This window comes from Bacillus rossius, chromosome 12, assembly GCF_032445375.1.
Source record: "Bacillus rossius redtenbacheri isolate Brsri chromosome 12, Brsri_v3, whole genome shotgun sequence".
In the NCBI taxonomy this organism is placed as follows: Eukaryota; Metazoa; Arthropoda; class Insecta; order Phasmatodea; family Bacillidae; genus Bacillus; species Bacillus rossius.
In genome coordinates this window covers 39519461-39663639 of record NC_086339.1, presented here as the reverse complement: position 1 = coordinate 39663639, position 144179 = coordinate 39519461, and the positions used below count along the sequence as shown (strand labels likewise).

General features: G+C 38.3%; 3 protein-coding genes and 1 non-coding gene across 5 annotated transcripts; 2 read left to right on the top strand and 2 right to left on the bottom strand.

Annotated features, from left to right (window-relative positions):
* Nucleotides 1-33210: 33210 nt before the first annotated feature.
* On the top strand, nt 33211-66566 carry LOC134537871 (uncharacterized). Of its 2 annotated transcripts, none has more exons than XM_063378763.1 (10): nt 33211-33379; nt 46093-47025; nt 49582-49782; nt 50412-50570; nt 52632-52811; nt 53962-54117; nt 55690-55732; nt 59188-59284; nt 64982-65123; nt 66238-66555. In XM_063378763.1, exons 1-10 carry the CDS (start codon nt 33321-33323, stop codon nt 66266-66268), a joined length of 2001 nt encoding a protein of 666 aa, XP_063234833.1. In that variant the 5' UTR covers nt 33211-33320; the 3' UTR covers nt 66269-66555. The 2 variants fall into 2 exon arrangements, with proteins under 2 accessions (XP_063234833.1, XP_063234834.1); XM_063378764.1 differs by having other exon boundaries at nt 33250-33379; nt 46093-46161; nt 66238-66566.
* Trnae-cuc (transfer RNA glutamic acid (anticodon CUC)) lies at nt 37520-37591 on the top strand. The gene has a single exon. It is a non-coding gene; the product is annotated as a tRNA-Glu (tRNA).
* Nucleotides 66567-67659: 1093 nt separating the features above from the next.
* LOC134537872 (furin-like protease 1) lies at nt 67660-95016 on the bottom strand. Its single transcript, XM_063378765.1, has 12 exons — nt 94832-95016; nt 91365-91469; nt 88868-89023; nt 86871-86990; nt 84863-85034; nt 80467-80639; nt 76870-76999; nt 72791-72900; nt 71946-72103; nt 70788-71006; nt 68064-68206; nt 67660-67924 (listed from the first exon to the last, which is right to left on the bottom strand). Exons 1-12 carry the CDS (start codon nt 94982-94984, stop codon nt 67722-67724), a joined length of 1842 nt encoding a protein of 613 aa, XP_063234835.1. The 5' UTR covers nt 94985-95016; the 3' UTR covers nt 67660-67721.
* A 1709-nt stretch (nt 95017-96725) lies between these two features.
* Nucleotides 96726-122658, bottom strand: LOC134537869 (integumentary mucin C.1-like). Its single transcript, XM_063378762.1, has 4 exons — nt 122389-122658; nt 112557-112634; nt 106878-107201; nt 96726-100763 (listed from the first exon to the last, which is right to left on the bottom strand). The coding sequence occupies exons 1-4, from the start codon at nt 122471-122473 to the stop codon at nt 100669-100671; spliced, it is 582 nt and encodes a 193-aa protein (XP_063234832.1). The 5' UTR covers nt 122474-122658; the 3' UTR covers nt 96726-100668.
* Between the last annotated feature and the right edge of the window lie 21521 nt (nt 122659-144179).

Genomic DNA, 144179 nt, shown 5'->3' with positions numbered 1-144179 from the left:
CTGGAAATCTTAATGTCTCACAGCAGCTAACATGACTAAATCCCATGGAACCCCAGGTTTACATAACCTGTGCCCAAAAATTTAAGCATACCAGGCTTTCTCTGCACTGGTTTTACAGCATCACACACTATTTAGGGCCCCTGATCTGCCATCAGTCCCAAGGAGTTTTCCCACAACCCCTCTCTACACAAGCGCCTACCGCATTCCTCTCAATTGGCTATCGGTTTTACGGCATTCTTTTGGGATCCGACCATCAAGTTAGGGCTAATCGAACACTAAACCTCCATACTTCCAAACTAATGTAAATCAATTAAATTTTCTCTGTAAATTCTAAAAATCAAAAAAAATTATTCCAACATGCCAAAGAAACTTCCAAAAAAAAATTCATAATCTTATCTTCAAACCATTAAAATTAAAATAAATAGATTACTCTGTTTTCTCCTTAATAACTGTAAACTGTCACCAAATATCATGTCGTAAATTTTAACTATGCTTACTGACTCTTAATCAAAAAATCTCATTTGTCCTAATTAATAAACAACCGATTTCCTTAAAATCTCACTGTATCTCTCACACTCAAACTTCACTGGCTGAATATCTCAATAAATTCAAAAACAATTATCTAAACTCTTAAAGAAACTCCTCCCCAATTATTCAAATTACTTCACCTTATTTTATTTCATTACTTAAAACACCTTACTCAAAAAAAAATTAATTAATTATCTAGCTATCTTCCATTATTATTTATTTACCGAACAAAACTTTCTCCTAAATTAATTTAGTAAAATTCAATTTCACATTAGGCAAGTACACTAACTCTCTACAGCAATGTTTCTCATTTCCCTCCTTCCTAACTGAATCCAATCTTACTTAACCTCCAGGGAATTTACCTCACAAAATAACCAAATTCACTGTAGTGCCTATCTGCTATAGGCCCACTACACAGGGGGCTCTAACCCCACCAACAAACTTCATTGAAATGGTACCCTATCCCATACAGGATAGCCACTTCGGTACTACCATGGGGAACTCCTGCCCCAAACTACTCACAACTCTCAGGATTCTCCTGACCCTTAATTCCGTAGTCAGCCCATCTCCTATGGTCTGCGCTACAATTCCCTTTCTTCCCAGGGACACAACGCCTCACCTTAGGGTCCCTCGCCCTAATGAAAACATTAATTTTGTCTCTCTGTTCTTTTGGAGTAAATTCCCTCTACACACAAAATCTAGCCTTCCCAGTTTTCTCAATGCTTATCGATTTTATAGTGTACCTCCTTAATAATGTTTACAAATCCCAAAAAAATATTTTTAAAACCGAGGTAGTATTTAACTAACAAAAACATAAACAACTTACAACGAAACACTTCTAGCCTATACATCATACACTTCTTAAAATAAATTACTTACATACTGAAAGTTCCTCTTCTTCTAAAACACACTTAAATTTAAATTTATTTAACCAATAGTCTATTTTCTTATCGCTAAGTTACCGTACAGCTGATCAAAACAAGGTCACGGCCTGTCCACGTCTCCGTATGAGCCCGTGACGTCACCGAATTCCATCAGGTGCGCCAACCCTCGCTTGCGGTTCCTCCGTTCTCCGCTAGGTCTCAGCACCTCCCCGTCACGTGTTCATTCTGCCACGTCCACTGACGTGTCGTTCTGAAACAACTCTCAACATTTTTCTAATTAAAACAAAACATCACTATAAATTCTATAACTCTCTTTTACATAAACTCTCGTTTTCTCTTTAATTCCTTTCTAACGTTTATCCTTCCCTCGACTGATTTAATTCGTACGTCTCGTCTCCTACGCGCACGAAAACAAAACAAACTTCTCTTGAAAATAATTCCTATTTACGACAAAAAACTTTATTTTAAATTTTAACTCTCTTAACCTACAATCTTAAAATTAATTTCAATTAAATTAAACCACTTTCATTATCTCTATTAATCATTTAAATTATAACGTATTCTCCTCACGTAAAAATCCCTGATAAACTCAACGACTTAAAACAACTTATCACTATAAACTTTATCCTTACAAGTATACTCAAATAAACATATGTTACGTCAAAAAAAAATCTCAAAGACTTCCTCCACTTAGATTAAATTCCGTAATCCTCTCCTCAAGTAAACTCTTAATAACCTGCTATCAGAAGCTGAAACTAACTTAATAATAAACATAAAAATCTACCTCTCTCTCTCTCCAGAAATAGAACCTATCCGGCGAACTCTACCATTTCTGTCACGATCCACCTTCAGAGGGGGGAGAGAATCGTAGCTCTTTACATAGAAACAACTCGCTTGGCATCAACTAGTCTTAACTTCATAAAATACTTTACTGTACCTAGGATCATAGGTTCGTCATCCCGTACAGGATGTCTGGTGAGAGCTGAACTAAGGAGATTTTGCAAAATAACATAATACTTAATTAAAATTATTTTATTCTTAAAGTCAAATACTCAACATCATTTTAAAGAACATTTAAATAGCGGGATTACAATTTAAAACAATAATCTCTTTACTTCCTTAACGATTGAACGACCTTACAAGAGAGAGAATGAGAGAACTTCACTAAACACTTCCCTAGTCCTTCCGAATACCTCAAATCATAATTAATACTTAAAATTAAAACAAAGATAAGTCCATACTCACATTTTCCGAAAAGCCTTTCTTGATCGATTACTTTAAAAAAAATAACGTAGGGGCCTCTCCTGCCCTTGAAATCCCGAACGAACATTACATTTTAAAAACTATGACGCGTGACCCCTGACGAGGGCCATAGCCTCCGCCCGAAAGCTTGACGACTACATTATGACCTAACTTAAATTAAACGACTCGTGGCCTCTGGCGTCGGCCATAGCTTCCGCCCGAAAGCTTGAATTCCTACATCACGAACGAACTAACAACTCGTGACCACAGGTGAGACGCATAGCCTCCGCCTGAGTGAGCCCCGAGTCACCAATCACTTGCGCTTAAATTCGCGCGCCCTGCCGCGCCTAGCATAACAAAAGCTCGTTATTGAAGTCAAATTTACTAAACAACTAACTAGAACATCTGGGAAGACTACCCCACCTCTACCCCGATGTGCAGGCCACACCGCGCGGCTTGTTACGACAGCGCGCCCCAGTAACTGCGGCCCGTGGCTGCGCCAGCGCGCGGCCAAACAAACAAACAAAATTCTGCAAGCCCGCAGCGCGCCGCGCCGGCCCCGTGCCCCAATTACATGGTCACGCCACTTGCGCTGACGAGTGAACAGAGCAGCCAGCCCAGAGTCCCGTCAGTAAAGTCCCTAAATTTGATTTCAACAACCCTGCAAAATTTCAACCCGCGACAATATTGTCGCGGGTTGAAATTTTGCAGGGTTGTTGAAATCAAATTTAGGGACTTTACTGACGGGACTCTGGGCTGGCTGCTCTGTTCACTCGTCAGCGCAAGTGGCGTGACCATGTAATTGGGGCACGGGGCCGGCGCGGCGCGCTGCGGGCTTGCAGAATTTTGTTTGTTTGTTTGGCCGCGCGCTGGCGCAGCCACGGGCCGCAGTTACTGGGGCGCGCTGTCGTAACAAGCCGCGCGGTGTGGCCTGCACATTGGGGTAGAGGGGGGGTAGTCTTCCCAGATGTTCTAGTTAGTTGTTTAGTAAATTTGACTTCAATAACGAGCTTTTGTTATGGTAGGCGCGGCAGGGCGCGCGAATTTAAGCGCAAGTGAGTGGTGACTCGGGGCTCATTCAGGCGGAGGCTATGCGTCTCACCTGTGGTCACGAGTTGTTAGTTCGTTCGTGATGTAGGAATTCAGGCTCATTCAGGCGGAGGCTATGCGTCTCACCTGTGGTCACGAGTTGTTAGTTCGTTCGTGATGTAGGAATTCAGGCTCATTCAGGCGGAGGCTATGCGTCTCACCTGTGGTCACGAGTTGTTAGTTCGTTCGTGATGTAGGAATTCAAGCTTTCGGGCGGAAGCTATGGTCGACGCCAGAGGCCACGAGTCGTTTAATTTAAGTTAGGTCATAATGTAGTCGTCAAGCTTTCGGGCGGAGGCTATGGCCCTCGTCAGGGGTCACGCGTCATAGTTTTTAAAATGTAATGTTCGTTCGGGATTTCAAGGGCAGGAGAGGCCCCTACGTTATTTTTTTAAAGTAATCGATCAAGAAAGGCTTTTCGGAAAATGTGAGTATGGACTTATCTTTGTTTTAATTTTAAGTATTAATTATGATTTGAGGTATTCGGAAGGACTAGGGAAGTGTTTAGTGAAGTTCTCTCATTCTCTCTCTTGTAAGGTCGTTCAATCGTTAAGGAAGTAAAGAGATTATTGTTTTAAATTGTAATCCCGCTATTTAAATGTTCTTTAAAATGATGTTGAGTATTTGACTTTAAGAATAAAATAATTTTAATTAAGTATTATGTTATTTTGCAAAATCTCCTTAGTTCAGCTCTCACCAGACATCCTGTACGGGATGACGAACCTATGATCCTAGGTACAGTAAAGTATTTTATGAAGTTAAGACTAGTTGATGCCAAGCGAGTTGTTTCTATGTAAAGAGCTACGATTCTCGCCCCCCCCTCTGAAGGTGGATCGTGACAGAAATGGTGGAGGCGCCGGGTAGGTGCACGTGACAGAAATGGTAGAGTTCGCCGGATAGGTTCTATTTCTGGAGAGAGAGAGAGGTAGATTTTTATGTTTATTATTAAGTTAGTTTCAGCTTCTGATAGCAGGTTATTAAGAGTTTAATTGAGGAGAGGATTACGGAATTTTAGTCTATAGTGGAGGAAGTCTTTGAGATTTTTTTTTTTGACGTAACAAATGTTTATTTGAGGATACTTGTAAGGATAAAGTTTATAGTGATAAGTTGTTTTAAGTCGTTGAATTTATTGTAGATTTATATCGGGGATTATTACGTGAGGAGAATACGTTATAAGTTAAATGCTTATTAGAGATAATGCAAGTGGTTTAGTTTTATTAAAGTTAATTTAAGATTGTAGGTTAAGAGAATTATAATTTAAAATAAAAATTTTTTGTCGTAAATAGGAATTATTTTCAAGAGAAGTTTGTTTTGTTTTCGTGCGCGTAGGAGACGAGACGTACGAATTAAATCAGTCGAGGGAAGGATAAACGTTAGAAAGGAATTAAAGAGAAAACGAGAGTTTATGTAAAAGAGAGTTATAGAATTTATAGTGATGTTTTGTTTTAATTAGAAAAATGTTGAGAGTTGTTTCAGAACGACACGTCAGTGGACGTGGCAGAATGAACACGTGACGGGGAGGTGCTGAGACCTAGCGGAGAACGGAGGAACCGCAAGCGAGGGTTGGCGCACCTGATGGAATTCGGTGACGTCACGGGCTCATACGGAGACGTGGACAGGCCGTGACCTTGTTTTGATCAGCTGTACGGTAACTTAGCGATAAGAAAATAGACTATTGGTTAAATAAATTTAAATTTAAGTGTGTTTTAGGAGAAGAGGAACTTTCAGTATGTAAGTAATTTATTTTAAGAAGTGTATGATGTATAGGCTAGAAGTGTTTCGTTGTAAGTTGTTTATGTTTTTGTTAGTTAAATTCTACCTCGGTTTTAAAAATATTTTTTTGGGATTTGTAAACATTATTAAGGAGGTACACTATAAAATCGATAAGCATTGAGAAAAGTGGGAAGGATAGTTTTTGTGTGTAGAGGGAATTTACTCCAAGGGAACAGAGAGACAAAATTAATGTTTTCTTTAGGGCGAGGGACCCTAACGTGAGGCGTTGTGTCCCTGGGAAGAAAGGGAATTGTAGCGCAGACCATAGGAGATGGGCTGGCTACGTGAATTAAGGGTCAGGAGAATCCTGAGAGTTGTGAGTAGTTTGGGGCAGGAGTTCCCCATGGTAGTACCGAAGTGGCTATCCTGTATGGGATAGGGTACCATTTCAATGAAGTTTGTTGGTGGGGTTAGAATCCCTTGTTGTGTAGTGGGCCTATAGCAGATAGGCACTACAGTGAAATTTTTGGTTATTTTGTGAGGTAAATTCCCTGGAGGTTAAGTAAGATTGGATTCAGTTAGGAAGGAGGGAAATGAGAAACATTGCTGTAGAGAGTTAGTGTACTTGCCTAATGTGAAATTGAATTTTACTAAATTAATTTAGGAGAAAGTTTTGTTCGGTAAATAAATAATAATGGAAGATAGCTAGATAATTAATTAATTTTTTTTGAGTAAGGTGTTTTAAGTAATGAAATAAAATAAGGTGAAGTAATTTGAATAATTGGGGAGGAGTTTCTTTAAGAGTTTAGATAATTGTTTTTGAATTTATTGAGATATTCAGCCAGTGAAGTTTGAGTGTGAGAGATACAGTGAGATTTTAAGGAAATCGGTTGTTTATTAATTAGGACAAATGAGATTTTATGATTAAGAGTCAGTAAGCATAGTTAAAATTTACGACATGATATTTGTTGACAGTTTACAGTTATTAAGGAGAAAACAGAGTAATCTATTTATTTTTATTTTAATGGTTTGAAGATAAGATTATGAATTTTTTTTGGAAGTTTCTTTGGCATGTTGGAATAATTTTTTTTTGATTTTTAGAATTTACAGAGAAAATTTAATTGATTTACATTAGTTTGGAAGTATGGAGGTTTAGTGTTCGATTAGCCCTAACTTGATGGTCGGATCCCAAAAGAATGCCGTAAAACCGATAGCCAATTGAGAGGAATGCGGTAGGCGCTTGTGTAGAGAGGGGTTGTGGGAAAACTCCTTGGGACTGATGGCAGATCAGGGGCCCTAAATAGTGTGTGATGCTGTAAAACCAGTGCAGAGAAAGCCTGGTATGCTTAAATTTTTGGGCACAGGTTATGTAAACCTGGGGTTCCATGGGATTTAGTCATGTTAGCTGCTGTGAGACATTAAGATTTCCAGGCTCCATAGTAAATTCAATGTAAATTTTTGTTTTCTTAAAATAATAAATTTGTTTTTAATTTTTTTGAGATATTTGATTTGTAACAGTGAATACAGACCCCGAGGAATAAGAGTTATGCTGTGAGAGGAGAAGGTGGTAGGCCTAAAAGGGTACAGGCACCACAGAGGTTATTTGTATTGCATAATTTAAATATAAGGAAACTTGAGAATTTGAAATTTTGTTGTTGGGTTGGACACCCATAAGAAGAGTATAGGCAGAATTTTTATTGTTATGAGATGTCTAATTTAATTGAAAAGAAGAAAGTTTAAAGATGCAAGGTAACATTATTATTGTAATAATTGAAAGAGATTAAGAGGTAGAGAGAAATAGGCAGTTTTTGTTTGTAAGTACTAAAGTTTACATATAGAAATTTAGTAACTAAGAATGAATAATAAGTTAAGTCTAGTGTAAAAGTTTTTTTTAAGTTTGTTAAGTTAAGAGTCATAAGTAAATTTTTTTTGAGAGAGAATGTCTTTGATAGGAAGTATTAGAAACTTATGGGAATTTTAGGGTAACATAAATAATGTAGGTAATGAATAATAAATAGATGGTAGGTCTTAAGTTAGGATTAACATTTGAAGCAGAATTTAATTAAGAAGAAGGAAAATAAATAGGCCTAATGAAAAGAACAAAAAAGGATTTTATGGTAAAGCATTTTTTTTAAGTAATAAACAATGAATAATAATGTTGTTTCAGGGTAATGTGTACTAATAATACAATTTTTTTTTAGGACCAAAGAACAGGAATTATGTAATTTAAATTAACATGTATTTTTGAAACTGTTACAGATTCCTTAAGATGAGCTGAGCAGCAGTCCAGTTTACAAGATGACAAGAGTTCGAGAGACAAGATACAAGATCACTGAAACAAGAGCCAAGAAGATTCAAGAGAAGAGAAAGCTGGCAGCCATGGACTTACAAGTGGAGATTAATAAGGTCATGTAAAGTTTTATTTTTTTTTATGGAAGACAGTAACTGGAGTTTTTTTTTGTTATAAACATTATTTACAGAACTTTTTAGGTTATAGTAATGTAATGGAACTAGTGAGTTGTGGTAGCTGTCAAAAAGAACTAATACCATAAGTTTAATTTTTAAAGTTAATTTTCTTAATTTACAGAGGGATTAGTAGTTTTTTTAAAACCTTATTTAGGTTGGAATTTCAATACAATAGCTTATTATAAATGTGTACGAACAGTTCAAGTTCACAGTACTGATAGGTAGGTCAGATGATCTTATTGATTTTGATGATTTGTTGTTTTGAGTTGATTTTTAAGTGTTGTGAATTAGACAATGAAATAGTTCTGAAAACTTAAATTATTTCAAGCTAAGAAATAGTAAAGTTAATTGTAACTCAAAGGACACCAGAATTTAATTTTTTTTTAATTAGTAATGTTTGAAAATTTTATACTTTACAAGAAAGGTTATAAACAAACAGATCGGATGGAACAAGGATGCAGTAAATCACAATTTCATTTAGAATTATTGATTAGCTTTTGAGGTTATGAAGTAAAAGTAATTATAATTTAAAAGTTTGAATAAAAAAATGTTTTTTTTATTTGTTTGAAATAGAAAATTTAAAAGTTAATTAGTCATGATCTAGGTGGGTGATGGGGTGGGAATTGGCCACTCTTTTTCCCTATAACCTCCCTAACATGGCCTTCTATTACAACTAACAGAAATAAAGAAGAAGAAAAATGAAGAATTATTAGTTAGAATGTTTCTTTCATGAAGATACCTGATGAACTTTTACTGTTTGGAAGAATAGAAGCAAGGTTAGTCAGATATTTTTACTCAGAAGAAGAAGAAGATAAAGCAGTTTTATGACTCGACAAGCCAGAGATTGGTGTTTCCCCTCTGCGCTTCTATTGACTACGTTGTTTACTCTCATGGGATAGCTGGTTCGGCACCATGGAGAGAGATTGGTGGGCATTGTGGTTGCCCCCAGAAGAAAAGAAGAGTAGAAGAGGTTATGGGTGGGTCATGTGAACTGACCTTCAACCCAGTTACTTCGTGGGGACTATTTGCTGTATAGAGAAGATCAAGACTCAAGAGTTAGGGAAAATCATTGGAGGTCATGTTTCCCTTCCTTAAGTTTTTCCTATCAAATTATTTGCCTGATTAGATTATGCTAAGGGTGGGATACTTTATGTTAGCAGTTGAATTAATTAATTTTATTTTTTTGTGTGTTTGCATCCTTGCCCATCGATTGCAGTTTAGTAGTTAGTTTTGTATTTGTCAGGCGTGATGGTAATGCCTGTTGATGATGTTTCAGAATTGTAATCTGTTCGTGATGAGGATGGCACAACTCCGAAGCAGATGTGGGGAGAAGTTGTGAGCTGCCCTGGAAGCCAGTCCAGTAGCTGTTGGAGTTGAGTGGTGTTTGCTGATGGCCAGCCCAGGGAGCTACTCTTCTCGACAACACTGACTTCGAGGAGTTGCACCAACCTTCACGAGATAAGAGTTTAATTAATTGAAACACTGTAAGGACACTTAATTTTTTTTGAAGAACGAAAGAAGTATGGTAATAAACGGAAACCGAAAAAAAAATAATAATAATAATTATCAAGAATTTGCACATTGTTTAACGAATACTGAGAAACTAAGAACAGTAATTTAATTTGTAAAGAGAGCTTCACTAACAGAACAATTTTTTTAGAATTGAGAACTCGAGCCTCTGAAGGTTCCTGTGAGAACAAACCAGATAAAAGTTTTACATTTAATTTTATGAATACTTGTTGTTTTAAAATAAATCTTATGCAGAATCTAGATGTATGTTCAGACAGCAAGGAACTAAGAAAATTATTATTTTTGTGAAATGAGGAATTTATAGTTATGGTTTAATGGAAAAAGACAATTTGTAATTTTGAGGTAGCTCGATGGGGCTCGAGCTCTGTGAGGGGAGGGTTATGTCGCGGGTTGAAATTTTGCAGGGTTGTTGAAATCAAATTTAGGGACTTTACTGACGGGACTCTGGGCTGGCTGCTCTGTTCACTCGTCAGCGCAAGTGGCGTGACCATGTAATTGGGGCACGGGGCCGGCGCGGCGCGCTGCGGGCTTGCAGAATTTTGTTTGTTTGTTTGGCCGCGCGCTGGCGCAGCCACGGGCCGCAGTTACTGGGGCGCGCTGTCGTAACAAGCCGCGCGGTGTGGCCTGCACATTGGGGTAGAGGGGGGGTAGTCTTCCCAGATGTTCTAGTTAGTTGTTTAGTAAATTTGACTTCAATAACGAGCTTTTGTTATGGTAGGCGCGGCAGGGCGCGCGAATTTAAGCGCAAGTGAGTGGTGACTCGGGGCTCATTCAGGCGGAGGCTATGCGTCTCACCTGTGGTCACGAGTTGTTAGTTCGTTCGTGATGTAGGAATTCAGGCTCATTCAGGCGGAGGCTATGCGTCTCACCTGTGGTCACGAGTTGTTAGTTCGTTCGTGATGTAGGAATTCAGGCTCATTCAGGCGGAGGCTATGCGTCTCACCTGTGGTCACGAGTTGTTAGTTCGTTCGTGATGTAGGAATTCAAGCTTTCGGGCGGAAGCTATGGTCGACGCCAGAGGCCACGAGTCGTTTAATTTAAGTTAGGTCATAATGTAGTCGTCAAGCTTTCGGGCGGAGGCTATGGCCCTCGTCAGGGGTCACGCGTCATAGTTTTTAAAATGTAATGTTCGTTCGGGATTTCAAGGGCAGGAGAGGCCCCTACGTTATTTTTTTAAAGTAATCGATCAAGAAAGGCTTTTCGGAAAATGTGAGTATGGACTTATCTTTGTTTTAATTTTAAGTATTAATTATGATTTGAGGTATTCGGAAGGACTAGGGAAGTGTTTAGTGAAGTTCTCTCATTCTCTCTCTTGTAAGGTCGTTCAATCGTTAAGGAAGTAAAGAGATTATTGTTTTAAATTGTAATCCCGCTATTTAAATGTTCTTTAAAATGATGTTGAGTATTTGACTTTAAGAATAAAATAATTTTAATTAAGTATTATGTTATTTTGCAAAATCTCCTTAGTTCAGCTCTCACCAGACATCCTGTACGGGATGACGAACCTATGATCCTAGGTACAGTAAAGTATTTTATGAAGTTAAGACTAGTTGATGCCAAGCGAGTTGTTTCTATGTAAAGAGCTACGATTCTCGCCCCCCCCTCTGAAGGTGGATCGTGACAATATACACACACATATATATACAAGAAATTATTTACATTTGCCTAATATCAAAATAAAATGGATTTCTAATAAAAATTTGGTAAATATTAAATTAAAGTTTTTTTTGTATTCACCATTTTTCAAAATGCGTTTTAGGCGCCTTACAGCCACCTAGTTCCAAATATATTTGATTCTAATTAAATGGTAAATAAGTATTTTCATTTACAGCCATTTAACTTTTAATACATCGCAAGTTGGATAATACGCGAAAAATATAAGTTTTTAAATATTTTACGATACTATACATGTGTTATGTAGCTTTCAATACAAATAATTCATTTCGTCTCTCCTCCAACAATTTTTTTTTTTTCGTGTGTGTGTTCTAACACTACGACATTCAAGTAAAAATCTACAGTATAACTAGTAATGAAATGAAACGAAATCAAAACGAATTGAATGATTTGAACTGAAACGAATAGAATCAAAAGTATAAATAATTGAAATGTGTTGAATTAATACTTCATTCTACATATCAAAATGATACAAACAAAAAACGATAAGAATCGAAACAAATGGAAATGAAATGGGACCAAATGAAATGAATTGAAACATAATGTATCAAACAAAATGAATTGAAACCAAATATATAAGTATATTATAACTCTGCCAGTTGAGTCTTCCCCCCCCCCCCCAATTGCAGCGCCTATGGGAAAAGAAGCCCCTCTGCACCCAATGGTTACGTCCCTGCCCATGGTCTGCCTGAACCACTACCCATGACTCGCTATGCAGCAGTCTCCCTGACTCGTGAGGCATGTCCGTCTCCAGCGACCCCGCTGTCGACCGCAAGTTCAACCTCCATTATAAAAAAAAAACAAGCCAGTTGAGACAGTGACCGAAAGCCCGTAAACTTAATGAGCCTCATCCTGAAAACAAAATATTGCACAATTACCGGAAACGATGATGCGTAACTTCTAGCGAGCTGCGAACATGAAACACAATTTTAATTGTATTTGGCGAGAACGGTAAAGAAAGACTTTTATTACAAAGAGCATAACCTTTGCCTTTTAACAGAGATCTATTTATGTTAAAAAAAATAAAAAAAAACCTTGGAAACCACCAAAAGGATGTTTATACAAATTGATTTCAATTGAACTAATTCCTCTCAAAGCACGCTTCAATTAACCTAGTTTTGCAAAATATTAAAAATAAAATTATGAATTTTTTTGATTTAAGAGCACAGCCATAAACCACTACTGTTGTTAAGCAATACTGTGCCACATAAATTCCAATTAAATCAAATTTTATTTATTACCATGGAAAGAAAAAAATACCCATGAACTATAAAAATGTAATGTTTACTTAAATATTTAGTCAAAAACAAAGTTAGTGGAACGATTGTAATTTTTATATATTTTTTTCTTTAAGTTTACACAAATTTACTGCATTTATATTTCCAACTGAGCGGATAGACAAATATTTGCCTTTAGTTCATCAATCCATCGTCATTACTTCGCGAATTTTATCCCGTATTCAAAATCTGAAAAAGCTCGTATCGGTAGCACCAGGCGCCAAAAAGTTTATCCTGCTGATGGGCTGTCAAACGGCCCACACTGGAAAGAAAAAACATTTTTGCCAATAATAAATCTTGCAAAACTTATATTTTGACGCGTTATAAAACTTATTATTAACGTTTGACAAGCGAAATTGCTTGCTATTCGTTACCAACGCGCTCACACTCCATAGATCTGCAGTGAGACAATATTTAGCGGTCGATGGAAAAGAATATATATATATATATATATATATATATATATATATATATATATATAAGTGAAACTTATATGGAAAGGTTTGGATAGGGAGTAAATTCATGTAAGTCGTCATCGACATGGTCACGTGACGTGTTAACGATAACACTATATCTGTTCCTGTAAGTATATGCGCTTTTAAATCTTAAGTCTACGATTACTGTGCAGTAAAAAGTGAGTACAAAATATATTAATATTCTCATATAGGTCTAGATATAAAGTTTGAATAACGAAGAAAAATTTGCCTTTGTACCATTATAACCTGAAAATTAAGAACATCATTTTTTTAATACCTACAATTACTATGCGATGCGTTTTTATAGTAATTTAGGAGTTATTTCACTAACGTGATAAAACCAATTTGTTGTGTGATAATATTTTTTTCGTAAAAAATTGCGAAAAAGGTTTTCACTTCTGTCGGCAGTCCTCATGACTGCTTTGAATTTTTTTTTTTTTTAGACGTGATAACGTCTTATAAATCGATGAACGCCGTCTGCACGCACGAAAAATGGTCACGTTCCGCCTGAGCCGATCGTGCAAGAACCGGCCAACCACCGTGCGAGAAAAATCTTCTATAATATCAAACAGGTTAGGGTACATTTAAACAATTTTTTTAAAATTAAATTTGCAAAAAAAAACTGTAGGCCTAAATAATATTTGAAAATTAAAAAAGTATGCAATTTTTCATCAATGTTTTCTTATGACTTTATCACGTAAAAATATCGTCCGTAAACCGACTTTACAGACAACCCCCTTTTTTTCTTTTTTTATTTTGTTGGCTGAAGAATTTTTTTTTTTTCGTTGTGGTGGCCCGACCGGTAAAATGCGTCGCCGTCGCTCGCGCGCTTCCGGCTGACGTGGCTGGACCTTTGAATATATATATATATATATATATATATATATATATTCAAAGGCTGGACGGACGAGGCCGTGCCCAGTCGCCTCACGTCCCCAGATCTGCGCGCGTGAGGGCGGGTCCCCTCGTGGTGCGGTCCAGCGGACCTCCCGGCGCCGTCCAATCAGCGGCCTCGGCGGGCACGTGCGCCGGGAACACAGCTCGTCCAAGGACTGTTAACATTTTCCAACCCCCCACCCCCACCCCACCACCTTTTCACAGGACATCATGACAAAAATGAATTACATCCACATCAATGAAGACAATGTTTTACTCTTTATGTATCTTCAATACTGTTACGATTATTAAAAACTGTAATCGTCGTGTGGGAAACCACCGGGTTCGTAAACGGATAACCCAATTAAATATTTTACTACACAGTTTTATTGATTGCCAATATTTGCATCACTAACAGATAATCTTCTAAAAATGCCTAATGATCAATTACACCTAAAAATAATGTTTATTCCCCAGTCACTCGGGTTTTACACACCGCACACCTCGCTGGGCCGCACCAGACGTGCGCGGTGCGTCTCACGTTCCTAACAATACATTCGACAACAAGTGTTTGCAAATAATTTACGCTACAATTAGGTAATTTTTTCACTTCGGTTTAAATTACTGCTGAAATGTTTCACTCCAACATTGCAGCACTGTGCTTGGCAAAGGAATAATAATTGAAGTTTGTGTTGCAAGTAATATTATTCCGTTCAGAAAGCAGAGAATTGCGCCTATTTTAAAAGAAGACTCTTGGAGATATCGCATGTGCGTGCGGTTTCTTTCACAAATTAATGTCCTCTCCACTTGAATATGGAACTAACTATTGGTCCAACTGAAGTTGCTGATGAGTCCTTGTTGCGCGGAAACTAATTCGTGACCAACTCAGAGAATCAAGAAATGTTTTGACAGTTAACACTTTCATTCCAAAGGGTTATTTTTCATGTTTGTCTTCACTGGATTCATACTGAGGTATAGAGGAGGTGGGATCTTTTTTTCCACTTTGAGTTTAGGGAACTGTGGATTATTTTGGAACTAACTATGCTTTTCGGTTTTTCCAAGCTAAATTTCGGTCTCATCTCAATTCCTGCATTTTGTTATTTTGCAGTTGTATCCTTACTTTTCATAAAAAAAAGTTTGTATCTTTCGTCAGTGTTTTGTGAACTCTAAGGCTCACACTTCTTTGGGAGTAACAACCACATTTCAGATGTGGTTGGGGTCTTGTCATGCTATAATTGAAGATTTCGACGATGTTGCTGGCTCAGGCTGACTTGATATGAAGTATTTTCCATTGAATATTCGTGTATTCAAAGGCCAAGGGCGGATCCAGGATTGACTTCTGGGTGGGGCACCGGTAGTCTCTGGACTTAGTATAATAGCCTGTTTGTTACTTCAGAAGTCATATTATTAACTTTAATTATATTATATTATATTATATTATAATACTATATATATTACATATACCATAATATATACTATCATATTATTATAGTATATTATAATTTAATTTATTAAGTTTAATTTTTTTAATACTATTAAAGTATAACTTCTAGCGCGTATACACGAGTACACGAGCTTTTATTTCATCTAAGGTCAAGTCTTTAAATGTTCAACTATAGGTCTATAAGCATTGTGCTTTGTGTTCGGTAGAAGCATCTCCAGATATAGGCTCCTTGTTATCTGCTACTTGTAAAAAGCCAGAGTAATGTGTTCAATTGTGGCGTCATAGTTGTGTTGTACAGAATATATTTTTCCTGTATTATCGTTGGGATTATCTGTTTGCCGTTGTGCTGTCACTGTTGTCCAAGGTTATGGGATTTTTTTGACGTGACAACGTCTAATAAATCGATGAACGCCGGCTGCACGCACGAAAAATTGTCCCATTACGCACATTGTTCCGTTACGCTGTGTCCCGTTACGCTCATTGTTCCGTTACGCTTTGTTCCGTTACGCTGTCGGCGAGTGCAGTAATAATAGGTTATGTTACAATTGACTAAAAAATTATGGTGATTCATATAATTGATGATATATATTTGATTACAGTTTATTTATATGAAACGTGTTCATAATTATATTTAAACTTTATAGCTAAACGCCAGTTTTAAAAATTAATTACAAGTCATCAACACGTGAACTGTTTCGTCGACTGTTTATAAAGTGAAGTGAAAAGTTAATGTGGTTTTCATTGCTTATTACAACAACAATTTCGGCATTAAAGGTTAATTATTCTTGCATTTTAAAAATCTGAATACTAGTATAATTTCAAGTATTTATTATTTTATTACTAAAATAAAAATGATTCAATTTTATTTATAATAGTATGCAATCATTTAATCAAAGTTTTGTTATGACGTTTTCACGTTAAACTATCGTCCGTAAACCGACTTTACAGACAACCAATTTTTTTTTTCCCTCGTTACAACTGTTTCGTCGTCAGCCCGATGTGTTCGTCTCCGCTGCGGAATTTTTCCTACTAATTCGTTCCACGGAATTCTCTGTGCTGTCTGTTCATTTAGCATATGACATCATCTCATTTTGCCCTTTCTTTCTATGTGTTTGTTTATTCATCTTTCTTGTCCATTCTTGTGGTTACTCCGTGACACACACATACAGTTGAGACATGCAATGGGGTACGTCCAAAAAAAATATTTTAAATCAATCTACTCAATTGCAAGATTCTTTCAAAAGAAGGTTAAAATAAACACAAATAAAATTTCTGCTGTGCTTATCACTCGCTGGAATGTTTTTTTTTTCCGGGCCCAAAATTGAGTCAAGTTGAAAAATTGCTTTAATGATCTTCTTCTTTTGTGGGAATCTGAAAGTAACGCAATGGAGGCACGAAGCAGAGCTGGATGCTATAGGGGGAGGGGAGGGGGAGTGGTCGTGGCCTGAATGCCGCGCTAACGAGACCCAAGACGCGGCCGGCAGCGGCCAAGATGCTGACGTCACGACACGCCACGAGGCAGCTCCGAGCGAGGCGGGCTGCCGTCGCGGTTGTGTGGGTGGCAGGGCCTCCTTTAGAGGTCTGGAGGCCTCGGGGCAACAGAGGAGCGGAGGCCCCCTGCCCCCAAATTATTTTACAAATAAAATGAACAATTTTTTTCAGTCGAGTTTTCCAATAAATAATTTATTGTGAAATCAAGTAGATTATCTTAGTATTTAAAAAACACATACATAAATATAATTGGAGACAAGAATTATATGAAATTAAATTTTAGTGTTAATGAATATTTCTGTTAATATTTAACAATAATATAATCATGTACGTACAAAGTACTGTAGGTAAAGGTAAAACAGCGAAAAAAGAATATCAAAGGAAAAGATGTTTACTAGTGTTTACTTGTCAGAATTTGAAAGATTCTTTTTCCGAAGTGTCTATTGCGGGGGCCCTCCGTTTGTGGAGGCCCCGGGGCTTTTGCCCCGGTTGCCCTCCCCTAAATCCGGCCCTGGGGGTGGAGGAGATGGAGGGGAGGGGGGAAGGGAAAGGTAATTCGGTGTCAGCCCCGGAGACATTAACTCAACCTTCCAATAACCCCAGTTCACCCGAAACACAGTTTACATACCATTATGAACTGAAAATTGGTTAGTGTTTGTGTAATGCGGTTTTGAAACATTGCCAGACCAATTAAGAACTGAGTTTAATATTAAAATGTTTACATTTTTTTTAATAATTCCTAATTTTTATACACACTTACATTTGCAAAGACGTAAAATATATTTAAAACTGCTGGTGTAAAAATATTTTTACTATTTTTTTTAAACAAATACATTATTACACCGTTACCTATATCTCTGGAAATGTCTAAGCAGAATTTATTTAAAATTAGCATTGTAAAATCAGTAGTATTCAAAAGGAACTCTTGCTACTGGGGCCGGTGCGAGGAGCGAGGAAATGGTTCGCCATATTAGATTGTGACGTCACAACGGCCATCTTGACTAACCTAGACCTTTACCTTAGACCTTTGACCATGAAATCGGGCCGTCATTTTGAATTATGACTTCATGTACACCATATTTAAATCTGATAACTTGAATTCCGCCATCTTGAAATCAAGTGACCCACTCATGAATTTTAAACTTTTCGTTACGCTATAACCTTCCGATATCTGGGATTGACATCATCAGCACCATTTTGTTTTCGTATGCTGTAAGTCACCATCTTGAATTCCGATATCACTGCCGCCATATTATTTTCGTCTGCTGGAGGTCGCTATCTTAGATTCTGACAACACGTCTTCCATCTTGTTTTCGTCTGTTGGAAGGTCGCCTTTTGGATGATGTTACACCTGTCATATTATTATTTTTTCTGTTGGAGGTCGCCATCTTGGGTGACATAATGTCCACAATCTTTGTTCCTAGAGAGCGCCAGCAACCCTTTTGTAACGCACATAAGGTCGATGTTCTAATACCTACCAATGTTGTTATGACCCTCATCGATGTATATACAAAACATATTGAAAGCGAGGTGATTCGAACCATAACAGATTAAACCTCTGAGTTGGAAAACATACGCCTTTGACCACACGGCCATCGAGACAGTGGCCAGACAGAGCGTTAAATAAGGTATATATAAAAATAAAACACATATTTGGACTTGTTTTTAATATGAAGTTATAATAACATCAACTGTTGCAGACTGAACCGCCAACTTTTTTTTTTTTTTTTCAATACTTGCTACGAGGAGTGTAACTGCACACTTCGTCTGCTAGAGGGCGCTGCTGCAATCTTGTTTTCAATATTCTATTGGACAAAAAATTCACTCACTCCTGTCACGGCGCTTAGCATTTTTACTCAGTGTCAACTCCTTGCTACAATAACGTCACTGGTGACCTTTTGATACAGATGCAGACAATTATTCGGAATTCAAATCTGCTTCTACGACTTATAACAAACATACTTAGAATTATAAATTGAAACAAATACTTAAAAAGGAATTTCATTAATCCGATTAAAAATGGTTCATTTTTAATTTTTTAAGATTCGTGACCAAGTAGTACTGCGTCTCACAAACAGATGTTGCCACGTGTTGTGTTGAGGTAAATATTTTTTTATGTGGGATGCAAGGGGCTCTCAAACGAAAAAAAAAAAAAAAAGCGACAAAGAAGGCTTCGCTAGGTCTCAAGGATAAGGTACCATGAAATATGTACAATGGAGTAATTACCATGGAGGAGGTACAACGGATTAGGTACCAAGGAGTAGGTACCTACTATGGAGTATGTATAATGGAGTAAGTACTAAGGAGTAGTTACTATGGAGTCGGTACTGGATACTTTCCACATGTGGTGTTCTAATTCTGTTCCCAGTTTGATGACTGTTCTGGAGTTCTGGCTTGACCCCACTTTCATTAGTCTGGGCTGCCGCTACTTCTCCGATGTCATTTCTCCTAATGCCGCCGCCTGTTATCGACTCTGATCCATCATCATTTCACGGCTGTCGCGCTGCAGCTAGATATCAAACCAAAGAATGTGATTTATTAGCTTTTGCTATCGAGTAAATTTCATGCGAGTATTTGGAACTGAAAATTGCAACAAAAAATGGACAAACACATTAGGAGTTATCAAAAAAAATTTAATTTAATAAAATTTTGATAATGTAAAATACCCTTTTAACACCTTGTGCACCCTGATCGCCTTTTTTTCTATAGCATGATTGTTGTCGGTATTGAGATCTGATACTTAATGTTATTATCTCCCTTAAAAGTAAAGAAAGGAAAAAAACTATAAAAAATTAAATGTTAGTAATAAACCACGTAAATTTTATTTGCTTCATCTCTTTCACTAAAATTTATGATTAAGAAATGTAGATGTTCAGGTAGAAGCTGCATTATTAAATTTTATTGTGTTATTTCTCTTCCGACTGTGGGCTCCCATCTCGCCTAATGCTATGTCTACTTGCCCAGTACGCCTCCAATCGACTTCAGAAACTGGTCTAATGATAAATGTGAAAGAGGATCGGATGGGTAGTAATGGGCAGTTTGAAGCGGGGAAGCCTAAGATGTACATCAAGTTCTGTCCCTGCCCGATTACTCCCGAACAATTCACCTTCGGCCAACCTCGGGTTTATTTATATATATTTATATTTCTCTGTTTATTTTAATGTAGCTACACTAACCTAACTAACCGTCCATAGTGTTTTAAAGTGTTTTAATGTAGCTAACCTAACCGACCACTTTTAATATTTTAATTAATTTTTCCTGCGCAAAAATAAAACAAATCCCGAAGTTGGCCGAAGGTGAATTGTTCGGGCGTATTCGAGAAGGGACAGAACTTGATGTACATCTTAGGCTTCTCGTTTGAAACGCGCTGCCGTGGATCAAGTAACCGTCACCGACCTGCTTCTGTGATTTGAACTGCGGTACTTCAGCTACTGTTTCATCTGGAGTTGTATAAATATAACCTCCAAGAACTGGCCAGGGGCTGAGTAGAGCCGGGTTATTGTTGACGGTGATGGCGCGGAGAGGGGGGAGGAACCAAGCACAGTTGAATGCGCCATATCGAAAACACCTTTTCTTTTTTTCGACGTGACAACGTCTAATAAATCGAAGAACGCCGGCTGCACGCACGAAAAAGTGTCCCGTAACGCACATTGTCCCGTTAGGCTGTGTCCCGTTACGCTCATTGTACGCTTGCGCCGCATCTATCTCTCTTCCACTCGATTGGAACTACCATCGATTTGACTTTTTCGAGGCTCATTAAACTTGAAACACTCCCATTCGTTTCCTACTTTTCCTATCATCGTCCTATCCTTAACAGAATAACACATATTGGAAGAAGTTAAATAGCAAACATGTATAAAAGTAATAGTTAAAATAATCTCTTCGTTAAAGTAATAAACATATTTGAATTAATGAGTGCAAATAAAAGGAAATTTATCAATTAAAATGTAGATTTCATTACACTCCTCCTTTGTATCCATACAAAATAGTGATAATTCAATAAAAATGATTCAATTTTATTCATAAAAGTATGCAATCATTTCATCAATGTTTTGTTATGACGTCACGTTTAAATATCGTCCGTATACCGACTACCGACTTTACAGACAACCAATTTTTGTTTTTTTTTGTTTTAAGTTCACAAGAATGCAGTGAGAGGATGTTATGGCTGCCATATCAAAAAGAGAAACTGTCCACCAGCGCATGTTTCATCTGAACTTTCCCCCCAACATCTCTGGAAGCGACACAGCACTGACAGAGCTTGCTACGCCAGGAGTTAATTTGTGGATGTTCCATTCCTCTCTACGTAGTCCAGGCCACTTTGCCAGCTGGTGTTCATGTGTTGACTTTAAAATACTGTACCTTTCAACGAATAATAAACCGTTTCATCAAAACCATTAGTTTTCTTTCAAAAATTACTGTATTAATCCATAGTGATTATTTTTTTTAATCCAGAAAAAATTTGTTTTGTAATATATATTTTAAATATGGACTAATTATATAATATAAACCTATTTTGGTCTTGACGCACGAGACTTACCATGGCTTACGATTTGCCAACAGGAACTGACAAACTCTTGTAAATACCATCACGTGCATGTTGAGATCAATCACATACTGCAATAAAACTCTGACGTCCAAAGCTATGTGCGAATTTATAACTTCAACGAACACCAAACGATACTAGCCGTGGTACCGATTTTAAAATTTTTCATATTTTTGGAATTGAATGATGGACTCGAATTTCTTCAAAGCGCAGCTTGAGCACGTGGTCCAAAGCAATATCCGGTGCACAAAAGCTTAGTATTCAACACATTTGGGATACTTTTTATGTGATTGATGATTTATAATGGATACGCTAACTTAGTCCTCGGTGGAAATCGTGCTAAGTTTGTTTGTATCCATCAGAAATGGGAAACTTTGATTCATAATGTTTTTTTTCAACATGCCCGAGTACTTGCCTTTGTTTAACTTCGGAATTCTTTGGACTTCACGTGTAATTAACCGTTTTAAGGTTCACCTGCGCAGTAACGTGGGCGCCACCAAACGCGAGTACCTTGTTTGCTTGCAGACACTTGCCTCAGTGTTGACAGGGACTTTACAATCAGAGCTTGTCGCGTCGCGACCTGTATCTAGTGACATGACAAACATACTTTCAGAAATTTTCGAAAATGTTTCTCGTGTTTAATGTTTTTTAGTGTATTTTATGTCACTTGATACCTTCATGTCACGCTTTTAAAGTGGGTCTGTGTGTGTGTTTTTTTTTTTTTTTTCAATTTAAGAATTCAGAATTTACGCGAAGGCAAGCTTTCAGAGCTTTCAGAAAGGTAAATGAATCGCAGGCTTCCCATCCTTTATTACAAACGAAAGTTGCACACAGTTGCTAAGAAATCTTTAAATTTTCTACACTATTACAATCAGAACCAGACCTCATCACAATGGTCGTCGACATAATTGGTGGCGTAGGCAACGTTTGTCTGGATGATGCCGCCTTCTCGTCCAGTGTGTCGCTGTCTTTTGTGTTTGTCTTCATCCGTTCCCCACCTTTTCCTTCTTTGCGCGCTCTCTTCGTCCATTCACAACCTCTTCTTTTTTGCCGTTCTCTTCGTGCTTTCCCCGCCTCTTCTTTCCTTGCCATTATCTTCGTCCAGCTATCCGGGGTCGTTTTGCCTCTTGTTCGGCTTGTTGTGGTCTTTTTCTTTGCGGTATGGAGTGCCTGCTTATTTCGGCCACTAAGTACTTCGTTTTGATGTTAAATCATTTGTTTTTATTTAATTTCTATGAAGGGAGAGCTACTTTAGGAAAATATGATCCCGCCAAAAACATTCTGTAAAAAAATTAGCCAAGTCTCGACGGAGCTGCTTGTTTATCTCTAAAAAGTAATGAAATCTAGACAAAGTCGTGCCAAGTCTAATGTTCCTTACTGCGATTTTTTTTATTATTATAGTTAATGTTGTGTGACTTGGCCGTTGAACATTCTTTATACGTTAGTGGGTACAAGTCAATTTTGTTTACACGTAACGTTGTATCTGTTTGTTAAGCGAGATAATAGCCCATACTAGTATTGGTAATTGGACGCTAGTGTATCATTTTAAGCTGTTGTTGATTGTGCAACACATGCATTCAGCATTGACAATGCTGACTTCTGCTCTCTTCTTTTTGGAGCGTCAAATCGACCACCGATCTAACATAAAATAGACGTACAGACGGACTTCTATCAATGATTAGAAGTCCGTCTGTACTGGAAATAATTGTTTATAATGTTTGTTTCAGGCTCGCCTACACATAAGTATTATTGAAATATGCAGCTTTATCAAGCCTACAATTGACTGGTTATTGAATCAACGTTTTCCAAGTGGCAATTTTCCATCGTCAATGGGTAGCGGTTCTGGCGACAGATTGGTGCAATTGTGTCATGGAGCACCTGGTTTTGTACCCTTGTGTACCCTTCAACGGCCAAGTCACACAACATTAACTATAATAATAAAAAAATCGCAGTAAGGAACCTTAGACTTGGCACGACTTTGTCTAGATTTCATTACTTTTTAGAGATAAACAAGCAGCTCCATCGAGACTTGGCTAATTTTTTTACAGAATGTTTTTGGTGGGATTTCACTTCTTTTTGTAGAAACGTGGGCATATTGATTTATTTTATCAGATTTTCTTATTTTACACATTTTTTTTTTCTTTTTAAGAGAATTTTTTATTATTACAAATATTTCTTTTCTTAGTAGCAACAGTTTTTCGTATTTCCCATTCGCGTTCATTATTTATTCTTTCAGACGGTTTAGACGGTTTAATTTCTGAAAGATCGGCGCGGTATTTACGCCTAAACCTCACGAAATAATAAGCGAAATCAACGAAATGCAAATAATCCCTCCTAATCCCTAGCAAACGTTTTCAAGCGCAGTAGAAGAATGTCGTAAACGACTGTAACGCGGCCGGTTGCCACTTCGCAATATAAGGTTATCGGAAAAACAAACGTAAGCGCGTTTTAAAATACAGTCAGCGCCATCTAGCGACGTGTGCGGGTATCACCGCCACTCTTAGTCCAATGACTTATATTTTGACCTAATTTCTAGTTAAATTATTTAATAATTTAGTGTAATTTGTTTATTTAATTTGTGTAATGTTCGAGTAGAATAAAGTTAATCGTTCGACTATTTCTTCTTGTAAACTTGTAAGTATAAGTATAAAAGCCAGTCTAGTCTTATCCAGAGTTTTCCTTTAATTTTATTTATATGCGTATTAAAAGCAGAAGGGGAGGCATTCGCCCAGCAGTGGGAAGCAATAGGCTAGATTAAATTATAAGATGTGTCCCACTACGCTGGATTTTTGCAATGACAGTCGATTTTTTTATGTACCAATAGTAGAAGGGGGCATTACCATATCTCTAATACAGCTGAGACAAGCTGAGGGTTCTTCATCAGATACTTCAGACCTTCGATTTTTGACTTCAAATGAAGAGGCAAACAAAGTTGAATATTTTTTTGTAAAGGCGGTATGTCTATCTTTAATAGTTTGGTTGGGCTCTTGTGTTTTCAAATAAGGGTCACCAGGTACTCCATATCTTCGATTATCCTAGTTTTTATAGTTTTCTCTTTATGTGGCCATTAAACCATAACTCTGTACCAAATTTCAGCTCTCTGAGTTTATGGGAAGTACTAATTCTATTCTGATGATCATGAGTGAGTGAGTGAGTGTCAAAAATGCGAAACTTTGCTTTCGCTTAACTTCGGAACTAAATGACCTACAGACTTGAAATTTTATTTTAAGTATGTGATTTTAAAGCTTACTGGATGACGAAAATTTCTGCGCTCTGGTCTTATCAGAGGTTCTCAAATAGGGGCCTGAAAATGGGGCTAAATGGTTCCAGTAAAGGATGGTGCGGCAGTGTTTGCTTCGCGCTCGACTTGGCGGGGGCACTGCCGTGCCCCCCGATTTGTTTTCAATATTACTCTTTGTAGCCTGCACAATTTTAATTCCCAAGTGCCATATTTACTGTATGTATTATGACGAAATATTCTTCCTTCAAATAGACACAGTATGCTATTCATTTTTAGAAAGCATAATATTCTCATTTCATTTGTTCTGCAGTACAATTTGAAGCAAATTTTTTCATTCCTTCTTGCACTTGAAAGTTTCTTGTTTAGTTTTATTCGAAAAGAATAATGCGTTATCACACAATCGAGCAAGAGCCCTTATCTCTTCCACTCAGCAAGCCCTTTTTTAATTTTTTTTCCTAAACCAGTCGGCGTAATGTCAGCATTTCTCAAAATATGCATACACTGCACGTAAACCTGAAATAATTGAAACGTCAGATTATACCTCTCCGGGGTGTAGCAATTTTTAATTTAATTAAATAATGTTCTTTACTAGGGATATTAGAAAGGAAATTACATTGGTGTGCGCACGAAAACGGAAAAACAGATTATTATTATTTTAGATTCTTTGGACTTATCACTACAAGGTACAATATCCCTAAATTTATTCATAGCCCAGTTTATTCAAATAAATTTGCCATTTGTACATTATAAAGGGCTTATTTTTTAACTTTATATTGTTACTATCCAAATTATTGTAAATATTCTTTTAATATATTTGAGCATGCTTTCATAAATCACTAACAGTTTATAAATAATTTAGTCAGTTTTAAGAAAAAACGCATAATCTGAATGACTATTCAAACCACTCTACTGATGTTTATTTAATCTAGAATAATGAGACTAAGGGACCCAAGACCCAATAAACATTTCCTTATATGTATGAACAGATTAAAAGATAAATTTTCTTAACCCTAAGTCCCAATGAGAAAACATAAGCTGAGTAAATGAAGTGAATATAAGTTTTACTTATTTTTATATCTCTTATCAACAAAAGGTATTTCACTCCCTTTTTCAACAGAATAAAAAATGTTAAAATAAACAAAAATTAATTAATATTTTTAAAGCAAAATTTTTGTAATGTGGAAATAAATTAATAATAAATCCCAAGTAATACACAAGTGTTATATATGTATATATATATATATATATATATATATATATAACAAATGCATAGATTTAATTTTTCAGTTTATTTCAATTGCACATTTTAAAGTTATAATTGGTTCAATTGTACTTTCAGGAAAACTTTAATATAATACTAAATATATACGATATAATTTCATGCTGCTTTTAACTCAATAATTTTGTTCACACAAATAAGCTTGTGTGAAAGTTTGTTTCGTGGTATCTTGAAATTCCGTTTAAAATGAATAAAAACTCTTAAAATATACTATTTATCACAAATAATTTTAAACCACTGAAGCAAGAAAAATTCACTTAAATCTGACAATTTTAATTTCCCCCTTTGAATCTGTAAACAACTGATGGAGAGAGGAATGTAAATGTACTTTAGTAAGAAAGAATATATAAATATATTTATTAACTGTATTAAAGGGTTACTCTTATAAATAAATCATCCCACATAAAAGTGTTTAAAAAAATTTCTTATGCTTCACAAAACAATCGGGAGCCAGTGTGAGATTACAATATATTTATCTGTAATTCTAATGTGTATCTGAGATAGAGATGAAAAATAAATGGCTACTGACTCCAGAATTTTGATAAAATTCTTCATTCTGTTAAATGGACAAACATGGATGTAACATCGACAGTTACAATGATTATCAAAAAAATTAGAATCGCAAATTTTTTACTATTATCTCAGTGACTAATGCATATTTTAGATATTATTATTACCATTTAAAAATCAACTCAGCATTTAAGAATTTCCAAGGTAAACTATTGAGTTACATACAAAAGAAAAAAAATATGTAACTAGTATTTACTACTTATAAAAAAATTATTAAGTGCAAATAAAAAATATCTAAGCTCAATGCAGTATAGCAGCGTAAGGTACTCTTATTTATAACAAGATACTCTTACAGGTTTGTAGTTTAATACAGAATCAAATCTTGCAGTTTTGTGTTAGGATCATATTGAATTATCAAGTTAGGAAATATGTTGTCTTTGCAATAATATTACAAATAGGTGGGAACAGGTATAATTGGAATGCTAACATGTACCAATTGAGCAATTATAACAACATTTTTACACAATTCCTTTACAATAATTTTACGTACCGTTTGGAGCTGTAAAAATGCTTTCATCAAGAATATAAAAGGAATATATAGTAGCGTTTTTAATTGAATGCTAGTAGATCATTTTTCTCGGGTATGAGTTGCAAACTGTCTAAGAAGCGATGATTCGTCCCATTGGAAATTTTGTTACATAATTCTATATACACGCATACATTCAAATATCGCTTCTTTGATGGTAGAGCCGAAGAATATAACATATTGTGGGGTATAAAATATTTTGCAGTTGTACTATAGTGAACACGGGCTGTTATTTAGGCCTTATCGAGTTGTCTACAACAGCGACCGTCCGGTTAGGATTGTGAATACGTGGTCACGAGTCTAGGAAGGGGGGGCTAGAGATTGTTCGGAAAGGAAAGTATGGTTGAGGGAAACATGGAAAGAAGGGAACTCTTCTAAGAGTACATGTTTAAGTCTAACTTTGAAGATTAATGTGCTTTATTCCCTCAGAAAAAGAGTTAGTGCGTATCTTTTGAAAGTTAAAAATAACTGACAATTTTAAAGAAACGGTAGTTCACTTACTATTCATAACAAAACAAAAGACTTGTAATAGTTAATATTGTAGAAAATTTTATTTTTTATCTTTTGTAGTGAAATAATAGTTTCTGATATCTTTAAAAATAAAAGAATAGCGGTAAAACGACGTGATTTTGAGGCCGAATATATTTTTCCCGGGGTCGGCCATTTTGGATGGTTTTTTTTTTCATTTTGTTATAAATGTATAAAAGCACGTTTAATAAAATCATCTACTCCACCTTTCGCAAAGTACAATTCATCTACTGACTTGACTCTGAAACCACCACTAAAGCAGACACCGTTAAGTGATTCTTGTTGTTCGTCTGTTGCAGGTCTTCGGCCGACGAACCACAGGGGTTGTCAGAAGCTCTGTTTCAATGTCCAATAAGAATAAAGAAGCATAAATCATTTTTTTTTCCATGAACAAAAAAAATGTTATTTTGACCATTTAATGTAATTCCTGCCTTGTTTACTAAATGCAAGTTTGTCACTTTAATTGCTAACTGCATGACTTGCCGCTAGTGCAGCATTATAGCAGTGAGGTGAGCCACGGGTGAGGATGTTCTCCCGTGACACTTGAAGAGAGGTGATGGGCCAGTGACAAGTCGCACGGACCCTCTCTCACCTTTGAATATATATATATATATATATATATATATATATATATATATATATATTCAAAGCTCTCACCGACTCCCCCGCCACCCCGCATGACAAGGGTTGTTAAGGCCCCCGCCCACCCGGGCACACTCGCGGTGCGCAGAGCTTCAGGAAAAACAACGCGATTTCAAAACCACTCAGGATATCCGAGTGGGGGTCTGCTTACGAAAGGCATTTAAGAGTTCCCCGAGGGCCGAAAAGTACTTTTGATTTCGGATTAAGTTTTTAAACCGTATTTCAGAATAGTTAAAATGGCTAAAACGCATGTTTTCAGAGTAATATTTAGACGCAAAACAACCGTTACAGATTCTTGAAAGCACTTAAGGGACTTGCATTACACCTTTATCTTCACTTCTCGGCAATATAATGTTCCGGTCACCGCTCACATTTCACAGTTGTTCTGTGACGACGAGAAGACTGCGCGCCAGTCCAGAGGAGACACCGCGCTAGAAGCACCAGCGAGCGTCGCGCTTATCATCCCGCCTCACCAACACACATACATCCCAGGTAAGATTTTTTTCCTAACCTAAATTAAAACTAAGTGTGTTGGGGAGGGTTCCGTGTTAGGGAGGGATACTAAGTGCGTCTCAGGCCGAAGCCCATACGCTCTTATCATGCAGGGTGTATTAGCCATGCAGGATGGATAGCATGCAACGTGTGCTAGGAGGGGATTGGCCAGCCATGGCAGCGATTGGCGCCGTGACTAACTCCCCTCACTGACTATACTAGACTAATAACTAGATATGTTGAGCCCAGGTAAAACCTGCATAGACACAGGTAAAACCCTGGGCTCTGACATGCGGGATGCAAAATTTCATGCATTAATATCAAGCGGGAGGCTTACGGGAAATCAGAAGGATGGATCTGGAAGAACAATTGTATAGAGTAAAAATAATCTACCATGCGGGGGGGGGGGGGGGGGATGGGGGCTTGGACATTGCTGTCCGCATTGGTTTGGGTGGCACTGGTTGTTTCGGGGGCGACTGTAGTCGTTTCCCGCAGGGCTGCCAGCCAGCCCCCCCCCTTCCCCCCCCCACCACATCCGAAATAAGGCGGGCCCCTCGAGTCTTCCATCTCGCAGCCTCCCAGGGATTACCGCCCGCCCCTGAAGCCCTCCTCGCGTCCTGACGCCTGCCCGGGGATCGATAGGGCTTAGATCTCCATTAGCAGGAGGGGCAGGCAGGAGACCGACAAGTCTGTGCCTGTCTGTGCCTGTCTGTACCTGTCTGTGCCTGTCCGCGCGCTGACGAGTCAGACCGGGCGCCCCAACATCGGCCGACACACACACTTGCACTGACAGTCGGCAACTCTTGAGACGGCGGGAACATCTGGCATTTGTGGAAGAGTAAGTTAAAAATATATGTATCCATCAAATGAAAACGATACCAGTAGTTTTCCTACAAATTTCTGCCGAAATCGTAAATCTTTGCCTGCCATGACTTATCCCGAGCCAGACCTTCTTGCATACTGTTAACCAGCTGTGGCAGCCCTGGACTTATATGGATGGTGTTATGCTCAAATGAGTTAACCAACAAAGGGAAAAAAAGTTATTGAAATAATTGTGTAGGTAAAATAACTCTTTTAATTGAGCTAAATTTGTTTACCTGATATGCCTTGCTACTATGCCATCTTGCGACCAAACATTCAACGCACTGCCACAATACCGGTTATTGTGTGTTCAACTTTGAGCTAAATTTACTCAGTTGAAAATGTTTTTGGATTGAACCATTTTTACATAACACTGTCCATATATATTGAAGAGTGACTTTACCTAAAAGGGGTTGGAGTAGCCCCCAGAGAAAAAGATCCTCACGGAGAATTTGTAAAATGAGCTCTTTGAATCACTTTTTTCTAAGACAAATAGGAGCTTAAATTTGACGATGTTTTGATATTTTATTTATATGCATAAATTATCTATAAAAAATGTGAGCGAGTTTTTCAGGACTCCCTAGTGATTTGTAAACAACCACTATAGGTAACGAGAAAATTCATGTGTTTTCATGTTGAAAATATACTTGTAATACGAAACTCGGACTCCAAATTTAATTTAGATACCTATCTTTAAAATATTGCCGAACTTGATGAATACAAAAAAAAATTAATTTTAGGGGAAAACTTTTAAAACATTTTCCCCTTTATAAAACCTAACTATAATTCTATTTAACAAGAAGATACCTACTATTTATTTGTCAGGGCTAGTTGAACAACAGGAATGCCTAACCCGTCGCATGTAAATTCATCGACGCTGATCATATGACATTTATCCCTAGATCGTAATGCTGAATATTCGTAGATATCACGACTCGAAATGGCAACATGCACATTAGTACGATCAATTGTAAACAGATGGTGCTAGCAGTAAAAGTATTCTTATATGTATTGTGGCTGCATTTGCTAAGGGAAGTGTGTGGATGCATCGGTATGTATTCGGAAACAGCTCACTTCTCACGTAACATACCCATTTGGGTTTTTGTTTCGTTTAATCTTAATTTCGTCATTATTACTTTCTATATTAAATACAGGGTTATTTAAGTCCAAACCTATGAATATTTCATACTGCTTTGACTTATATTGACTTTAAAACAGTATGCGTTTTCAGTCTTTATTAAAGTTGAGTCAGCAGCCGCATGAGCTGCTTTTAGTGTGAACAGCATTAATCATTGGCCAGCGATGTCACAATCGATTGAAACGATTCATACAGTTCCATACCAGTGACAGAAGCAAAAGAAGTGCGCCTAACATTTCTCCGACACTGCTGCCACCTGTTGTCGCAGATCGAAAACCGTTTTTTTAGAACTTCGTTTCACGCGAGAGACATTGGAGTGGTCTCAGCCACTTGTTTGGAGTGACTTTCCGTGGCCTATCGTCAGGCATCGCTACACTCTTCACCGGTGAAAATAGCGTGCTTCGTCCATCGCTCGTCGCTCGGTCATCACCCCCTTCCGTTGGAGTGGAAGTTTTTTTTTTTTTTTTTTATCGTGACAACGTCTAGTAAATCGATGAACGCCGGCTGCACGCACGAAAAAGGATTACTCGTTGTCCCGTTACGCTCATTGTACGCTTGCGCCGCATCTATCTCTCTTCCACTCGATTGGAACAACCATCGATTTGACTTTTTCGAGGCACATTAAACTTGAAACACTCCCATTCGTTTCCTACTTTTCCTATCATCGTCCTATCCTTAACAGAACAACACAGATTGGAAGAAGTTAAATAGCAAACATGTATAAAAGTTATAGTTAAAATAATTCGTTATATTAATAAACATATTTGAAGTAATGAGTGCAAATAAAAGTAAATTTATAAATTTAATTATAAATTTAATTTCACTCCTTCTTTGTATCCATACAAAATAGTGATAATTCAATAAAAATGATTCTATTTTATTCATAAAAGTATGCAATCATTTCATCAATGTTTTGTTATGACGTTGTCACGTTAAACTATCGTCCGTAAACCGACTTTACAGACAACCAATTTTTTTCGGAGAGCCCGGGTCGTGTTAGCTCGTCGTTTACGCAGTTTCACGACAGCGTCGTCGACCTTATGTGCATCTAGTGCTGGTTGCGAGCGGAAGTCAATGTCCATTCAGCCAATTTAAAAAAAAAAAATGGGGTGTGGCTGTGTCATGGACACGGCCGTGTGTTGTACGTGAATACGTGTACGTAACATTATATATTTTCTATACCAAATATAAAATTAGCAATTTTTTATTTTAACGCCATATATATTCACTGTAGCTATTTTACACTAATGTGTTATATATGCAATCGATATATTTTGACGAGAGCTGACGATTGAAACTCAAACGAGCGTTCGTAGCTTCTCCGAGTCAAAAGTTATACTAAGTGGAAATATCGAAACGCAGCAAAATTACCTCAAAATGGCGGCGCTTCCCCTTCCACCGCGCACGATGGGTCGCAGTCCTCACTTGGCGTAACTAATTATTTGATCCTTTAGCTATCCAGTGGTGTAGGTAATTAAATTTTGGAACGGAGATGATAGATATGTAGCTGCAACAACCATAACTGTATCCCACCGATTTTGTTATCAGTCGTTGTTTTTTTTAATTGCCTACCACTATGGAAGCAATTTTTAATGACGTATTCACGTCAAAAAAATGTCGGTTTACGGACGATAGTTTAACGTGAAAACGTCATAACAAAACATTGATGAAATTATTGCATACTTTTATGAATAAAATTGAAACATTTTTATTTTAATAATAAAATAATAAATACTTGAAATTATACTAGTAATCAGATTTTTAAAATGCAAGAATAATTAACCTTTGAGTGCCGAAATTGTTGTTGTAATAAGCAATGAAACCACATTAACTTTTCACTTCACTTTATAAACAGTCGACGAAACAGTTCACGTGTAGATTACTTGTAATTAATTTTAAAAACCGGCGTTTAGCTATAAATTTTAAATATAATTATGAACAAGTTTTCATATAAATATACTGTAATCAAATATCTATCATCAATTATATGAATCACCATAATTCTTTAGTCAATTGTAACATAACCTATTATTACTGCATTCGTTGACAGCGTAACGGAACAATGAGCGTAACGGTACACAGCGTAACGGAACAATGAGTGTAACGGGACACAGTGTAAAGGAACAATGTGCGTAACGGGACACTTTTTCGTGCGTGCAGCCGGCGTTCATCGATTTATTAGACATTGTCACGTCAAAAAAAAAGCGAGCATGAAGTTCGGGGAACTTCGGGTGTGGCTCTCTCGTCTGTGAAATGAAGGCTTCCCCGGTGCAACTAGCGAGTAGTGAGTAGTGAGTAGTGAGACAGCGGGGTTGCGCTCGCCCCGTGTAACCTTTGAATATATATAATGTATAGAAGTCGCCAGCCCAGGTTAAAATTTCTAATAAGGTTTTTAGGTAGTTGGTTAATTCACCGCCGCAATCGCCACCATCTCCAGGGCATCGACTTGTGGTGGTCCCTAGCGGACAAGTGTCCAACTCTTCAAACACCCCTTCCCCCTCTCGTTGAACGACCTCGAGCTGCAGTGAATGATGGATGAGGGGAGCGGGGAATGACAGCGGGCGACAGAGCTGCGCTCTAACGTGTAAATAACAACTAAGACGATACAGGGCGTTACGGCAGCGCACTGCAGCGGCGAAGTTCCCAAGCTGCTCATCATACGCTTCTAAAAAAACGTAGAGTAAATCCTATCCACTCGCGACTTGTATACAGTATATATATTCAAAGGTGTGACCGGGCAGTCAAACGGGGCACTGGTCTCGCCCGGGCGGACAGTGTCCCAGTGCGCGGCGACCGCTCAGCCCGCCATGCGCCGGAGGAACGCCGTGGAGATCCGCTCCCGCAGCAGCAACAAGTTCTTCCGAGGGTGAGTCCCGCCTCGTCGATGCGCAGTCTCGCAGTCACGCAGTCACGCAGTCACGCAGTCACGCAGTCACGCTGTCACGCTGTCTGTCCGCGGTGAATCCGTGTGTTCCCGTGTTCGCAAACACGCTTGTTACAACATGCTCGGACGAGAAACTTAACCTACAATTCTTTCAAAAATAATGCCGAACATGATGAACGTACGCAAATTGCGTTTTAGACAACATTTCTCGGAGCGAATCGCACCCGCTTCTATAATTCGCTGACGGAGCATCTGCGTCGACTATTTTATCAGCAGACAGAAATGTTAAGCTGTACAATGTAACGGCTACGATAAAAGCGGAAAAAAAAAAATTAAAATTACTAAACCCCGTCTTTAGACCTGATTTTCGACCAGAATTTTTTTATTAACATGCTGCCGAGTCTTTTTAAAACACACTAAAAAGTTGAAACTTCAAAGTTTCGTGCTATCCGCCGCAAATGGCAGCGCCGTAGCTATCCATTTCCGTTCCATGCGACTTCCGTTCCATGCAACTTCGTTCCATTCGCGAAATAACTCCTACCAAATGTCGTATTCCGAGAAACAAAAAATGGTACACATCAAATCATTAACAGGTTTATAACAAAATGTCAACAAATAACCTACTTGCTCATATAACAGACCGTAACATACGAAACAAAGTTTTGAATCATATATTGCCATTATTTCATGTTTTTTGTCACTAAGTTAAAAAAAAATACTATTATAAATACATTATTTTTGCTTTGCTTAAACGTATTTATTGAAAAAAAAAATTGTTAGCAACTTGCTAAACTACCTCGTACCATTCATACTGGCAATAAGTACCTATATCCGTACTAAACTGCTGTGGCACACCACAAGGGCACGTGAAGTACCTAGGGTGGCAAGTGTATATGTAGCTGCGTAAACTCTAAAACTGCCTGTTGACTGCCTTGCTGGAAGTGTTACAGACGTTCATTGAGGCCCGTTCTACAATGACACTGAAACGGAGACGAATTACGTAAACGGAGACATCTCACGGAACACAGTTTCTAAGATAACACGCAGCTCGGCAATGCTGAGTTCTCCCGTTTACGTCGCTCCGTGTGACCAATTGAGCCCTAGTACTGGGCTGCGGTGTTAGCCGTGTTTGTTTATGTTCTAAATACGTTAAAAATTGATTCCAGTACAAGAATATCTAGTGTTATATTATTACTTTGTGGTTTATTTTTTTGTAATCTTTGTAAATTCTCCACGTGTTTTGATTTCAATGCGTAATATATTTTTATTGTTTAAATTAATATTTTGCAACCTTCAAATGCATTTCCATTGGTTGCCATTTGTTACGTTTCCGTGCATTGTGGAAACAGCTGATCCGATGTTGAAACGTTCGGGGAGATCCGTTCTCCGTTTACATGCTTCTGTATAGCGAGCCCTTGTTTGGAAATTTTTTGACCAGCTCAGTCGTAACAAAGTTACCTGCGTGTTTTAAAATTAGTTTTTTTGTTTTAAGAATGTAATAAAGCAGCTAAAAATGTACGGACATATAAAATTCAAAGCACAATGATATTTTTTACTAAAGCTATTAAAAATATTCTCAAATATGATGGTTATTTAACATTATATTTAATAACAAAAATGTTGACAGACGAGAACCCTAAACAGTATGTATGTACATGTGTAGTTGTAATAAAAAGAAAACACAAAGTTATGATAGAACACGTGTCCTCTGTAAGTACCCTTGTGCTAGAAAAATATTTAACGTATTGTAAACGTAAACAAACATGGCTATCACCGCAGTGAAATTTGGTTGTGCGGAGTAACCGAAACTGAAAAGATGGGAGTTTAGCCCAGTCCAGAATGTGCAGTCGGCAGTCGGCAGTCTGCAGTTCGCAGTCGTGCAGTCGGATATTAATATACGCATATCCCTTTCAAACTTCTCAATGAGCAGTCGAGCAGTCGGCAGTCGGCAACTCTGCAGTCGGCGATCGCCAAACTTAATCTTGGACTGCCGACTGCTCGACTGCAAGTTGTCTGCTAGCCAATCAGATCGCAGTATTTTGTCGACGTCATTTCGTGTGTGTGTATATATATGTGTATATATATACGGGATAAAGAAGAGTTTTGTAAACACAGCTATATGTACATGCGTTTTTAGTGTATTTTGGAATATTTTTGGCATGGAAGAAATCAATCACGAACTTTTAATTGACCTAGTGCATTAAAGGCCGTGGCTATACGATCTAAATAAATATAGTTTAAAAAACTAAAGAAACATGCTTTTAAAGATTATCAAACTAAAAAGTAAAAAATAATTTTAAAATTTAATTTATGAAATAGTATATAAGCTATACTAGTATAAACGAGAAAAAAGCTTGAGGCGCTTTGTGCCATATTTTTTGTATATTAAGCGCCCCATGCTTTTTCCTCATTTATACTAGTATTGCTTATATACTATTGTCATAAATTAAATTTTAAAATTATTTTTTACTTTTTAGTTTGATAATCTTTAAAAGCATGTTTCTTTAGTTTTTTAAACTATATTTATTTTTAACTTTTTAGTTTGCTATTCTTTAAAAGCATGTTTTTTTTTAGTTTTTTAAACTATATTTATGTATAATTATCATAGGGAAATGAGTTACCGACACTACCTATTACCATCTGAGATAACTATTTGGAGTTGCAACGTCACAAAGAAATGGTAAAGTCTCTCCGAATCATTTACAGTTAGATGTATGGATATAATCTTAGAATTTACCGGGGGGGGGGGGGGGGCGGGGAAACACTTTTTTTTTTCGGCGTGGCCGGGAGTAGAACCAACGATCGCCGATTCCGAAAGCAAACGTCACAGAAATCGCGCGCCTTAGACCGCTCGGCTAACGAACGTAATGAAATTGGTGGGACATTTTACAGTGATCAGTCACTCACTCTTAGTCGAAAGAGTTACAGACGGACAGACAAACAAACATACAGGTGAAGCTAATATAAAGCACATGTAAAAACAAAGTCTATAATTTGCTGTACCCATACCAAACGAATTTTAGACATTTGTAGTAGCGGCGACAATAGACTAGAAAGATCCCTACTTATTTACTTTTGATCAGCTACGTGTCATTTTCACTTGTTTTATTTACACTGACGAATCAAACAATACCTACCTCGGCTATTGATTTCGAATTGTGAAATATATGTATATTTGTATGCATACAACTTGGTAGTAATTCTTTGGTAGAAAGCTAGCCGAAATGCGTAGCCTCCCCGACCTCCCTCTGTTTTCTATGTCCCCGACTGCAAACTGCCGTCTATTGTGAACATGGCGTGGCTGTTATACGACTGCGGACTGCCGACTGCATGACTGCCAACTGCCGACTGCCAACTGCCGACTGCACATTCTGGACTGGGCTTTTGCCCGACTAACACATGTCACTCGCGTTCGCTCCCGTGGCGTAGAACTGGCCGAACCGTTTACGAACGAAACATGCTGTGGTACTCGATGTCTACACGTGTGTTCGCTCACCTTAGCCAGTTAGCGACTTGCGAGAGAAGCTTCTCCAAGTTTTGATTTTTATAAAGTAAACGGCATGTTCTGTATTCTAATCATTCTCTTCGCACAGTGTTTACAAAAGGTCTAACACTGTGGGCGGAACCGCGAAATCATTCAAATCATTGCCATCATCCTGGTTATTTTACTACCAAGACTTTTTGCATCATTAAAAAAATATATTTTGAAATCGGATTACTTTTGAAGACACTTCAAAAACCATGTAGACCCACTCAACACTCCATTCAGTCAATTTAAGTATTTACCGGACATTCCGTGCCAGTCAGACCATTTCTAAGAAAATGTTGCATTGCTGTGAATTCCCAATTTACGTAACCAACAAATGTAATATAGGTCTTTAGTATGCTCATGCACTCATATATTGGGGAAGTTCTATTTTTTCCCCATGAAGCGCTGCACGAGAAACAACTGGTTCTATTTTAACCGCAGCTGCTGCTAGATGTCGTTCCCAGCAGTCACTCTGTTATGTATGTTGTCTGCTACTTTTATGAACCGTTTTATTAGTTACCATTATCAATTACAAGACTTGATATGTTGTATACTGAATAGGAATACTAACTTTCCTAGAATAAGTTTGCATTTCCGGTATGGTCTAGTGGCTAGGATACCTGGCTCTCACCCAGGAGGCTCGGGTTCGATTCCCGGTACCGGAATAGCATTTTTTTGTCTTTTCCATTCATTTCTAGTATATTGTTAAACCCTTATTGTAGACGAAATTTTTTTTGAGCATAATAGATCAAATACACTGTAAATTTAACATGATGAAATTGTTACACAATTTTTTTTTCACAATAAAAATTTAATAATAATCAGTAATTAATATTTATATATGTTATTTATTTTATAACAATATTAAAATGTTTCCTAGGTGGTATAGAGGTCAGTTTCGCCTGGCACGGGAAACAGTTGTTTACATTCTCTGCTAGGACGTGGCTGCAGTTAGATATATAAGAACACGACTGATTCATTGCCAGAGGGAATTTATACTATGGGATAGAAGTGAAATTGGTGCAGGAGAAATATAAGTTTTAAGTCATTATTTTTCCTTAAAGTAAAGTAAGTAACTTTATTATTTGTATAAAACATTGTCATGGTGATGTTAATCAGAATCCATTTTTACCACGCTTTACCTGTATGTATGAATGGACTATGTAATAAAATCTTTCCATTCTTTTTAACCCACTTTTCGACGTAGAATGTGTTGAAATTTTGCATACATATAAAGAACCGCTGAAAAAATAATATTTTGATAACTTAGTGTTAAGAGGAGTTTGCAAGGGGGGGGGGGGGGGGGTTAAAGGGTCAAAAACATTTTTGAGCTATGGGTAATAACCATGCATTTTAAGTATCCATGAGGTCGGGGCATGGTGGAAATTTGCCCCGGGGTTGACAGTGCCCCTTGGGGGAGGAGGAGTTAAACTTCCCAAAATGTCGAAAATTTTAAAAATATATTCTTTTCGATTTAGAGTGTTTCCGAGGTCGGGTTATGGTGTAAAAATGTGCCTGGGTTTGACTTTCTCCCCCTGGGAGGGAGTAGAGGTTAATGACTCTAAATTTTAAGTTTAAGTTTTAATCACTCATATTTAGTATTTCTAATTTGTTTTAATTACGCATATTCAGTATTTTTATTTTATTTTGAGACTGAAAATAATAAAATAATCTTATAGTTTAAAACACTAAAAAAACTGCTTTTATCGCTGAATGAACTAAAGATTTAAAAAAAAAGTTATTTTAAGTTTTGTCCAACAGCCAAATAATGCACCACTAACAAATGTGTTAACAAATGAACCATTGGCAGTTATGTACCTTAAGAAATAGAACATTAAAATTTGTGTGGAATTTGGTTTTGTTGGTTACTGGACAGCAACGAGTTTGTTTTACCGCTGAATACGGCTTGGCAAGCGAGGAGCTGGAATAGTGACCTTTACGTGACGTCAGCCAGGCGCCTTAATACATGAGGAAGGGGGGGGGGTTGTAATGCGGCAGTCGGGAAGAAACCCTCCTGAAGGGAAGCCTTCATTTCACAGACGAGAGAGCCACACCCGAAGTTCCCCGAAGTTCATGCTCGCTTTTTTTTTCCGTACCACAACAGGTGTATTTATATGGGATGTAGCTTACTCATACGTCATACACCGTTCTATCTCACTGTGTAAACCGGTGTGTTATTAAACTTTGCGGTCGATTAGGATAGGTTAGCTACATTATAAATACTTTAAAACATTGTGAATGGTTGGTTATATTAGGTAAGTATAGCTACATTAAAATTACTGTAAAATCATTTTATGGTTGCTTAGCAAATAACTTTTTTATATGTAGCTATCCAGCGCTAGGAAACCGTTTACATGATTTCACAGTATCTTTAATGTAACTATCCTAACCAAATCAACCGTCCACAATGTTTTAAAGTATTTATAATGTAGCTAACCTAACCTAATTGGCCATTAGTTATCATGAGTTGTCCAAAATAAACATTCAAGGACACACGGCAAACGAAAAATATGGCGGCGTACAAATAAATACCGTTGCCTTGTTTATGGTCTTTCCTTTAATCAACACCACCATATTTTTTTACAATGAACCAAAAAAAAATCGAAGATGCACGATCGGGCATTTGGTTCTCTCGTCTGAAAAGAAGGCTTCCCCCCTCCTGAATGCAGATTAATGACGTCACACACGGTCGGGTAACTGGACTAAGCTGGACTAAGGTAACTTTAAAGACTGGGTATTGACGGCAGCGAATTTTGGTCCCGCGCGTAGAGACGCCGACAGCCTTCCAGCGCAGCATAGGTCGTGGTAAAATAAACTCATCACCGTGGAGTAAACAACGAACCGAACTCTACGAAACTTTAAGATCATGTTCCTTAAGATACATAGCTTCCAATGGCCCAGTTTTGAACACTGTAGTCGCTATAATCACAAAAAAAAAAAAAAAATACCTCGATAAGCGTTTTTATGGTTTGTAAAAATGTTTTGTTCAACATTCTTTATCGAAGGATTTATTTTTTTCCTAATTACTCTAGGTAGGAAATGTAGCAAATGAAGTAAGGTTCAAAAATCAACTATACGTTTACCAAACGTTTCTCACAATCTTCTTGTAAGTTTTCAAGTGTTCGGATTTTCGCGCTGTCGCACGAATGGCCTTAGGAACTGCTGTCTCGAAAAAACATCCCTTTGTTGTATCAATTTTGATATTGATGCTAAATCTTCGGGCCTGTATATGTGTAGCTGTGCCAAATCAAATGTTAATAAATAGAGCTCAACAATCCAACAGCATTTAAATATTAAATATCTTGCGGAAGTCACCATTGGTTCAACGGTTCAGGTGCGAATACAACAATGAGATACCGCAAGTTCAAATACTCACACTGGCAGTTTTATTGCCTCTAAAATATTTTTTTTATTATTTTTTTACAGAATTTAAAAACATTTGTCTTTAATCGTGACCTGCAATGTACGAGTTATTTGCAACAGTGCTGATAATACTATGCTAAAACTTATTTGTTTTCGATATTGCAGTGGGAGTATTGTGTAATAAATAAATTTAAAAAATTCGCACAGAGGCTTATATAAGTTCCTAAGACATTTCATATAACACTGTTGAAAACAAGAGGTCATTGTAAAAACTAATTAGCCTATGTATAGTGAAGCCAATTAATTCCTCGTATGGTTTAATTTCGTTTCTTCTTTCTTCTAAAAGTATAGCTATGCATTTTATAATCTAGCCTATTATTTTAATTTAAAGAGGTTTGGTAAAACGACCTTAAATTCAAAAATGGCTATTGTGATGTCCACTAGTAACGTGTGAGCGTTATAAAGAAATTTAAACAATGATTCAAAAGACAACTAATTCTGCATTTTTTTAATATAATATATAAAAATATATAAAAGTCAACGTTTGTTTGTTTGTTCGTATTCTATGCGCTCACCAATGGATCATTCAATTGAGTTGAAACTTTGCACACTTGACCTTCGAAACAAGGTGAATGTCACTGTCTAGGTGATATTTCTATAAAACTAACCCTCACAGCAGCATTTAATTATTTTTTTTATGAAATTTCGTCTTTTTACTGCTGACGCTTTATTTCTCTGGAAGGCAACGGGCTTTTTCATTGTTGATGCCTTCTGCTTACCCATGGCAATATGACGCGTGAGTAGTATAGTATGACTACCAGTAAGTATTTTATGACAGTTCCTCTTTTCTATGGTCCAAATACCTTTGGTAGCATGCTAGTCGAGAGAGAGATAAATATATATAGGGAAATAAAGAGAGATATAACTGCATAAAGAGATTGAGGTAGAAATGGAAAGATATAGTGGATATATATAGAGAAATGGAGAGATACATGGGGAGAGATGTAGAGACAGAGGATAGAGAGAGATAGTAGTACTATGGAGAGATATACAGATATAGAGATACTGTTAGAGATATGAAGAGATATATAGAGATATATAGGGAGGTAAAGAGAGAGATATAGAGATGCTTTGTGTATGTGTACCTACCTAAAACAAAACAAAATTGAATGAGGCATTGCAACGCATGCCGGGATTCGGTAGTGATTTAAATAATGTAATTAAAATTTAAGGCATAACTGATGAATTATAATTGTTGATAAATCTCTTTAGAATTAAATAATTAGATCATCATAAAGCCTAAGCGGGAAAGTTTTATAAAATATATATTTTTTAAAAAATTAGCAATGTTTTTGAAAGCGTATGCAAAAATACATCTTATATTTATGATAAAATTTGGGAGCTTATAAAAATTGTCAATTTTGTATCCTATAATATTATTTATTGAAACAGAGCTAACTGTTTTAATTGTTTACTAATATTTTTAATTATTTAAATTATATACATTTTATAACATTTTGATGCTGTAATTACCTATTTTTATTACTACTGATTACGTTTAATCAACGACTATATAATATTTATTCCTATATGTATGTGCTTACATTACCTACCAAGGGTAATAATAAGGGAAACATCTGTGAGGATGAAATTTGGACTGCCACATATGTAAGACCTTTAAAAATTTCTGATCATTTTCTATAGCTGAAACACGTTTCAAGTTAAGAAATTTTGGAAACACACTCAACTAATACCTACATATCATCTCTTTTCTATGCTACATATGAATAAGTTTCAAAACAAATACCAATTTAGTTTACTATTCCATAGATGTTATAAAAATTGTTTAAAGAGCCTTCTTGTAATGAAACACGTCTGTTAATGCACGTTTTTATCTCTACTTGGCATCATATTTTTGATAATTAAGTTTTTAGGCTTTTTAAAGTTTGGAGCTTTCCACACCATCAAATATTAATTTAATTCAAAAGCTCGAGTAAATCAACATCAAAGATGAAATCCAATGATGATTGAAAGTGTTTATCAAAATTACTTTTACTCACTATTAAAGTAATTTTAGGAAACTTGATATTTTTGCTAACCATTTATTTGCAAGAGGGTAGTTGATGGAATGACACAAAAATCTTTGTTGTAACATTCAGATTTATCAATTTTTTTAACGTCTTTAATGGAAAGTTGAAACATTGCTACAATTCAGAAGTTGCGATATATTTGCCAACTGTATTTTCAGAAAGTTGTTAGTGGAAAATATTCACAAAAATTTTACAATTGCGTAACAGTTGGAGATCAATGGAAGGTTTGAGAGTATAACACCTCTCATTTTACACACACTTCAAACCGAAGAAGTTTATTTTGGGGAAAAAAATACCGCTGTAGTTTACACAAAAACTTTTATTTTTACTTCTGTAATCTGGCCACAAAATCGCAGTAGTAGGTGATACCTCCACGTCAGTGACGCAGCCGGAAGCTTGTTATGGTGATTTGGTAGGAAAGGGCAATTTGTTTCAAAAACGGCTGAAACGTTAATAGTTGGGTTTTTCTTCCAGCTGCGTCCCAGCCAGCGACGTGCGAGCGCGCGCGCAAACCAGAAAACAAAAACATGCAAGACCAATGTGAGGATTCTTCATTTGATCCTTACAGCATGCACGCTTACATTTCCTACCTGCAGTAATTAGACAGGAGCTGAGGGAACTCGCTTCTAGCTAGTAAAACAATGGTATAAGAGCTAGCTAGCACAACAATGGTGTAAGAACGAGCTAGCTAGTACAACAATGGTGTAAGAGCGAGCTAGCTAGCACAACAATGGTATAAGAGCTAGCTAGTACAACAATGGTGTAAGAGCGAGCTATTACAACAATGGTATAAGAGCTAGCTAGTACAACAATGGTGTAAGAGCGAGCTAGCACAACAATGGTATAAGAGCTAGCTAGCACAACAATGGTATAAGAGCTAGCTAGAACAACAATGGTATAAGAGCTAGCTAGTACAACAATGGTGTAAGAGCGAGCTAGCTAGCACAACAATGGTATAAGAGCTAGCTAGCACAACAATGGTATAAGAGCGAGCTAGCACAACAATGGTATAAGAGCTAGCTAGCACAACAATGGTATAAGAGCTAGCTAGCACAACAATGGTATAAGAGCTAGCTAGTACAACAATGGTATAAGAGCTAGCTAGTACAACAATGGTATAAGAGCGAGCTAGCACAACAATGGTATAAGAGCTAGCTAGCACAACAATGGTATAAGAGCGAGCTAGCACAACAATGGTATAAGAGCTAGCTAGCACAACAATGGTATAAGAGCTAGCTAGCACAACAATGGTATAAGAGCGAGCTAGCACAACAATGGTATAAGAGCTAGCTAGCACAACAATGGTATAAGAGCTAGCTAGCACAACAATGGTATAAGAGCTAGCTAGCACAACAATGGTATAAGAGCTAGCTAGTACAACAATGGTGTAAGAGCGAGCTAGCTAGCACAACAATGGTATAAGAGCTAGCTAGCATAACAATGGTATAAGAGCGAGCTAGCACAACAATGGTATAAGAGCTAGCTAGCACAACAATGGTATAAGAGCTAGCTAGCACAACAATGGTATAAGAGCTAGCTAGCACAACAATGGTATAAGAGCTAGCTAGCACAACAATGGTATAAGAGCTAGCTAGCACAACAATGGTATAAGAGCTAGCTAGCACAACAATGGTATAAGAGCTAGCTAGCACAACAATGGTATAAGAGCTAGCTAGCACAACAATGGTATAAGAGCTAGCTAGCACAACAATGGTATAAGAGCTAGCTAGCACAACAATGGTATAAGAGCTAGCTAGCACAACAATGGTATAAGAGCTAGCTAGCACAACAATGGTATAAGAGCTAGCTAGCACAACAATGGTATAAGAGCTAGCTAGCACAACAATGGTATAAGAGCTAGCTAGAACAACAATGGTATAAGAGCTAGCTAGTACAACAATGGTGTAAGAGCGAGCTAGCTAGCACAACAATGGTGTAAGAGCGAGCTAGCTAGCACAACAATGGTATAAGAGCTAGCTAGCACAACAATGGTATAAGAGCTAGCTAGCACAACAATGGTATAAGAGCTAGCTAGCACAACAATGGTATAAGAGCTAGCTAGCACAACAATGGTATAAGAGCTAGCTAGCACAACAATGGTATAAGAGCTAGCTAGCACAACAATGGTATAAGAGCTAGCTAGTACAACAATGGTGTAAGAGCGAGCTAGCTAGCACAACAATGGTATAAGAGCTAGCTAGTACAACAATGGTGTAAGAGCGAGCTAGCACAACAATGGTATAAGAGCGAGCTAGCACAACAATGGTATAAGAGCTAGCTAGCACAACAATGGTATAAGAGCTAGCTAGCACAACAATGGTATAAGAGCTAGCTAGCACAACAATGGTATAAGAGCTAGCTAGTACAACAATGGTATAAGAGCTAGCTAGTACAACAATGGTATAAGAGCTAGCTAGTACAACAATGGTATAAGAGCACCGGTAGCTGTCCCCTTGCAAGGGCCGAGGAAGCCCCCGCATAATTACACTGAACTGTACCTATCTCTAAAGTTTTACTGAGATTGTTAAAGACATGCATGCGTGAAACTATAAAATGTATCTCTAACGGGTTGAATTGTGTATCGTAGTGGTAACGGTAATCAGTAGTTGAAAGGGCATTACACCTAAAAGTTTTTTACGTCAAAAGCATCCACATCTTCATTATAAAATTGAGACGGTCGATTGTATTATTTTCAGTAAAACATTGCTCACAGTTGCAGTTTTATTACCTATTATATGAATGTCATGATTTTTTCTAATTTTTTAACTTCCCTATTAACGTTAATAAATCAAACCTCTTTGTTTATCTCATTAGTAATACTTTCTCAAAAAATTGTGTAACAATCGCACCTTAATTTTTATGCTCGATAGTTATATTACTTTTAAGTTTTTAGTTTTGTGTGGTTTTTTGTATTGTGGTTTTGCAAAATAATAGGAGACATTGTACAGAACAAAACGTGTATTAATAATAAAGAGGGTATTGAGATGATTAGACAGCTATTCTTAGACTGTAATTTAACTTGCACAGCATTTTAATAAACAAATGTACACATACATAAATTATCAGTGCCAGTCTGGGGTGAAAATATCTCAGGTTAAACTATAAGCACATTTTCAAAGAGTGTTTGGTTTTCTATGGTTGAATACAAAATACTTATTTCGAGAAAAAATACTATGATTTAAATCCATTAGAACAGAAGAGGAACGAATAAATAATTTCTTGCAATTTTTGTAAGCAAATTTATATTTCTAAATCTATGAAAATATACATTTTTATGTGTGTCAGGTTTGACACATTCTTACATAGTATTAAGTCTTCACTGTACTTATGTTGTCTCGTCGCTTTAAACTCTTTCAGTACAAAGGGTATCCACTGGTGATCTCAGACTTGAATATTCGTTATCACAACTTTTTAAACTATGATGTATATTTTGTTTTTTAGAATTCCTATCATGCAGTTATTTAACTTTTTTTTAAGAATCTACTCTCATATACATATTAGAATACATATAATTATGAGGCTATGATAGTGTATGTAACAAGACACTATTGAGTGTTGTGTATGTATGTAAATGTTGTGATTACATTGTTTTCTAGTGCAGTATTCACTACTGTACTTAACAGTTCGATTCAACCACTGTAGGAAATAATTTATTTTTTAAATTTTTACTTGGACTATAGGTTTGTACAAAATAATATTGTTTTCTGTTTCAGATCACAGATACAAACTAGCTATGATTCTGAGGACAATGGCGTGTATTCAGACTTCAGAGTAGATTCGAGGTACGACATGGTGAAGGAAATACCGTTCAGTGATTTTCGTAAGTATTGTCGTAATGAGAAGAGCTGCAAAACAAACATAAACTGGAAAGACATTATACTCCCATTAATTGATCCTGAAGACATTGAAGAAGGAAAATTGTTGTACGTACCCGGTAGAAAACAGCCCAAAACAAGCTCAGTTAATAAAGAAAATGTTGTTCGTGGTGTTCGACAAAAGAGTTTCAATGAGAAAACAGAGTTAGTGAACTTAAGAGAGACCAATGTAACGAGAATTCGTTCACCTATCTTACCACAGAATAATGATTATGATGAATTTGATGCTTTATTGACTCGTACACAGACAAGTTCACAAACTGCAGGACAAAAAATTAGCGAACACATAAAAATAGTAAACAAGAAAAATGAGATTTCAACACCTTTTCCTTTACGAGTTACAACGAATCAAATTAATGGTGATAAAACATATAATGCTGCATGTGTTCCACGATTCAGCTTTCCTTTCACGAGCTCTGATCACGAACAAGCTCGTCAGTGTAGTGAAGCCAGAATCTACCAAAGAACTCGTGCGCCGAAGTATACAGCTGTTAGTTTGACCTCCGCCACAAAATCTCGCCGAAACGCTGCGAAAACCAAACCCAAAACTAATCGCAAATCTTCTGTTGCAGAAGCCCCTTCGACCCGAGGTAAAATTAGTATCCCGTCAAGGAAAACCAATATTGTGAATACACGGGTCGTTTTATCTGAACCTGGATTTGAGTTTCCAGACTTTGACATTGAAACTGAAGAGCTGCAATATGACACAAGAAAGCCGAGCCATTTTATTTCTGCAGCTGCCCCGCGCCAGTTGAAGCCTTATGAAATTGGGTAATTATTGGAAAACTTGTGTTGGATCTTTTTGTGCACTACCCCCCATAGAGTATGTTAAGCTTTAAAGTACAAGGTATACTTATTTGTATTTTTTAATCATTATTTTATATGTACGCCATTGCTAGTTTGTACTGTACGTCAAAGAGAAAACCCGAAGAATGGGAAAAGATCAAATGAATACACAAATACACAGAAAACAAGTGAAAATCAGCCGATGTTAAATGGTAAATTGGCTGACTTTGGCTTTAGTTCTGTGTGTTTGTGTATTCATCTTGTCTGTTTTTCGGGTTCTCTTTATGACGTACAGTACAAACTAGCAATAGCATATTTCCAAAATAATTGCTTAGATAAGTTTCCCTTATTGCAAGAATCATCCAAAGAATGTAATCGTAATAATTTTGTATCCTCCGGTCCATCAAAATACCAACCCCTCAAGCCCACTGCTTGCCAGAACTACAGTCCCCACCTTGTAAGAGTCGCAGCTAGGATGACTGGCATATAGTGCGGGTCGAACGTCTGGCAGCGGTCAGCGCGTCGGAGAAGGGATATGTATCAGTGGGGCGCAACCAGGGAGACAGAAAACTCCTCTGCATATGTCTTCAAATGCTTTACTTGTCCTTGCAGTAGGTATGTCGATCAAGTAGTGCTTAACGAGCGATGGGACCTAGCGGTAAACATAGGAAAAGCAACAAAGTGATTTGCAGTAAAACAAAAAAAATTGGTTGTCTGTAAAGTCGGTTTACGGACGATAGTTTAACGTGACATCGTCATAACAAAACATTAATGAAATGATTGCATACTTTTATGAATAAAATTGAATAATTGTTATTGATTTATCACTATTTTGTATGGATACAAAGGGGTGAAATGGAATCTACAATTTAATTGATAAATTTACTTTTATATGCACTCATTAATTTAAATATGTTTATTACTTTAACGAAGAGATTATTTTAACTATAACTTTTATACATGTTTGCTATTTAACTTCTTCCTATCTGTGTTATTCTGTTAAAGATAGGACGATGATAGGAAAAGTAGGAAACGAATGGGAGTGTTTCAAGTTTAATGTGCCTCGAAAAAGTCAAATCGATGGTTGTTCCAATCGAGTGGAAGAGAGATAGATGCGGCGCAAGCGTACAATGAGCGTAACGGGACACAGCGTAACGGAACAATGTGCGTTACGGGACACTTTTTCGTGCGTGCAGCCGGCGTTCATCGATTTTTTAGACGTTGTCATGTCAAAAGAAGTGTTAACAGCAATGTGATAACAATTTGCGATCAGGAAGCTAGAGAAAAATCGTTTTTTTTTTCGTAATCACGGCACTTTATCATCGATACGTAGATACGCGCATTGACTCCATTCATTCAAATGTTTTATGTTTCTAGGAGTATTTGCTGTGTAACCAGGACGTGACGGGTTGCCACTGCTCGGCTCTGTCGGTCCGTTCTGAGCACCGCGCTTCCACGGAGTTGCAGAGTCCATCTCGCAAGACTTTCCACCCGCACTATGCATGCAACACCGTTCAGGACAGTTAAACTATCAAGTTTCTCAAGAGACATACAGATTTAAACTTCAAAACAAATAATATTCTTCTTAAAATTGTGACATTGTATGTAGGCCATTTATAATTTTATATTTTACATGCCAAGTGAAAACTTTTTTAACCATAGTGGGAACTTAAGAGGAGTTAATGTATTTTGTAGCATTGTTTGAACTTACAAGACATGAGTGATAATTTTACTTAAATCCTTTCAGGGGATATGTTATAAGACATAATTAATAATTTATGCAATTATTAAAAAATGTTAATAATGATAAAAATGGCCATGTCTCGGTGTTGACTACGTACACCTCAAATTTGTTATTATTTTAATTTACACATAGTGTCAATGGTGTCTTGTGGGCATTTTATAATATGGTTATCACGCGATTTGACTTACAATTCCATTGGAAAAAGAAATAAATAAATGAAATTATAGTAAATTTGTTTAATATACTAAATGTAAATATACACATTTAACTGTTTAGTTACATTCAATTTCAGTAATTAATGGTTTTAAAATAGAGTGGAAAAAAAAATTGGTTGTCTGTAAAGTCGGTTTACGGACGATAGTTTAAAGTGACAACGTCATAACAAAACATTGATGAAATGATTGCATACTTTATGAATAAAATTGAATCATTTTTATTTGAATAATAAAAGAATAAATACATGAAATTATACTAGTAATTAGATTTTTAAAATGCAAGAATAATTAACCTTTATTGCCGAAATTGTTTGTTGTAATAACCACATTAACATTTCACTTCACTTTATAAACAGTCGAGTGGAAGAGAGATGGATGCGGCGCAAGCGTACAATGAGCGTAACGGGACACAGCGTAACGGAACAATGTGCGTAACGGGACACTTTTTCGTGCGTGCAGCCGGCGTTCATCGATTTGTTAGACGTTGTCACGTCAAAATATTGACGAACACAACGTTCATTAATAAAGTTATGTTTTTTGTTGGTCTGGTTGTGACGGGAGTGTTCGACGCGTGTGTTGCAGGCTGGTGAACCCGGCCGGCAGCAACAGGTGCTGGCTGAACGCCACTCTGCAGGTGCTGCTGGGCATGTCGCGGCTCCTGCAGGACCTGCGCCATGCCGAGCAGGACGGGAGCAGGACCCCCTCGCCCGTGCTGCAGGAGCTGCTGCGCCTGGCGAGGGCCAGGGACCGCGGCGAGGGCGCCGAGGTGCGCGCGGCGCTCGCGTGAGTCCTGCGACACCACCTCTGCCGCCGGCTGGTCGGGGAGCCTTCTTTCAACGGTCGAGAGAGCCGAACTACCGATCCTGCATCATCGGGTTCCTTTTTGTTCATTGTAAATAAATATGGCGGTGTTGATAAAATGATACTAATGGTCAATTAGGTTAGGTTGGCTACATTATAAATACTTTAAAACATTGTGGACTTTGTTAGGCTGGTGAACTCTACTGAGTTAAACTTTGCGGCGGTGGTGTTTCGAGGCACCTTTTGTCTCAGGGGCAAATCTGATCTTCTGCAAGACGTTAGCAGCCCGGATGACATTTCTCCCGCTTAAAATCACGCCCGGGGTCCGTAATTTTATTTCGCTACATGACTAAATCTGCAGAGAGCAGCTTCTGGCCGGCAAGCTGTAGTTCTTAAGAGGGCCGCTTAGATCAGCGAGTCTCAGGCACGACTGAGTATCCAGTGGACGCTCGTTCCCAGCCATCTCCGCGCTTTTCTGTCCACCCTCCCCTCTTAAGGGATACGGAACTTGGGGGAACTCTCTCGTGTGTGGAAAGAAGGCTTCCCGTGGCTGGTCCCTCGTGTGTCCTGATGGTTCCACGGCTCGACCGCTGGAGCGCGCCGCTGCGCAGGGCCTTCCACGACTCGCTGGTGGCGCTGGACCCGGCCTTCACCAGCGGCCGCCAGCTGGACGCCGCAGAGTTCCTCACCAGGCTGCTGGAGTACCTCGGCGCGGGCCCAGTCTCCAGCAACCTGGAGTTCGTGCTGGAGACCCGCGCGTCGTGTCCGAGGTGCGGCGAAACCACGTTGATCACATTTCAAAACAGCTCATATAATTACTGTCATCCATATCAAATGTACAAATTTATCTATTTACAATTTAAGTGCTTTTCAACAGTCAAAGCCTTTTAAAGAAGCAGGTTCGTGTCAGTGAGGCGGGATGCGATGATAAGCGCGACGCTCGCTGGTGCATCTAGCGCGGTGTCTCCTCTGGACTGGCGCGCAGTCTTCTCGTCGTCACAGGATAACTGTGAAGTTTGAGCGGTGACCGTAACAGTCTGTTGCTGAGAAATGAAGATGAAGGTGTAATGCAAGTCCCTTCAGTGCTTTCAACAATCTGTACCGGTTGTTTTACGCCTGAAAATTACTCTGAACACATGCGTTTTAGCCATTTTAATTCTTCTGAAAATACAGTTTAAATACTTAATCCAAAATATAAAGTACTTTTCGGGCCTCGGCGAACTCTTAAATGCTTTTCGTAAGCAGACCCCACTCGTATATCTTGAGTAGTTATCAAATCACGTTGTTTTTCCTGAAGATCTGCGCACCGTGTTTGTGCCCGGGTAGGAGGAACGCTTGCACATTTGTGTATTTGCGCACTTGCACACTTGTTTACTTGCCCACTAGCGCACTTGCGCACTTTCAAATGCGCGGTTGTTTCTTGGGGGTGACGCGTCGATCCATCCCCACTCCGGGGCCGTTGACGCGGTAGATGATCGCTGGAGCAGCCTTGCGCGGGCTCCACGTGGTGGCGTGCGGCTCAGGTTTAATCATGCACTACTGTAAGAATAGGCTGGTCACGGCGGTAGGGACCCGCCTGCGCCTGACACCACCCTGACTTAAAGGAATATTAGGCAGAGGGCTATATTTGCAAGAAAATTATTTTCTTTCAAGTATGTATTATTCTAATAACTTGTGTATTGTTAAACAGTGTACATCACAAATGAAATAACTTTTACACGAATAAATAATTTGTAGATTCTTTAAATAAAAATAGCGTAATATTTTTTTCTTGTACATTTAAAAAATCTTGCACAAATTACAATTAAATATTATTTTAAATAATTTCTAAACTTGAAGCTTGCACGTAATTAGGTAGCTTATTCAGCTTAACTAAATGTCCACATGGATGTGTGGAGTCCGCAGTAGGTATCTAGCATGTGAAACTGACAATATGGAATACGAATAGGACCTAGCTCAGTGCTACTTTGTTGAGCCACAGTCGATCACACCTACTCTTCGATAAAGAAATATTCACGCTTCTTAGTTGGACCCAACATATTTACACGTTCGTGGGCTTGTAACTATAATATGGTGTATGATTTAGTTTATCAAATAGTAATTCGTTACAAATAATTACCCATGTCAAATGAAGCGTGAAAAGCATTATACCAGCAAAAATATTTCGTTACACAGCTAAAACAACACTCACATAACACTGCGTTGTTTAACAATACTGACTTTTGACTAGATGCATTCACACACCAGCTTTCTGTTTAATCTAGTGAATTGTAACCAATGTGTAAAAAAAGAGAAATATGAATTAATAAAACATGACATTAAATGAGTTAGCGATTGTCCTTGGAATATTTACAAATTAATGGTCTCAAATTCTGAACCTCAAGATTCATACAATTTCATACAACTTTAAATGAAATAAAAATTTAACCCCTGAACTTAATAACTTAAATAATTATACATATATATATACATATATATAGAAGCATAGGTCCAGTGGCAGAAGTAGGAGAGTGTAATCGGAGCCGGATGTCTGCCATTTTTGATTGCGAAGTCCCGGCCACCATTGAGGGTTGTCGTAGAACAAACTTCGTTAAAATTTACACAAAATTGGCCAAAATGACTAAAAATTTCCTATTTTAAGGAATAACTTTCCATTGGAACAAAAAAATAACTCAAAATTAAATTTTTTTCCATTTCCAAGGAAACATTCTCAACAAAGATTTTAAATTCTGATACCTCAAAGTGATTTTTGCCTTTAAATGGACTAGACGTCCCGAGAGAGTCCTAGGAAACCCCCTGAGGTGCAGGTGTTGCCGGTGTGTATGCTTCAGGTGCTCCAGGAGCTGCCTCAGCGAGGAGGTGCACAGGATGCTACTCCTCGGAGTCGCCGACGCCAGCCAGGAAGTCCACCTGCAGGCTCTGGTGGAGTCGTACTTCACCGCAGAGGCCCGGCGGTGCGAGGACTGCAGTGCCGAGTGCAGGGGCCGCACTGCCTTCAGAGCGCTGCCCAGGTAGGCCGCACTGCCTCCACACAGCTGCCCAGGTAGGCCTGACTGCCTTCATAGAGCTGCCCATGTAGGCTGTACTGCCTTCATAGAGCTGCCCTTGAACTTCTCAAATACCACTACTACGTTCACAGTTTACCTCTTTAGTCTTCAATTATATAATATTTCATGTTTTCGTGCGCAATTTGTAGCTGTGAAACATCTTTAGGCCTATGTTCAACCGTCATAACTTAGGTGCGGCATTCTGCTGCTGCAATTCGCCTTTCGCCTACATTATGCAATCACTAAACGGCCCTTCAGGTTCAAAGCAATCTACAGGGCTGGTGAGAAAAGAAGACACTAATATAAAATAATTATTGTGGGCCTTTTTACCCAACTAAATCGTTATACATTTTACATTACATGAATATAATCCCTTTCATCTTAAAGGTCTGCCTCTGGTTTATGTAAGTTTGTGGACGGATCCCACCTTATTATCGTCTTGTTACGGGCGCCCGTTGCGTAGGTTATGTTACGACCCATACTGCTGTCGGTGATGTCACCCACCTTCGGTCCCCCAATCGGACTGTTCCTTGTCGTGACATTGTCTTGGCGTGACCGTAAACTCCTTCACAGCAGCCCTTGGCGTCACCCTCTCGATTATATGAAACAATAACACGTTTATTGTGGTCACGCAGTCCACTCTTAAGGTAGTGGACCTGACGAATTGACCGCCGTCCCGGGATCGTTGGATGTGGATAGTTTTGTAACTATGTTGGCACGAGCCTGATCTCGGCATGAATCTTCCTTGCACACCAGCCCGCCTCGGCCACCATGTTCTCAGTGACTATCCAAGACATCCCGAAGGCTTCCTCAGCATGTTAGGTATACTGTGTCCGTCAGCACCACACAGCACCACAGCACCCGAGCGCTCATACACCTTGGTCACCAGCTGCTACTGCCGCGCGCAATGCCTGACGTCACTAGGCTGGCGTAACTTTCAAACAGGAGTCAATTTCATCATGTCAAATGTAGTTATAAGACAAGAGGAAAGCCACTCTTCAAAATAACGGAAGGAATTTTTATCACTGCACGTACCTAACCCGAACATGACAATGCACAGTTACGCACAGCCATCCAATGAAGAGTCCAACTGGCAAGATGTTTATTTTTGCAGGTTCCTCATCATACAGCTGAAGCGGTACGTTATGCAAGATGGCGTTGCACAGAAGATTTGCCAAGCTGTTAGAATCCCTTCAAATCTCTTCATGCAGAAATCGTATAGTAATGCGTCATATCAAAGTGCACATCAGCAAAGCTCGCCGAAAACAAGGCAAGTGACACTGCAAATAAAATTGAAAACATTTATGTACATTCTAGTTTAAGGTTCTTGGTGACTGCGATTACTAAGGCATCACACTCATGCAGTGAGCATCCTTTGTTAAACTCAGACTCCTGCACATTTGATGAAGCATGCTGTAGTAGTGGATGTTTTGTCGTCTTTAAGTTGTAATGTAAGCTAGCTTGCACACTAAAGGCCCCGACACACAATTAGTTCTGTCAGTTCGTACTAAGTTTTCTCGGGGTATCTCCTATTTGCCCTTGCTCTGTTGTTGATACACTGGGAAAGCCCGACTGCTCTTCCTGTTGTTACCTTCAGAAGAGAAAACCATTACATAATCTATTTCACATAACAGTCGTGAAAAATATAATTTTTAAAAGACTCAATTTCAGAACGAAATGATAACGCTATCTAAAAAAAAAAAACAATAATACAAGATACGTATTATGAAATGTGTATTAGTTAAGTTTCATTAATATGTTTCAGTTGAAACTGATAGTGATGACTGTGATGAATTAATATCTGCATTTTACTGGTAATAAAAATAGTGACTAAAAATGTTTCATAACTTAAAACCAATAAATACACAACATTTTGTTGTTTATTTTTATGTCAAAATCAGTTTTAAAAGAAGAGAGATTAGTCTTGTTGTTTTTAATTAACTACAATAGTACAATTTTGATTTTGGTAGATGATTAGTTTTTACAATTAAATATTTTTTAAGAAGCATGTCTAGGAGCATTACTCAGATAAACACAAATAAATTGGCAAGAATTTGTATTTTTAACATGTACCAATGTCAGTAGCCTAAATTAAAGGAAAGTCGAGAGATGCAAGATCAAGTAAAGTGAAATCAATGTCTTCCTATCTAGTATATATTAGTGCAAATTTTGTGGTCAATAAATAACAATATTTAATCTTCATTTAACAAAAGATAAAATTCTGGTGATATGTTATGTTTAAATGCTAAAAGGTTTTATATTTTTATTGGCATATTGGTGTTATTTTGGTTTTATTGCAATTCCCTATAAAATCTGGTGACTATATATTAATTTACTAATGCGTACTTCACCATTTCATGGTTATGATAACCATGAGATAGAGAGGTGGTTCCTATATATGATATCCTCGTCTATAATTCTCAAATATATCAGAAGGTTTCAGCACATCACTCATCTCTACACTTAAAAAAGTTATGATGAAATAATATTTTGTAGGGGTTATTATTGCAGCTCAAAGCAACAAAAAATGTATCATTTACTCATCCAAACCAACACGCATATCAACTGAGTATGCAGAAATAAAAAGCCACCACCTTCTGGGAATGCAAATGTAGATTTTTAATACAAATAAAAATTGTAATACTATATGTTTTAACTTCTATCATAAAGAATAAAAATTATTTTCGTTCCATCTATTATTGTGTTGTTGTTAATCTGTAATTAGTAAAGTTAATAGTGCAAGCCCTAATAATTTGTTAAGTAGCTCGTAAAATATTCCCATGTACATTTTGTAAACATTTTCACAGGAATATTAATACAAATTTGTTTTGTTTTTACTTAGTTCATCAGAAGCATTCCCAGACACTGCTGCCCAATCAAACATGGTAAGTAAGTTACATATTTTCCAGTAATGTACATCAGTGACCTCTTAATTTAGCAAACTTAACAGCTAAACAATGTATTAAGCCTCTAAATAATTAATCTTTTAATTGAATGTTTAATAGGCGACTTTATATTTTGTTTGACCTATGGCTGCCCAGTCACTAAAATCAGGTATTGATGATTTCGAAGGAAAAAAATATTTTCTCATTATTTTGCATGTTCTCAAATATTGTGATGCACAGTGTTTTTATCGAATATAAGTAATAGCAATACATTATACATGAGCATTGGTACAGTTAGGTTGATGTCCTGCCATTATTAAATTTGTAGAGAATGGGGGGAAAAAAAAGTGAGGAAAAGAATTTGTGTTTCAAAAATCCTTGCATTAACTAAATTTAAATACCACAGAATATTTTAATTTAATAATCGCTTTAACATTACAAAGATGATAATAGTATTTTATCTTCAATAGCTATAATGAATGGATGAAATATACAGGATATGATAATAAATCAAATTGTTGTCTTTAAAAATGTATTCAAGAAATAGTCGCAAATGTTTAGAAATCTTCGGAGCAATCCACTCGTGCATCTACACATCTCCCCAGGCACGGTGCGCGCCCTGCAAGGCTCGAAAGGATCTTCGGTCTGAGGGCGTCATTACGTCTTGGAGCGCCTCGTTGCTGTAAACACTGTGTCCTCTGAGGGCGGGCTTCATCATCGGCTGTATGGGGACTGGGGCAACGTTGCCAAGTCGTGACTCGCCAGGAACTCTCGTACGGATAGAGTGGTGTGGCTGTGAGCTTTTTTGTGAGTGTCTACTTAGCGGCGATTTCCTGTCGCATGCGAAGGATTTTTTTTCTCAGTCTTTCTAGAACATGTAGTAAGCAGCGTTGATGGGCCGTGCTGGAGATACAAACGCATGTTGGACCACGCCCTTAGCATCGAAAAAGACAACCACAACTTTTGACTGGCTTATTCTTGCCCTTTTTGTTTGGGGACGGCGGGGTGTGCCTTGAGGACTCTGCGCTTTGTCTCCAGGACGAACTCAAATGCCCATTTTTTTTTCCACATGCGTGTTTATGTGCATTATACACGTAGCTATTCCTCCTCATGCGATCGGAATTATCGTAATGCTCGAAAGTGTTTACCCTCTCAGTAAAGAAGTTTCACTTCAAAAATAAAGCCCAATTTTGACACGTTCCGAAAGTTCATTCACGATCATCACTCGACTGGTCTTTAGCTCGTCTGTAAACCTTTGGGGACCAGATTGGCGTACACCTTTCGCATGTTGAGATCGTTTATCATGATGGCGTGCATAGTGGCTGTTTGCTATGATGGCATGCATAGTGGCTGTCATGATGGTGTGCATAGTGGCTATTTTAAGGTTCAATGTCTGTGGATCATTCAAACGTTCGGGGGTCAGAGTTCAACAAATCAGCACATGAGTCACATTGTCGTTGGTGTAGCTGGTTGATGGTCGTCTATAGCGGGGGGTTTCACTCACCTCTTCCCGACTCCCTTAGACATTTTCAACCACCATGAAACCTGTGAAGGCAATAGAGCAGAGTCCCCTGCGGACTTGCTGGATCAGTTGTTTGCTACCGATATAACTTTTGCTGTGTTTGACGCATAACTTCATCGCGTGCCGTTGTTCGATTGTTCAGTCCATCGCGCGTCGTGACAGGGTCTTTGAGACGAGTTTCACAAAATTATACTATACTGACGCAACCACTGTTTGGAGCAGACCTACCTTGGGCGTGTTTTGAAGCCAAGCGTCCGCCGTCTATGCCAAGCGTTTCGAATGCGCTTCGGCTTACAGTCTGTTCACAATAAAATCACTTGCATTACTTTATGAACAGGGCCTGTAAGTTCATTAAAATATATATATATATATTTCCCTTTGCAAAAATTTTTTTCCTACAATTGGCAGATACTTATTTTTTGTCCCTATTTCCAGCCCTTTGAACATTCGTTGTCGAGTAGCTGATACAGGTTGTAACACTGCAGATGTATGTACCTATTGGGTACACTGCACACAACGTGTACTGGTTTTCCTCCAAGAACAGAAAGTACATCATCCAGGGGCATTTCCCTCTAACAATTAATGTTGGCACAGTTATTCCTGCCAGGGATAAACTTTCTACTGTAGCATGTGGTTGAGACGCAACTCTTGACAGTTTTATTTTCTGGGTGGTCATGTTGCTTTGCGTTGTGACATGGAAAAATATTTCAACTGTCGACACATGCTATGTTCAATAAAGGGAGAAATTGGGGTAGGCTGTATCGGGACATTGCCGCTAGTTTTTGACGTGAATACGTCATGTAATTGTGAACTACAAATAAAGACGGTAGTTCCAATCAACTTCTTGTAATTTCAATATAATTGTTATTTTTGTTACAGTCTCAAATTGTACTAAAACGCTGTTGATTGCGATCGGCGAAACCTGCACTCTTACCAGGCCAGACGACGTCCGCCATCTTGGCTTTCTTCCTCTCAGTGCAGTCTGGTCCATTAGGCAGCCAGGTCACGCCTTTTGGGAAACAGCACAAGCTGTTCTTTCTTACAGTCGTCGTTTCTTGTAATTCCGATTGTTAATAATTCGATAAACGCATCAACATTTTAACTTATTCGCAATATTCTTCGTTATTTCGTTTTACAGGTGAAATTTTTTTTTTTTTTTTTTACTTTTCAAACGTGGTTTCAATAGTTAAATATAAGTAGTATGATTTGTGGGCTACATACATGATGTATTTCTTACGGGACAACAGCTTTGCAAGATTTCGTTGGTTTTCTCCGCGTGCTCCTAGTTGTTCCAGGCTATATTTGGCTGGTTTTCTCCGTAAGCTCCTGGTAATTCCTATCGAGAATACCTTTGGTACTCTCTGTGATATCCAAGTTATTGCTGAGAAAACAATCGCTGCAAACATTTTCTTCCTTTTTTGACATGCAGTTGATTTCAGTGTTTCATTTAATCAGTGAATTCCTGTTAATTGAATTAAAACGGACGCAATATATCATATTAAAAGAGTTTTAACGATTTTTTCTTTCTTTTCTAAAAAAAAAAAAAAAACCTTTCTCTTTCTACCACTTTCGTCGGGTTTTACCCATTAGCGAACCTGAACAAGATTTTCCATTAATATATTTTATGTAGCAGTTTGGAAGTTATTTTTACAAAATCACTCTGTTATCATATCTATAAAAATTTTTGAACATATATACACACACTTAATTTAATTGATGGTTTTGGGGTTTATAATAATGAAACAAAAAAAACTATATAAATATTTTCCGGAAGTCGAACCATGGTAATGGCTACAATAAGTAGTTTTATTTTTCTTTCTAAATTTAACTAAAACGCATATGATGCATTTCACAGTTTGAAACACACGGGAGGTCCCTAGATATTGGCCTCATTTCAAGACGTTGTAATGTTTTTTCAGTTGTTTATTCCTAGGATTCCCACTACATTCCACGGACGAGAACTCCTGGTGATGAATACAGCTACAGATTGATGGGGACAGTCATCCACCATGGCTCAAGCCTACACTCAGGTGAGACAACTTAACTAAACTTTCCCAGTGAATTTAAGAACTTGTTGGTAACGGTTTGGTGTATGAAAAAAATGGGGGGAGGGTTAGCTAAAGGAGTGGCTCGATTCAGAAAGTTAATTGTGTTTGATTGAAGAAGCCAATCTACATTGGACTTAATAGAGCATACAAGTTGTTGTTTACACCCTTTAATTTCTTAAGCAAGCCTCCTATTTCAGGTCTTACATGTCGAGTTGGTTATTTCATTATCTTGTCGCTGATGTTAATAAAGAGACTATTCTGTACATTTATCACGATTTTGTGTTTCATCCCAAATTTTGTCACCAGATGTAATATACTTAGTTATTTCTGAAATGTTGAAGGTCACGCAAGTGATCCAAAAGGCCCACACACGCGATCAGTCCGAACTGACGGTTCGGACTTATCAGTCGGAACTGATGGACTGACAAACCGATGGCGCCCCATCAAGTCAGACTGTGGTCCCAAGAGCCCTCAGTCCGAACTGCCTTGTGTGGGAACAGCGTCTTGCCAGTCCAAACTGTCAGTCCAACAGTCCATCAGCAGGGTGTCGTGGCAGAAATCTTGGTTTATACTCTTTGGTTGCTTGGCTTTTTTTTAAACTAAAAGTGCAACTGCGACATCCAAAGTGTCTTCCATATCTTATATGATGAAACGGTACCTCCAACAGCAACCACAAGACTTATCGTGTGTGGGGGAAGGCTTCAGTTCAGTCCAAACTGTGATTTCGGACTGTTCGGTCCGAAGTGAGCAACTGGACTAATCGTGTGTGCAGAGGACCTCAATGCAGTCCAAACTGTCGGTCCGGGCTGAGCATTCCGAACTGGAAACTGGACTGATCATGTTTTTGGGCCTTAATGTCTGTTGATAAAAATTGAGACAAAGCATAAAAAAAAAAACTTCAATCGACATCTAAATAACAGTAGCGATAAAATTAAATAATCCACATGACGTGTGAGAGCGATCCCCTAAGAATTTAAAAGCGACTGGACTCGGAGAGAGTTACATTGTATTTCAAGTAAAACATCATAACTATAAAGTGCAAGTAGTCTTGCTATTAGTTGACGTCAGCCGGGGCTTCGCCCCACGAGCCTGATCATCCTCCGTTCCCTTTCCCACCCCCTTTCCTACCCGGCATTTGTGTCGTAACGTACGTAGCCGTGTGCGATTCAAACTGCGCGCCACGAACTACAGCAAGAGGGCGCTTAGACGCAGTGCGCCGCACCCCTAAGTATGCTAATTATTATTGTAACCCTTTTTCTTTTATTCTTTTGCCCCAGTGTCTTGTTGCAGTTGAATCATGTGTTTCTCCAATTTAAATATTACAATTAAATATAAAACTATAGACGTTGCCCGGGCGGACCCGAATAGGCACGGACTTGGACGAGGGTAGAAATGTTTTAGAATAATTCTTAATAACTACGTAAACATTAATGTATTTTAAATTGCCAGTAATTTCTATATAATTATTAATGTAATATACTATTTACTTAACTTTCGCCGGGGCACGGAATCGCAGAGTGTGTAACGGTCATTGTGTTCGGCGCGAAGGGCGCCATGTTGCCACCTGCAAACCATGATCTAGAGGTGGGTTGTTACAGCAATTTTCGGTATCTGATCCAACCTGATACTGATACAGCATTGTACCATGTTACAAGTCTCTGATACTTCTGTATCAGACGGTCCCAGGAGGAAATAAAGCTCCGCGTACGCAGACCGTGCGACCGGAAGGAGAATCTGATACATTATTTATCACGCCTGGTAATTCTCTACCTCTGATACTCTCATGCCCGCCTGATACAACCAGTATCAATCAGTTCAACATTCACTGCAGTTCGTCCTGGCCGTGTATCACCATGTTGCGGGCTGTCATGCTTTGTAGTTAGTATCTTTATAGTGAAATAAGGAATGGATAAGTGCACGAAAAAGACTTCATTTGTGTGGAATTTTTTCACGGAAAATAATGAGTTTGCTAATTGTAATTTGTGTAAACAAAAACTGAGTTATAAATCATCGACTAATCTGAAGAAACATTGATATAGTATGCTCACTAATGTACCTATCTGTTTTTTTTTTATTTTTGATAAATTCGTGAATTTTTAATGTATAAAAACACTAGTTACTAATTGTTTTCGAAAAAAGAAAGTCCATATGTTGATTACATCTGTTATTAGTGTCAACTGAGAATTTATTTGCATTTTCATAGCTGTTAGGTGCACAAATATAAATATTATATCTTGTATTAATGTACTTTTTAATATTAAAATTTCATTAGTTTTATTATTGAACGAGACGGTGCACGCACTGCGCACTGAGCGTACTTTGAAATACAACCAATACAAGAAAATTACACTGCAGCAAAATGGCTGTATAAGTAATTCTTGGACCAGCACATATCATAAAAAAACCTACAAATATATACATGACAAAACAAACACCATCACTGCATTCTTTAAACCGGTAATTGTTTTTATAAAACTGCATCATGTACGTTAGTCTTTATTCAGAGTCTGATTCTACAAGATTGGTTTGAAGGTTAATTGTTGCATTGGTTTTGTGTTCTGCAAGCCTCTTTGAAGAATGTGTCTAATTTAATATTCGACTTAGCTTCTTGAAAACTAGTTTTGTGTTTATATGTATTTTTGTGTGTGAAACACACAGACTTGTTTGCATTTATCAAACAGATATTGCAACAGATACAGTAGCTAATACCTTTATTATTGTTTTAGGTATAAAAATAATGAAAATTATAAAAAAACTAGAATTGTTGGAATTCATTATTTAAAAACCCAGAAACCCAAACACCATTGGAAAAACCCAGATCTGGGTGGAAAAACCCATGAGTGGCAGCCCTGCTTGTAACAATATCGCTTTGCGCCTCTCCTTCAAGGCTTCAACGCCTTCCCCTGCGCTTCCTCCCCTACATTCTTTCCCTTCTTTATCCCTTATTCGTCGTTCCTGCTCCCTCCCCTTTCACAAGCTCCGCCCAAGTGACCGTCATCTGCGATCGGGTACTGCGCTCATTGGCCGTGGTGTTGTTCCAGGTGAATTCTGAACTGATACTAAAGTCTCTGATACTTTTCAAGTGTACTCGTTTGCCGTTCCTGATACAGGCGCGTATCAGTGACAAAGTATCAGGTTGATACTTTTCGACCCACCTCTACCATGATCTCATCCCAGTCTCCTTCTACAGCCGGCCGAGAGCGGACGTCTCTATCGACACCCCGAGGACATCACCGTTGAGTCACTGAGTAATAATTCCATAGTTTAATTTATTCGAATCCCTTTCTTTCATCCTCGGGGCCTCTCTCGGTCGGAGGGACTGTTTAAATAATTAATATTAACTCCTCGGAGTTTTTAATATCACCATCGTAATACGTAACGACTTGGGGCGGCCACGTGCGTGGTCCGCCTCTTCACCTAAGCCGATTCGTGCCCCGGGCATTTTTATCAGTTGTACCAGTGAAGGAACGTGTACGGAAATAAATCGTGAGTACAATAAACTAATTAACTGTGTTACGTGTCTTTGTGTTCGGGGGACCACGTGGGACCCCAACCTGGTCGGCGGCGTGTGGGACGCCCTGAGAGCCCACTGCGTGGTAGAAGCGTGCCCGACGCTGAGAGCGGGCTTAGGTAGGGTCGAGAGCGGCGCGTTCAATATCCAGAGGGCCAAGTATCTCGCCGCACACGGGCCACGTAACGCCCTGGGTTAGAGTCTCTCGCCGGGTCCACGTGCCCACTCACGTGGTGGCGCCCACTCATTTGCTCCGATAATTTCTCCATAACACCGTACGCCCTCATAGTGTACAGTTTTGAATTATTTTTGTCTTTTACATTTCTATAGTTGTAAAACTTTCGTTCAGCCAGTGTAAGGCCTGTTCCACAATGGCACGGAAACGGAACAGACGGAAACGGAGACGAAAACGGAGTATTGTTCCGTTCCGTCCGTATTTTTCTCGTTCTACAATACACGGATCCGTAAGAAATCTTGGCCAATAAGAAAGAGCGAGCGTGACGTAACTGAAAACTACGAGTATCAAGTGAACTACCTGTTAAATCGAAATGCATGGTTGTTAACTTGGTAATATAGTAAGTCGATTTTTTTTTTTTTGCGTTGTGGCGGTGGTAAAGTAGTCCTTCTCCGTCTTCTCATATAAAGCAGGTATATCTTTAACCATGAAAATTAAATGTTCATCAAAATTCGTCATGATGAAACCCACGTGCACAATTAAAATTTCATAACAAATCTTGTTTTGTTGTTCACGCATAAAAAAGTAGTCGAAAATACGGAAACCAACATTAGTCAAAACTAATATCTTAATTAACATGAACGCGCAACTGTAGCTTGACAACTGCAGTGAATAAATAACGTGCTCCTATTGGTCTAACGGAGTAACGTAAACGGAAGACTTCAGCACTGCTGAGCAGGTCCGTGCGGGTCCGTCTCCGTTTGCGTGCTATTGTAGAGGCTCTGTTCCCTGAAATCCGTCTTCGTTTCAGTGTTCCGTCTCCGTTTCCGTGTCATTGTGGAACGGGCCTAAGAGGTGTTCTTGTTTTCTTCTATAATTTTCTTAATATTATTTGACAAATGTACTACGATCAAACAAAGAATGCACATCTTGAAAGACACTGTACAAAGGATGAAGGTTTATTTATAAAAGATATTAAACATACAATATTGATTAGCAGAGCACAGTATCATGTCATAATGTCTAAAAACAATTATCCTTAAAATGATTCAAAATATTGATGTAATATAACAAATCTCTTACCGTGTTGGTTTCAGGGTATTATCTCCATACAAAAAACCCTACCTTAGGTTAATAAAATTGAGGAGGTTGCTAATTGACCACACATGGTTCAGTAAAAGTAGTATTTGGGGTGAAAATTGCCACACAAGAATAACCATAACCAGAGAGCTGTAGCCTTTGAATTTTTTAGGAAGCTTTTAACCATGATCCATACATAAAATTTGTGCTGAATACATTAAAAAAGTATCTCAACCTATTTCTTCATCCTTGTGTATCCATCATAAAAATAATGTAGGATTTAAATTTATAAGCATAAACTGCTTGTCTTATTTCTTTCTTCTACATGAATTTATAGGTTAAGTCATAACACCGTTTACAGATTATATTTATTTTTATGAATTTGCAGCAAACAAATAGCACATTACAAAAAAAAATCTTATTTCAGAATCGTCAGTAAAATTGCTTGCTGATCATAGATAAGTCTTGTGCCAAAATGCTACGCATTGCTTACGGCTTCGCAAGAGACTACCGGCCTCGCTGAGAACTGTCGTATCTCCGTAACCAAACAATAACAGACTGTTCCAAAAAAAATTATTCTATTTTTTTCTCTTTACGTATTACCAATTGAATTTAGTTTTATATTGAACTGCTCCTTAAATAACATAGCATTTACTAAATGAATTTATTTTTGGTAGCAAATAAGCATTAATACGTAAATAACTACAATGTGTCTTTTTAAGATAGGTGATGTTTTTGTAGACTTGTAAGTAGTTGTTATGTAGCGCAAAGCTCAGTCAAAACCACCTCTGAAATTTAAAGTGTATTTGTTATTAAGTGTTAGATATGTGTTCAAAATTAAACATCATTTTCTTTAGTTTTACAATTAATATTGTTTGAATGCGTAACTGCCTTGGACCCGCGCTGTTCCAAGGCCACTACGTAGCAGACGTGTACAGTTGGCAGCAGGGAGCGTGGTACCACTACAACGACAGTTCCGTCTCGCCGATTACGGAACAGGAGGTCCTGGGCTGGGACAGACAGCGGAACAGTTACATCCTGGTCTACCTGTCCAGGTGAGACTCGGCAACAGTTCTACCACCACACTGCCACTAGTTGCACTTGCTTTCACTACACAACTCCGCTCAGCTCTTACATGCTCGTCGAATAAGAACATTTCTGCAAAACCTACTAAATTACACAGATTAAAAAAAATGTAAATACGTTTTTGATGTGGAATTAAATTAACAGTGCAGTGTGTTGGATACAGTTTTTATAAGGAGTTTTTTTTTCTTTGGTTATATAAAGAGGTTCACTATAGTTTTTATAGTTTTATAGTAGTATACAGTAAATTAATAATGTGTGTAAATACAGCACTAACTCATTTCAATGTTATCATCAGTCTCATGGCCAGGGGACAGGTACGTACGTGGGTAAGGACCCATCCCTTCCAGGATTAAAAAAAAATAACAAGCGAAGACATCAAAAAAATCATAGCAAATAAGCTACACACTTATAGATTATTTTATAAGGATTATTGTAATACTTAGTGGGCCACAATAATCTATTACCTCCTCAATACAGCCCAACATGCCTTGTACACAAAAACCACAGGAATTGTGTTCCCAAATTGTCCATACTTAATGCCAGTTTGCAAGTCTTCATACATTGACATGAGTGTTCCATGTATTTAATAAGTTAATAACATTAGTATGAATGTATTTATGACTTGTTTTAAAGAAATCATCAAATAACTGACTTAGTTACTAAGTATTAAAAAAAAAACAACAATTAAAAAACAACCAAAATATGAAATGTTCGGTTTCTCCCAGCAAAATCGTTACTTACCTAAATTTCTACTTGTACAGGTTGGAGTACTAAAAGTTTGCTACTCCCTAAGAATTTATTTAAGTGAAACGCTAAGTTTTGTTTTAAAATTCAGTTAATAAGGGGAAAAAAAATTGATATAATGGACCTCCTTCAAATCCTAGCTATGGCCTTGTTTACATTTTACATGGAGTTTGAAATATTCTATTTACTATTTTTAATGGTTTTATTCCTCCTTGACAATCAAAAGTACAGAGAAATCATGGAACTGACTTCACTTTTCTTATTTAAAACTTATAAAATGTAAATATTGATCATTTTGTTTGAAGTGATGAGACTCTCTGTCAATATTTTTTTTTTCAGCCTAGATGCCCGGAACTGTGCGAGGGAGTAAGGAATAACCTGAATAATTGAAGAAATGGCACATTCTCTGATAAAGTTGTTAAATATGCTACAGAGGTTTATGTTTAAATATATTTTTTTTATATTTATTAAATTTACTGTCAAAGTATTGTTCTTGGAGCCTGCTCCACTTCATATCCATGTCCTCTTGGCACTATTAGTTTATGGATTAGCAGCAGTCAAAAACCACACAATTACATAAATGTGGATAAAACACACGATAGAATATAATCATGTTCAAATACATTTTCTTGCACATTCATATGAATTTTATGGTGCTGAAATCAATAGCAGTAAAGTGCAAGGTTTTAACAAGCTATCTTAAAACTTCTATTTCGACCACACCGAATCAAAGTGCATGCTTGGAAAACTCCGGTTGGAACCACAAGTCAAAGGAAGCTGTCTCTTTGAACGTGTAACTAACTACTGTATCTTACTCGCTGTCAGTTAGCTATTTTTCAAAATGGCAAAAATAAAACTGCTTCTGAACATGAATAATGGGTACTTCAAACTACAATGAGTGCCATTTGGTACATGCAATATCATTTATTTAGAGCATATAAAAATAATAAAACTGATAAACTCATTAAATACCTGTAAGAAAAAAAAGGAAATATAATGTGGCTACCAAGTTCATGTGTACACCCATTCTTCACATTTTTAATCACAACCAAACGAATTCTACCATTTCTCGTAATAGGCGTGCTTCAGTTTTGCATGTAAAAACCATGGAGGTATTAGTCCTAACTCCATGGTCAGAAGCTACTACATGGATTCATACCTCCATGCATTACAAACACAGCTGGCTTTGTCGAGGCATGTCGTAAAGGCTGGGTCACACCGTGCAGTGTGTCAATGTGACCAGTCGCAGAGTGACACCATCCATGGTTTGTGGGGTGGTGCCTTGTACAAGACATTGTTCTACAACTGGAAACATCACATTGTAAATTTCTTCAAAAGACAGTGCTAAGAGGTAATGGATTGATTGCAAAGTGACGTACATTGAGGTCAAAAGAGACGATTGTATGAATAGGAGGGTGAAACGGGAGTACCCAGAGAAAACCCACCTCTGCAGCATCCATTTGCCAAAAGAGTTGGGAAACAATTTTATTGGATTTGAGACCAGGTTTTGAGTGAGTGGTGAGGATGATGATATAATCTGTAATTCAGAATTGAGGATAGTCCGAACATCCTTGAACGAAATGTTATTCACGTGAGATAGTCTAAACGGATGGGATTAGAGAAAGCAGGCTTTTATTCAGGGAGACTGGCTGCCCCACCTAAACATGTTTATCTGCCGGTAGTAGTGCCAGCGTCTTGAACCCAACTGGCTAAAATACAATATAAAATCATTGATAGCTAATTAGTAAATTCTGTACACAGTTTTGAATGTTAATAATTTTTTGTTTTTAATACAGCCCACGAACAACTTCAACCACATGGCATCACGTATCGTTCACTTTGTAAACGTAGAGCGTGAGCTGGAAGTACTTGAGGACGGCAGTTTGTTTCGAGTGGTTGGTGAGGATGAGCTGCCACATGCCGCGTGGCGCCTCGCCCCAGAAGTGGACGGACGTGAAGTTCCAGGCAGCGAACCCCGACGTCGAGTTGTCGAACTTCCTCTGCGTCAGCAGCTGAGAGACCGTCCCTGGAGGAAGAGAGAAATAACAGTATGGGTGGACAAAAAGCTTATTATATTTAAACCTGCCCCTAATTTTTTTTTTGAAGTTGATACATGAAGAATTATTAGAGATGCACAGAGGCAAGGATGTGGGACTGGCCCTCACCGGCCGGGGAGACGAGGAACAGTTCCAGCTGCCCTCGGTGGCGGTGCTGCAGCGTCACGCAGGCCACGGCATGTTCTGTGCCGAGGCCAGGCGATGCATCCATGAAGACGTCCACGGCTCGGCTGTCCTGGGCCACGACGCTCCTGCACCCAGAACAACCCTCGCAGTGCCTGCTCCATTACCTAGCACCTACAGCTTTGGCTCTCCATTTGTGCTAAATCTTACTTCAGAGTAAAACTTACCTCATATTTTCACCTAATATGCCTATATTACAATATCAATATTTTTAGATTACGACAAGTTTACAAAAAAAATGTAACTAACACAGTTTCTTTGTTGAGAAATTTATAATTTTTATCTAGGTAGTCATCTAAAAGAGTTATTGTCATACATGGTTTCCGTATCTTGTTCAGAAATTTTTCTAGTAATTTTTGTATGCTAATATAAGAAACCACATCAAGTATTTACACACAAATTTTGCATCGCCGATTATATGTGAAAAAAATGTAAAGCAGTAACCTATACAGCATATAGACTCTCATTTTATTTTTGCTGATCACTTAAAATGGCCATCTTCAACTCGCAGCTCGCCAGACACTTGAAGAACATAGGCGGTGTTTCAGACAAGAGTCTATAGAGGCAGGAATGCAACTTGCTAAAACTGGCTAGAAATGCCGTGCAGAACTACGTATTTATAGTAGTACTATAAAAACTACAATACATGTTTTCCTTGTAGGCTTCAAAGTGTAGTGGTTATAGTGTGCAGCTAAAGGAATGTGGTTCGAAACTCAGCTGTGAAATATATATTTTTTAAACTTTTTGTTTAATTACAGGATTATACAAATTGTGATTTAAGCAAATTGATTTGAATACATTTTATTTGTTTATCATTTTGCTATAATATTTAAAATACATAGTTTAACCTATTGCTCTGCAAATCAAAGGATTTGATAGTTGATTTAGCTGCTCCGGTAGTGAATTCTAGCAGTGAATGAAGAACTATGTATGATTCACGTTCAGAAATTTAGTGATTTCATATTCAATACTGGTTCATATAATTAATAACATTTATTTATTGTGAATATTAGTGATATAAATTGTGTTTATAAACTTTTCAAGTGTATTTTTAGGTGTATTTATTTGAGGTTATGTTCCTATACTTATAATTTATTTGCATTCTAAATTATTTAATAAAAAATTTAATAAATTAGAATAAACATTCAGCATAATTATTGTTTTCATTACTAATAAAAATTTATTTCAATAATTTACAAAATTAATATTATACCATGATATATTAATATTGAATACTGAAAATTTATTCAATTTATATTTGTTACGGTAAATTTAAAAATAGTTTAGCGTCTTAAAACCAAAAGAAGTATAACTTCTAAGTGTGTACATAAGCATACACACCTTTTTTTTCTTTCAATTAGTAATGTAAATCACTTTTAAAAACATACCACTCCAAAAATTTCCTACATCATAATTTTAAAAAATTTATCTCAGGACCTTTAAATACATACAAATTTACGACTTTAGTTACAATTTTCCTGTTAATATGTCTAAAATTTCTTAACTTCTTAACAGAGATTTACTGTATACCAACAAAGAAATAAATTTAAAAAGTTTTATTTTACAGTACACTCCCGATTATCCATGAAATTAAGTGGCAGGGCCACCGCGGATAGTGAAAAGCGCTGATAATCCGCAAAAGAGCTGAAAATGGGAATAAAAAAGGAAACATTAATTTCAAATTAAAAATCTCTAAACATTTATGTACAGTAAAAGTTACAATAAAACAGAAAAAAAAATTTCAATGATGCTAAAATTTTAGTACTTTACTGAATAATTAACATAAAAGTGTCAACCACACGACTAGAAACAAAGTGCGACAGAGACAAAAATAGCAACGCTTGCCAGCCTACTGCATGAGTTCCAAGAAGGCCTGTGGCGTTTTACTGTATACTGCACACAATACACTCGTCAGTAGAGTTAAAATTTGCTCACTTGTAATAAAATACAGATTTACATATGTGCTGTATTTTTTCGTAGCATGCACGGTTAATAGGGAGTTTACTGTACATGGTAGAAAATTACAAATGTTTGGCCTTTGAGTTGAAGCTTATTAGCAAAATCATCTCGTTCATACACACTTGTGCATGCTTGTACTGCACAGTAAAAATAATAAATGCTTGTTGAACTGAGGTAATCTATGCATATCAAGAAGTGTGTCTGTGGGTTTGATTTTAATAATAATAGAATTAATTATATTGCTAAACTTAACATTGACAGTCAGAGGAATAATACTATCTGCATTTTATTTTTAAAAATCAACCGCCCAATCAGGACGGAACCAGCATCGAGTCACGGAAGAGGCGAATGACCAGGGTTTGGGGTGTACGGAATATCTCCCAGTTAAATTTAAGTCCCAAATTTTTAAAAAAATTAATGCACCATTATGTAAATGTGTGTTGCAATAAGGTATAGAAGGCCTGGAAGATATTATCTATGCCTTGACATGCCGAAAATTGGGATAAATAGTTGCGGATTACCGCAAAAAAAGATGGAAAAATCGTAGAGGGCAGGGCCTAATACACCTTAAAATACTATTTTAACTTATTTCTCGCATCTGTAAACTTCATTATGGAAGCTATGACGTGCGTAATGTGTTGTCATCGCTACAGTTAAGCCCCGAGCAGGCGAGGGAGCGGGGGGCCTCACAGGGGCAGGGCGGCTGCGACGGTGTCGGCGCGGGGGCCCGGGGTCACGCCGTGCCAGCCGGCGGCCGCCTCCACCAGGCGGAGAGCGTCGAGCGCACCGAAGCCCTGCAGCGGGTGGTAGCGCAGGCCGGCCGCGTTGACGCGCCAGCCCGCCTCGTCGCCCGCGCTCCTGGCCGTGCGCGCCACGATGTGCTGCACGTCCCGCCACGACAGCCGCGGGCTGCGGGCACGCGAGACAACACTAGTGCTGGTACCTATAGCACCAAACCACAAACTAAAGCTTTCTTACTCAATAACGTGCACCACTCCATAAATACTTTTCAAACAATAACAAGTACATAATCACAAAATGTTATTTAGAATCATTCAAATTTAAATAAATGTTTCTACTAGGGTTCACATGAACTAGTACCTATACTCAGGTTAACACTACCACAACTCGTACTCACAAATTTCATACGTATAAATCCAATTACATGCTTACCAATTTATTTACATTACAAATAAATGCATCTTAAGACACAGGGGCAAAGTGTATTATAAAATTTTTGTACTGATAAATGGTCTTCATATTTAAGATACATAAAATTTAAAGTTATTCAAATCATTATAATTATTAATAGGTAATTTAAAACTATGATAAACACAAATGTGAAAAAATGTAATTTTCATTAACAATCAGGCATAGAACTACTATTTAAATCATTATCTATGAAGGCAGCATAAAACTTCAAGTAGTTTACCAGTATTTCACCATTTTAACAAGAAGTTAGGTATGTAAAAAATGGAGTGAAAAAGAATTAAATGTGATTTAATCATCGTTTAATAAATCTCTGAATACTAAAACAGGGATAAGAAACTGGCACAGACAAACATTTATTAAATAAGCAAATGGCTTGCGGTCAATACTTTTGAATGGAAACTTAAGACCACGGATAGGAAGCCTTCAAAGTCTCTTCTGCATACTGTAAGCCATGTAGACATAAGAAATGTCACTAAGAATCAGCTGTATCGATACCATCTGGTTTTTTGCGTTTAAAAAAAAAGAATTTTTTTTGTGACAAAAAAATCGCACGTTATGGAGGCCTCCCATGATCGCTAATCTGTCACGTGGAGTGACAGTTACACTCAGTGATCTCAGCCCTGCGGTGGCACTCACTTTGCCTGCAGCATGAGGGCTATCATCCCGGCGGCCAGCGGGGCTGCAGCTGATGTCCCCTGGAAGGAGTCACGGCACCGGCCGTCCAGCTCTGGGACCACCTGCCGATAGCAACGCACCTGCGACACCTTGCGCGCGCCTGGCGCCGTGTTCTGCACCTCGACACATCCAGTACAAGTGGATACCTTTTACGACGTTTCCCAAGGGGGGGGCGAGAGGAAACAAAACATCATAACAGGGTTCTACTTAACACTTGAGTGCAGGTATTTATGAAGAAATATTTTGAAAATAAGATCATAGATGCAATTTTGCACATATTAAGCAGCTCTGCTAAATAAGGAAAGGGACTTCTGAGAGACCAAGAAATCAGAATAAAAATTCTATCAAAATTTGCCTAACTATTTACAGATAACCAAAAACAAGTAATTCTTATGTGGTAACAAATGATTTTTTAGAAAAACGAAATGCAATCCTTTTATAGCTGAACGTTTAGTGAAATTCTCAAAGATAAGGAGTATTAGCATGGTGGGTAAAGCAGAGAGTTAAGAATTTGCATTTATTTTCTATCATTAGTAGGGGCAAAATTGTATGGTGAATTCCGATAAAACACAAATAACACAGAAACGCATGTTAATACCCCACGCAACACCCAAATACAAAAGTCATGGTTTTTTTTGGTTTCTTTTTTTAAATTGTATGTTGGTCTAGGAACGTTTTTGAGTTATTCATGTTTTCATTTCAAACCATTTTGCTTGAAATTCAGTTTGAATGGTTGAGTTTGGCCTTGTAGTGACAGAGACAGACCCACACGTCTGTGTGTGGTTGTTGGTGGCCGGCTTGCTCACCACATAAGAGCTTCCCGGTGGCTGCTCTCCGCTGGGCTGGAGGCGATGCCCGCCCACGTAGGTGCTGGCCAGCGTGGAGGAGCAGGGCTCGTCGTAGAAGCAGCCGTGGCCTGACAACACCCGACACCACTGCGCTCTGCCTGCATGCACTTTCCAGAGAAACACCTTCATAACTCATCAGTAAAAAATGATTAAAAACAAATTTAAGAAATCATTACAATTACGTAAGTGATAATTTGTGATTATTGTCACCTCTACGTCCTCCACAATGTGTTTGCTTACACTGTCTTACTTGATACTTTGAAGAACCTCTCATCATAAAACAAAAGTTAGAAAAAAAAATCATATATTTTCTGCTTGGGGAAGTAAAAAGACCAGGGATGAGCCAAATCCAAATTTTCTCGAATCTGAATCTCGAATTCGAATTCCAGAGAGTACCTCAAAGATATCCTCGAATCTGAATTTAGATGCCAAGGGTCGAAAATTAAATAATTTACATTAAAAGAAAATATAGTAACTTTGTTGCTGAAACATTCTAACTTTTAAATGGTTGTTTCACATATTAAGTTTCCAGTATCAATACATATATTAATTTTATTTATATAATTACATAAATAAAAAATACGAAACCATGGAGAATGGAAAAATGGTATATGTACAAGGAAAATATATACCTAATAAACTTAAGCTGTGCTGAATTTAATTAAGTTACTATGGTTTCTCTAGTATTTTTCTTAAATTCTTTTTCCTAGAATATTGAATCCTTTAAATACTATGGATTTGATCACCCCGTCACTAAAAAATACAATAAGAACCAATATAATATTTGCAGCCTAGGCACTGGCACACCAGTGCGAGATTAATTTCCAACGCATCCAACCAACACACCTACTCTGCGGGCAGCATCAACTCTGGTGCTGCCACCAGGGTATCCAACCTAACCACAGTAATCAGAAAGGCTTGAGTGTCTTTAAAGTACAAACCCAGTGTTGCAATGGCATACGCAAGGGCGGAAGGGAACATTGGGGGGGGGGGGGGGGTGGTGGTTATACCCCTCCCCGCAATCCTAAGAAGTCCTAAAAATATCATTTCCACAAACAAAAGAAAAGTATTTGAAAAGGGGGCCAAGATGTTCTATTATCTCCCCCCCCCCCCTCTCTCTTTGGGCACAATTTTCTCTCGAAATGAAATTCTGGATTCTGGTATGCTCCTGCAGTGTTGCCAAGGTTAAGTATAGACATGTGATATGGCTGATCTCACGTGAAGTGCCAAGTGCCCTTCCAGGTACACCAGCTGATCTGCATGGATTCTTTTCCCAACAGAAGAAGGAAATTCCTTTTCCCTGCTTTCTCCCTGGTGCATTAAATAAGTCATTATGCCTTGTGGCATTTCGGGAGACACAAATGATACTGAGCCAATAACGTATATCAACCATGAGGAGTATTTTTTTTAGAAAGAGTTCATTGCACTGTGTTTGTTGAAATGACATCCTGCAAGATTTTGCCAGCGCACCTCCTGATTGCCAGTTCATTCTCGTTCCGTGAGAGTTCCCTAAGTGCAAAACAATAAATGTAAGAATTTAGTAAATGCCGTGTCCCAGACACACCTGCTTCAACTAGGGCTTACTCCTAGAGTTACGTATTTTATGTGTTCTCTGCTGTGTCTGTAACTGCATTATCTTTTAGAAAACCGTGGTAGTTAGGTAGGTATGTAGTTGTATTTCACATGTATCATGCAATCAAGCTAACATTTTTGCATACAAATATTAGCTTGGCTTATTTGTCTAATCAAATGCACTTTTTTTGTTGCTTTAAAACTTTTGGTGTGCAGCTCTGTCTGGCATTAAGCATGCAAATAATTTCCTGTCTATTTAATTTGAAAAAAAAAATATAAGGTGTTTTGCAATACAAATATCTGTAAAATCAAACATAATAACATGTTGTCTTTTTCAGTGTTCACCAGAAAAAAGTATGTGTGTGTATTCACCAGAAAAAAGTATGTGTGTGTATTCATCAGAAGAAAGAATGTGTGTTCATCAGAAGAAAGCATGTTTATTTATTATGTGTTCTCATCAGAAGAAAGCACAAAACTTTTTAGGGTCAGACTTAAATTCGTAAACTGGTAAGAAATTAACTCGTGGAATAAATCACAGAATTACCATTGGCTAGGGACAAGATTATATGGTGGTTTGCGATAAAACCGAAATAATAACGAAAAGCATATTAAAACACTGTGTACCACCCAAATGCAATGTACTACACCATAACACACCAAAATCCAAGTTACACTATGAAATTAAGTAGCACTAGAGCAAAACTTAATTCAGATCATAAAAAATTAATCTGGAGAAATAATTGTAGGTTATTCTGAAGGCAGTGTACGGGGGTCGAGTCACGTCCCCACACGGGCGACATCACACCCAGAGCTAAAAATCTCATCCGGGTCCATGCCCCCTAGACACAGTGGCACCCTTCTTATTTAACGTCTCTCTAACGCCCCGACAACCCCTGGCGACATCAACGTGGATCCCTGCAGAGGAACATCACCAGTGAAGGGCTGCATGCCAGTTCAATGTCTAGAGCTTAAAGGCACAAGGCAGCTGAAAAGTGTGAGAGCACTGCCTTCAACTGCCTCGTACACACCGCACATGCTCAGTTACACACATCTCTGAAGTCGACAGAACGTACCGGTCTGCGTGAGAGCGCTGCCTTCAGCTGCCTCGTACACACTGCACATGCTCAGCTACGCACATCTCCGAAGTCGACAGAACGTACCGGTCTGCGTGAGAGCGCTGCCTTCAGCTGCCTCGTACACACTGCACATGCTCAGCTACGCACATCTCCGAAGTCAACAGAACATACCGGTCTGCGTGAGAGCGCTGCCTTCAGCTGCCTCGTACACACTGCACATGCTCAGCTATGCACATCTCCGAAGTCGACAGAACATACCGGTCTGCGTGAGAGCGCTGCCTTCAGCTGCCTCGTACACACTGCACATGCTCAACTACGCACATCTCCGAAGTCGATAGAACGTACCGGTCTGCGTGAGGGCGCTGCCTTCAGCTGCCTCGTACACACCGCACATGCTCAGCTACGCACATCTCTGAAGTCGACAGAACGTACCGGTCTGTGTGAGGGCGCTGCCTTCAGCTGCCTCGTACACACTGCACATGCTCAGCTACGCACATCTCCGAAGTCGACAGAACGTACCGGTCTGTGTGAGGGCGCTGCCTTCAGCTGCCTCGTACACACTGCACATGCTCAACTACGCACATCTCCGAAGTCGATAGAACGTACCGGTCTGCGTGAGGGCGCTGCCTTCAGCTGCCTCGTACACACCGCACATGCTCAGCTACGCACATCTCTGAAGTCGACAGAACGTACCGGTCTGTGTGAGGGCGCTGCCTTCAGCTGCCTCGTACACACTGCACATGCTCAGCTACGCACATCTCCGAAGTCGACAGAACGTACCGGTCTGTGTGAGGGCGCTGCCTTCAGCTGCCTCGTACACACTGCACATGCTCAGCTACGCACATCTCTGAAGTCGACAGAACGTACCGGTCTGCGTGAGAGCGCTGCCTTCAGCTGCCTCGTACACACTGCACATGCTCAGCTACGCACATCTCTGAAGTAGACAGAACGTACCGGTCGGTGTGAGGGCGCTGCCTTCAGCTGCCTCGTACACACTGCACATGCTCAGCTACGCACATCTCTGAAGTCGACAGAACATACCGGTCGGTGTGAGGGCGCTGCCTTCAGCTGCCTCGTACACACTGCACATGCTCAGCTACGCACATCTCTGAAGTCGACAGAACATACCGGTCTGCCTGAGAGCGCTGCCTTCAGCTGCCTCGTACACACTGCACATGCTCAGCTACGCTCATCTCTGAAGTAGACAGAACGTACCGGTCGGTGTGAGGGCGCTGCCTTCAGCTGCCTCGTACACACTGCACATGCTCAGCTACGCTCATCTCTGAAGTCGACAGAACATACCGGTCTGCCTGAGAGCGCTGCCTTCAGCTGCCTCGTACACACTGCACATGCTCAGCTACGCTCATCTCTGAAGTAGACAGAACGTACCGGTCTGCGTGAGGGCGTTGATGGACACGGTGAAGATGCTCGAGGCGTATCCGTCCAAGTTGCAGTTGTCGTGTCTCAGCCCGCCGTTCCCCACAGCCCACACGTATATCGCGCCTTTCCCGTTCCTTCCCTGCAACGTTTGTCCAGGACACTGGATTTCTGGCGCGAAGGTTAAATTAAGAAAATAATAAATAGTACATATGGCAAAGTAATGGAAATAAAAACTGTAAATTGTAATACAAGGTAAGTAAAATACAATTAAAGCTTAATTCTAACACAATTAATACTCCCCAGGAAACAGTTGTTACTTCCAAGGAAGCAGTTGTTATTGAAAATTGGACCTATTTTGACCTTTCTCTAACCCCTAAATTGAAAAATTATGTTTTTGCACAAAGTCCATATTTAACCTTCTCTATTACAAAATTATTTTTCCATTTAATATTTTTTTATTTCATTAATTCTAATACCCAGATGTCTTCCGAAAATAATTATAAATAATACCCTTACCTTTTTGTGCATGTACGACTTCCCTCAATGCAAAAACAAGCCTCAAAATGGCACAAGGTGTACAATTTAACAAGCCTGCAAAGTCAGACATCATAAAAAAGACGATGCATTATTAAAGATTTAGTAAATATTTCAGGTCCTTTACATAGTCCTTGGGCCTTCCATACCTGCGATATGGGACTGGAGAAGGGTGGGGGCAGAGACATGAGAAGCCAATGCAAGACAGTGATAGGTGAGAAAAGGGTGGCCGGCTAGTCCTGGCTTCAACAGCAAGACTGCTCTGCAACATCTTGTGCAACCTCCTGACAAGGCAAGAATGTATGCCAGAATGTTTCACTGAAGAGTTGAGAACCAAAAAATTTTTTTAATTAGTTGGTGCGTATTTCACGCCACGTCAACCCGCATGTTGTGCGTGTGACAGTCGTTGCTGCTGCCACGAGCCTAGCCTTACTGTGGTGGTCTGCAGAGACGGGCACTTTTCAACCAGCACACTGCAACGCGACAGTTGAAACACCTTCTCTTCTCTGCTTCCATCCATTCTCTTCAGTCAATTTTTTTCTCTCCACAAGTAGATCTTTATAAGGTGTTGAGGTAAGGATCTCTGATTGTTATGTTCGATGAATTCTTTTTTTCGTCTTGACGTCTGAAGGTTTGTTGGGAGGAGATATCTTTTCAATTATGTATGTATTTTGTTGAGATCAACAGTTTCTGAAGAAGACGAAGAACAAGGCAGTAAAACATTGATATGTGAGATTGAATCGGGAGCTGATGATGAAGGTCCTGGTTGGGGTTCAGTGAGATTAGTTGGAGTGAGAACTGTAGAATATTTCGATTGCAGTTCAATCTGAATGGTTGGTGTGAGAGCCGATAAACTCCCCTGTTCTGGCTGATTGTTTGGAGAGAGCGAAGACAGCCCAGTATGTGGTTCAGTGAGCTGAGATGGAGGAAGAGGTGATGCAGGTCCAGATTTGGAAACTATGCAGTTGAAAACATTAAAATTTGAAGAGGGCAACAATGTTGCACACTGGCATTGATCCTCTGAAGTCGCATCATCATCAGTTGTTTTTGTCTCTCGAAAGTGCTCAGAAGGAATTAAATCCAAATCTTAGAACACACCTGGGTTCAAAGGCCAGAGTCCTGTACACGCAATAGCTAACTGAGCCAAAATCATTCTACAGACTGAAGTGAAGGCAGTGTTAACCAGACCAGCAACATCTTTCTGAGCGATTTTTTAATTTCCTCATCCAGACACTGCAAGCTTGATTGAATGCTCCTTTGAAAGGCCGCATAACAGCCCGATCTAATGGCTGCAACTAATGTTTAGTGTGTGGTGGTAGATTATCATGTGAACGTGATTTTTCTTAGCAAACATGAAAAAAAAAAAGCTATAATGTGTTTATTTTGTTGATATATTTCTTGGTCAGTACTGTATGACAGCAACGTGTTAACATTAATGCGATCTGCACATTTATCTCAATATTGTTAATTAAATACCATGTAATTAGACCTTATACTCAAAAGATCAAGTGGATGCTAAAAAAGAAACAACTTACCCCATAAAGGAGATAACAACTTATCATACACAAAATGTAAAAGAACACAGTCACCGGCTCACGGTTCCTACAACTCTGTACAAAGATGGTAGTTGCCAAAGAATACAAACTATGGAGGTAAAATTTATTCATGAACGCCTGCAAAGTGCTGCTACCTAGTGTCAGAAGTGAGAACTAGGACTGGTTGGTACGACGGTCAGTAATGTACGACCTTTCCCTATAGAAGTATCAACTGACTCATTTTGTAAATAAAATTTCTGCTGGTATAAAGTTCAAACAGAGTTGGCTGCACCAGCTAGCTGGTGGAATACAAAAAGATGCTTGCAAAATGTAAACTTGAAAATACGTGTTTTTCTTGCTTGTCAGTTCAAGTTTACAAAATGGCACTGGTTTCTTCTAGGCGTAGTTAAAGTATATACCTATGAGTCGCAAGCTGTAAACCAAAGACTATGCCCCCGCTTTCCTGAGCACATTAACTATCAGCTAGGTCTTGATCTCTGCACTTAGTTATACCATCATGTTGTGTTTAACAAGTTTAATTTTTTTTTTTCTCATATCTTCAAAAGATGTTCCTGGGAAGACATCAACAGAAATTTTATGCTTTGGTAGACGGGTGAGGTGGTAAGTAGCAGCTGCAGAGGCAGGTGTTATGAAAAAGTTATGAAAAAAATTTGCACAATATCAGTGAAGACATTATGTTACTGCATGAGAAACCACGTAGTTTACGGCTACTAATCTAGGCCCAAATGTCAGTGTGTTAGAGTCAATAGTAATGTAAGTTTTCGATGTGTAAACATCTTAGTTCTCTGTATACTGCAATAATTGATAGGAGTAATTTTGTGAAAATGGAACGGAATTCTATGAACGGAAATATGTATATATTTATATTTTTGTTTATTTTATTTTTAATTTTTGTTTATTTGAGATGTTCATTGTTCCAGGGGTCTTGGAATTGAGAGTTGGGCTGTATTACTGCAATAATAGAACCAAAATGCTGAACACATTAATTTACAGACTATACAATTTTGACTGAAGCCAAAAATTAACTACAAAGCCAAGAGCATTGCTGCAGTAGGCTATATATATATTATATATATATAAATAAATATATAATGTTTTAATTTATTTATTGACTTATGCTTTTATATTCAAGCTATACTACTAACACAAATAGCGTTGGTTTCTACCATTTCAAAATAATTCTGTCGTGAATAAAACAATACATGGTCAATTGGTACTACACACTTCATCATCATCATCAATGTGAATTATTCCCTCAATCACGCAAACTATCTGAGACAAACATCATGAGCGAGATACTTGGAGAGATAGATCTGCAGGAAGAAAAAAAACAATCACAGCATCTTCCTTTCGAGAAAAACCACGGAAAAACATGATTTAAAAAAAGGTACCTCACTGTGATTCCGAGCCAGGAGCCTCTCACTCTGTCCATTTGCAATGTACATGTTGACATGTTGATTACGTGCACAAATATTCGAGTATGAGGTATGAGTATACGCAGAGGTGGCCCCAGTACCCGGGAGACTCCGGTGCGCAGGGCGGCGCGCGCCAGCTCGCCCGGGCCGTCCACCTGGCCGCCGTCGTCCCGGGGCCCCCAGGAGGCGCTGTAGACGTCCACCTCTAGCAGTCCGTGCACCAGCGCGGTCGCCTCCTGCAGGTCCGTGACCGGCCGCTCCAGCAGACGCACGCCTGCCGCACACGCACGTCTCTGGCACCCGGGGCATGGATGGATTCATGCGCCCCCCCCCCCCCCCCTCTTTTTATGCAAATACCACACCAATAAAGCGGGGGGTCCGGGTGCTATTTAAGCATTTTCCATACCTGCATGTAACAGTTTCTGTGCTACTGTACCTTCCATGCATGAACCCACTATGTCCATAAAGTAGTCCATATAATCACTAGACTTGTTCATTAAATATGTTGAGACGTTATATTGTAAGCAGATTATAAATTCCTGGCATGCAAGTTAAAAAAACGTTTTACTAGGTACCAGTTGTAGTAGGAATTACAATGCAAGCGATTTCGGCGCCCCCACAGCTTTGCGCCCGGGGCGTATGCCCCGCTTGCCCCCCCCCCCCCCCCCCCCCAGTTGCGGCCCTGCACAAACGCACGTGGGTGCTGAGCGACACATCTCACACTGCACCCAAGTGGCAGTCAAATGAATCCATAAACAGAAACACACAATTTTTTTTTCTCAGTTTGGGCCCTCAGGTCTCTTCAACAACCACCGAATCACACGCGTTGTCCTCTGCAAAGCCTCGTTAGTAAAGAGCTGTTTTCTGGTACCTGAAATTACTGTCAAGATTATGTATTTACCCACACCTGGCAGACACAGATAAGACTTGCCCAGTTACTCGAATGTCCTTCTTTGGTAATGTTGGCAAGAATGTGATGTCAGTGGCAAACAGTAGGTGAAATAAGACTGATGCTATAAAGTGCATACGAGAAACGGTTTCATGTAAATTATGCCAACAGTATCTATAAGCACATGCCGTTGTTACTACATAAAAGTCTTGGTAACGAAAAGTATATTAAAAAGAGGCTTAGATATATGTAAATCTATTCACTACATAAACAAAAAAAATCAGAATCTTCTTGACACTCAATTCATTTCTTGAATTTTACTGATGTTTGTTATATACCAGATATTATGCAGGTAGGGGGTGATAAAGGGAGGAAGGAAGGAATATAGCTCCTCCTAATTCCTAAGCAAAATTTAAAAAATCAATTATTACCACTAATAAGGGAAAGAAATTTGAAATCAAACAGCAGGTAAAGCGGTTCTATCCATCTCCTCCTAAAATTGAAATATTTTGTACGCTCTTGGTAAGAGACTCTATTTTCTTTACCACCATTATTCCTGTTACATTGTGTAATAAGTGAAATCATTATTATGTATGTTTTCAAGATTAATTACACCAAAATTTGTATTATTTGAAAACATTAACTACTACAGTAGACTCTACAAATGCTAATTGTAAAAGCTAAGATTTTAAGTATCAGAATGTTATCCATTTTTATGTTGAAATTATCCTGCCAAAATTGTATCAGTAATCAAGTTTAAGTATGCCTGATTAAAAAAACTGCATTCCACTGATGTAAATGAAAAAAATCACTCCTCACACAACTACAAATTGCTAAAGTAAAATCAATATAGAATTCATGCAGCAAAGTCCATACAGGTTTTATTGCAGTGATAATGTAAAAATTAATTGTCATGCGTGCCAGCGAAGGATAGGGGAGCCAGTGGCTGGTACTGTGTCAAGCTAAGTGTGCATCCTGCCCAGAAGGTACAGCACCATTCCACGCTGCGTGCGCATCCTGCCTCTGTCACTCCCACACCACTCGCTGCAGGCTGGCCTCCATCTTATATACCTGCCAAGTCAACTTCGTAGTTCTCCAAAGTGCTTTGTCTTCAGAACCCCCGACTTAACACTGGAAGCTCCGAGAACAATGGCATCCTAGTTACACCTCTTCACCAGACAGGGCTCTGGGAACGTGCCGAACCCTCCAGAGCTGCAGAGAATTCTCCAGGCTCAAATGGGAAAGCAATAAGAAAGGGAAGGAGGTAGCAAGGAGCCCCTGCTAATCGGATCAGGCGTGTAGCAGCAATGGAGGAATTGGCGGTACCTGCATCACGCCCCAGCCACAGACAGGCACGTGGACAGCTGGCGAGCCTCGTCTCCATTTCCATAATTAAAATTTTACTGGTTTAAGTAAAGGCAGGCCAGGATTATTTTCTCGTAATTTTTTTAACAAATTCTAAAACTCAGTTGAGGGATGTGTTATGTTATATAGTGTTGTTTACAACACATTTCCTTATTTTAGCAATAAACACCATATTACTGTCCTTGTTCATTTTGTAACACCCCATGTGCCTCAAAATAGAATTACTGTATTTGGAATTAATTAAAAAGGCCTTGGAAACCTGCTGGATACAAAAAAAATAAGTTAAATAAATAAATGGATTTACCAGAGGCGGCACGAGTTGGGGAACAAACAAAATTTAGGAACTTCCTGTAACAAGCAAGGAGGAAGTTGGTGTGGATCGATAAAATCAATAAATAAAAAAAAAACTACACGATTAACTTGATCTATAGTTTTCCTGTTTTATTTGCCCTTTATGAATTATCTTGTTTCCATTATTTTACACACAAAAGGTTTTAACAAGTTTCAAAGATTAAAAAAGGAACAACGAAAAGGGGCCGGCCAGCGATTAGTTAACACAATTTACATTCTTAGTTTGAAATATACACATTTGCATTATGAGTTTCACACCCAAAGTTGGATGGATCCCATGATTACATTGATAATTAGTTCTATTCGTTCTACATTTTCTTAAGAAAAACACTGGTCGCTGGTGCGTTGGTCCTCCGCTTAAGATAGTTCGTAGCTATGTAAGGGGGGAATGTTGAATTTACATTACCACCCGAGGTCTTCAAACGATCACGTCGGGTGGTAGAAACGTTTCTTCTAACGTGACCCACGGAACAGGAAGGGGAGGGGCCACGAGATGGGAGCACTCAATCTCTCCCTGTCATCGACCCTGTCTGCAACAGTCCAAATCAAAACTGATTAGAACTTGTATACAGGCAGTCTATGGGGCAGAAAATGCCCAAAAAAAAAATTTAAGGGGAAAAAAGAGGGGGGGTCGCGAACTATCACTCACCAAAACAGGGGAGTTGCCCAGCACGCTGCAGTCGTGGAGTCAGCCAGGGTATGGAGCTCGCGAATTGCGCGGCAGGACGCGGATGATTTCTTCATGATTAAAATTTAAAAGAGAAAAATTTCTAAGGCAAATAACTAAACTATGCAGACAGACTAATCTACTAGAATTGACTTGAGGGATAGCATCCCTTATACGAAGCGACTACATAGTCGTTAGCGGTCGGATGAAGTCTTGCCGATTCGCCGATACTCGATGGAGGTCTGTCTGCAGACGCGACGAGAGTTGATCTGTCTCGCGGGAAGCCGCGTCTCGTAATTAAAAGTAGCCCGCCGGCTCTAACAGGTGGAGGGAGGTCTGGGCCGCCGAACGATTCCGAACTTGCCCGAATGCGGGCGAGAAAAAAACTCTAGCAGGAGTCTTGAAGTTGGCCACACTGGGCGACAGTAGAGACCTCTGTCGGAAGGGGTCTGAGTTGAAAACAATTGACTCGACCACGGCGTCCATATAACTCAAGGGCAAGCAGGTGCTGCTCTCTGGCGCCCTAGAGGGTAGGCAAGCGGAGAGGTTCGCGACTTGGTCGCTAGGTAGTGCTTGCTATCAGTTCTGGCGCCTTCATTTTTTCGGGTAGACCTTGAGAACGGTCACTGGTGTCCAGGGGGTTACGACCGGTCATTTGTCTTACTTGGAACTGAGAAGGGGGGGAGGTGGGGTAAAATGCAACGCTGATGGGAAACTTCGCCCTGTCGTGGCTGCAGAGGGGCGAACACAATACTAATACGTGATGAAAACAGCCAATCTCAGCTCGTCTCTGCGAACTGGTCGCCTGCAAGCTACAGGCTTGTCTATGCAGTTAGGGTCACGAAGAGAAATAATATTACAGGCTTGAGACGTGACTGAAGGCGGGGGAAATGGTAAGCGGTCTGCCAGTCAGGGATTAGGCCAGCAAAATATCCGATACGCCGATGGGAAAGGGGCTTCAGAGCACTGAGACAAAGTTTAACTCAGAGGAGTACACCAGACTAACAAATTAAATTCACACTCTAGTAGAGCAAATAAAATTTCCACACAAAAATTTAAAATCATAATAAAAATTTAAAATATATCGTGTCGAATTTACTAATTAACGGCACAATTTTTTTGTTATTGTAATTGGATTAGTATTCAGATATGTCTTGTGCCCACGCCACTAATCCGAGTCAATGAAACCCTCCAGATCCCACGGGAGGGGTGTGTGTCCGCCCACCTCCGACGCGGGCCTGGTAGGCCACGCCCACGCCACAGTAGTGGTTGTCGGCGGCGGCGGCCATGATGGCCGCGCAGTAGGTGCCGTGGCCGTTGTCCGGGGAGGTGGTGTCGGGGGTGGGGTCGGGGTCAGCCTCATCCAGGTCCGCCAGGCTGCAGCTCACCGCGGCGTCCTGCAAGCACAGGCCGGCACCTGTCAGCCAGGGGCGCAACAACTAAATTTCCAAAGGGGGGGCAATATACCTTTTTATAAAGAATCATCGATCCCCCCTATTGAAGCGGGGGGTCAGGGGGTCCTCCCCCGGGAAAATTTGTATTTCAAGGTGGAAAACGGTGCTATTTAAGCAGTTTTATAATCTAAACTTTGATTACACAGCACTTTCTTTGCCCCCGTTTGCCCCCACTTCAAGGTTTCAGAGGGGGGGAGCAAAATACCCTTGCCCCCCCCCCCCCCCCTGTTGTTGCGCCCCTGCTGTCAGGCCTCAAGGGTGGCGGGCGCAAGGCCAGTTCACTGAAATGTGAACATCTGCGACACAATTCAAAATGGACAGAGGTTCGCTAATCTTGGGAATTTCGAGGATTGTGCATCAAGATATGTGGAAAAAAAATTGTTTGTGTACTTATGTACATGCATTAGAAGTTATAATTTTTTTAAATTTTAATGCATGTATATAACTACAACTTTTACATTCAAGAATACACAAAATATAGTGCCACATTCGTAATGCTGTAGAGAACCAACAAAAATGTTGAATATCTTTGATTCCACATTTTTTTCCAACACAATTTTCTCTGCTAATAAATTATAGGTATTTTTGAGGTTGCAGTTGTGTTTCCCTATGACTATTCAAGTTCACAAAGTGTATTCCAGGATAGTTTCACTATCGTAAAGTTTTATTTTGGCAAACTAATTTGCTTGTTGCATTACCCAATATTCACAAAAGTGAATATATACGGGTGCATGTTGCCACAAACGGATCCTTCATATTGATGACGCTCGAGTCTGTACATGTTAAATTTACAATTTGTTTCATTACACTTTCGATGCACACCAAAATTTCTCCCTCAACACACCTAAAGTAGTATAATTCAAAAATGATATAAAACTGCATTATCTACTAATCGAATATTTCCCATAAAGATTATTTTTCATTTATAATGTCTATTACTTTGAAACATCCATGGGCTCTGGAAGCAGTTATTGTTTGAGGTGATGTCCTTTAAATATTCATTTTCAATCTTTAAAGAACATAATAATTACTATAAAATTTGTTAAAGTCTATGGGTTCTATGCAAGGAGTAAATTCAAACATATTCAGGTAAAAAAAAAATTGTCTAAAGTCATTGTTTTTCTGATATTTAAATGATAAAGGCCTTTGTGAACAAAGAAACAAATTTAGTTAGTGCCTACAGTAGGTAACCAATGTAACACGTAATGTAATATCATTAATATAAATACTGTATTCACCGAAAATAAGTCAATCATAAATCACAAACCCAAATTAGTTTTAGTGTTTCTATTAGTATTTTAATGTTTTTTTTTATTTATCTTTTTAACCATTTATGGTAGAAGGGTTATGTTGGGACTGTGTGTTTATACCTATTGTATGTCTTGTATTTTGCTTACACATTTTTAGAGTCTTAGGACTGTTTGTATGCATATTTCAAGTTCATAAATAAATAAATAATTTCATATCTTAAATTTCACCTTCCTTTTTTTTCTGGTCATTTAAGAAGTGCACAAATAGGAATCTGACTGGTTTCTGTGTTTATTTCTGCCATTTGTGTGATGACTATCAGATAGTTAAAGACTTTGTGTAATTTACATGGATGTATCGTTATATTTTGTCATGTGGCATTTTATTAATTGTGTTGCTGTGTCGTATGTTATTTTTATAGACTCACCTCAGGCAATTTAAAAAGCTTATCAGAATACATACAGCAGTACCAAACACTTTACAGGCAGGGATTTCGAAAGGTAATGCCAAAGAGAAGGTTGTGGCACTTACGTAGTTGGGGGAGATGTCTGCGTTGCTGTGCATGAGCCCGTCGTCCAGCACGGACAAGGTGACCCCGCGGCCAGTCCAGCCCAGCCTCCACGCCGACACCACGTTCAGCCAGCAGCTCCTCTACGACACACGCCCCCTCTCAGGCCGGGTGCGCTCGCGGCGCCTCGCACCGTCTATCCATCAGACTAGTTCTTTCCACATTCTCGAAACCAAACTGCTGTCGTGATAAGACGGATTATTTAAAATACAGTAGGTCTTTCTTGTATAAGAACACACTAATCGAGATGCATCCAGCTCCATACTGAGACAAAATCAATTAAACTAAAATAAAATTCTTTATGAATTAATGATGACTCACATTAAAGTAATAATGAAAAACAGTCTTTAACTAGTCTGCTGTAAATAGGGGCTGGAAAAATTAGCATCAATTATTTTATAAATTAGCATTTTAAATGCAACTTATTTAAAACTTAATATATACATTCTAAATTTTTGTAAACTAAATATTAATATATACAAATACCTTCAATTAACCCTTTAGTTTACTTTTGTCTAACAACCACAATTTTTTTAATGTCTGTTTAAATTAAAACCACAAAAAAAAAGCTAGGTAAATTCTTATTTAACTAAAAAAAAATTGGTACTGCCATATGCTAACAAATGTTAAGTTGCAAGGTCAATTAATAGAATAACACTGGATTAATTGGGATGTGTAGTTTGGCTGCATCACAGAAGCATGGCACTATCACGAGGTATGGTCACAAAAATAGTGCAAACAACAATAACCAGAATGCATGGGTAAAGTGTAACATTTGGAGGAACGCCATGTATCTGTAGTATTGCTGTGATTTACTTCGCACTACCACTACAGCATAACCCAAGAAAGAGGAGCCTGTTTTGTTTTCATCTTATTACATGATCATACGCCTTTCTTATGTGAGATGAGAAAGTCTGTGGAAAAGATTTTTTTACAAATTAATGACATTTAAACTAATTTAGCTGTAAAAAAAAAGCATTTATTTAGGAAATTAGCTAAACCAGCATCTATGTTAGAAATTAGCAAAAATAGCATCTAAAGTATAAATTAGCAAAAAAAAAAAAAATAGCATCTAAGGCAAGATGCTAATTTTTCAGGCCCCTAGCTATAAACACACTATAGCATGCCATTGTTGAAAATATTCTCGCTCGTATACATGAACAAAATAGCATTACCTAAGTTCATTAAGCCTAACACCTAAGCTAACATAATTACAAAAAATGTATTCACTCCCGCCTGACAACACTTTTGTCTAAAAGTGCCTGATCCAACACAGCTAGAGTGTTCACAGCGACGCGAGTCATGAACGCATTGTAAGCAAAAGCCCCTTCCTTAAACGTACCAAATGGCACAAAAGCCTTGAAAGCCATAACCATCAGAAAATGTGGTGCGAAAGAGAATTTCCAATATAGGGTTTTTACACATCCCGTGAGACCGCCGGAAACAAACATGCCGCTCTCGAGCTGCTCCTCAGCTCGGTAACAGGTTGCCACAACGGTGCCAACACGAGCCGTTCTGGCTCGCTATGTCCCTGATTACAACTCGTGCGAGAGTGTGTGCTGGTGCGATTGGAGAAAAGGAGGGAAAGCGACGCATTGCCCCGCCAACTCTATGATTCTCTGTACGCAGTTCGAACTTTGATGATCGCCGGCCTCACCGCCGGCTCATTATTATTTACTTCATATCATTTTCGTCCATCCTCGGAGCTCACCTTGGGGACTCTGCTGTTTAATCAATACATGGTAATCCACTAGCCCGAGTTCGGACATCAACATGCAACTAGTCTCCAGCCACGAGGTGGCACTGTTAACTGATAAAACCAGTCGTGCCATTAGGCTTTTTCGCAGTTACACTTTTCATCTCCAATTACTTGTACGAGGGGTACGTGGCGCAGTCGTCCTAACATCCGACACCACATGGATGCGATGCAAGCCACACAAACGTTTCGAACCACACTCACCAGGTACCACTGCTGGGGGAAGCAGGGGTCGTTGAACGTCACGTCGTCTTCAGACGCAGCGTGCTGGCACGGCCGGTCCGAGGGACGCACGGCCGCGCAGCCAGAGTCACTGCGCTTGTGTCTGCGGCGTAGTGACTGCTGCTCCACCCAAAAGGCCTGCGAGCGAGCAAGCAAGTTGCAGGTGACCACCAACACATTCAGTTCCTCGTGTGCTACAAAAAGGAGTCACGTGGCAACAAGCCTCAGTGAAGTATTTGACCAGTGTTTCAAATTGGGTAGGGTACGTCGAGGCGATGACAATATCAGAGTGTGACCAACGGTCAGAAGGCAATGAAAAGTGCAAAGATCATGAGCGGGGCTCTCGATGGCATGTTTGCATTATTGCACTCTTTCATGTTTGTATACTTGCACAGTTTCACACTTTTATACGTGTACACTTGCATACTTGCACAATTGCCTTCTTGTGCACTCGCATACATTCTTATACATATTACAACTCTCTCTGTGAAGTTGTACTTCCGACATGTGAGGCAGCATGCACATGTGTTTTCTCTAAATCCTTTTTTTTGACGTGACGTTTAATAAATCGATGAACGCTGGATGCACGCACGAAAAATTGTCCCACTACGGATGTTCCACTACGGATGTCCCACTACGGATGCCCCACTACGGATGTGTCCTGTTTACGCATGCGTGGTATCTCTCTGGTATGATGCGGACGGTACAGAGAACTCGGCCGGGGTTCGAGGCTATTGTTGTGCACCGCGCCACGGGAGTATATTCGCAAGGAAATGGCGTTCTTACAAGTACATATTATGTTATTTACTAGTGTAAATCAGTATATTTAAACAGTGTTGTATGAGTATTGTTTTAGCTGTGTAACTAAATATTTATTGCTGGTATGATACTTTTCACGCTTTAGTTTGACATTGGTAATTATTTGTCATGAGTTATTATTTTATCCACTAAATCACACACCGTATTATAGTTATGAGCCCACGAGCGTGTAAATATTTCGAGTCCAACAGAGAATAAGCTAGTTAAAAGAAATTCAAACAAATATAGTGCGTGGAATGTTATTAATCTATAACATCTTAAACAATTGTTTCCGATATGGCCTCGTGGCTGTGCGATTAGCAACGCTGACGACCATTCGATAGGTTGACAGATCAAATCCCGGCGGCTGAAATTTTTTTTTTGTACTTGTAAAAATAAATACGGCGCGCACGACACTTCAAAAGTAATAAATATATCTCAATTAATGAATGCAAATGAAAGTAAATTTATTAATTAAACTGTACCTACATTTCATTTTACTCCTTCTTTGTATCCATATGAAATAGTGATAATTCATTAAAAATGATTCAATTTTATTCATAGAAGTATGCAGAGGTAGATTTTATCATACAAAATATAGAAAAATTTAAAAAAAATTTCTTCCTCAAAGAATATATTTTTAATGCCTAAATGGTTTGGTTGCAAAAACCTATTACGGCTCAGTCTCAGGCCGAATATGATATTTCATTTTCTTCTGGATCAATCATTTCATCAATGTTTTGTTATGACGTTGTCACGTTAAACTATCGTCCGTAAGCCGACTTTACAGACAACCAATTTTTTTTTTTTATAGAAATTCAGTCACCCAAGGAAACAATATCAAATGTGTCTCCTATCTGCACAACAGCATTGTTTAACATTTCAGAACAACTACAGCTTATTTTCGACCATTCAAGCTTCTCGCAGACAAGGAGGTAAAAGGTTGGATAATGCATCTGTTTCCTGGCGTTCATTCAACTCTCTCATCACTTTGGCTTTTTTGGTCTCTGTCTAACGACCTGACAGACATCCTTGATTCTAACGTAACTGAAATACTCAGAATCTGATTTTTTTTTTTAAATATCAGTTGGCCGTTTCTTTCTCTACTGCAAAACTTTAAAATTGTGTATGTTCTAATAAATATTTCAGAGTCACTAAAACAACTTTTTTTTTTACTGTCAGTGTTATAGCAATGAAATTCCACATTTCCATGTGATGTTATAAGTAAGTTCTACAATATTTTAAATTGATGACCAAACACATTATTGTCACAGTACATATAAAATACTGCAAATTAAGCCAGCATAACTTTATACTTATTTTTATTTTGTAAATGAATAAACATTAATTGTTACTTTTGTAAAACAAATAAAGGTTTTTGTATTCAAATACATAAATCAGGAGAAATTTAATAAAACATTTTTCTTGAAGAGTATTGAATATGATTGAATCAAAAAAGAAACAAAAAATGTAATCTTAAATAACCACACACAAAATAGAAATCAGATTTAGCAAATAGTTATTACAACAATAACTCCAACCTAATCTTAACACTTTAAATAACTAAAGCAACACATTCAATAGTAAAATGAGAGTAAAGCCGTTTAGTAAAATTATTAGTTTAATTCAATGAGATAGAGTATAAACACACTTCTTAAGATTGCACGACTGTGTCTCTTACCCTATGATCATTAACTATTCGCTCCAAATGCACATCCGCCTTCTTTTTCTCGCGAGCTGGAACTTCAGGATGTTGGAAATGATAAAAATCATCCTCTGGAAATAGCTTTAAGATATTTTACAGCCATTAGTTTCAAAAGCTACAATACAATTTCTTTAAATGGAACACAATCATTATTCAATGTCACCACCAGAGCAGTTACAGGCCAATTTTATTTTACAAAAGCTTTTAATTAACAAATGATACAATGACCAATATTATCAGAAAAAAAGGCTAGATTATTTGAACAAGTTTTTTTCAATGTTTGTACCAACTGTGAAACTAAAAGATTTTGTGCAAACAAATACTGTTTAAGATAGATTTCAAAAAGAATATTGTAGTTCGCAGATTACAACAGAGCAGGACACCAATGTGAAAAAATTTTCCAACATTGGTAGGCACCATCTTGCTCTTAACATTGTAGAGAAATGAGAAGCAACTGGATTTATACGATGGAAAACCATTCAGTTTAGAACATGCATTCTGCCATTTGCTAACTGTATGAATTTGACTAAATTGCAAGTTAAAACTGCTATATATGGTAAACAGGGATTATTCTTCCACTCATTGTGTTGTTAGTTTCTCCAATGTGCTTCAAGCCAAGCCATCATTGTCACCGTCTTCTCTATGATACTGCTAGACGAAACTTTCGTATAAATCAGGCAACCCTTTTACGATTAATTACCTCTCCCCATATCTTTCCTGTATGGAGTGGTAATGGCTTCAAGCACATCTGAAAACATAATTCCTGAGTAAAAAATACCATCTCATATCTTAGCTTCTTGGCAAAAAAATTTATAACCCTGGTGTAAAAAAAAAATTAATTATTAGGTAGATTGATATGGTTTTACACCACATTGTTACGTGATTCTTACGGCGAAGGGACCTCAAGGAAAATAATGAGCTCTGGACCACCTGGGTGCCGACTGTGCACTCATTAACATGAGTCGTGCCTGGGGGTTGGGATCACAACCCGCGACCCACATCACACGAGCGCGACGGATTGGCGGTCACAGCCACAGCCACAAGGGTCTTGCAAAGCACTGACAGAAAGAACTGTAGACATTCGGAATACTTCAAATTCATCGAAAGTGGTAATTATGTTTGACGATAATGATTATTTTATTATTTAAAAATTTTACTATGTCAAGTACCTGTAAATATAAGTGCAACAGCTACGGCAGGTTAAACTCATTTCCCATCATCATATCCACAAAGTATTCTTGGCTACGCAACCGGGCGGAGTAAACCTGGCAACATCACGCACATTTCTCCCTCGGGAAGATCTGGGAGGAATGTCCGAGTGAGAAGTCGTCAGGCAAGACACACTGCAGGTGAAGACTGCAGCGTCGAACTGACTCGTGATTCCTTCCGCGACTTAACGCTGTTTTATCCAACAAGACCTGCGATGTTAGTTACCGAGTCTCTTGCTATTTTCTACATTTATATGAAATGATTGTTTGAAAATGGGACAGTATAATGAAAGAAGTATTTCCTCACTGGTTATTTAACAAAGAGAATGAATATTTAAGTGACAATGTAAATATGTATTACGTATTATCTATGTACATCAGCCCCGGATCTAGGGGGGGCGAGGGAGAAGGCAAACCGGGGTATCTGTCCTGGGCGGCAATTTCAGGGAGCGCCAAATTCATGTGTTCGAAGTAAAAAAAACTTGTTTCACAAGCGCCTAGCATCCAACGCACGTTCTATTGATTATTCTTTTCATTTTGAAACACGTTCCAGTTGATTTCTGAATGTATCCTAAGTGGATGTTTGAACGTGTCCATAGTGTACGTGACGTCCCTACCAAGGAAATCCCCGTTGCATCTAGAAAAAATCTTTCAATTTATTTTTTTTTTCCGACAGACAAAAGAGGACGGGGCTACACGAGTTGAGCCAAATAAACCCGAACGGTCGAACTTCAAGTAACGATCACTGTTTGTTTATTGGGTGTGCGAGTAATCAACATTACTATAATTATTAGTAAAAACCATGGATTTAAACTACTGTAGTAGAAATAAACAATTGACAGGAACAACAGGTAAGAAAGAATATCTACATATTATATTTTATCAGTGTGATAAGTCATTTGATCTATTTATTACGAGTACTAGTTGTAATTTGTTATTTAGTAAAGTATGTATTTGTTTTTTAAGTTAAGGTAGTTACCAAACATAGAAATCAGGCCCACATTTTGCTGGGCTCCATAATTCGGGCATTCGTCAGTGTTAAAATATATTAATTTAATTTTTAGTGAGTAAAGAGCAAATGATGAACGCATCAAGAAAAAAGCTTTCTGCAGCCGAAAATAGATAAAATTTAAGAAGTAAAAAGTGTATCATTAAACTCCACTGATGCTTTCGATAATACGATTTCAGGTATTTTGAATAATTCTAATATTTTGATATTCAAGATAATTCAACTGAAGATTCGAAGCTTCAAGGCTGAGTTGATGGTAAACAGTCTTCATCGTTGGTATTATCTCAACAGGAAGATGTCGTTGAGCATTAGACTTGTCCCAACATCTGTGCAAGCATGACTTGCAAGAAGTGTTTCCTAATGTTAGTATAGCTTTAAGGATACACTGCACATTACCACCATCTGCAAGCTGTGAGTGAAGCTTCCGCAAACTGAAAATAATTCAAAGCTATCTGCATTCAACAATGCGTCAGGAATGTCTAACTGGCCTTGCGATCCTAGCCATTGAAAATAAAACTGCCTACGAGATCAATTTGATGAGCTAAAAGATTCTTTTGCAGAAAGGAAAGCACTTCGTGTAAAAGCTGTAGCAAGATTAGAACGAAAAAAAATGCAGGGACCTAAAGATTGAAGAAATGTGTATTTTCTTGCTTTTCTGTTGTCTTTACTGGTTGTAAGTTACCTCATGTATATTTAATTTTATGTCACACAAAAGAGAGTTATTAGTTATTAGGTAATAAAGAGTCCAAACTTATTGAAGGTTCTTATTCACCCGGTCACAAAAAAATCCCACCCAGTATATATTTGTGAGTTTTTTTTAAATAATTTATCTCAAATGCTGGAAGAGAAGGGGACGCCACTATCAAGTTTCTGCCTCGGTTCGGAAAAATCATAGATCCAGGGCTGATGTACAAGCCTGATTTTTATTACAAATAAAAGATAACATGAAGTTTTCATTTGGTTTAAAAAACTGTAAACTGTTGAACAACTGCTGTTTTGTGTCTAAATGAACATCAAACTTAGCCTTGCCCAAGATATACTTACATACAATTTTTTAGCATTCCTTCATAAACCAAAAATACTAACACGGATTATCAATTTGTATTCAAATTTTAAAATGTATGGTCTATAAAAATTCACGTCATAAAAACATTTATTTCACATTGAAATAATCATATATTTACAGTGCTAAAAAATGAATACATAAATAAAGCATGCTCACTAACTCTTGTGATGAAGCTAAAACCATATTTGTCAGCTACGCTCCGCGCCACCTCCTCCCCACCGCGGATTCTCACGGCAAAGTGATTGGTCCAGGACGTCTCGGCACTCGCGACGGGGGCCCAGCAGAGCAGGGTCGCCAGCCACAGGCTGCGCATGTCGCGGCGTGCTGCCCACTGAGCTCCCGGCCGTGGGAGCAGGCACCCGGACTTGACCACATCCTGCCTTATCGGCCGCCACGGCGGAGATAGCTGCCGCCAGCACGGGAACCAGCGGAGGAGGCGTGCCTAGCTCAGTTGCTGTGCCACCTGGCGTCCAACCTGACAAGGTTCTACATCAGTGGGAGACAGATCACCAGCGTGTCAACAGTTTCACGACAACCAAAAGTGAAGTTTTTTGATTCAAGCATCACATTTCTTCTTATCAACTCCCCCAAACCCCCCCCCCCCCCCCCCATCAACTACACTGTAAGCATCCACTTTCATACAGCAACTAGCAGCTCATTTTCAACTTACAAATATTGTTTCTTCTCTACAATGTGACAAGCACAGTAAAGTCAATGTCCATAAGAGAACTTTTTAATCTGGCTAAAAATAATTTTTCCTTGACCCTAGATGTATCAACTTCACGTGTGTTTATCAGCATTGAAATGAATTATTATACTAATAGGCTTGCCTAATTCATCATTCACTTGTTAAGATACATAATTTTTCTCCCTTCTGGACTCAAACCGGGTCGTTGCCTCTGGCCCTCCCCTTGCGGACATTCAGAATTTGGGCCCCCTCACGCTCACAACTACTCAAAATTGGCTGTCACCAAACAGCAGGTCAGCTAACCAAAATGTGTCAGTAGACAAGGATCTCGGCTTGTGTGATAAGCACGCTAGGATAACATTCCAGAGGACTTAGGTTCGAATCCTGCGTCCGCCATCCTTGATTCTGTCTTCCATAGTTTTCTAAAATCACTCCAGGCAAAAGCTGGGATGGTTCCTCGTCACAGGCTGCAGTCGACTGCTTCAGCAGTTTCCCCGACTTGCGAGCGTAAATCAGCTATCGTGACGTGGCTGTTGGATACGTACGAGCAAAGTACGTAAATACCTACAAATATAATAACCACCAATAAAAAGTACAGGAAGAAATACAATTTTGTTGATGTTTTACCGAGTGCTCAAACTAACACAGAGTTTTGTAGATACTAAAAGTTCTTAGTAAAAATTGTTGAACGCTTAGTGATTGTTTTCTTCAAACAGCGAATGTGCTTAGTTTCACACAAGACCAAATCAACTCTGGCAAGTATATAGCAATATTATATTTATAATCCAGCCCCATGAACGTGTAACATGACGTATGGCCAACTCGAGAACCGGGCGAAGTGACTTGCAGTCAGTAAGAGTCAGCTGGTTACGCAGTCAACCCAAGCTGGGGTAGAAGACATTCCCGAACAAATGGGAAGATGGCACCTGTGGAGTACTTGGAAGACCCTGAGGTGGAGGCAGAAGACATTCAGTTTTACTCCATACTTCATACAACAGTCAAGAATCAGGGGGCAGTGCGTTGCAGATCGGAGGAAGTAATAGGAAGTAGCTTGGCTTCTGGGTTGTAGCCGTGTCCTTGGCAATTAATTCACCGACGTTTCGGTCGACATTGCAGTCTCCATCAGGGAGCAGTTACCTACCCCACACACAAACACACTTCCCTTATTTACAGCTCTGCAACATGTATTTTTTTTGTAGTGGTTATTCTTCACAAATAAACTCCAAACTACAGAGCATGAAAATACACTGCAAGCATGTTACATCACACAATTGAAGTATAGTTGTAAAATACATGCTTGTTAAATTTGAACAAATAAATAATATGCAATTTTCTTATTTTGGGTGGAGGGGGAAAAAAACACAAATTTGAAGACAAAATATTTATTTTTGTGAAATTATACACAAATGTTACAAATTCATTTCAGATTCTAAGTCTAGTTTGCAATAATGTTTAATACGACTGTAACAATATTACTCCTAGAAGATCCAAATTCCTATAACAGCTAATATTGCTGACAAAAGAAGGAATGTAACACTGCAAAAAGTTACAACTTCCTAATTATAATTTATAATTTTTATTACATGGATGGACTCAATAGCACAAAACCACTTCTGTTGCATGTTGAAAAAACAAATTTTATTCTGTTATATGTGAAAATTCATGAAAGTTCTTCTTGCAGCTAAATATCAAGGAACCTTACTTTCTTATGTTTTAATTTTAATGAATTGCTTATCAACCAAAAATAAACAAAGGGTAACTACATAAATTATGCATAGTAAAATGGCTCATGCTTAACATGTTCTATAAAATTATAATTTAGAGCTTTTATTCATTTAAAAAAAAAAATTGAATCTAATTTTCAAAATTTTGAAGTTGAAAAACATTGTTTAACAGAGAATGTTGTCAGTTTCAGAAAAAGGAGGAAGCTCTTTTAATACAAATAAATTATAAAGACATTTTCCACCTAAATAGTTTTCTACATTTTTCATTTTCTAAAAAAAAGCCCATCAGAACATTTATCTGCAAGTTAGAAGATTATTCTGCAAATGCAATAATATAAACAATTATTGATAGATGTGAAAGCAACAGACTGATTAATGTTAAAACGATGACTATGTGGAGTTTTAAAGATAGTAATTTAAAAAGCTGAATATTTTAAAGTAAATTGTTGCATGAAGGAGAATCTTTGGTGACGCAACACATGACCCTGAATGACAATATGACGAACTGAAGAACAAAACTCAGAACAAAGTGTGACAAATGAAACAGAGCTGAACTAGGCATTCTTAATTACATGTTCATTAAGATTACATTAAAATATTGTGACTAATAAGTACATGATGGAGCAAAAATGTATTTCTTGCTGTGGCTGCACCGTAAGACTTAATAACGAAAATGATCTAATAATGAAAATTAATTTGTAATGCAAGAGTGCTAAGAAAAACTTTCATGTAATTTCTGAAGATAAAGTAATACTAACTAATACTTGAGGTCCATATTTTTAAATTAGAGCATACAATACTTTCACCCTGTTTCAAACTACTTTTCTTGCAGATTTCATAAAACAAACTGTAAAAAAAAAATTCTGATCCAACATATTAACTCCTATTTTTTTACAAAAATTCATGCTTCCAGAGTAAGCCAAAACCACCATGTAAAAAAATCTTTTAACTATATACATACATACTCAAACATTTTTGAGAAAATGTCAATGTGAAAGTTTGATCAAATGCCTGTGGTTTTACAATTGCACTACATAATTAGCATAAAGAATACACGATAACAATCAGAAAAATAAGAAAGCAAAGTAAAACTTACCTCACTATCTTAATGTAATAATGGCATCACATAACATCCATTGCACACATATGTATATACATTTCACCACCATCTTTTTTAGGGTAGTAAAGAGTTGAAAGAAAACATTAAATGCAAGGTAACAGATTTTTTTCCCTTCATACACGCACTAAAGCATTGTCTATATTCTATAACACTATCAGAGCAATGAACAATTTCCAAAATTTTAAGAGCACTTTTATATCAACACTATATTGAGTAGGAATTAAAGAGCATTCGAATCATGCCAACTAAAAACTGCATTCTACAACTGAAATGTGGTATACTGAGAACTCTTGTCAGTGAAATCAAATTACACTAACAACAAATATTACCTATTCAAATGTTTACATCTCTTTCGTTAAACCCGTCTAGTCAAAAAATTGCCACAAGTACCTAACCATTCATAACTCCACTCACTTTGGTGGAAGCGTCACAATTCAGATTGACAAAAACACTTGTCCAATACACAATACACGAAGTCATGCCATGTTCCAGAAACTATCAAGAAGAGGGAAAAAATAAAAAGGAAACATTATCATCTTACATCCACCATGAACAGAGGTTTACTTGTATCAATGCCACAGGATATCAACTCCTTTCCAATGACTGTCAAACTACACTGTCCACATAGTTAAAGGCAGTCTTAAGTCACACTTTGGGCTCAGGATGTTCATCATACAAGCAATCTGTGTGTGCAAATAATTCAAGACTTCAAAATCTACAACTGCATGCATTCATTTATATTTATCACCGAATTACTTACGCCCACAATAGAAAACTTTCCAAGATACATCAAAATTTTTCCTCATACTGATAGCAAAAAGCATCTTTATGATACGGTACTAATTTATAAACTTCTGCTACTGTGTGAATTGCTCAACAATAACATAATTTTAAAAGAAAATTACTTTTATAATCACGGTGTGTACTTCTCAAATATCTTGGCAGAGCTGCATAAACATTAAACTTCACAGCAACCCCCTTTTCTGACTCTACAAACAAAAAGTGCTTATTTGTTTGCAGTTTGGTTTTTAGTTGGTAAAATAACCAATATAAAAAATCTCCCTCATTCAATTTCACACCAAAATTTAGTAAATTTATCTTTTGTTCTCTATAGGTCATATATTATATGTGTATTTCAAATATAGTTTCTAAGTGTGCACCTACATGAAGTTTATGATTATGCATGCATCCAAAACTTTAATGAAGGATTAATTTTTTTTTTTATATATATTTCAGAGATTCGAAGGCATCCAGGCTTGATGTAACTTTGCTATAAAATTTCATTATGCCAGCCATATTGGTGAAACTAATAAAGCAATCACTTTACGTTATTTTGTCAATTAAACTTAACTACCTTGCATCAAATATAGTGTCAAACAAAATCCCTGATTTAAGTATGTGCCCTAGATCACTGTTAAGTGGTTGCAACACACCTGTCAGATAAAAATCTACTGCAAACCAAACAATCTTAACGTTATACCACTATTACTTTAAAAATGTGACAGATTAATATACAAGTCTTATCTTCTCTGTTTTAACATCCTGTATGTATGTGTCAGCTGCAGATGCAGACTAGTCCACCTGTGAAAAACTTGTTATAAAATTATTAGAGAAAAGTTTCAATGTACATGACTTCAATCACAGATCCTTTTTTTAAGGTCATCATAGATCACATTCTTCTTAAGCTATTAACTATACCAAAACACCACGCACGCCACCAATCACGCATGAGAAACCCAACGCTGGCACGAATACACATGCCCCTTGCACGACACAATGAGACTAGTGCACACTTAAGACATTCAGAAGCAAGCACTGTAGGAACACCAGCATTTCCCCTCAACGTGGCCACGTGGCACCAAGCTGATGTAAATTGAACTAACAAACTGTCTACACAGAACGTAAAATGACAGGTCAAATCTGAGATCCCGCATAAAACCAATAAATTAAATTCCAATGTTAAAATGTTACGTTGAATTAAAAAAAAAAACTTAAGTAAAAAAACTGAAAAAAATTCATGAAACGATACCTAAATAGGTATATATTCAAAAACCTGGCAAAAATAAATTAACGCTCTTTCCCCTACCTATCACAGAAACTTATAAATACAATATTTAACACATAAATGAAAGAAAAATGGTACTGCACACTATTCATAAAAAAATTCTGAATGTTTAAATACCTACTAAAAAAATTTCCCTGCACAAGAGATGCAAGGTACTAATGTAAGCTGAGTATTAGTCCTCACTGCAGAGAGATTCAACAGAAATAACTGAACTGCATATTTTCCTGAAGAGTGTGCATGTCGACCATATCATAAAAAACAAAATTTGCACCCAGTAAAAAAATATGAATATTTTCTGAATCACAATTTGCACACATACACGTAAACCTATGACGATGTTGATGTTGACGGAACCTCGTAAACAAAAAGACACAGAAAAGCAGACGCGGCCGGGACCCCTCTACAGGGTGTGGTAGTTCCGCTCGGTGCGGGCCTTGTAGAACTTGAAGGCGACGAAGCCAATGGCCAGGATACCCAGGCACAGCACGATTCCCCCTGCAAGCACAGCGCACGCGTGACTGCTCGCACGGAGGGGCAGGCCCGGGGAGTACCGACAGGCATCACCACAGCTGCGATACCGCCAGTTTTCAGGCCAATTTCTGCACCTTTCGTTGAAAACGTCAATTTTCCACTTAACAAAAAAAAAATTGGTTGTCTGTAAAGTCGGTTTACGGACGATAGTTTAACGTGACGTCATAACAAAATATTGATGAAATGATTGCATACTTTTATGAATAAAATTGAATCATTTTTATTGGATTATCACTATTGTGTATGGATACAAAGGAGGAGTGTAATGAAATCTACAATTTAATTTATAAATTTCCTTTTATTTGCACTCATTAATTCAAATATGTTTATTACTTCAACGAAGAGATTATTTTAACTATAACTTTTATACATGTTTGCTATTTAACTTCTTCCTAACTGTGTTATTCTGTTAAGGATAGAACGATGATAGGAAAAGTAGGAAATAAATGGGAGTGATTCAAGTTTAATGTGTCTCGAAAAAGTCAAATCGATGGTTGTTCCAATCGAGTGGAAGAGAGATAGATGCGGCGCAAGCGTACAATGAGTGTAACGGGACACAGCGTAATGGGACAATGTGCGTAACGGGACACTTTTTTGTGCGTACAGCCGGCGTTCATTGATTTATTAGACGTCACGTCAAAAAAAAATATTGAGAATCCACTTCTAAAAACTAGGGATACTGCAAAACTGATGTTTATTAATTAACTTACTTTAATTCTTTTTAATAATTTGGGTTCAGGGATCACAAGGAAAAAATGAAAAATTTCCACATTATTTTTCAAGATATTTTGAAGTAATACTACATATTGCAACCATTACCATGGTGAGACATCCCGAAAATGTTTATATAATTTTTCGTTACATGGACCTTAGACCCTAAAACCAACATCAATTCAAAAATTTGTAAATAAATATATATAACTGCCGTAATTTTTCACAAATCATTTCTAAACTGATACTTAAAATATACAGTGTAACCTTGTTATTACGAGTACGACATACGAGACCTTCGAAGATACAAGAGTTTTGTAATGCGTCAGACTACGTAAATCATAATTTGTCCGGTAATTAAAAGTGTTTCCTTGTTGGTCCTTCCGTAAGTACGAGTGATTTAAAACTGCATTTTGAAAAAAATTCACGCATTTGACACAAAGACCACTAAATGAGTGATGAGGAAGGAAGTGGCGTGACTGGTGACAAGCAATGTGCCTTGTCTCTCGTTCCGCTACTTTCCCCAGCAGTAGGGAAAGGGGAAGAGGAGAGGCCCTGGGTGGGATTGTGGTGACTAACAACATGCTCTCTCTCTCTAGTGGCTCTCTCACATGAGGCGACGGCTACTTCCCTTCCTTTTCCTCATTCCATTATTTCCCAGCATTGTCCTCTATCTCTCTACCCTAGGTTGAAGGTTGACATTGAACTAAAGTAATTGAAAAGGCACATCCGGCACGGGATAAAGGAATTTTTCAGCAGCACGTGAAGACTCACAAAAAAAAGGGGGTGAAATAAAGAGGAAAATGTGTCAGCGCTGCAACATTTATGGCGAGACTGGCCACAAATATTCGGACTGATGGGAGGTTTTAGAGTTCATGTCCGTGCTTCTCCCGAATAGTCTACATATTATGTACCGTTGAGTTTTGCATCAAAAAATAGCTTCCAAAAACGTAAAGCATTGACTTATCCACAAAATTTGCTTATAATACAAGAGTGTGAACTAAGATACGTCAGCAAGAGTGAAATCGGAAAACGATATGACCTCAGATAGTCAAAACTTTTTATTATCTTAAAGAACACGGACAAAATAAAGATGCGATGTTGAAAGCTAGCATCCCCAGAAATAGCAAAAGTTTACGGGGACCCGACCATGTGGAACTAACAAAGAACTTGCTCCTATAAAGAAGGAAGGTAAATATAAAAAAATTTCATTTTACCAATTTGTAGCAAATTTTGTGCTCTTTCTAATGGTACCACCAAGCAATTGGCAATTAATTTTTTCCACTTACAACATAAATTGTACGTACTTCTGGGCATTTACATACATTTTACGAGTGATATTCGAAATCCAAGTAAAATTTTAAATAAGTATGGTGAATTTCAAGATTCTAGATTAATAACTGTTATTACATGTAAGTTGAAGCAAAATGTGTCACTGGACTTTGATTGCAGATTTAAAAAATTCCACCAAACAGAGTGAAACTTTGAAGGGCTTTATAAATTCCAAACTACAGTAGAGTCTCGCTAATCCGGACTCCGCTAGTCCGGATATCCGGTTAATCCGGACAGATCTAAAAAAAATTATGAAAAAGAATGTTGTGACAAAGGAAAATAAGAAAATATTTCTAAGAGAGAGGTCCTCTTGCCCTCAGTTGCCGGGAGTCTTACCACTAGTTTTCCGCTCATCGTCTTTTTTCCAAGAAGTGAATCACTCTATACCTGCGAGTTGTTTTGTTTTATTCCCTTCAGTGGATGGTTACTCGTGCTTGTGATAGGTGCTCGTGACAGTTATTTTTATTCAGTGCGAGTGTTGTATTGTGTGCACTTATTAAGAGCAAAGTAAGAAAGTGACTAACAATGGAGCAAAAACACCAAGTCTTATTTCGTATTGATGCGGGTGAATCATTAACTAGACTCGCGCAAGATTTAGGAGTGGGAAAACCAACTGTTTCTGATTGGAAAAAAATCAGAAAGAAATTGAAGATTTTTGTGCCAAAATAGTGAGTTAAGGACAGTCTGGGTAACAGAAGCACGTTAAAAAAAATGAAACTTTAGACGAGGCTTTGTACATTTGGTTTTGCCAACAACGTGAACAAGGCGTTCTGCTGTCGGGCGTAACATTACAAGCGTTCGAGCTCAAACTCAACGAAAAATTAAATATAAATTAATTGTAAATGGAATGTATTGTTTTATTTATAAGTTACATACATATGTACATAGTTTCTTAAGTACTTTATAAAAAAAAACACAGTTGATTTTTAAGCATAAAGATTTTTCTTTAGCCTATAAAACTTGTTTTTGATACATTTTAAAGTTGATCACGGTTAATCCGGACTTTCGGTGATCCGGACAGGGTCCGGTCTGGACAAGTCCGGATTAGCGAGACTACTGTAATACCAATATTCCAAAAATGAAAAATAGATGTTCTTATGTACCAAATTTCATCCAAATCTCAGATGGTGGGGTAGACACCCCTGGATGATCTGGCATGGAATGCTCCTTTATTAACTTTTAATTATTTTTATGGTCTATAGTAATCAACACTTTGCAACTCATACCCAGTACGCTCAAAACATATAATATTATATGACTTGTGGTTTTTACGATTTTTTTTCACCACCTGCTTAATTCTTTGCTGTTCTGCATGAAGTGACATTTCTTTCTGTCTTGCTATATCCATAGATCTGCGAAAGATTTGTGTGCTTGATAAAAATGAAATTCAAGTCACTAATAAAATTTACCTATAACCTACAACCAAATTGATAAATAATACATATAATCAGCTTAATCCAAAACACATGCAAAGTTAATTGTTAGAGAAGAGATAACTGTTATTAGCGCTGTTAGTTCGCTAGCCGCTGCGAGCTCCACTAAGCAGACGGGTCTTAACAAGGAGAAGGATATGATAACTCACTGTTTATGTCTACGACCTATGATTTGATGTTATAAATATGAGTTTACTCCTTTTTTTTACCCAATTAGGAATGAAATTCCATACCAAATATGGCATATGTGTTAATCTAAGTTATGAGCTAGCTGTATGCCATATATCGTCCAAATCTGTTCCGTGGTTCGGGCGTGATTGAGACACTAACATACACACTCCTCACAAACTAGCGCATTTATAATATTAGTGTGATGTGCCCTCTTTTGAATTACCAATATAAATAACTTTTTATCCTGCAAAGACCACCAAAATGGACATTAATCATGGATGTAATTGCTTTAATAACTTGGCTTACTTGCAAAACATAAGACTAGGCTCTGCTTCACTCGCCACGTATTTTCATGCTTTTATTTCTTGTATCAGACAATTGCTTGGATGTTCAGCTATGTAAGCATCACATTTTGTGTTCCGAAGAAAATTTTGCCAGATAAGCTACATGTTATCTCCTCTTCATAAAAAATCTTGAAATTATTCATGATTAAAATTTTTGCCCATGACTAACTGCAATGCGGCCAGCAACTAGAAGTTGCTTCAGAGTTACGAGTTCTCACGGCTGGTAAAGCACAAACAACAGCTTCCATGGTCTCAGTTCTAAAATGTTCCTTCATAAAATATATAATTGGCAAAAAAAAACCAAAAAAATTCAACACACTGGGTGTAGCCGAGCATCAGTTGAGAAGCAGGTTGTGAGAATATTCTGCTCTCATGGGGTACTGAGCTATGCCCTCCTGACAGATGAGCGGACTATGCACCTGCTACAGTGCTACAACTCGTTCTGCTGCGAGACGATGAAACCTTCAAGGCCTAAACTAGCTTGGATGTCCCTCACTCCCTTGCTAACAAATGGAGCAGTGTTAGGGACACCATGGCAATCATTAATTACATTGCTCAGCCTGTTATACTACTAAGAAATACTTCCTTATTCTTATAGTGTGAAAGACATGGACAGAAAAAAATTGGAGATCTTTAACCAACAGGTAGGTCATAGTCTCATAAATTCTAAATTTAATAAAAAGCCTTCACACATCCATAATAGATACATCATAAATCAGAACATATTGTACGTAAGCTCACCAGACAAATAATTAGTCACCCTAGCGTGTATGTACAGATGGATCGTTATACCTTTACAGATGGGGCAGCGAACGAATCCCTTGCTCAACAGCATGCGCACTGCCATAAGGCAGTAGCGACCAGTGATGACATTGATGTTTCAAGTGGACAGTGTACGTCAACATGGGTAGATGTAAGGATGCGACAGAGTGGAAAAAAGGGGCAATAGTGTTTGGCCATGCCCTTGGCCATACAGTGTGTGAAAGTTCTGGATTTGTTGGTGTTCCATAGCGGACTGTTCAACGTGTCTACGAACATGGCCATCCTGACAAAGGGACCGGAAACACATTCCACGGCTTGTGAATCAAAATCGCTTCCAAACCCGACAGGAAATTGCTGCAGTCAGTGAATGAGGTCCATCCCAACCTGTTGGCGAGAGAACATAGCGACGGAAACCGCATGCAATGAACATATGGAGTCAGTCATCTCTCAAGAGGCCGTTGCTCACACAGGCGTCTTCAATGGGCTAGAAATCATTGAACATTCACAGCAGCTGACTGGCGGAACGTAATGTGGTCTGAAGAATCACCTTTTGGCCTGTTTTTCAATGATGCACATCGTCGAGTGAACCGAAAGCAAAATGAAGCATTTCATTCTGGATGTCAGTATCCTGGAGGTTAGGTTCAAGCCGGAGGTGGGTCTGTGATGTTTTGGGGGGTATTTTTCGTATCATGGATTGGGACTACTCACTGCGGTGACCACTAACATGAACCAGCATGTTTACTTAAAACATTCTGGATGATCAGGTGTTGCCTTTCAGTCAACATCTGCATGATGAGTATACCCAATTTTCAAGATGACACCAGCTACCCTGCCCTATTACATCTCGATTGGCCTGCACAATCACCTGACTTGAACCCCAATGAAGATCTGTGGGACACGTTGGAACAGCAGGTGAAACGCTGACATCAGCATCCCCACAATTTGGTGGAACAACACAATCAAATCCTCAGCGAGGGGCTTAACCTGGGTGTGACGTACCTGCACAACCTTGTAGACACACTTCCTAACCGAATCCAGGACGGTTATCACGTCCAGAGGCGGAGTTACACTGTAATAATTATGCTTGTAATGATTTCTCCAGGGGTGACTGATTTTTTGTTCGGTGTGTACTATCGTGTGAACACACAGCACAAAAAAAAAGCAAAGAAAAACTGTTGAAGCAACCGAAAAGGGAAAAAAATACAGGTTCTCAAAAATAATAATTGAGGTCAACTTTACGGTGATAATTTAGGCAACACATCTCCAATGTATAAAGACTCGGACTGCCCTGCCCAATGAGGGCCGGCGCAGGGCTGCAGACTTACCCACGAAGCTGGGCCCATCGAAGCGCCTGTCCTTGGACGGTGGCACCGTGGGGGCAGCGGTGGTAGAGGCCGGCACCACGGTCGGTTTCGTGGGCGGGACGGTGGTGGTCGTGTTGGGAGCCGGCGTGGTCGTGGGGGGCACAGTGGTGTGATCGGGCGCTGGCGTAGTCGGGGTGGTTGGTGTGGTGGTGTTCGGAGTGGTCACCGTGGTCTTGGGCGCCAGCGTAGTCGTGACAATGGTGGTGGGCGTGGTGGGCTTCACAGTGGTGGTGGTGTTGGTGTCGTTTGATGGCACATTCGTGATGACAGGTTCCGTCGTGTTCGCTGAAACAACACACACAAGGCACTAATTAACATACGTGTACAGGCAAGTATCTTATAGTAGAAGCACTACCTTACTTAACACTGCTATGGTCACATATTTCCAGCAATAACACAAAAGTTTTTGATTTGGATACTATGACTCCAGGACATTGCTTTATGTGGAGACTTTTGAAACACAGTTTACTGTAAAATTTAACATTTTTTTGATACCTATAACGTGATAACTTTTTTTAAGTAAAGGTTTTTTTTCTAGTTAATATTTGTGTTTGGAATAGTTTTGTTAAAAAAAAACACAAAACTTATAGATGAGATTTTAATAAAAGTAATTGTTACATTTGTTTAGACAAAGAATTTTTTGTAAATATTTTTCGAATGATGTTGCTTGCTTAATACCAATGTCATGTGTGCAAGTAAACACAGCCAAAAACTGGTGTAGCTAACTTTCCAGAATGTTCCAGAACGATTTGATTTCCTTGCTGCTGAGTTTGTGCTGTGCATGTCAGTCGTCAGTCATTCAGCAAATGAACCAGCAGGTTGCTGGTTCACACAACAAATAACTTGGTATAAAATTTTATAGTGTGGAGTCACTGGACAAACACTTCAAGGTTGGCACAACAAAGATTTTTTTTCCTTCAAGAAGTTCCAGCTGTAATTTTTTGGTACATTTTACACAAGTATTAAATGATTAATAAAACTCGACAGTTTTCTGGACTTTTGATAATTTCCACAACCAGTAATCATCCTAAATTAAGTGGAAAATTTCACATTGATGTTCAATGTTTCACTCTTGCGCAGCAGTTTTTAAGTGTAGTGACCTTGTGTTGTGACCGTGTTAGTCTTTAGGCTGGGCTGACATGAATATTCACAAGCATTTTGCATCCTTACTATTAGGTACTAAAAATACAATTTTTGGAATGTTGCTGAGTGAATATGAACACGTTTTCCTCAAAATATCATTTAAAATTTTTATTAATATGGCGCTAGTGGATTTTCATATTTCTAGATATTATTTTCACCAACCCTTTAACCTATTTAACATGCTGAAAATAACAATTTGGCCCTCTAAATGCTTTTACTATTATTCAAACACAGTATTTAAATCAGTTTCAAATTGTTTAGGTATGCCATACATTATTTTCAATTATTTTATTAAAGGTCATCAAAGTTAAGAACACTCAAGACTGCAGTATTTGCAGCCTCAGCAGATTCCATGAGCACTTTATTTTAAACACCTTTAATACATTCTTACTGGAGTTCAACAACTTCTCGTTTACCTTCCTGTTCAAAGGCTAGCAAGATCTACATCTAAAGCAGTCTTCCTGAACAGTGAACACAAGAATACACAAACCTGACATTTCTATATACCTCTAAAACATATATGAATTTAAGCTGTGTTGGTACAATGAGCAACTGATACTTAGAATTAAGTTAACAGTACATTATTTTTTTAGCATTAAAAAAGTAATTAAATATGAAATGTAATTTAAAAACTTCAAGTCACAATCATTACTTAAATAATTTAGTTAGTAAATCAAGACTGACAGTTCAACCATTTCTAAAGATTCCCTTTTTACAGTTTAAGAACTCTCAAAATATTTTTAATAACAAAGGGTAAGGTAAATCTTGCTCAGATAAGGAATTATTTTAAAAATGAAATAATGATTTTGAATATCACTCATAAAAATAGTTTTAGTGTTCTTGAATAAATTAAAGATTTCATACTTTTTCTCACATAAGCATTTCATTAATAATATTTCTGAAGTTATTATGGACTGTATACTTAAACATTTAGTATAACATTATTTTGATTAAATATTTAACAAAAATTACCTTTTTAAAGATAAAAATAAAATTATATTCTCTAATTCTAATTGTTTGAAGCACTAGAATGGTAGTTCTTCCTTTCAGTGAATCTTGCTTCTCTCACTAATCTACTTCACTTACAAACGAGAGCAAGAATGTTAATGTTTTCTCTCACCATATTACATTTATAGTAAAATTATTTCTTTATAGTAACAAACCTGATACAGTTTGACAAGGAAAATTAAAAAGTGTGAGCCTAAAACAATGTGCAAATCAGACTTTAAAAAAAACTTTAATAACAGGAAAAATATTTACTGTACAAAAGTGTTTCCTAGTTCAATTTTAAAACAGAATAAAATTCAATAAAATTCAGCCTTTGCCTTAGAGTTTCCTAATGCCCTGTTGTAAAATATGTTGTGTTCAGCTACTATCACCTTCGTCAACATTTCGTGTTCTAATAACACTTTTAAACACTCAGTAAATGATCCACCACCCACCTTATCACTCAGCGCTCAAGTGACATGTCCTACGATAGTAATGAAAACTAATACTGTACTTTGCTGTCGTCCTTGCATCACATAAGATGCCACATTTCCTTCTTGTTGGCAAGATTGTTCCTGCCTGCTGATCGCTGCCACATTATTGTAAATATAATATATACTCTTACAAATTCCAAATAATTAAGGTTAATAGCCCTCAAAAGGTTTTCAGTTCCATAGCCTTATTTTGCTCGTCATTTGGCAGCATTGTCTGCCCGCTTAAGTGGAGTGGACAACTTTGTTTTGCTTATAGGTGCGTCACTTAAATGGAAGTTTTTTTTTAATTTGAGTAATTAATTTTTTTTGCTTAGTTGTATTAGTACTGTGGACCTTTCTTCAACGTAAACGCAAGTCATTCATCAAAACCACCATTTCAAGCTGTACACCTCGCCATTGTAGCTAATTTTTCAAATTCTTTCAGTTAGCAGACATATAACAAGTAAATTCATCCATCTGCCAATTGCTCACTGATAACTTTGCATACACCAAAATACCAGTAACCTCATGTCCAAAAACAGTAGTAAAAAGAAAGCAATGGTAGCGCAAACAAAAAAGTGATTTAAAACTTGCATGCTATGCAGCATACTCCATACACACCCCTCTCCACCACTTCTCTGGATTTCCATCCACAGAAAATGTTTGACTAACTTCGGCTTGACAAGTAGCTGTCATACATTTCACTTTCTCGACCAAAAACAAGCGCTATTAAACCACATGAGATGTTAACATAAATAACAATTACAAATCCCTAACACACATGCTGATCAAATCGCAAATGTGAAATAAGCTCAGAATGCAGTATACATCCGTGGCACGCTCAGTTGCGCTGCGGAATTCGGAACAATAATCCAACACAAGCTAGCAACAAGCTTAATGGACGAGACCAGAGCAGTTCCGGACTTTCGTGACAACTGAAATTCTCAATATTTCAAGTTAGGATCTGAAGCAAGGCAGTGCACTAGTTACTTTTGTGGCTGCTAATAGTTGCCAACTTGAATGTTAATGCACAAAAGTTTATAGGCATAATTATAATGATTTTTATTTATATTATCTCAATTTTAACACATTAATAACAAAACTATTAGTATCTACTACTCCTAAAGAAAAAGGCAGCTTCCATTATTGAGGAGGGACTAAGGTGACACAGGGCTACTATGACAGCCAACAGGTTCTAAAAGTATTTCTGATCATCCCACATTTTGGCTTACATTGTTTGGAGCAATGTGAACTAGAGGTAGAGGTTCAATTCCTGCCAGGACATGGATTTTTCACTTGTGGGAAACTTCCTTCCAGGTTTCAGACTGGGTGTGGTGTTGACTACCCACATATTGTGGAAGACAATGCCCAACAAACTAGCACCCCCAGTCCTTTTTATTTAGTTTTTTTTTTGCATTACACATCTCATAAAACAGCGAGGTCATGACAGTTTCACACCACAAAACCTGGAATATCGGGGAACCAAATAGCAATGGCCTGCAGTAGAGAACCATCACCATCGTTTTCCTCAAGTTACCTCGGGAAACCATCTGAAACTATAATCCCGATGGCTGGACCGAGATTCGAACCTGGATCTATTGAAAAGTGAGTCCGGTGCTTATCACTACGCCACCTCGCCCCATCCCGGTTACGACACGGCCACCTCCCCGTAACGATGGCCGGGGTCCTAGCCAGCATTTGGGCCGATCAACGTGTCATCCCCCCACCCTACACATCCCAGTCATCAACATTCCCTCTCTGTAGAGTATCTCACTGTCGTATCATGTTGTCACGCTCGTGAATTTTTCTGTGTAGCCGACTTTAAATTTCTGTCTTTCTCGATGCGGGCAGGGTATGTGTAACCACAGATGCACAGTGGCACTACTCAGTGACGTGGGGCAGGCGCGGGTGGTGGTTGTGAGAACGCCGCATATTCCGATGTGTGGCACGAGCTAGCAGCCACGTGGCGACGTCCCCAGGTCGCTCAGAGACCCCACGCTGGGGCACCGCTTCCTTGAGGCCCACTCAGCTAGCTCGTGCCCCGACTGCAAAATTTGAGTTAAGACGAGGCCGTAGCCTTCTAGACGGGTGTACCATGGATTTTTATGCAAGCGTTAGTGTGAGCTTGAGGCTCACTCGGCTCATCCACACCCATGGTAGAGAGTTCACGATTAGAGGTCTAACTTCATTTAGGCTCACTCGGGCTATGGCCCAAGGTTACATTTATGGGTTTCCTGGGGAGTACAACACCCTTCCCCTTCCCCACCGCTTTCAACAAAGACCTTGCATAAGCGGTCACTTTCTGATAACCCCTCTCCCCGGCATCACCTTCCCACGGAGTCCGAGCGCCTCTCTGTCTCTCTAGAGGACTCGGTCGGTTCCCAGATCCCTCCTGCGTGAAGTGGCGTAACTAGGTCACCATTGTTCACACAGTTTCAAGTGTTAAGTCAAGGAGACTTTGATGGTGCGACACTTCGGAGGGCTACAGGTATTGCCAGCAAGTATATAGAGCGATGCCAACCTGGGGCGGTGGTGTAAGAATGATGGGGACACCGGCAAGCTAGAGAGCTAGAGAGCTAGAGAGAGGCTGGTGGCGTCACTTGCAAGAGAGAGTGATTGAGTGATACTGGTGAATCCTCAGAGCAACATGCAGCAGTACATTGGCAAGCGACAGTGGGCTATGAGCGAGGAGCTTCATGTATGAAGACTGGTGCTTCGAGAACAATGTCATAACATGGACGAGTGTCTAGTGCACAGCAGAGGTTAGTGGTAAGAGACAACAGCAGAGAGAACCACTGTCGAGCCGAGCTACAGTTGGTAGAGTAAATAGTGTACTCACGAAAGTGTGATTAATTTGTGAACAGTAATTTAGATTGTTGTAATTTTGGAAAACATGCATATTTCATATAATAAATAAACTATGTTTAATTAATTTTTGCTATACTTCCCAGACCTATATTTCTTACTTGTAACAATATCATCACATTATGGCTACACACACTAAAATAGGTAAAAGCAAGAAACAAACAATTCTTACGGGTAGGCGTACTGCTGTTGATTTGGTCATTAGCTGGGGTCGTCTGCACAACTGGCTGAATAGGTGAACGCTCACCAACTGCTCAAAACAATCAATCATAACAGATTAATAACACTCACTCAACAGGATTTTCCTACTGATAAGGCCAACACACACTCTACAACTAGGGTTGGCAGACAATTACACAACACAAGGTTTTTTATTGTATTTTCACAATAAAACTTTGAAACCAAAGGTTATGACCATCCAGGTTTATGGAAGGAACTGGATGGTAGGTCGGGCAGGGGGGGGGGGGGAGGGAGTCATCACAAATTACCATCCTGACCAACAGTTTTTAGGTCAAAATTTTACACTTTTTACTATTGCAAATAGTGATTGGCTATGATAAAATTTTATAATGAAAAATCATTAAGTTTTTGACTACAAATGTTTTAATATTATCAATAATTCTCATTTTAACAACCTCAGAAAATCCAAACATGTGACCTATATACACAAAAAAAAAGACACGCGAGAGATGCTGAAAAATTCATTCTCCTTGCGGCCGACTATCTGAATTATTCAAGATAATACACTGTGTGAACTATTAACAAATTGATAGACTACTTCTTGACTTTCTGTATTGTCCCATCATTGCTTCTCTATTTGCCTGATCAAATGTCAGAATCTAAATGTAAAATTAAAAGAACATGTTTACAATTATACTTTGATATTTGCTTTTGTAAAAATTGTACAGAACTATTCAAAATATCTAACAATGCATAATCAATAAAGCAAAGTACTGTACGGACTGTATACCACTAAGACACTTTTTTACAGTTTCTATTCTCAAATAATGTTATTCAATGTCAGGAACACAGTATTGGCCACCGTTAGTCAGCCACCCACCTATCTGGGCACACATTCGTGTACAGATCTAAAGGTGTTAAGACCCCGCCTACCAGGGCACAAATACAGTGTGCAGAGCTACAGTTGTTAGGCCCCTGCCTATACAAGCACACATACATGTGCAGGGCTCCAAGTGTTAAGGCACCTGCCTACCCAAGCACATATACGTGTGCAGAGCAATAGGTATTAAGGCCACCGCCTTCCTTAGCACACAATGTGTGCAGAGCTCCATGTATTAAGGCCCCGCCTGCTCAGATACACATACGGTGTTAAGGCCCCACGTATCCGGGATACATATGGTGTGCAGAGATTCAGAAAAATACCTCCAGTTTTAAAACTGGTTTAAATATCCGAGTACAGATAGCAAAAAGCATTTTAGAATATGCTGAAGACAGAAGAGTAGTTACATTTCTCTATTCCCTTTTTAATCCAATTTTTAAGAGAGCTAAAATGACACAAATGTATACTTTTAAAAGAAATTTTTGTCTTAGAACATCCCGTACAGATTGGTGTAAAAACTTAAGTGACTTGCATTACGCCTTTATCTTCAATTCTCTACCATATAATCTTATGGTTACCACTCAAATCAAATTGTTGCCCATACACAATGAGGAGACTATTAGCTAGTTCATAGCTTTTAGTTTTGATGCTTACCACACTTTAAGCACCGAGCATGCATTTATCATCCCGCCTCCATTAAACAAATACTCTTGTCTAGGCAGATCGCTCAAAGTCCAACATTTTACAGTTGTGTTTTTTCACTTGGAAATAACAATGATGTTCTGTACAAAACAGATAATGTAAGTGCAGTAGTTATTGGTATGTCCCTGAAACACCAACATAATAAAAGCATTTTTCAAGATATTAAATTTTCCCAAGACCAAATTTTAAGGTACTGAATCTACCAGTTATGCTTGTGATGAGATGATTTGTGCTATTAATAGGATGGTTGCTTGTTTAAGTGGAGAAATACAGATTTATATTTTTATGCAATATGACAGTTGTAAATGACAATGAAAAATTATGTCTCCTATTTTGCTAATTTTATTTAGTATTTGATTGCAACCTAATGCTACTATTATTTTTACACATATTTTTTTTTTGCCAATGGCAGCTTCACATTATTTTAAATTTGGTCTAGTAAGAAAATAATTTTAATATGTTGGTGTTCCTAGGAACCTAACATAACACAGCAACCCCTACTGAATTTCAACTTAACTTTTCTTATTTATTTACTTTTGCAAAACAACTAACTTCCAATCAACAAGGGAAAGACAAGAGTTTGGATGTTCAGTAAAATTTATTGCTCAAGATAAGCACACTTAACTTAAGAAATGCTATTGTAGTAACCCACACACAACTGCAGCTATACTGTATACTTCAGGTATCATCACAATTCAACAAATGCTCATGTGCCTACTTTTTCACAGCATATTTTTTTACCAGGTGTAAACTTGCATGTAGCATCCGCTAAATTTTGACATCACCTATTTTATTTTCGGAGGCTAGATGATATGTCAGATGGGCAATCTCATTCAAGGTTGATAAATGTAATGATGTCTACCAGTTTGCAAAGTCATGAATGAAGCAAACACACTATTTCAATATAGGTAGTGTTTTCATATTTTTTAAACTTTATTCCAATTTAGTTTTTGAGTTTTGCCACCTTGTGTTTAGTTAATATGATCCAGAGCCACTAAGGTGAAGATACACCACAGCAGCATATCCGATTGCAGAGATGCTGGGAAAGGCAAGGAGCTGGTGGGAGACACCTGGCTGCCCTCTCACTAGTCTGGGGATGGCAAGTGACGATAACACAGCCAGTTCTCCGCTGAGGCAGTTGTTCCAGCACTGGACCGTGCCCATTGGTTGTACATCATACCAGTCCATCCTTTTCTACAACTGTCTGGATTAAATGCTTGGTCAGCAGGATTAATGTGATGGAGCAAGTCGACCAAGCGGGTCAAAAACACCAATCTTGAACATTACCAAAAGTGAAATTTTCAACACCCAAAAAAATTTCCAATTCACGATGCACCTTTAAAGTCTGTGAAGGCTTTTTTTAGGAGGCCCAATGTTGATAAACGGTAGGACCTATATAAATACTGACTTCACCATTGTATAAGACTTTACTAGGTCTACAATTTGGGGTCCTGATTTTTACAGGTAGATTCCAGCCACTGTCCTTGCCTACCATGTCACATCACTGCGCTGCCAGCATTTTTAGTTCGCTTAGAGTTCATTGCAACCTCTGCTTTCATGTCAGTGCAGTGTTTCCCGTTTTCTAGCAGGTTATGTTTCACAGGTACACTTCCGTAATGATTTGTTGAAGAAGTCTAATGCTGATCTTTAGTATTTTTTTCTATAGAGCAGCTTATTACAACTTTTTTTAAAACTATTTTACTGTATGTTAATTTTCTATGGTATTTATATAAAACTACATTAAAATTCAATTATTTGGCAAAATTATTAATCTGGCATGGCTGTCGTCAAAAATGTGCCAGGTTAGGAACTGTTCACTGTTATCTGCTCAATAAAATATCAATATAATTATTAATATGCTCCGAGTTAGTTGTTACTACATAATATGTGCCTTTCTAATAAGTTCCGACTGGTTATATGAAACAAACGTGCCTTACGGACACTTGCTGGTTAACTAGATAACGGCATGTTATCAAGTGGTGCTGGCTAAGTGTGCTAATTATTTTTATAAACTGCTAGTACTACTTACAGAGGAGAGAAATAGTAAAAATTATGTTCACCGTGTTGGTTCAAATGATGTTAATTTGTTTGTTGTGCTCATTGGTATGCCAGATGTGCTTGCAACACTGCTGGGTGCAATATTTGCGCAACTTTGATAGCACTTGGAGAACAATGCAAAGAAATTTAACACATTAGCTCTTGCACATGATCTCTGATAAGTTTGTGAAATTCAGTAGCCAACAAATAAGTCCTGTTTGGTTAGGTTGTTAGAACCTGAATGCCGTAGACAAAATATACAGCATTTAAAAAATGTAGCTAATGGTTTTCCTGATTCGCCTAAAGGTCTTTTTGGTCTTTTTAAGTGTCTTGTTCCCCAGTAATTACTATCAAAGACGTTGCAGTAATTCTACTGGTGATTATATCTTGGGGTCAGTACTTGTGAGGAATGCACCTCGGAGGCTCTCGACCTAAACTTGTCACTGGGTTCATCTTGACAACAGGCCTCTCCAAATATCCTCTCTGCCAGTTCTGCCCTTTCCCCCTCACTTTATCCGTCTCCTTGGAGTATTCCACCTTCCCTTTCACTACTCAAAGCATGTTCGTCTCTCCTCAATTCTCTCAACATGGCTACACAATTTTAACAAGCCTCTATCAGTTTAGATACTACCCACACAACCACCACATTCTTGGTGATAGTGATTTTGGCTGTACATACAAGTTTTTTAAGTGCCAAATAAGTGTTTGTTCATACCTAAATGTGTCATTCATGTGCCCATTTTTTTTTTTTAAAACAATACATGTTTCATATCTTGCAGGTATTATTTTGTATTCACATGTTTGGATTATTATTATTTATATGCTCTTGAGTAACCTTAATATTGCTCCTGGTAGATGAGAGGCCTAACTATAGCAAGTCCCTAATGCAAGCAAGCTTGTAAATCATTATAGTTGTAAATTAACACCAGTTTTGGCTATTAAAATACCTTTAATCACGTAACTAAAAACCAAACCATTACATTTCAAAATTAAGTTACGAGGGCTTACAAAAATAAACAACTACCCCAATGTAAGTTTTAGGACGTGGCCACAATATGGTCAAGCAAGACTGAAAAGAGCTGGTTTATCGCTGCCAACAGCTCATTCCACCGTCCTTCCCTTGCTGCGGAGAAGCTCACAGAAAGGCCTCCAGCGTCTATCAGATAAAAGTAAGCTGCATGCATTATCACTTGGCATTAACACTACTGTTTTGGGATCTTACTTTATCAAAGGGCAAATCATGGATAAACACAAAACACGCTGAAATTGTCTGCAATACCAGCTTCGAATACTTAACACTTGGCTCAAAACTCAACTGTTCAGCTACCAAACTAATTTAAGATTTCATACCATCTTATTGAAAGTTCACTGCACATAAAAATGACAATTGTATTCTAGATCTAAGCAAACAAAGACGGTTAGAACACGAAAATGTGCCTGCATGTTTTTCATTCATTCACCATACATATTTGAAACAGAAGAGAGTAGAATTCTTTGTTAAGAAATTATGTGAAAAGTTACTTTTATATTTTTAATGACTTGTAAACAATATAGAGCATGTATACTATGTTTTTTTTTTGTTACAAAACATAGTTATTTATTATGTTAAATGGTACATCTGCTTATTTTAGGATTTTGTTTTGCTTATTAGGCCTACACATGTTACCTGGATTATCTTGGTTGCCTTTGGTCCAATAAGACCGGATAGACGAGGTTTAACTGTATTTCCCTGTTTTGACACAATAATATTGCTGACGAAAACATACGTAACTGTGTCAAAGACAAACTAACAGGTGGTATGAAAATCACTAAGTTAAAACAATATTAAAAAAGTTTTTATAAGACTCATGAAAGACTAACGAAATTGTTCAAGTGTGACACCTTTTGTAATAAGCCAAAATGTTCTTTCATTCAATTTAACGTTAACTAAAGTTCTGACACCACCAGAACTTAAAGTACATGACATCACATATGTTGTCCAATATTCCAAAATGATCAATAAAACATTTTCTCATATTTCATACAGCGAAAATGTTTTGAATTTTTCTTTTAACTCAATGCATCCAGCATTGACTAGCTTAGAACTAATTTCATATTATGCCTACAAAGGTAGTTATGAATTTTTTTTGATCTTTAAACTCTATTTTTCAATCCTTGAACTTATACGTAGTTATTTAGAAATTTGTTTTTGACCAAGGTTTAAGATATGAATATGGTTTAAAATATATTCAAACTAAATTGATAGAAAGAAAGTATCAATTTTTTTTATTTAAACACCCGTTTTTCATTTTATCAAAAATTGTTTCAGCCAAATGTTTGTTTTAGTTAGGTACATAAAAATTTACTTAAGATGAATATTATAGACAATATTTGACGAGTTAAAAATAATAACAGGTTAGACAGTGTACATGGTACAGAAGTTAGTTATTATTTTTATTCCAAACCCTGTTTTTATCCACCCCATGTACTTAATAATGGTTCATCTTATCAAAAAAAAGTTGAGACCAAAGTTCTAGATGATTTTTAGAAGATTTGAAATTAAGTGTTATAGATTTTACAGGTTTTACCTAATAAGGGAGTTGGGAATTTTTTTTGTCCTTAAGGGGCCAGCCTCGTAAGGGGTTTCTGTGTGTTAGTGAGGCGGGATGATAAGCGTGACGCTCGATGGTATTCTAGTGCGGTATAGCCTCTAAGCACAAGGCTCTGAACTGGCGCACAGTTTTCCCGTCGTCACAGGACAACTGTGAAATCTGAGCGGCGACCGTAACATATGGCCGAGAAATTAAGATAAAGGTGTAATTCAAGTCCATTAAGTGCTTTCAAGAATCTGTACTGCAAGATTTACGCCTAAAAATTACTCTGAAAACATGCATTTTTGCCCATTTTAACTTTTCTAAAAATACAGTTTAAAAACGTAATCCGAAATCAAAAGTACTTTTCAGCCCTCAGCGAACTCTTTAAATGCTTTTCGTAAGCAAACCCTACTTATATATCTTAAGTAGATTTGAAATCTTGTTTTTCCTGAAGCTCTGCACATTTCATGTGTGCCCGGATAGGCGGAGCCCTTGAACCCCTGTTTATTTCATCCTCAGAAGCAATGGTTGGATATATCAAGAATAGTTTCAGGCAAATGTAATATTTATGTAGTTTACAAACTGAACAGATTTGATTGTGTACTTACTAAGGGAGTTATTAATTTTTTTGACTTTCAAGCCATTATTTTCCATCCCCTGCAGTAATGGTTGGTCGTGTAAGAAATTATTAAGATCGAAAGTTGTAAATAATATTTTTAAGTTCCACAATAAATAAGAATGGATATACCTAATAGTGTAGGTACATGGTACGGAAATAATGACTTTTTTATATAACCATTCTTTTCAACCCCGTGCATATAAAGTTTTAAATAAAAATTATAAGATTTACAAACAATTTGACAAATTTGATTGTGTTCTTACCAGGGACTGGAAGTAACGCGCTACTAGTAACGACGTTATTTGTAACAGTTACTTTTTATGGTAACGATCGTGGTAACGCAATATATTAAGTTTTCAGTAACTGTAACTGAATTACATTATTCTGACTTAAAGTAACGATAATTGTTGTTACTTCTTGCGTTACATTTTTTAAATGTATTTCTTATTGAACGAACGATTTGTTGATTTTTTCAAACCCAGAACGAAAATCCCGACAAGCTTATTATTTGCGATGGTATTGCTTGTACTTGTAAAACTGCTGTTGGCTAGCCTGCGCTCGTATTTTGATTGTCATTTATTTAATATTTACGACATGCGGGTTTACTGCTGTGCTGTTTAATTAATTAACCTACCTGTGCACATGCGCGAAAGCAAAGACAGAATCTAATGAAGCGAGAAGCCGAGAAAGCAGTTCAGAATTTTCGTTGCTGTGGCCTTCATATTCTAATTTTTTCGAAGTTGGGTCGAGTGATAAAAATAACCTTATTGTGAAGTGCTTGTTGTGCGGTTCTGCGAACAATTTTGTAGTGTGAACTAATTACTCAATGTTTTTTAAGACCTATTTAAAATTTTTCAGTTTAAATAAACAATTATCTTTACTAAACACAATATGTTTTATTAGCTTTTAATTATAACAATATTACGTATATCATTTTTAGTTTTTCACAAAGTAACTGTTAAAGTAACTTAAAGTTACTTTTCTCAGAACTGTAACTGGTTTATTTTCAGTAGTGTAACTTGTAGTTGTAACAGGGTTACATTTCCAATGGAGTATTTGTAACTGTAACTGAGTTACTTTTTTAAAGTAAATTTCCGGTCCCTGGTTCTTACTAAGGGAGTAATTTCCTTAACAACAAATTTTGAAAAAAGTAAATATTTTTAATGATCATCACCTAAACTCCAATTTTCTCACAATTACTCTGTTAGAATGTAGAGGTGGTATGGGTGTAAGCTCCACTATGTTGATGTCATCAATAATTATTTTATGGAATTGTATCAGAATCTAAGCCCTAAAACAGCAGCATCATATGACCAGCACCTTAGCCAATCAGATGCATAACCAAATGGGGGATGTATGTTACCCCCTAAACCATTTGCATTCTATCATCCCTACCAACAAAAGAAAATAAAATGAAAGCTAACCACAAGAAAAGAGGTTCTAACTCCCCCTCCCCCCGGTTGGCACAAAACACTCAAGGAAATGAAATTCCACGTTCCACATACACTTCTGACTGTTGACCAGTAGCTCACTGTGCCTGAGCCTGTTTAAATTCTACTGATCATGACACAAACCACAGATGTTAACAGTTCTTGACCAAGTTAAAAAAAAAAAGGCTAATTATCTACAGTAGGTGCACCACTCTGAAAGAAAAGGGGAAAACTCATGAAAATGGATTTTATCAGTTCCTCATTTTACTTCTAATGATAAGTCCCTCTAATATTTTCAAGAACTTCACGTGTATGTCCACCTGTATGGGAACGTAGCCGCCATCATACCCAAGGCACTGAAAATTATGATTCTACTATTCCAGCCAGGTGTGAAAAATGGTATTTTTGGGCAAGGGTTGGTCTAAAATTATTGTAAATACTACCTTTAATGTAATTATAGTGACAAATTTGTGCTGTGCTTTAGTAGCGTAACACGAGACTGTTTACGAGAGATATCCCTGATCATATTGTCGCCAACCTTCTATTTAATTTATACCGGCTTCAATTTGAGCCTGTGGTTCTCCTGAGATCCTTAGAAATTTAGCATGGCCAAGGCTGTTTTCAAAAAGTCAGAGATATTTAATGTGAATACATTACGGTCAGAGCCAAAACTGTATTCCACCCTAACTGGTTTTCCATTACAATTACAATATTCACTGGAAATGGAAAACAAATTAGGGTGAGAAACAGTCTTGGACCCCAGCCGTAACATTCATTAAGCATCCCTGTCTTTTAAAAAACTGCCTCACCTAAGATATATTCCTAAAGATCTTTGGAGAACCACAGGATCAAGTTGCAGCTAGTATCAAGTAAACAGTATGACGGCAACAGGATCATACCCGGATGAAAACAGTCTCAGCTGCGCTAGTAAAGCACAAAACCAATTTATGCCACTATATTTACATTAGATAAGATTTATAATAAATTAACATTACCCCTTAACACCCACAATTACCATTACGTATAACTGAACTAAATCATGGCAACTGCAAAGTTACTGCACAAGCAAATGAAAAATGGTTAATTACATGTGAGGTTCTTGAAAATACCTCAATGTGCCTCAAAATAATCATTATAAATTACAAAAAAAAAATCCATTTTTTCAGTAGTTAAATACCAAAAAATGTTACACCCATTTTCTTTTCCAATGACAAGTGACCATGCAATTAAAGAGTAAGTTTGTAACAAAAGACTATACAAGCATGCATGAACCGAAAACAAATTACACATTAAATATGCAGACCAAATACGGAAATACAGTAATTTATTTTGGCATGCGTACACAAAACGTGTACGGGCCACCGAGACGTACAACTTATTTTCGAATACGTCAAACCCATTCGACCTTTGACCCAATAAAGTACAATTGCTTACCAAGCAATACGTCAAATTGATACCATTTACTTTTCGTGGATAAATATTCATTAGTAAATAATAATGTTCAACTATAAACCAATAAAAATAAAACGTTAATTTCAAACAACTGTCATAGCAAGATAACAAAATAAATGCAAATTACTAACCTTTCCCAGAAGTAACTGGCAATAAAACAAAACTAACTGCGACGAATGCAAAAGTAAAAATTGTTACTAACATACGGTCCTCCATAGCTTTCAATATTTTTGGTATCGTAGAACACACAACTAAATAGTCGCCAATAACTCTAACAAATTCAAATTGTATTAAGAGTGACTACTACTAATGAAAAAGAAGTAAAGTCAAAGTACAGTAGTACACGGTGGCAGACAAGTACACAGTGAACTAACACGAAATACAGAGATTCTGTGAACCATAGAGTTACAAATTAAATGAAAGTAATTTTCCCTGTCTTTGACACTCATGTGTGTAAAGTGTAAAGTAGAAACTTAAAAATAAGTATATAAATTAAATGTTTGTTACACAAATTTTTATTGAAAAAATAAATGGTGGTAACTAAGTATTTTATTTACTTTCTTTTTAAATCACTGTTTTTTTTTTCATCAGATGCATTCAATATAGCTAACACAAATATAATTAAAAGATTTAAATAAACTTAAGCAAATTTTTTTTTTTTACTTTTATGATCATTTTATCACCCACCACAATTTAAAAAGAATTGATTCCTAGGGTACAAAGGGTCGACAAATCAAATTAATATATTTAACACTGTAACAATATGACATCACTATAAAGTGTTGAAGAAAGTTGTGTGTGAACAGTGCTGTAGGCTGTTAAAATGGGTAGTGAAGAAGACTTTTGTAACACAACAATATATTTCAAAGAGTTTTCAGATGTTACTCGCAGATTAACTTATCTATCGCAGTGTACAGTTGGACTGGTCAGAAAAAGTACATTGCAGTTTGAAGGTATTATGGCCAGCATTTCTCTCGCCAATGATCTGCTAAAAAAAATATTCTGTGAATTGGAAAATAAACGTGGCTTTATGTAGTTAAAGGAAGGTACATGTCAGAAACATTTTGATACCATCAAAAACTCCCTTCTGAAGGGTATCTGTGAAATTTTAATTATATGGTGGTGTAAAAGAGTCAATAGAAACTTAATTTCATCCGAGAAAATTATAAAGCACTGACGCCAACCGCCGGTGCTCCCTCTGGTCCGCAAAGGTCGTTATGCCACAACAACACTTGCTCCTAAGTGCATCGAACACGCCCGAGCGTGATGTCCGCCGAGTGTGTGAAAGTGCGCCGCGACGAACACCAAAGCGACATCAGCGCCCGGCCGGGTGTGGCAATGCGCCTAATTAATTATATAATTATTTTGTCAAATTAAAACAACTAAATTAATAACAATTTAAAAGAGGATTCATGTAAGGGAAATTGTGTCTAATTGTTTTATAAGCATATATTTTGTAACTTGTCTTTAAGTCCAAAACTGGCCTGGTCGGTTTTCCCGCGTTTCACGTGGTTAGGCGCGAGGCCGCAGGGCGGTCTCGCGCTCAGTTACCGTCTGGAGCTCGAAGGGGTCGGGCACTCCGCGAACGTCAGGTCATCAACTTTAGCATCTCTTCAACATTTCAGCAATAGTGTAAGTTTTGTAAATCTTTTAATCAGCTCGGCGCCGACCCCAACCCAGTCGCATGATATTTCGTGCGACTCTTAACTCATTAAATTCTTCCCATCAGGGAACTTTATTTTCATACGTAATTCCATGTCCAGTTTAAGGACCGCGTAGTAGTGGTGCGCAATTTTCGGCTCATTAGCCAATTAATCGTTATCGTCGTTGATCCTCCGTAATAAGTGTTGAGAATAACACTGACTAACTTTCGCCTGTTAATTATCGTCATTCTAAGCGTGTAATTTGTAACGTGTGTTTTATCTAAATAATTTTCATTTCCAAGGGACTTTTACGTGAACGTCTCCAGCTGGCGTGTCCACGTAATTTCAGAGACGTTAATATTTCGTAGCAGGCTAGACTGCAAACAATCCTGAACATAGGAACTTTTCTACGTATTTACCAGCCAGCCTAAGTGGTGGCAACACCAGTTTCGTGTTTATCTGCTAAATCTTTCATAGGGACGAGAATCCACTGTTTCAGCTTATCGATATAACTTTGCAATCTATCTTGGTCGCGCGCGCCGTTACGTACAGGGATACGCGTGTCACAGCGGTCCGACAACGGACGCGGCCAGTATCGGGACGAATGAGTGTATCAATACTGAATAAAGTGCAGTGTCCTGTAACTCGTTTACCATTCATTTACAAGGCGTCCTGGGTGGCCTGAACAGCCCAGGTAATTTCCGAACCGAGACGAGCTCCTGCCTGCAGCCATGAGGCCGAACCCCCGTTAAAACCCCTGAGATCTTTTACAACGTTAATATTTAATTAAAAAACTAAAACAGGCAGCGGGAGCGGCGACAGCACTTTAAGAAAATGTTAGTTCTAGCACACAGGTAGAGAGAGAAGTATAAAATAGTTCACACACACACAGTGCCTTGGGTGCTTTTTGTATACAATATTAATGAAAAATTGATATTCTTACCTTGAGTAATATTGTATGTATACTATATTAAATCATTTTGCTTTGTGGTATAATGGTCAATTTAGCAATGATTGATGAACTGTAATCTAATAGCTTTTAATCATTTTCTCAGTCATTGAAAAGTGTGTGATTGCATTTTCTGTGATGCATTTGTCATGCGAATGAAGTACATATTATATTGACGCGAACCCCGCTACCTCTATGAAAATTTACGTGATTTAAGTTTTAATCGGAATCTCAGGGTAGGTTCGGCCTTGTGGCTAGAGGTAGTGGTTCGACACAGTAGAGCCCCCCGAGCTATTTAGGCCACTCGGGACACCTGAAAAAGAACAAGAAAATACCGGCTGATGTCTGGTTAATTTATTCCGGCACAGCCCTATAAATAGTGCTGCCCATCCTGGCCGTACCGGTTGTCCCAAATTGAATCGTCACACGTGCGACCACTCACTCAGTGGCGGCTCACGATTTTATTACCCAGTAAGGTCATTCACTTGGACACGATACAGTGATTACAAAAACAAACCCTAACATGACACACTAGAATCCTGATCAAAATTACATTTCACAATTACAATTATGTAGTACACTGGGCTAAGAACACGTAGACCCGTAACTCCAGCGACGCTACCTGAATCTTAGGACTGTCCCAGAAATTGACGCGTTAGTAAGATTAAATGTTACTTGTTGCCTACTGGCAGCCCCGTGCGGGCTGAAACTATTTAGCCGATTGGCTAGGATATCGCGTAAAGTGCCGAAGTAATATATCTCATAGTTCACAAACAGTACTTACGTATCACAACGACCGCTCGTCTTGGAGCACTGAATAATTAAGTTAAATACCACTCGGTAAGTCGCACCCGACCACGGAACTGAAAGAAAAGGTTTGCGGAATTAAACAACTATTGAAAACTATTAGTGAAAATAAGAATTGCTGGTCCCGTGTTGCGCGGAGGCTGTCGGCCTCTGTGAGCTCCAGAAGGATACTGCCGCTCTCACCATGCGTGACCCCCCTCCCCCGCCAGCTCTCCCGCGGAAATGTGTGATTTTGGCGGGAAACTGAACCGGCCAGGTTCAAGACAAGGCGCACGGTGAAACATAATTTTGGAGAAAATAAAGTGTTAAGTAATGAAAATAATGTTTAATAAAATCCTGTGGAAAAATACATAAACATTTGTTGTAGTTCGGCGGAGGGATATGCCACACCCGGCCGGATCCTTCCGCCGACGTAGCACTTGTTACCTGGTGTTCGCCCCGTTGCACTTTCTACACTCCGGTGCGCGCACGAGCGCAATCGGTGCACACGCCTTCGCGAGACTGTAGCCGCGCAGGGGGGGTCACAACTGAAAACGGAGAAAACAGCGAGGGATCTTTACATTAAGACCCACGGCGGTGGCGGGCTGGTGCTGAAAAAACGAATGATATACAACAAAATATATTTATTTATATACATGCATATATAAGTCGATTACAAGCAAATCAGCAACAATTATACGTTCCTCGTGCATTCCCGCGGGATATACAAGACAATCATGCATACAATACAATGTTAAAACAATGTGGAGATAAAGTGGGCGAGGTGGCGAAGCGTTAGAAGTAGCACAAATAATATGGGCCGCTAGGCTTAAAGAAACAGCAAGAAAGAAATAATAATTACGACGCGGCTTGACAAGAAGTGTCCAATGCCATCGTGGCGTGCCCATATACAATCACAGAACATTTACGCAAGGCTACAGGCAGTACTCGGCGTGAGCAAAAGAAACTAAAGCAAAGAACTAAATTCAACCTGAAGGGTCCAAGATGGCTTACAAACATTACAAATCATGGCAAAAATACAAGGGTGAAAGCATGGCCACAACGCGCAGGCAAGAATAATAGAACATACTAAATACAGAAGCTAAGTTTCACAGCCGAGTACATACCACAACGCGACGCCAGCCCACAATGACAGCCTTCGAGTCAGACGACCGAGAGACTGCGACGAATAAGCTAGGTGCCGGGCTTATATAGGCCGGGAACAACACGTCAGAGCATGCTGGTGGCGCGGCGGGGAAGGGAGGAAGAGAGGGGTTTGGAAGGGGAGGTTGGAGAGAAAGGGGAAAGGAGGGGAAGGAATGCTGTGCAGTGCCGACACTGCTTCAACCACCCTCCCTAAAGTGTCCCTGCCCGGAGAGCCAGAAGATCCACACGACAAAGAAAGTTCATGACGTTGAAATCGGAGACTGGTGACAGCATCAAACAGCAAGCTTCAGGATCGCCGCGGCGATCAACGAGATGGCTTCGGATGTAGTCACACGCTACGCAGGTCTTCATAACAGCGGTAGACGACAGCCAGCGGCTGATACGGAGTACGGAGTAAAAAGTCCAGATATTAAGTTGGTGTTCAGCCCAGAACAAGGGCTCGGAGCAGGGCGGTCCCGCGAGTCGCAACCACCCAGGCATGGGAGGGGACTACAGCAGGGAGCACCAAGTCGCAGTGCCTTAGCAAGGTGACAAAGGGGTCAGCTACGATGTCCAGGCCCCGTCAAGCAAGGGCTAGGGGCAGCCATGGACTCACGGCGGTGCGGGAAGCACTCAGCCGGAATCAACACGGTCGCTCTTCAAGACCCAGAAGCGGCGAGACAACATCGAACCTCCACACGACGAGGAAGCCGCCAGGCAAGCTCATGGTAGCACGGTGGGGAGTAGCACGATGGGCTCTCATAGGCAGGTACCACCAGTAGGGGGGAGGCGACGAACGGAAGGTCCCACGGAGACGTCTCTCGGTGAGGTGAAGCTGAAGATCGCTGGCGGAAGTCGGGCACAGCAAGCAAGGGTAAGAGGGATAAAGGATGGGTCACCAAACTAAAAAAAAAAGAAAAGGAGCCGCAACACCACGCACAAATCCAACAAAGACAAACTGCAAATACAAATTTCAAACACAAGTTCCTAGGAACACAAACACTTAACAACAGGCCAATAGGCTAATCTCATAATAATGTAATACAGCAAAAAGGCTTACAACAAACCCTTAAAAAAAACTATTTAACGAAAGATTTCACCTGGGTTTCATGAGCCTCTCGAAATTTAAACTTGCGCCTACAGCACCTTAACAAAAGGGTATTCGCACCCAAAAATTTGTCGACACAATAAGGTTTCTCATAAGGAGGAAGTGACTTCACATTTAATTGATCAGCCAACTTAGGCAATTTAAACGCTCTGCAAAGGACTAATTAAATCCCCAATCTTAAAACCATGAGGTGCTCTAGCCTTATTATAATTGTCATAAACGGCCTTACGGGCTTTATGAATGTTACAGGAAACCGTGTCAAGTACACGTTCCAATGCCTGGGCGTCCAGGCTAGCACCGAGGGACAGCAAGCCCCACTGGTTCAGTAAAGGAATAGTAAGCTCACAGCTTAGGAACGGGATCGAGGGTGGAAAACCAGTAGCTGAATGAAGAGCCGAATTAAGTCCGACATTAATATACTCCAAATCTGAATCCATTACCTGAACCCCTCGAGGACACGGCCCGCACTGGACAATTAAATACAGTGCCGCTATGCATTACATGAAAGTCTAGTTTTTTGATACTTAGATTAACCTTTAAAATGTTCATGTACTAAACCATCCATACACCAAGCGTCATCGGACTACAGGACCGGATCATGTCAATATCAGACATATAGACCATGAACTCAGTACACACAGGAAAACGGAATTTACACACAGGAAAACGGAATGTACACACAGGAAACGGAACGTACACACAGGAAACGGATCGTACACACAGGAAACGGAACGTACACACAGGAAACCGAACGTACACACAGTACACACAGGAAAGGGAACGTACACACAGGAAACGGAACACACACACAGTACACACTGGAAACGGAACGTTCACACAGAAAATGGAACGTACACACAGAAAACGGAACGTACACACAGAAAACAGAACTTACACACAGTACACACAGGAAACGGAACGAACACATAGGAAACGGAATGATCAAACATACAGTAGCGGAAACACAGGCTTAGTTGGAAATCAGAATACAAGAAATAAAAACATTAAATTTTTACTTTCATTATTTAATTACTTCTCAACATTACACAAATACAAGTAAAAGAAGCCATTATTGTATGTAGCCAGCTTTCCTCAGTTCTTTGAGTATGAAGGATATTTCTTTGATGCACGAATAGTTTCCTGCACAAAGCGAGCCATGTAGAAGACTTAGCCGGTCAACCAATATGTTTGGATCTTTCCATGATGTGTAATCAATCTCTTCTACTGCTTGTTTATTATACATACTTTTAATATCACAATCGTCCCAGTGATCATAATAAGAATTATCAGATTTATTTATTATAACACGACGTTTCCATCAATTCGGTCTCAGGACATCGCCACATTCTTCGATCTTGTCAGCTCTAGGTGCTTCATCACAGTCTATGCCTTTGTCAACAGCCTCAGAGTCACTGTAACAACCACTGTAAGAGACATCCTCTTCACCCAGATTACCGTATGAATTCGCTATCGATGATGTCGAAGTGTCTTCATCGTCTTCATGCTTCCTTTTTACGAGTCCATCATTTTTACAAAGAATGGAGGATCTACTGAATATAGGCTTGAATGTATTCTCACTTTTCACTGTGTTGATACTTCCATTAGTTTCAGTCTTCCCGAAGCCATTAGCATCCTTCAATTTATGTTCTTCCTCACGATCGGGTGAGCTAATACCATCACGCTCAGGACAAGGAAATGTCATGTCCACCAGTTTGGCCTCGGCTGGTATGATAGCACAAGCCCCAAGTGCGCCACCCATCCTACATAATCTATGGGGAGGAAAGTTAGTTCGCCACCCGCCCCTAGATGGAAGACAAAGGGGAATGTAAATTAAGGAAACTTTGTCTACCTGCCCAGCCTAATTCAGGACAAATATGTAAATACCCAGTGTGGTATCAAGAAGCCTTTAAATTATACAAGTTAATGTAAAGAGCATTGTAATTCGAATATGTATGCACAGGAAGGGTACAGATGTGCCCTCCCTGATGAATATGTACATACATTGTATATTTACTCTGGCTTAGCTAAGCCAGGCGGAAAGCTCTTTCCTGTAATCTCTGGGTTAATAAAAGTGACAGAAAACTTTAGCAGTATTATTTAGGCAGCGACCTCTCTGGAGGACTGCTCCTCCTTCTTACCTTCCCCTGCCCTTGGGCAGCGACCCCTTATCGGGGACCGCTCCCGCTCCTCCCTCTGCCCGACCTTCCCCTGCCCCTGGGCAGCGACCCCTTTTCGGGGACCGCTCCCGCTCCTCCCCTCTGTCCGACCTTCCCCTGCCATTGGGCAGCGACCCCTGTTCGGGGACCGCCCCCGCTCCTCCCCTCTGCCCGACCTTACCCTGCCCTTGGGCAGCGACCCCTGTTCGGGGACCGCCCCCGCTCCTCCCCTCTGCCCGACCTTACCCTGCCCTTGGGCAGCGACCCCTGTTCGGGGACCGCTCCCGCTCCTCCCCTCTGCCTGGGACAAGTCAGAAAATTATTGTCGTAATGCAGATCACTCTTCTTTAGTCTAGTGGATCCATCGGTGTCCTCTATGCCGTAAGTAGTCTTGACTTTACATGTTCTACCATGTCTTTTTAAGCTGTCAATTCGTGTTAACAACCTGCTACAACGATTACAGCTTAACATGTTGCGTAGTGGGTTTCTAGCACAAGCATTCCTTCTCATGACAAAATCCTTGCCACAGTATCTACAGCAGCTTCCTTCCGATTCAGCTGCAGATAACAAACCATGATCCATGGTAGCTTCTGTTACTAATGTTAGAAACAAACTGTCAGTTTTCTCCAATTGGAACCATTTTTAAATAGAATTTTTTAAATATTTCATCAGCAAGATTTAAGTTATCTAATGCAAAGCAAATTGATGCAAGTAGTTCTGGCTGTCATCAACAGATGTCGCCACGTGTTGCTTGCAGGTAAATAATATCTATTTCATTAATGCGGGATGTGGAATGCTCACTATCAATCGCAAAGGAAGGTTGGCTTCGCTAGACTCCAAGGAGAAGGAAGTTCGTCCTTCCTGTTAGTGCTTCTTAGATTTCTCAGAGATTATTATTATTATTCGACTGAGTAATGATTTTTTTTAAATTTCCACCTGATAAAATTATTACAAGTGATGATTAAGTAGCATAAGTTGCCGTCGTCCGGGGTCTCGGGCTCGAGTCCCAGTGTGGCTCCTAGTGGGAAAAGGCGGTTCTTGATCTGTGTTGTCCGGGTGGGCGCCAGACTAGCTCGTTTCTAGTCGTGAATTTGGGGTCGTGGATGTATGTGCCCCTGCGTGGCCCACTAGGGCCGGCGGCGGTGTTGCGTGAGATGATTTTAAATAAGAGACGTGGAGTTGAGGTGGCGGTGTCGTACCTTTTATTCAGAGGAGCGAGTCGTACACAATACAACACTCTACAGAGGTCCCCGGGGGGGGGGGGGGGTTTACTTGTTATTCCGTGGCGCCGTATTGTTTGTGTTCCGCGTTACGTGGCCTCGGATGCTGTTATGTCTCAGACGTCTCACTGGGTACGCAGGTAACGTAATTTCGTAACACAAAGGCGGGACACAAAATACACTGAATTAAGGGGGCGCGTACAGGTTACGTGGCACTCGTTACTCGGGTAACGTAAGTTAGCAATACAAAATACGGGATACAAAAATACACTGAATTAAGGGGGTGCGCACAAGTTACGTGGCACTCGTTACTCGGGTAACGTAAGTTAGCAATACAAAACACGGGATACAAAAATACACTGGATTAAGGGGGCGCGCACACGTTACGTGGCACTCGTTACTCGGGTAACGTAAGTTAGCAGTACAAAATACGGGATACAAAATACACTGAATTAAGGGGGCGGGCGATTGGAGACGGCCAATCCCGTATGCAAATGTCTTGGCGCGGGTGTTGTGCCCACTGTGGTGAGACACGCACCGCAATTAAGTTTGTCCAAGTTCCCTTGCGGGTTTGTGGTCAGCGCCGTGCGCGTGACCTTAAATAAAGTTCTGTACGTTGCGGGAGACGGCCCGTGCCGTATGCTGAAGAGCAGCCCCGCTGACCAAGTGTGGTGCGGGGTGTCCTTAAGTTGATGCGGCCGGATTAGGTCCTGGACCGAAAAAAGGGACCGGGTACTCACGGAGAGGTTAAGCAATAAAAGGGGTTTTGTTAATTAGTGACTATATTTACCGGACGTTACTTTCAATGTAGACAAAGGATGTTGCCTCTCCGTGGGACGTAGGTCCGCCCCGGTCCGTGAGCTGCGCTGAACTGCCGAACTGGCATGGCGTCCGAGGGAGGCTCGGCCTCTCTCGCGCCAGGCGTGACCTCATTACGCTAGACTCCAAACGGGTGTGTCTGGAAGAGATTTTATTGTCGCTAAAATCCTAATTTAATGTTTCAGGAGGAATGGGTACGGTTCTTCTCTTGTCTACTCAGGTTTCCGCGGTTTTGCCTTTAATTGCTGTTCGGCTCGCCTGACTCGGGTGGGCCATGGCCAGGGGTGTGTTCCGTTAGCGGGAGCGTATACTGGCGGGTGCAGGTCGGGCTCTGGGGTGGTCGTCGGCCAGACGACGTCAAAGTTCACTAATTAAATGCAACCTTGAATAAAAATGACATGCCTCATTAAGTAAAAAAATCCTTCGTGCAGAGATCAATTCCTCATCAGTAACCAGAAGCACTCGAAGAAAACCATCAGATGTCTAGTCAGGAATAATCAGAAGCACCCAGAGAAAACCATCAAAATATTGTCAAGAATAATCAGGAGCACACGGAGAAAACCACCATAAAATTGTCAAGAATAATCGGAAGCACACGGAGAAAACCATCAAAATATTGGCAATAATAATCAGGAGCACACGAAGAAAACCACCATAATATTGACAAGAATGATCAGGAGCACCCGGAGAAAACTACCATAATATTGACAAGAATAATGTACTAGAACTCTAACTTTGCACATCAAAGAGAAGTTCACAAGCCAGAATCAGTTTTTGAATTTTTTTCGTTTTTATTTTTAATTTTTATTTAATTTTTTTTTTGTATTTTTATGATATCAAAGAAAACTTGTGGCGGTTTTCTCCATGTGCTTCCGATTATTCTTGTCAATATTATGGTGGTTTTCTCCGTGTGCTCCCGTTTATTCTTGACAATATTATGGTGGATTTCTCCGTGTGTTCCTGATTATTCTTGTCAATATTATGGTAGTTTTCTCCGGGTGCTCCTGATCATTCTTGTCAATATTATGGTGGTTTTCTTCGTGTGCTCCTGATTATTATTGTCAATATTTTGATGGTTTTCTCCGTGTGCTTCCGATTATTCTTGACAATTTTATGGTGGTTTTCTCCGTGTGCTCCTGATTATTCTTGACAATATTTTGATGGTTTTCTCTGGGTGCTTCTGATTATTCCTGACTAGACATTGATGGTTTTCTTCGAGTGCTTCTGGTTACTGATGAGGAATTGATCTCTGCACGAAGGATTTTTTTTACTTAATGAGGCATGTCATTTTTATTCAAGGTTGCATTTAATTTGTGAACTTCTGCTACTTAATCATCACTCGTAATATTTTTATCAGGTGTAAATTTAAAAAAAAATCATTACTCAGTCGAATAATAATAATAATCTCTGAGAAATCTTATAATCACTAACAGGAAGGACGAACTCCCTTCTACTTGGAGTATAGCGAAGCCAACCTTCCTTTGCGATTGATAGTGAGCATTCCACATCCCGCATTAATGAAAAATATATTATTTACCTGCAAGCAACACGTGGCGACATCTGTTGATGACAGCCAGAACTACTTGCATCAATTTGCTTTGCATTAGATAACTTAACTCTCGCTGATGAAATATTTAAAAAATTCTATTTAAGAAATGGTTCCAATTGATGGTTCCAATTGGATATCACACAGCGAGTTATGGGAACATAAGAGTTCCCAGTATCGCTGTCACACACTCCCGGCCGAGCATATGAGGAAACGGCGGCGGATAAAACTGACCGTTTGTATCTAACATTAGTAACAGAAGCTACCATGGATCATGGGTTGTTATCTGCAGCTGAATCGGAGGGAAGCCGCTGTAGATACTGTGGCAAGGATTTTGTCATGAGAAGAATGCTTGTGCTAGAAACCCACTACACAACATGTTAAGCTGTAATCATTGTAGCAGGTTGTTAACACGAATTGACAGCTTAAAAAGACATGGTAGAACATGTAAAGTCAAGACTACTTACGGCATAGAGGACACCGATGGATCCACTAGACTAAAGAAGAGTGGTCTGCATTACGACAATAATTTTCCTTGTCCTGAGCGTGATGGTATTAGCTCACCCGATCGTGAGGAAGAACATAAATTGAAGGATGCTAATGGCTTCGGGAAGACTGAAACTAATGGAAGTATCAACACAGTGAAAAGTGAGAATACATTCAAGCCTATATTCAGTAGATCCTCCATTCTTTGTAAAAATGATGGACTCGTAAAAAGGAAGCATGAAGACGATGAAGACACTTCGACATCATCGATAGCGAATTCATACAGTAATTTGGGTGAAGAGGATGTCTTCTTCAGTGATTGTTACAGTGACTCTGAGGCTCTTGACAAAGGCATAGACTGTGATGAAGCACCTAGAGCTGACAAGATCGAAGAATGTGGCGATGTCCTGAGACCGAAACGATGGAAACGTCGTGTTATAATAAATAAATCTGATAAGGCTTATTATGATCACTGGGACGATTGTGATATTAAAAGTATCCTTACTAATATTATAAATGCGAAAGTAACTCTGTCTGTCTGTCTGTCTGTTTGTTACCTTTTCCCAGCTGAAAGGCTGAACGGATTGTAATGAAATTTGGCAAGGAGATAGATTATATCCTGGGGATGGACATAGGCTATCTTTTGTCTAAAAAAATAATTTTTAAACGGGTTCAAAAAATATATCTTAATTTTATGTAATGTGTGTCATAGATATACAAACTGTTAGTGTCATTCCTCTATGCCTGCCGTGCAATAGCTTTCAAGCCATTACGTTACGTTTTGCTATTGTAAGGAACTAAGTAGAGAGTAAGAAAAAAATAAAGATCTTGACAGTTTGTAGTGTCGCCATATTTGTTTCAATTTTCAATACCGTTTTTGTATATTACAATTTAAATTGGCAAAAAAAAATCATGTTTCATAGACACATAAATAGTGAGTGTGTGTCATTTCTTTATGTCCACGAGGTCTCGCCGCGTCAATTTTCTCCTTGGGGCGAACCCGTCCGTTTAATTAAATAAACAGCTTTTATCGTTGAATGATTTCATGATTTATTTCATAAAAATCTGCTCTCATAAAAAGGTTAGTTTTATAGACATTCAATAGGTCTCTCTCTCTCTCTCTCTCTCTCTCTCTCTCTCTCTCTCTGATAATCAATCTATGCATCGTTACAAATTTATTTCCTTAATTTTTTTAGTTTGATTTGATACAATATGATTTCACTAAAAATCAATTTCTACCCCTTCCTATTTTCATTTCCACATTACGAAGTTTCACTTCTTCCACGCGGAGGGACTCCACACAATATTTTTGCATGCAATTAAAAACTATTTTTTAATGATGCCAAAGAAGTATAACGTCTCACACGCACCCATTTTTTAAAATTTAATTTCTTCTATATATGTTTTTCTCCCTACCTAGGGCACTCATAATTCTTTTAAATTTCACGTGTATGTTTTCAATGTCATTCGAGTTGTACAATTTTTATTTGTCATATTGGTCATTATTTATACTTTGTTTCATTTTGGAAACATACGTATTTTAGGTATTATGACAATTAAAAAAAATTAGTTTCACTAACATTCTTAGTTTTTTATTGTGTGGATAGTTTCAAGTTTAATATTATGTAGGTACCTACATAAATTCTTAAACTTATTAATTCCTTCGAAATTTATTCATAGGTTGGTAGGGCGTTCTAATATTTTCTATTTGTCAATATTGTTATTTTTTTTACAGTACCTATTTATTTGCAAGGAGTTTGGTTTAGTGTTTATAATTTATCTGCTGAGCGTCAAGAGTCTTAGGGCTGCTGAGACCGATGTCCAGAAATATTTATCAATTACGTAATATATTGTTGAAAAGTTTGAATTTTACTATTTCAGGAGAGCTGATTTTTTTTATTAATTATAGTTACGTGTAATTGCCATCTTCCTTTATTTCTATATTAAACATTATGTTTGGTTGAGTGTGAGATAATTTTATTTATGTATGTTTTAATTTCATTTAATTTCTTATATATATATATATATATATATATATATATATATATTCTTACCGACCTACTTCTATTAAATTTCAGGCGGATGTTAACATTGTCATTCCAGTTAGGTATATAAATTTTTTTGTCAAATTAGTTGTTATTTATACTTTGTTTCAATTTGGACTGTTTTTTTTTTTTACTTAATTCAAAGATTTGTGGTGTGTACAGGGAGTGATATATCTATTAATTTCTATACTCCTTTGGATAAGCGGAATATTGCCACCACAGTTTTACGTATATAAACAAATCCTACAAATGTTTTAAACATTATGACAAATAAAAAATAGTTTCACAAACATCCTTAGTTTGTTTTTTTTTGGTGTGTATAGTTTGAAGTTTAATATTATGTATGTAAATTCTTAAACATAGGTACAGTTATTTATTAATTTATTTAGATAATTATTCATAGGTAGGTAATAAGCTTTCTATTTGTCAATATTTTTATTATGCTAGATAGGAGTACAGTAAATGCCTACATTCTTATATTCCTTTATATCTCTTTCGATTTGGAGTGTTTCCGAGCCATTCGGGGTCCTCAACATAAACCCCCTCCCTCCCCCCCCCCCCCCAGGGGGTTAAAGCCCCAAAATTTCGAAAGTTAAAAAAAAATAAAAAAATCTATCTCTTTCGATTTTAAGTGTTATCGAGACATTCAGGGTCCTCGAACCCCCCGCCCCCCTCTGGGAACAAAGCCCCAAAATTTCGACAATTTCAGGAATTTCAAATATCTATTCTTTCGAGATGGAGTGTTCCAAACCATTCGAGGTCCTGAACATCCACTTGTAGCCTCGTAGTCTCTTAGACTCGTAGCATTGTAGCCCAATATCATTGGAGCTATTGAAAGAAAAGGCAGTTGGAGCATTTGGAGCTGTTGGAGCTAAGAAGTAGTCGTTGCACGTCTATGCAGGGCTAAATGTTTATAAGATTGCTGGCTTTCGCAAGTGATTCTGTAGTAGGATAGAAATTGTGTAATAAATATTATGTTTGTAAAAGACTTTGTGGTGTTTTATTTCTCGAACCTTACACTTTTCTGGTATTTAAATTAAATAAATTTTAGCTTCGTCCAGGATCGTGCCAAGGACCTTAGTCGATCTAATCAATCAATATATAGATTACAAATTTATTTAATGAATTTTGAACTTTTTCCCGAATTTCTAGGTTAATTATTACGAATATTCCAAGTTGTTGGTCTTGATGTCGGATAGGATGATGGTAGTAGAGGATTTAAAGTCTCTTTAAGAATGTTGAATGTGGTTTATTGAAATTATTATTTTTTTCATAAAATTAAACATTATTGCATCGATCGAGTATCGAACCAAGGACTGGAGCGGATCGAATCAATATGTAAGTTAATGAGTGATTTATTTAATGAATTTTGGAATTTTTCCCGAATTCCTAGCTAAATAATTACACGATTCCAAGATGGCGGATGAGATAAATGATAAATGATTACTGCACTCTAGCGGGTGAGAATTCAACTAACATGGCGTCAGCGCACTCTAGCAGACGATAACAAGATGATGGCTTCCAGCAGACGAAGACAAGATAGCGGACATGACATCATACTAGTTGACCTTGTTATTGGTGGTGGTAGGTTAGTCTGTAGGTGACTTCCGTGGAGGAAGGATCGGTCGCCATTTTTATTTATTTTTTTGCCCTCACCTGGTTCGAACCGAGGACTCCGAGCTCCGTGTCGTTAATGTTTTTTTTTAATATTTTTTTTAAATTTTTTTATTATTTGAATATTTTTATAAATTTAAAAATTTTTGTCGTTAAAATTGGATAATAAATTTAAAAATGGCGGGCGTAACGGAAATTGCAGCGGTGACATCATATCCATGTTAACGTCAGAGGCTTATCTGAGGCTGTAGACATGGATGCTTAAGCCTACATATGGACATTTCTAGCTGCTGGTATTTTTAAGGAATAAAACGGGAAAATGTTTCTTAAAACGGGAATTTTTGAGTCATTTTGAGTCATTTTTGTGGAATTTTGAGGAATTTTTGCCACCGTGACGTCACAAATCCAATATGGCGGACCGACAATCCCAATCCACAGCCTGAAGCCTGTCCCAGCTCCGGCCAAAACATACTACTATTGTATGTATTTAATGCATGTTTACACATATTACTGTAAGCATGTCTTTCATTCATACTTGAATATGTGTTGTGAATTTAATAACATTAATATATATGTGTGTAATTGAAATTTTTTTAGCGATATCAATTAATTAATTAATTTGTGATCAAAGTATTAAAAATGTTATATATAAAATAAATATAAAATGTTTATTATTCCTTTATCACGCAACATTATTACTTAAATTAAAATTAGTAAGTGTCAACTTAGTAGTTATAAAAGTCTACTATTTTCTAAGCTTTTGGAGTGACAATCAATAATGTTTTAAATCTAACTACAAAGAAAACTTACTCATAAAAATAAATGGCTACGGCCATGGGTCAGTATACCTGACTGACTTCTCTATCAGTCTACAGCTAGTTCATGGAGACATTTGCGGGTTCCATCGCGACATACAGAGAGAACTCGAACTTGTAGGCGCTACAACGATACCCGAAAATATTCCGAGCTCATTCTAATCTGTTAATGTCCCTGCGCCTTGCATCCCTGCGCAAACCCTCAATTCACCTTTGAAATTGAATTAGTTTCTTCTCTACATCCCTTGCACCTGCATGCTCCTTAGTTTGGTGTATATGTGAGACGACAAAATCCTGCCATATATGTGATGTAACGAAGAATCGAAAAATTATATATGTGCTACGTGTATGTGAAACATGCTTACAATAGAAGCTATTAAGGCTCCTTCTGACACGCTATGAAGTGATTTCATTTTTAGTTTTATCGTCATATTATTTATTATTTCAGGGCTTCTTTTAAAAAAAATAATAACATAATACCTCCCGTGCATTTGTTCTTCTACCACACACATTTTCAAGATATATGCACTTCTTGTAATACAATGGCTGTAAAGAGTAGCGTAAGTGCTCGTAATTATTATCACTTGAGCAGTAGCGGATCCAGAAAGGGAGGGGGGGGGGGGCTAAGGGGCTCAAGCCCCCTCCAAAAGCATCTGGGTCCACTATTGTTTTAGTGTTTGCCTTGATAAAGCCTAGCCTCAGCTGGGTCAAGCCCCTCCCAAACCAAAATCCTGGATCCGCCACTGCACTTGAGCGCCTGTTTACACCTATTATATTACACTTAGTGAATAACTGTTGAAAATATATGGGATAGAACAACTAATTCAAGTGTGGTGATTAATAAAAATTACATAAATAGGAAAAATTATAAAAACGAAAAACAAATCGGTATGGAGTGTGTTACCGAACCTTAAATTCTGCTCTTTAAAAATGGAACTTCGTCTTTCTGAACTTAAGTAAAAGTCTTATATGCTACTTTATACAGTGCTGGCTAACTGCAGAGAACGGAATGTATGTGTTTTTTTTTTTAATTTGTAATTATTACTTAAAAATTTAGATTATCTGAATGCTATACAAATTAAAATAAAATAAGATATACATGAGAACATATTCAAACATTTTTAAATACCAAAATTAATTTTAATATTTATTTAAATTTTTTTTAAATTTTTAGTTAGTTATTTTTTGTTTTAAATTCAAGTTACTTTATTGGAAGTTATTTAGACAATTGTTTTGATAAAAACTTAATATGCGACCCATTAACATTTAGGAAATACCGAGTTTCACAGCGAACTGCTCGAAAATCTAAAATCAATTCGCGATTTACTGAATTTTAATAAGCGGATGCGTAGCGTTCTCAATGCAGACCAAATACCACAATTTTAACAATTCAAAAATAATAAACTAGTTCCTGAATCTTAACATTTAACTTGGTGTCACGTGTTGATGCATCCTCCCTCATTCCTGTTAACCCCTGCTCGATATAAACAATGATTTCAATTCTACCTTGACCAAGGTACGTGTTGTACTTACAACGTTTTGGTGGCTTTCTCCTTCGTCCCTTGATTGAAAAAGGTTGCCTGCAGTATGACTTTGTTTCACCGCGATTTATTTTTCTGAGCAGCTGTCGAAGATATCTGCGGATACATTAACAATGCAAAATATGTGTCTAAGCGTTGCTATGGTTCTTTGATTGTCAACAGCTATAATGCGTTCTGTTTCCACATCATCTATGGTTATGCCTTCTGTTTTGCTGGAGGTCGCAGTAATAAATTAACATTTTATATTTAAAACATGAGAATACATAAAGCCCCTAGCCCCTTTAAAAAATAATAAATAAATACATTAAAGAAATTATTTTTTACTGAAACTTCTAATAGCGATATGGTATGTATATTATATGTTTCATAAAATAAAAAATAAAATAAAATTTTTACCAGAATAAAAAAAAATGTTAAAGGTACCTATCATCTCTTTTTAAACATTTTACACGCTTTAGCGAAAAGTGGATAATCTGTCATTAATCTCAGGCAGATACTAATGCGATTGTGTTTATTACCTAAAGCTCGTGATTGGCAAAAGCTTTCACAATTCAAAGTTATGAACACCGATTTGCTGTCTAAGTGCTAAGTGGATCGTAGCATATTTAATCTGAAGTCCCTGTCGCCCGTTGCATTATGCCTAATGCCTAACAACGTGATGTAAAGGCCACGTTTACTATTTTGCAGCTAATTCAAACCTCCCTCACTCTCCGTGTATTTTACTTTCTTTCCAATTCCCCAGCATGGCACAGGGCCAGGACTTGGGCGTAACCCTGGCCACCAAGAAACTGGGGGAACTACCAGCATAGATGACGCACAAGCGTACTTCTTCCGACATTCCTTATACACTATGGATACACGCTTCCAGAACTGCTTGTAGTATAATTTTGGAAACATTTTAATTTTTTTTTTACTTCTCGCTTGCGATCTGATGAGTTGATTTATGTCTGCACTTAGATATAGTCACAGTCGTTAGTGGTATCTAAAGTGTTTTAAGTTAACCTTAGAATCCGTCTGGGTTGGGACAGATGACTCTGGCATTTGAGACAAATCTTACCACGTTGTAGTTACAAATCACCTTTGAATTTTTTTTTTTTTAAATAATAGGTTTTTTAAATCAAATTATGTAAATTTTTCTAATGTGCAGAAAATTTTAAATATTATTTTACTACACTGATTTATGTCATACCGAAACTAAAAGTAAATATAAGTGAAAATTTTTATGACATTAATATTCTCAGTCTCACATACATACATTTTACAAGAAATCAGACATGTTTAGTAAGTTTACCTAACTTTAACACTACTAAATTTACGCAAACGGTTTTTTTTTTTCAGCAACACATATTAAAAATGAAACATTTTTGTACTTAATATATTGGAATTGAAAATTGCTGTGTTTGAGTTTTTTTAATGTGCTGTTAGAGGAATGTCTAGATACACTAGTCCGTTGCCCCCCCCCCCCCCCTCCCCCCTGGAATTAGCAGCTCCTCTTGCACTTTCAAAAGCATGACTATGAAAAGGGATAGATAAACGTTAACATAAAAACGATGTTTTTTTCGAAAAGAAAACTTTGTGTATAAATTATAGTTTTATGATAATTGCATGCATTTAAGCCACATTATGTGAATTATACAACATAAAAGTACCTTATCTAGAGATGTCACGAGTCGGCTAACCTCGGCACTTGCAGATACTACAGATTTGCAGCGGGTTTTTCATCCCTCCACTTCTACAATCCACTTTATTGGGTTCTTTGGCTGATACCAAGGTATTGTTTTACACTATTTGGTTCCAATATTATAAATGAACTCAGATCTATCAACAGATATTTTTTTTTTTGAAAAGGAAGAAAAAAAACTACTTAAGTGTTGAAAATTCAAATTATTTTAGGCCGTCACTTGCAGTTTCAAAGTGAGCAAATGTAATAATTGTAATTATTACACTTACAATGTTTATTGATTTAGTATGTAATATTTAGTAGGTATTTAAAATAATGATTTAAATTTGAGTTAAATCATTATACACAAAACTGATGTAAATTTAATTTAATGCTTATACATACAAATGTTTCTAACTCACGAGGAAAAACAAAAAGTATTTTTTTTCTAAGCACCGGTTGCTAAATCAGTCATTAGTTACTAAATTTACTTTTTTTAATGTCACTACTGAAAATGTTCTTTGAGTTACAGCTGATAAAAAAGGGAGGCACAGAACAACTTTGACTATCGTTAAAAAAATTATTTGCTTTCCTAAAGCATTTTTAATTTTAAAAAACCAGAATGGTGGGTTAATGTACTAAAATATTAAAAATCCATGAAAAGGACTTGATCTAGTTCGAAAGCAGGTACTGGTGTTGGAGACCCTGAGTAATGACTCACAATACAAAGCGACTGATCCTCGACAGCGATGGAAGGCGCGCTCACCTGCAGTGGACCTGTACAGGACCTGCTGTCGCCGCCACACAGACAGCAGCCCCGGAACTGCCACTCGCCATCCAGCCGAGCGACGAGCACGGTGTCGTATCTGGAGATACAGTGACAATGCACAGCCACGCGTCTCTGAGGTCACTGGAGTTGCTCAGTGTTAGCGGTAACCATGCACGTTCTCCTACCTCCATGTCTCAACTTCAGTCAGATCTGCAGTCAGGGTTTGGGGGACGAATACCAGAGCACTTACGTATATGCTTTAGTCAATGTTTAGTTTGGTTTTTATGAGATCCATATAACTATTCTGTCGTAATAAAAGCAGGTCTGTAGACAAAATACTAAAATTAAATTTAATTTTTGTTTCACGGTAGCGATAGAAGCAGCGCAAATGGAAAACTCGCATTAAGACTATACATTGTATAAGCATAATCATGCTGGCGTAGAAAGTTAAAAAAGAATATTTTATTTTAGAAAGCCTTTTTGTGATGTTACCAATTAGTTTTCAATAGACATTCTAAAACAATGTGAAACATGTTTTCACTAAATTTGTTTTTAAAATAGGCCTCGTTTTGAACACAAAGTTAACTAGGAAGCGCTAGCATACTTGTCGCCACGCACTTTAATGATTAATGCTGAGTGTGTGCGTGTCAGTGGCGAGGCGTGAGGTTTACATGAGGGAAAGCAACAACTCCATTCACCCCACAAAACTTGACCGTGGGGGGGGGGGGGGGTCCGGGGGCCCTCCCCCGGAAAAATATGGATTTCAAGGTACAAAAGGGTGATATTTATGTAGTTTTCTTAACTGAACATTGACTATTCCACAGGTAGAAAAATTGAATTTTTTTTTAAATTATAAATTATTTTTGAAAAATAATAATGTTTGACTTACATTATTCTGATAATAAAATACCTACTCTACATTATATATACTACGTGGGAGTGTAGTATCATCGATAACTGGTACAAAATATATAAACAGACAACACATGGCAAAGTAAGTACTTAAAATAAAGAGAAGAACCTCATAAAAATGTACTAGAATAGTAAAAATTAAATCTTGGTATTTTTTGTACCAACACAAAAGAAATTATCTCCATACGTGATCAGAAACTCTGATAACTGGTACGTGTACCAAGAAACTAGCACGTCAATCATTCCTGAAACGCCACCTCGCCACCTGCCGTGCCGAACTGTAGCGGACATAGCCGAAGCAGTCGGCGGATGAATTCCACCGTCTGCTTCGGCCATGTTCGCTTCAGTTCGGCAAGAAAGCGTAACCTTCGTAGCTTCTGCCACGTATTTTTACAGCCAATCCCCTCCTCGAACCTTTGTACCATGCCACCCCCCTTCCGAAAGGAAACTACTGCGGCAGCCTTCCTGCTGAAAGCGGTCCTACCAGCGCTTTTAAACTATAGCAACGCTTCTAAAACAGCATGTTTTGTGTGTCAACGAGTTCTTTTCTTATAGCGCACAGCGCACAGTATTGGGTCCCAAGAAGATAGTGTAAAAAATACATACAACCAACATACAGCCAAAGTAAAATACTATTCTGAATAAAATATTTATTTAAAAAATACAATGTCTGGAAACTGCCTGGGCAAGCACTGCTTGCCTTGCTT

Coding starts and splice junctions, on each gene's coding strand:
- LOC134537871 (XM_063378763.1), top strand. CDS start 33,321: ATGCGCCGGAGGAACGCCGTGGAGATCCGCTCCCGCAGCAGCAACAAG. Junction 47,026..49,581: donor TTGAAGCCTTATGAAATTGG/GTAATTATTGGA, acceptor CGTGTGTTGCAG/GCTGGTGAACCCGGCCGGCA. Junction 54,118..55,689: donor CAAAGCTCGCCGAAAACAAG/GCAAGTGACACT, acceptor GTTTTTACTTAG/TTCATCAGAAGCATTCCCAG.
- LOC134537872 (XM_063378765.1), bottom strand. CDS start 94,984: ATGCGCAGCCTGTGGCTGGCGACCCTGCTCTGCTGGGCCCCCGTCGCG. Junction 91,470..94,831: donor GTTTTAGCTTCATCACAAGA/GTTAGTGAGCAT, acceptor AATATCTTAAAG/CTATTTCCAGAGGATGATTT. Junction 86,991..88,867: donor TCCCCCAGCAGTGGTACCTG/GTGAGTGTGGTT, acceptor CGTGTGTCGTAG/AGGAGCTGCTGGCTGAACGT.
- LOC134537869 (XM_063378762.1), bottom strand. CDS start 122,473: ATGGAGGACCGTATGTTAGTAACAATTTTTACTTTTGCATTCGTCGCA. Junction 112,635..122,388: donor GCCAGTTACTTCTGGGAAAG/GTTAGTAATTTG, acceptor TGTTTTGAGCAG/TTGGTGAGCGTTCACCTATT. Junction 107,202..112,556: donor CAACAGCAGTACGCCTACCC/GTAAGAATTGTT, acceptor GTGTTGTTTCAG/CGAACACGACGGAACCTGTC.